Source organism: Protopterus annectens, chromosome 5.part0 (assembly GCF_019279795.1).
Source record: "Protopterus annectens isolate FY-2018-M chromosome 5.part0, PAN1.0, whole genome shotgun sequence".
Lineage (NCBI taxonomy): Eukaryota > Metazoa > Chordata > Ceratodontiformes > Protopteridae > Protopterus > Protopterus annectens.
The window spans coordinates 368666932-368811110 of record NC_056735.1 but is presented as its reverse complement, the minus strand read 5'-3'; the positions used below and the strand labels follow the sequence as shown (position 1 = coordinate 368811110).

The 144179-nt window shown below is 37.8% G+C and overlaps 1 protein-coding gene across 1 annotated transcript; it reads right to left on the bottom strand.

Moving 5' to 3' along the window:
* Positions 1-78225: 78225 nt before the first annotated feature.
* Positions 78226-141560, bottom strand: NYX (nyctalopin). Its single transcript, XM_044071836.1, has 3 exons — positions 141521-141560; positions 121983-123274; positions 78226-78327 (listed from the first exon to the last, which is right to left on the bottom strand). Exons 1-3 carry the CDS (start codon positions 141558-141560, stop codon positions 78226-78228), a joined length of 1434 nt encoding a protein of 477 aa, XP_043927771.1.
* Between the last annotated feature and the right edge of the window lie 2619 nt (positions 141561-144179).

Sequence of the window (144179 nt, the reverse complement as noted above, 5' to 3'; positions counted from 1 at the left end):
GATGTCAGAACCATGACCTTAAGTTCAGTGCCAAAAAATGTGTCTTCATCCCCCTTGGGAAAAACCCATTTCCGTTAAATTACCACATCGATGGTATTCCACTGAACACAGAAGGCATTATAAGAGATCTAGGAACACAGGTTGACAGCAACCTCTTTTGACCATTGCCACTGTGGTAGGAAAGTCCTTCTGTGTGGTACATCTCATTACTAAGGGTTTTTGCGTCCATGAAGAAAGAGGTTATTGTCTACTCTTCCCTCATTAGGCCAGTCATCGAGTACAATGCCCTATTTGGCATGTACCCCACTAGACACCTGCAACAACTGGAGAGGCTGCAAAATTACCTCACAAAGAGGATCCTAGGCCTTAAACACTTGTCCTATATGGACAGACTCAAAAAACTCCAACTATTCTCTGTCTCATATCGCATACTTAGAAGTGATCTCTGCTTGACTTACAAAGCCATGTCTCACCCAGCTATATTAGAAATGCTACATTTAAAGAAATCCCTATCCCTCCACACCACATGCTCCAGAGACCTCAACCTCATTACCACAATCAACAGAACATGCTGGAGGGACAGGTTCATAACCCAGAGACTGCCCATGTTATGGAATAGACTTCCCATACATGTCAAGCAGAGCACCTCACTGACCCTCTTCAAGAGAAATCTTGATGAGTGGATGGGAAATACAAAATTCACCCCAGGGATCATTCCAGTTGCTCTACTCGACAGAGGCACTAGGAACTAAGGTCGGGTGGCATGATGCCAGGGTAATCCTATGGGCTAGGCTTGTAAAGGCTGCAGGGCCATTAGCCTAGTACTCACCTATGAACCTAAGACACAGACCTTTAGTTTTTGCTTGTACTTTGGAGAAATTGATTCCAAACAGTAGAAGTCCCAAGAATGATCCCTGTGGAACACCACTGGTTACAGTTCTGCTGTTGGAGGTGGATTCCCATATTTTGACTATATGTGTTCTACAAGTGAGCTAGTTAGCAACCCATCTAACGATAAAAGGGTTGATACCTAGCTGGGTGTGTTTGTCAATGATGCATGAATGGGCGATGGTGTCAAAAGCCTTGGCTAAGTGTAGATAGGCTGTATGCACAGATTTCACCTCGTCCTGGGCCTTGGTGACTGTCTTGAAGAAGTTTACCAGGGATGATTTCCCTTTGACAAATCCAAACTAAGTAGAGTTAAGTGTTTGGAGATTACCTATATCTTTTCAGATAAGGCTAGTCAGGCTAATAGGTCTATAGTTCTCAGGGCAGGGGAAACACCGCCTTTGTGTAAGGGAATAATGGTGGCCATTTTCCGTTCAGCTGGGATGAAGCCTGTGCTTAGACTGTGATTGAAAAGAGTCCCCAATGGTGTTGCTAATTCTTGTTGGAGCCCATGTAGGACACAGCCTAGGATGTTATCAGGTCCCATAGATGCTGTGTTTTTGGTCTTGGAGAGGACATTTACGACCTGCTCTTTAGAGATGCAAGGTAGGGGACAGGTGGTAGGGATGTCATGGGGTACATGTGGCAGAGACAAGGGAGTGAAGTTTTCACAGAACCTGTTGGCCAACAGTATATGTAATATGAAGGAGTTAAGACTAAAATATTTCTCACAAGAGGATGTATATAAAAAAAAATTGCTGTTAAAAATATTATGGCATATTTCTTTTGTGTCCCCAAAATACACAAAAGTTTAATGGATCCACCAGGATGTCCCATGGTCTCTGCATGCAGTTATTTTTTACATAACTTAGCTCTCTTTCTACATTCTTACTTAAAAGAAGAAGCAGAGAAGTTAAGGTCATATATCAAAGATTCTTTTGATTTCTTAAGTAAAATCAGAAATGTTAAGTGGAAGAAGGACATGTTTTTCATTGTTATGGATGTTACTAGTTTGTATACAAATATTGAACATGTACATTGTTTAGAAGCAATATTATTTTTTTATAAGGACTTACCTAAAACACACTTTATTATTGAACTAATACATTTTTGTTTAAACAATAACATCTTTGAGTTCAATAGGGAACTTTATAGGCAGCTTCGTGGGCAGGTTTTGCTCCCATGTATGCATATCTTTTCATGGGCATGTTTGAAAACAAATATGTATATAGTAATGAATTTTTTAGGAAATATGTCATAAGTTATTATTGATTTATAGATGATTTAATATTCATTTGTAAAGGGGGGTGGGAAGAAGTGAACACATTTGTGCAAAAGATTCAGAAAAAACCCTATAATATTAAGTTTGATGAAATACAGACAGGTGTTAAAAGTAAACTTCCTTGATATAACTTTGCAAGGTATTAATGATGGTGGAATACAAACAAGTTTACATAGAAAGTTTGAAGGGAGTGGTCATATACTGCATGGGGAAAGCTGTCACCCCCCCCCCCACACACACACACACACACACTATTAAATCTATCTCCTATGGGGAATTTCTTGGAATAAAAAGAATATGTAGTGATAAAACAGAGTAGTGATAAAACAGAGTGTGATAAGGAAATAGAAAAAACAGCACATATGTTTGTAACTAGAGGTCATAAGGAAACAGTGTTGGAAGAAAATAAAGAGAGGGTAGTACAACAAAATAATACTAGAAGCATGTATAGCATGCAAGACAGGGTGTATCAACAGGATAAATAAAAATTATGCTATGTAACTAAATATACAGTGTTTACAGAAGTTTTAGTAAATCTGGTAAAATATTGGGGTATTTTAGAAAAAAAATAATTTCTTAATATAAAAGCAAATGAGTATCCCATGTTTTCTTATTCGAAAGGTAGAAGTATCAGAGATTTTTTGGTGCACGGCAAATTTCAGCTGTGCCTATAAGTTATAGGAGTTTGGGGGTAGAGGCAACAGGCACTTTCCCGTGTGGAAAGTGTAGGTTTTGCCAGTATGTTGTAAAAAGTTTGGATAAAATTAATGAAAAGAATTTTACATGCAAAGGGAGATTTTCCTGTGACAGCACTGGAATAGTTTATGGTTTGACATGTCCCTGTGGTAAGGTATACATAGGGGAAAGTAAAAGAAGTTTCAAACAAAGGTTGAAGGAACATGTTAGGGATGTTAAAAAGGGCAAAGAAGAAAGTCCTGTTGCACTACATTTTAAAGAATGTCACAGTGGAAATATACAAGGCTTACAAGCTACAATTTTGGGGCAAGTACAACAAATGTATGATTTTGACAATAAAAGACAACTTTGAAAGTTAGAATCTATTTTAATTCTGAAATCTAATATTTTAATTCTGTATGGAATGAATCAAGAATGTCATTGGAAATGTTTCCTTTAATTAATTTAAGTCTGTGATTGGTTAATTGTAATTATACTATTTAAAGATGGGATTATGCCTCTCCTATCTTCACCAACCTCAAGAAAGCTAACCTAAACAAACTAGCAACTTGCTATAATAACATTGCCCGCTTTGTCACTGGTAACCCTTTCAGAACCCATCACTGCATAAATTTGAAACTTTTAGGCTGGCTAGAACTACAAAACTATCTTATAACCTCACAATTTACTATTGCCCGCAAAATACTGTACCAACCTGATAACACCCCTATACTTTCTCAACTTTTACTCCCTTATAACAATCTTACCTCCCTTCGATCCTCTTGTAAACTCATGACCAAATCCATAAAGGCCCACAACTTAGCTGGCGACTCTTTATTCACTAATACTGTAGGTAGAGTATGGAATTTGCTACCTAGGGATGTAACTCTGATTACATCCTTTCCTCTCTTCAAACAAAAAATCAAACTGTACTTCCAAAATCACTGGCTTTGTTCATGTAGTACACCAGACTAACTTCCTCACTACCCTTCTCCCTACCTTTAACCCTACTCTGTGCTTAATAGTTAGCAAATACATTGTTTTTTCTTTTCCCCTTTTCTGTCCTTCTATGCTCTGACCTACTTCTCATCTCTCCCATCTCCTCTCTTTTGTCTTCTTTTCTTTTCTCACTTCTTGACTACTGTCTCTCCCTCTTTTCTTTCTTGTATTACTCCTTCTACTTCTCTAGTCTCTTGTACTCTAACTTTTTTGCTATATTGTAAATACTTTTGGGCATAGCCTTTATCCATTAATTAAGATGCTTTGAAACTGACCTAGTACTATTCATGACTACTGTAGTTTGTGTGCATTAACTTTTGTTGATTTTATTACTAATTTTATATTTTTATTTTTATTTCTTCATTATTAACATGTCTCATTGTTATGTTTTGTGTGGAGCTTTTCTCCCCGGGCCTCTACTGAAAATGGAAATATATCCAGCTAGACTAGCCCGGTCAACAAATGTAAAATAAATAAATAAAAAAATGAGAAGTAGGGCTATACTCTGTAAAGGCTGAAGAGCTGAGGCACTAGAGGAGTCTGCATTTTATGCTTTGTGTTTTCTGCTAACCATATTTTATTGGATCCAGTGTGTGCTTACTTTACCTGTATTGTGGGACTACATTATGGATCAACTACTGGACTGGACTACAATTTTAATAAAATATAAAGGTAATCACTGGCTTCTTTCCTTGTGTGGTAGTGAGCTGTTTTGTTTCCAGTTCGTGGTGAAGTGGGTTAGCTATGTCCACAGGCTCAGTATATGTGGTATCGTTAACTACCAGTTCGGCAAAAATCTGGGCCTTTCCTTTTAGGTTACGGATCTAACTAAAGAATGCTTTATGGTTGTCCTTAGTTGAGGAAGCTAATTTGGATTTGTAGTTTGCTTTGAAGGACTTTACAATAAATGTTATTTGCTTGTTTAAGCTGAGGAGGGAGTGTTTCTGGTTTAGGGCTCGCTCCCTCTTACTCTTAGACAGCAATTTCTTCCTCTTGTAAAGCCTGTTAATGGCAGATGTTCACCAGGCAGGTTTGCCCTTAATTGAGGAGCTTGTTTTGGTCCTATCAGGTACTGCTGAGTCAATGCAATTATACAGGTGTTTGTGTATTGGTGTAGGACTCTGCATAGTTGCCAGTTCCATCTGAGGGGGGGAGGTGCAGTCAAGCTCTTTCTACCATCCTGTAAGAGGTTATCATTTGCTTTGGAGAAGTTTTATTTAGTTTAGTTGCTGCTTGGGGGCTGGTCAGGTATGATAGTCACTTTGATTAAGATTGATTTGTGGTCAGACCTCACAGTGAGGGTGCTATTATCCTCCAATAGGGTGGCAGAGTGTGGAGTCTCCTGGTACCCCCTGACCCCTCCTTTACAATATTCAGTCTTTGTTCATTTCATGGTATATAATAATACATAACACTAATTTTTGTTCTTTATGTATAGTTTCAAAGTAGCCTAACCAAAATTAAAAAAAAAAAACAATGTAAAAGAAATAAAATTCATAACATTTGTAAAAGATTTGCTTCAAATGTTTCCCCTGATCCATCTAGTAATCAGAGAACTGTAAAGTCTTAATTTCTTGCGTTTATCATTTAGATATAGGGGGTACAATGCCCTCCTTTCAAGGGCTCAAGTTTCGATAACAGTGCCTACTTTTAGGTGATTTCCTTAAACACAGACTTTGCAGTCTTCATTTTATTTTGTTGTTCCATATGATCCAGCCTTTACAGTTAAATTACTACTGGCTTCTTTTACAGGGCTTATTGGTGAGAAGTATCTCGGATATTTTTGTTTCACCCATTAACCTCTTGAAAGTACATAGATTGTTTCATAGTTTATCAGCTATGTTCAAAATTGAGTGTGACAGTGAAAATGTGAATGATTAATCCTTAAAATTTCACCGCTTCCTGAGGGTTTCTAAGCCAGGAAACCAATTGCTTCCTGAAAGTTTTTCTCCAAAATCCTCTCCTCAAAGCAGACTTCATAAGATTTGGAATAGCTAATAAATGATACGAGTTACAAAAGATGTGAACTTTGAAAGCTCTTCAGTAGACAATGGATTGTACGATGCTGTTAGCATCAAAGGTCTGTCTGCAGATGTTGATTTTATACAGAAGATTTAAGAAAGAGAAATTATATTTTATGCCAACAATTATTTGTGTTATAGTCAATGTAATCTGTTAGTAAGGTAGATCCAGTAAGTCAGTGAGGGAATTCTTCCTCTGTTTGAGAACATTCCAAATATATATGATAAGCAGGGGTAGCATATTGTTGATGTTCTTCATCTCACATTGCTGCAGTCCTAACACTTGGGTAGTCCGCTGTCCACGGTCGGCCCGAATATCAAAGTATATTTAACTGACGCCAGGACGTTAGGGTACAAATGCGCATGACCGCGCCATATCCTCAGTCTTTTACGCATGGTCCGATGCAGAAGCAGCATTGTTGGCGTTCTGAGATTTTTCTATTTAGAAGTTTCAGACCGAGTTCAAAGTTGGCTGGGAATATTTTGTTTTTCTTGCCTCAGTCATTTACCGGATGTCAGAAAGTTAATAATTTGTGGGAAACAGATACCGCATAGAGATTATCATACTTTGTGTATTCCTTGCTTAGGGCCTGAGCACGACGTTGTTGGCTGTCGCTCTTGTGCTAGATTTAATAAACGCACTATAAAGAGAAGGTTGGATTGTGCAAGGTTAGTCTTTGGGAAGCGGTGCAATTATAAAATGCCGCCGGATGCTCCGAGAAGCGCAAGGACAAGACAGTTAAGCCTAGGCTAGAAGAACCGCCTGTGCCAGGCACGCCGTTCTGGCTCCACCGAGATTTCTTTGTGTTCACAGAGTGAGACTTTATTATTGCAAGATGTGGCCTCTCAGGAGGCAAGTCAGGCTGAGGGGGCTTCTCAGGTTACTATACTCCCTCCCTTCCTAAGGTGGTTAGGCCCTCTCCTTCTGTTACTAAGGCTTCTCCCAGGGGCAGGCCAGGTTTAGCTTCTGTTGGTGTTACCCCTAGCTCTTCAGGTACTATGCCCAAGAAGCATATGCTTAAAATGGCAGAAGATTTGATTACTTTGATTAGGGTTCTATGCCCCTCCTGCTAAGAGACCTAGGGTGGAGCCTGAGCTGGGGTTTGAGCAAGCTTCAGATGTTTCAGAGTCTGAAGACTTGCAGGAGTACTCTCCTTATTCTGATTCTGATGTGGATGATTCTACTCCTTCTGCTACTCCTCCTGAGGATTTTTCTTTTTCTGAAACTCTTCATTCCATGAGGGAGCATTTTAAGTGGGAAGGTCAGGACTTCTCTGATTCCAGGAAAAGGCTTAGGGAATTTCTGTTTTACCCAGCATAGGCCTTTGGCTATACCTCCTGTTTTGGACGGAAGATGTTTTTACAGAGGCTTCTCTTAATCCTGATTCTTTACCTCCTGCTCCTGTTAAGCCGGATAGGTATTACAGGGTGCCTGATGTTCACAAGTATCTGTTTAAAGGTCCTAGGGCAGACCCAGAAACTGTTAGCCAGGGGCCTAAGGGTGTTAAGGCTTCTGTTGTTAAGAATCCGGTTCCTACAGATAAGGAGGCTAGGGCCTTGGATAGATGGGAAAAATGAAAGTTTATACTTCTTCCACTCTTGCTATAAGGGCTCTGAATTGCCAGTTTCACATGTTGAAATACCAAAACTATCTCCTTTCACAATTGAAGTCTAAGGTTGATGCTCTGGCAGTTGGTATTGATTGTAAAGAGTTGCAAGATTTAGTCCATGTTTCTGAACAGGTGGGTAAGCATTCTTTGCAATGTGGTTTTGATGCTGTACAGGCCTCTGCTAGGGTGTCTGCCACTGGGACTGTTATTCGCAGGCACGCCTGGCTGAGGGATCAGAATTTGTCTGAACATGTTAAAACAAGGATTTTAGATGCTCCTTTACAATCTGACGTGTTTGGGCCTCCTGTTGAGACAGCCTTAAAGAAAATGGAAGACAAGGCTAAGTCTATGCAGACTGTTAAAGATTTTTGCAAGTCCAGCCTCCAAAGTTTAGTAGAAATCTTATGATTCCCAGTCTAGGGGTTAAACAGACCCAATGACCTACCTTTTCAGCTGCCAGAGCCTGCCTGCCTGGCAGCACCTTTGGGAGGAAGGTTGGCACTCTTCAAAGAAAATTGGAGTTTACTTACCCAGGACAGATGGGTATTGGATGTCATACACCACGGCTACAGGTTTTATTTCCATACCTTGCCTCCTTTCAAAGGCATGCCAGACGTTCCTCCTCAACAAAGAATAGAGGCTCACAGACAGGTTTCTCTGTTGCTCCAACTATTCCTAGTACCAAAGAAGGGGAACACGTGAGACCAATTTTGGATTTATCTATCCTCAACACTTATCTGGACATTCCCAAGTTCAAAATGTTGACGTTGCAGCAGCTTTTACCTCTGCTGGGCAAAGATCATTGGATGGTAACTTTGGATCTCAAGGAGGCTTACCTTCATGTTCCTATCAGACTCAGTTGCAGAAAGTATCTGCGCTGAGAGCTGGACTTCTCACTATCAGTTCTCTGCATTGCCCTTTGGCTTATCTATCATGCCAGAGTATTCACGAAAGTTCTGGCTCCAGTCATAGCTTTCTTCAGACTAAAAGGAATACAGATCTACCCTTATTTGGACGACTGCCTGATTCTGGCTCGCAGTGCTAAGATGCCTAGGTATTCTGTGAACGAAATAAAGTCCAGTCTAGTACCCTCTCAAGACATGTGCTTTCTGGGTGTGAGACTGAATACAGCAGCCCAGATGGCCTTTTTAACCCCGGACAAACAAAAGAGTCTATCCCTTTACTTCCATCAACTATCTCATCAGTCTGGGCTGACTGCAAGGACAGTCCTTCAAGCCTTAGGGTTCATGGCATCTTGTATTCTGGTGCTTCCCAATGCCAAACTGCATATGAGGAAGCTACAATGGTATCTCAAAACTGTATGGACACAGCACTGCCAGGATCTGGACACTGTCATTCCAATAATACCTTGCATTCAGAAGGAATTTTGTGGTGGGGCAGAGGAATGTCCTAAACAAGGGACTCTCTGTGACCCGCCAGAGGCAAGTCAGATTTTAACGACAGATGCCTCAGACAAAGCTTGGGGAGCTCATCTGAATGGAAAATGGATACAAAACAAGTGGCCTGTCAGACTACAACATCTACATATCAACATGAAGGAGATGTTAGCAGTCCAGTTTGCATTAATAGCTCAGAACGATTCTTATCCTCTATGCAGGCAAACAATGATTTTGTGGGAGACTGCTCTCAGTTTACAGCTCAATCTTCAGGCAAGGTTTCTGCCAGGAGCACAGAACTCCTTAGCAGATGTGTTGATCCCCACAGAGTGGATTGGATGGATCCAATTTTGACGTGTCATGGGGAACTCCAGACATAGATCTGTTCGCTTCTCCACTAAACCATCAGCTGCCAAAGTTTTGCACAAAAGGTTTCATCCCACAGCTTGGAAAGTGGATGCTCTTTCTTTCAATTGGAGCAATCTTCATGTGTATGCCTTTCCACCTCTGCCTCTCCTCCCAAAGGTACTTCTGAAGGCCAGACAGGACAAGCCAAGGATGATTTTAATAGCTCCAGATTGGCCTCAACAGCACTGGTACCCATTACTGAGAAGTCTAGTACGGAAGCCTCCATGGCCTTTGCCTTGATTCCACACCTGTTGTCACAGGAAGACAGCCATTTGCTCAATGTCAAACTTCACTCTCTTCACCTCACAGCCTGGCATATTCTGTTTTGAACCATAAAGGTCTCAACTTCCACAACAAGTTTTGAATTTTATTTTGGAGTGCAGCAAAGGATTTTGATGTTTCTGAGCCTAATTTAAGTGTGGCTCTTCAATATCTTACTGAGTTACTGGACAAAGGTTTGTCCTTCTCTTCTATTAAAGTTCATGCTGCAGCAATTTCAGCTCACTATGATTGCGACCCGCCATTGTTTTCTCATCCTTTGTTCAGGCAATTTCTCAGAGGGGCAAAGAATATCAGACCCCCACGAAGAGCTCCTACTCCTGCTTGGGATCTCAATTTTGTGTTGGAGAAACTTACTCTACAACCTTTTGAGCCTGCAGCTACTGCTGAGTTGAAATATTTATCATGGAAGACTGCTTTTTTATTGGCCATTACCTCTGCAAGAAGGGTTTCTGAATTGCAGGCCCTTATGGCAGTTGAGCCTTCTTGATTTTCCATAAGGATAGGTATCATTAACGCACTCCCTTCCTTTATGCCTAAGGTAGTTTCTAGTGTGGCTTTAAACCAGACTATTCATTTGCCTACTTTTATGCAAATCCCCAGAATAAAGGGGAAAAGATTTTGCACACTTTGGATGTACACAGGCAGTTTATTTGGACAGAACTAAAGGGTTCAGGCAGTCTCAGCAGTTGTTTGTTTCTTTTGCTTTGAGTTCTCAGGGCAAGCCTGTGTCAAAACAAACTATTTCTAAGTGGATTGGGTTTTGCATTGCTTTCTGTTATTCCCATCATGGCAAGGAGGTTCCAGCTGGGATTAGGCCTCATTCCACTAGGGCTACTGCCACTTCCACAGCAGGATATTTTAGAGGCAGCTACTTGGAGTTCTGTGCATACCTTCTCTAGGCATTATCACCTGCCACTTTACTCTAAGTCCAGGGCTGGTTTTGCCACTGCGGTTTTGCAGGGCATTTTGGCAGCTCCTGCTTCCTTATAGTTAGCCATCCTCCCTTATCTCTGCTTTGGGATTCTACCCAAGTGTTAGGACTGCAGCAATGTGAGATGAAGAACATAGTACAGTTTTGTACCTACCATAAATGTAGATGTTCAAGATCCACATTGCTGCAGTCCAATTTGCCCTCCTTCCCTCTGTACTTGTTGTACATATTGTGTGTATTATCTATCTATTGTATATAGTTTTTGTGGGTGGTTGGTTATTTGTTTGTTGTCTTTTGGTTTTGACCTTTCTTTTTAAGGTCTTCTGACATCTGGGGCAAGAAAAGACTGAGGATATGATGCCGGTCATGCGCATTTGTACCCTAACGTCCTGACGTCAGTTAAATGCGCCATGACCGACGTCAGCCTTATACTTTGATATTCGGGCCGACCATGGACAGCGGACTACCCAAGTGTTAGGACTGTAGCAATGTGGATCTTCGAACATCTACATTTATGGTAGGTACAAAACTGTACTTTTTCTAACACTGAAGAATGTATGCAATTTATGCATATAATTGATCGACAATATTCAAAAACATTATATATACACATATATATATATATTAGCCTGCAAAATCATGTGTTATATGTCAAGTATCAGTACCAGTATTGTGTACTTTAATGTTTTTAATATGATGGCGCCATGTGTTCATCTGTAGGTCATATGTCTTTTATGAAATTGATGCAGTTATACAAAATATAGCTAATAGGCATAACTTTTTTTATATCTCAAAATGTCTTCACCTAACCCACCATGTTTTAATGCTATTTTTTTACTAACATTTTGTGCTTGCATACATCCCCCCACCAACAACAACATCTTGGCAGTATCACAGTTCTTTTTTTCATTATTAATGTAAACATGGAAAATATCTCACATTGCTTGCAACTATTGGCAAACATTCCTTAATAACTCCAGTTCTGTACATCACATGCTATTTCACTATTGACAAGTGGCAAAACATTTCAGTTGTAGACACCACCTTGCTGTATTAGTTTTAAGTATTGTGAAAACTGGCAAGTAAACCTGTTTCAGGAGTACAGGGAAGTCACCTGTAAAGATTAATATACTCTTGTAGGGTACACAAGAACTCTATTTTTATGACAAGTACATTTTTGCAGGAATCAAAGATTTTTTAATATCCTCCATCTGCTGAAGTTAAAGGCACCATTTATTTTCACAGCCTGAAATGCATTTCTTTATATAAAGAACTCTACATTGCCATTGACTGCCAAGTTATTAAAACCCATTTAATCTGTGGTGTCAGACTGCTGCTTCCAGTCTGAATTGACCATGTCATCTAAGCTTGGGCTTCCTTCAGTAAAATGCAGACTAGATTCAGACTAATGACACTTAATTGGTGGTTTAAGTAGCTTTCGTCATGGAATTCACAACCTAAATTTATTTTTTTTTAGATTTTTTGCATGGGTCTTTACATCAGCTTTCTGGAGTTGATGTGTATTATAAAACAGAAGTCTGTCTTCACTAATAACCACTTCTTGTCTGATTAGTATTATTGTGTACCTGAAGAAACAGTAAAGGCTCAGCTCTATGTCTTATGCAGGGAGATACTTATGGTCTGGAAATATTTGTTGGCCTGTAAAATGCCCATCGTCATCAATAGTATTTAATGGAAATAAGTCTGCCTTTATGACAGTCTGCGTCAACTTTCTTATCTCATTTTGGACATCCAAACTTATTCAAGTGATGAGAAGGTACCCTTCAGTCACTGGGATCACCCAGAAATATATTTTTTCCGCATAGGCAAAACACAGTCCTTTCTATGTTCTGCAGCCCTTTACAGAATTTCAGGAAGTTAGATTTCAGAAGTGGGTGGTAGATGTCTTGTTTGTGCTGAGAGATCTTGCTCACATATACATGTCCCTCTTTCCACTGCTTCATTGTTTTTAGTGAAGTCTTATTTGGAGGTCCTTAGACTTATTCCAGATGTACAATAGTGGCCCAGAGTGATTTGTTTCACAGTCGCTTTGCTTCTGATTCTGAGGTTTCCATTCAAAGTTTACTCATTTTCTTCTTTTTGAAAATTCACTGTTTTCTTCAGGCTTGTGCCATTGAATAGGCCTAGTTTTCCATTTCAAATCTTAAATCTGAAATAAATTTTTGAGATCTTGATCATGACTTAAAAGCATTTTTCGTATATTATGTGCAATGCTAACTGGATGTTGCTTCTGTTTGGGTTTACAGCATGGTCCAGATACTCTCTCTGTTAGTTTCTAGGGTTGACCTATATTGTGCAACTTCTACAATATGGGACTAGATATCTATTGTTGAGGTCCATGCTTCATCCTTATCTGGCTTTCTTTGGCCCACCACTGACCATCCTCAAATCTTAGGAGTCTCTTAATTGCCTTTCATTTTTTTTTCTTTCACTGAAAGGGTTGAAAGCTAGGGAGAAAATCATGGTGCTCCCATACTTTTAGTTTGGACTTTTGGTGCCCCTCCTGCTGTTCCCCTTTCCTTCTTCCTGTCATGTAGTGATAGGGTTAGAAGTACAAGTGTACCCACTGCAAATCTCTTTATGCATAACCTGATTTTGTTCACTGCCTGCAATAAGCTCAAACCTCCAGTAGAGGCTTCCAGTTTGTGCCAAAACATTGTGTCATTATTGACAGAAGATGGGACTAACCCTCAGCATTTTAAATTCTTCTGGGTAACATTCTGTCACTAAATCACTAATTAAACCTGAGTCAGGCATTGTAGATAGAAGCTGTCATTGTACACCATCAAGCTGCCTTCCAGATGTACCTTTTATGATCCTTTGGTTGGTCAAATTGTAGCTCAGTATATTAGTGAAGAAGCTTCTAAGCGGGTTCTAAACTTCAGCATTCCCACTCTATCCAGTCCTACTCTTTTAGATCATTTACTTCATGACTTACAATTTTGGGGCTGCTATCTGTGTGGCCATTAGAAGTTTGCCTTCTAAAACACATTCTGTTTAGCCATCATTTTTTTGGAATTAACAAAAGGCAGGTGCTGCTCAGCAAGGGACTTGCAACAAACTAAAGTTGATTATTACTTTGTGTGGTAGATACTGTTAAATAAAACAAATTAAGTTGAAATTTACATTTTGACCTGAGGTAATCTTCGGAAGGAACCTGAAAGATAAAAATATGTTTTTATCTCTCAGGTTCTTTATGAAGGAGACTTCATGTTGTAACATCAATTTTGATATGTATTTTGTGTTTGAATTTACATTTATGAACCAGTTTTTTTCCCAAATGGAGTTTGGAACTCCATGTTTTTATGTTATTCAGACTTTCTCAGGGTTCTAGTCTTCCTAAGGGCTTCATTTGATGTTTTTTTTTTTAAGATTTTCTTAAACTTGTCATGCTATCTTTCAATATTTTTTCTGAAGGTTTAGATTACGATCACTATTCCGTACTCTGGATGCACACTTACTGCATAGTTTTACATATTGCTTTATTTTAGAATAAACACACTGACAGTACTTTCTCCTTTATCAGGAGGCATCCTGGCTTCAACATTTTTTATACTAGCCAAGTTGCCATTTTTTTATAATCTTAATGAAATAAAGATGAGATATTGATGCTTTTCCCACCTGCTTGTTGAAAAGAGAGGAATTTAAGGAATGGGTAGTGGAGATTACTGAGGAGCTGTTAGACAAGACAGAAATTTCTTCTGAAAATATAGCTAGGGAGTGGGATATAATTAAAGTGGTTACTTTTTAATTCTACCTTAATTTTATCCCACTAACAAAAATTTGAGGGATTGACAAATGTTAAAGTATTGCTGAATAGCTGGGGAATCTCACAGAACAAGAGGAGGATCAACTGCAGAATACTAGGCAGAAAATGAGAATTACCTCGATAATATGCATGAGTTTAGAAAGGTTGCTGTTAAGCAACTGTTTTTGATAACACTACAGCACAAAAACTTTTAGCACAACGACTCAGTCAACAGAAAGTAGAAGGGGTTGTCACCAAACTTAGGTAGCCTAAAACAAGGAAGGGTAACAAGTGATCCTGTAGAGGTATTAGAAATATTTTAGAATAAACACGAAAGTCTCTATAAAGAAGAGAAATATGAAAAATCAAGAAAAGATACAAATGGAAATGTTTATGGAAGAATTAAATATGCCAAAGTTAGAGGTAGATGAGGCTCATTTACTAACGGTTAGGATAGGAGGAGATGAGATAAAAATTTTGATGCATAACCAATCTACAGGAAAGTCCCCTGGAATATGTGGTATTCATGTGGAAGTTTGGAAGCTCTGAGGAAAAAAATGATAAAGATCTGGAAGGTTTTGTTTAACAGTATTTTAAGAGGAGTAGAAGTACCAGCATCCTGGGAAAAGACGGTGGTAATGGTAATACCTAGAGAAGGTAAAGATCCATTGGATCCAGCTTCATACAGGCCCATTTCAATACTAAACCATAATTATAAAGTGTTTATGTCTATAATGGCTAAAAGAATGACAAAAGTAATGCTAAAACTGGTAGATATGGATCAATGTGGTTTTGTGGAGGGGAGGCACACATTTGACAATATTAACAGAACATTGATCCAGAGGGAAGCAAAATGTAAGAAAATACCATTGTCGTTGGTGCGTCTTGATCCAGAGAAAGTATTTGACAGAGTAAGCTGGGACTTTATGAGCAAGGCAATGGAAGCAATTGCATATCCTGAAAAAATTATAAGGTTGATTAGGTGGATATATGAGGGATCAGAGTCGAAAATTAAAGTGGGTGGGGTCCTATTTGATAATTTCTGTTTGAGTAGAGGAATCAGGCAGGGGTGTCCTCTTTCTCCTTTATTATTTGCATTATATTTAGAAAGACTGACAAAAAATAAGGGACTCAGAAATTCAAGGATATAATTTGTATGGTAGTCAAGAAAAGCTGGCTTTGTTTGCAGATGATGTTATTCTATACATGACAAAACCAGAAAGAGACATTACTATGTTCTGGAACATTTTGAGACAGTTTCAGATCTTTTTAGGATACAAAATTAATGAAGCTAAAACAAAGGCAATAGCAGTAAATTGTGTACCCACACATGAATTGGTTCAGGATTAACCATATTTATGGGGACATGATAAAATAAAGTATTTAGAAGTATGCATTAAAAATTATTCTAGTGTGGCAGCTAAGGATATGTGGGAAGAGACTAAACATACGATAATACAAAAACTAAGAAAGTGTAAGCTTTGTTATATGGACATGGATAATAAGATACAAGCATTTAAAATGTTTTAGTCCCTTTAGTCTTGTACACAGGTCAGGCATATTTTTATCAACCAGACGAGAAGTTGTGGATAGCAATTAATAAAGAGCTGAAGGACTTTATCTAGGAGTGAAAGATGGCAAGAGTCTAGTGGGCTAAGCTGATTCTTCCAGTAAGAACAGGGCGTTTTGGGTTTACCCAATTTGAAGGGGTATTTCAGAGCTACACAGTTAACACTCCTATGCATAGCACAAGCAGAAAACTATGTTTCAAAGTAGAAAGGGATGATAATGAAACTGGGGGGGAAGCTCAAGAAACAAGGAGAGACTTGGATTTTCAATGCAGGCCTTTAAGAAGAATAACAGTAATCATACAGAATATTATATCCATAAAGTAGCAGAAGGTATTCTAAGAACTAAGCCAACATAGGATTGGAGAAAGGAGATTCGGCCAATAGGGATGACTGCAATTAGGGATACAGACAATAGGCAAGAGGGGGATGGAATATATTGGAGAAAACTGGCAAAGGAACCAAAGCATTGGGAGCAAATAACTAGAGAGGGAAAGAAAGAAGAATGGGAAGATGCCAAGTATTTATCTGGACTGCAGGTTAAAGATTGCCTTCCCTATCAGGGGATTGCTATCAGAGTATAGGTGAAGAGAAAGAAATCAGAGGAGGTTAGAAAGGATTGGGAAGAGAAAGTGGATAAGCAATTCACAAAGAAACAATGGGAGGATATATATATATATATATATATATATATATATATATATGTCTCACAAATATGCAACAAAATCTAGAAGATTTAGGATTTTTGCCTGGAAGCGGTTGCATAGATATTTCTATACCCCAAGTAGACTCCAGAGAATTTTTCCTCAGGCAGACAGCAAATGTTGGAGGTGTGATGGGGAAGAAAGAGGTAATTGGGAGCATATTTTCTGAGAGTGCAGTGAATTGGTGAACTTTAAGGAATCCCAGCGGAATGTACTGTCAGAGATGTGGGGTGAGCTGATGATTTTTCTGAGCTATAATACAGAATCAGAATTGCCTAGGCATGGTAAGGCTTTGCTGTGTCTAATAAAAGTGGCTGCCAAAAAGCAATTACTAAAAAATGGAAATCAAAATCTAAACCAACTATACTAGAAGTAGTGAATATAGCAACAGAGATAAAACAACTGGAACTGAGATCTTTAGATAAGGGTAGGAGTAAACTGCATAGGAAAATGGAAATTGTGAGAACAATACATACAAGGGAGGAATGAGGCTTAAAGGGCAGCAGAACTTAAATGAGCTATGTAGTCTTTGAAAAGATTTGGTAGATTATAAGTGATGTATAATGTTTGCAACTGGGAGTAGGTCAGTATGGTTTGTGATGTAAAATGCTTGCAACTAGGATTGTCTATGTGGTTTGTTTTCATTTATATAAATGTATAATTGCCTGGGCAGTAAGTGATGGTTTAATAAAGATGTTTCTTGTTTAAAAAAGGCAAGTATTGACTAGTTTGTGCAATGTTCCTTAGTTTATATGATATATAGTAATATATGTGAAGTATGATGATTGTTATGTTAACTATAATATGATTACTTTTATATGAATGTAAATCTGCCCATGTCACAAGTGATAATCCAATAAAGGGGTTTGAGAAAAAAGAAATGATGGCTGAGCTGGGGGGCAGGCTGGTTGAAGGGGTTTCAGTGAGAAGCTTAGCTGTATGCATTGTGACTGGTGAAGATGAGATCACATTTTCAGATCTTGTTTACTGAGCTCCTATTAAAAGTGTAGGGATGTGATGAGTACTCTCATGTTTGTACAATTTATGGACAGTAACTTAATTTACTGGAGCCTATGCAATGTGGTTAAATAAATGTTTGTCAAAAGTGAGCTGGGATGGGAAATTGGGCAGTTGTATGCAATGTAGAATGTAGTGTTTTTTCATGGTTTACTATCGGATTTACAAAAATAAACATGGGACTGTAACAGAGGAACACATAAAGACAAGAATGGCAAAACCCACAATATCAACTCCTGGACTTGACCCCCCCCCCCCCCCCGTTCTCCCACAGAAGTCATGTTAAAGCTTGTTTCTGTGTCTGCACAGGTAGGAAATTTTGTGATTCAGTGTTGTTCTTAATCAGTGTTTTGGTTTTCAGTGCTCATTTGTTGAGATCCATGTTTCAACAGAGCATCATCTACGGTTCCCTATCAGAAGCCTGAAACACTATAAGCTTGAAAATCAAAATCCTGAAACCAAAAGCCTGAAAATTCAAAATCCCGAAACCCCAAAATCCTGAAAACACAAATAATGCTAATATGTCACTATAAAGACACTAATATCTACCAAGTGACCCTGACCCTAACCCTAACCCTAAGGTCCGTCACTATCGCACACTCACCTGACCCGCGCCCTAACCTTAACTCACTTAAACCGCCCCTAACCCCAATATTTGTCACTATTGCATACATGCCTAACCTGCGCCCTAACCCTAACTCACTTAAACCTCCCCTAACCCTAACATAAAACCAACCGCACACTTACCTGAACCCAACGCATGACCTAACACCACAGGGCTAACAATAGCAAAGCCACAATCACGTCAGTATGTCCATTTTGTGTTTTCAGGATTTTGAGTTTCGGGATTTTGGGTTTTCGGGATTTTGAATTTTCAGGCTTTTGGTTTCAGGATTTTGATTTTCAGGCTTATAGTGTTTCAGGCTTTTGATAGGGAACCTCATTTGCATATCTGATAGCAAACCATTTTTCAATGTGTGGCTGTGCTGAATGGTTGTGGATAGTGTATGTAGGTAAGCAAGCAAGTTCTTTTTAACACTGAAATTGTTGTATTTACTAAAAATGTGGCATTAAGAATTAAGCGTCTGTGCACAGTCCTATATGGGTTAGGATAAAGGTAATGATTAGGACACATAATTGGTGGTGTGGCTGTGTATGGGTGCATGCCTGAGCCTGTCTTGTGTAATGATAATGTTACAGAAATGTTTTTTTCTAAGGTACATTGCAGTTTTAGGGTTAGGGTTAGCATGTGTTAGTAAGGTGGTGCAGGTTGATGAAGCTTCTTTGACTGATTCTTATTGTTGCAAAATCTTATATGCCCTGAATATTATTCTTTTTTGATAGCATCTTTTCTGGGCTCCAATAGAAATGTCATCAGGACTGGTCTCTCACTTATTATTCCTCATTTTGCTGTCTTTGTTTATACTCTGCTATCAGCGCTTGATATGGAAGACCATCCCTATCTTGTAAGGCTTCCTCCCACTCTCTTAATTTTCCCTGCTGATGTATCTATTTCTAGTATCATAGTAGAATATTAGGTATTGACTGAAGGGGTCATTTTATGCCTAGCCATGCTTCGCAGTAGAATTTGATATGTATTGGTTACCAAGGGTTTTGTGGGGTTAAATATAGTTGGACATGGGTGGCCAAGCATTTACACTAACAGAGACATAGGTGCCATTCCAGGGATATATTTATCATTTCCCATCCACTGATCTAAGTTTCACTTGAATAAGTGCAGGGATGAACTTTGCTTCATATACATGGGAAGCCTATTCCAGAGAAGGGTAGCCTCTAAGACACATACCTGTTCCTCCAGCATGTCCTGTTTATGTTGCAGGTAAGGTTTAGTACCCTGGATCAGGTGTTCCATATGCTATTTGTTGTTTTACAGATGTACAACAGGTCCATTAGGGCCAGCCCTAGGAATGCTTTGTAAACCATGCATAGGCAGCCTGTATGAGACTGAATACAAGGACAAGGCTTTGAAGTGGTTTGCAGAGAGCTCGTTTCCCCCCCCATGTATTTTTGCAAGGCATCTCTGAGGATGCTCTAGTTGTTGCAGTGCTTGGCCAGATACATATTGAAGGGAACATTGTACTCATGTATTGGTCTTATCAAAGCAGAGTGCAATGGAACAATGATATATTTGGATCTAGATGCCATACCCCGGCTTATAATTGTGCAACACACAATGATTTCCTCACTACAGTAGACACATGATGATCAAATGACAAATCACTGTCTACATGCATTCCCAAACTCCTGACTACAGTGTCTGTTCTTAGGGATGTAATGTCAGTGCAATAGTTGGCTGGGGTTGGCATCCTTCCGAAAGTTATTATGATGCAATGTTTGGTATTGAGTTTTAGACTATGACTCTGGTACCAGTCATTAGTCTGTATCAGGCCTTCTTGGAGGATATTTGTGTCTTGAGGGGATTCAATAAATGCACTCAATTTGCAGTTATCTGCAAACTTTTTTTTTCTCAAAAAAATTTTTATTAATTATATGAATAGCAAGACAATTAAAAGATTATACATAACAAGAAGGAATAAATGAACATATAACAATTCATCTAGTGATAACAACCTTCATGAGATTTTGATAAGTTATTTAGAAATAAAACATACACCATATGTACACTATATACAAGTTAGGCAACCTGAGAGAAAAAAAAAAATATTTAACATTAACTATTTAATATGTTTAGAACCTTTTCTAACACAACCTTTCTAATAGCTTTTTTTTTGGACTTCCACCTAAGTATCTTTGAGCATCAATAAATTTAAAAGCCATTTTCTGGAAAGTAACCCATTTTAATTTAGAACGATCAATCCAATTTTGTATTATATAAAGTTTTAGTAATGAGCAAATAAAAATGATAACATGAATATCAACTTTTGAAAGATGAATCAATGGAATATGTAGAATAGCAAATTCCCACGTCAGCGTGGATTTTGATATCCCATTTTCTGCAGTCTGACTTTCAAAGATGTCCACAATCTGTGAGAAAAATGACAATACCATAGAATATGAAGGAGGTCTGCTTGGGGATGAGAACAGCATGAACACGAAGGGGACTTATTTGGGTTAAATTTGTTTAATTTGATTGGGGTAAAGTAGGCATCATTATTAATCATTAATTGTGTGTATGCTAATTTTTAAAAGGGATAAATTCCTTAGTGTGTCTAATAGCCAGGACTTTCTGAGATTCTGACAATTGGGAATTATAATTCAACCAAACATTAGATAAAAGACAGTTGTGGTCCATCATTAAAGAATTAATTAATTTATATGAGTTTGAGAGCATTTTATCAGATGATGAAAGTATTTTGATAATCGTGTTAAGGTTTTTCAATTGTGAGTCTATGGGGACCAGAGATACAAATTTGTTTTAATTATTGCTCTTAGTTGTGTAAGAATTGGTGAGTAATTCCAGTTTACTTTCAATAACTTACGCCAGTCAGATAAAGGCAAGTCAAGATATTTCAAAACATCTCCTACTTTTAGATTTTTAATTAAAGGATAGTTTGTTAAGTTCAAAAGTTTATTGTCCAATAATATATTTGGGTTTAGATGAATTGGCTGAACATGGTGCGAGATCTCTTCTAGTTTACACATTTTGAGTAAGGTTTGGAAATCTCTAATCTTTTGTTTAAATACTGTAGATATATTTTTAATAAATAAACTATCCAGAGAGATAAAGGGAATAGCTTCAGGATTTAAATTATTAGAAATGACATAATTATACCATAATTTTATCCATAAAGAGTGATTTGGATAAGAAGTGTTATTGAATTTAGAGATAGTAAGAAGTTTATTGGATGAGACAATCAAATAATAGAGATAAAGATTAGGTAAACCCAAACCTCCCTTGTCCTTCGAAAATGCCAATCTAGAATAGGAAATTCTAACAGATTTAGGGAACCATATGAATTTTGCCAAAGCTTTATTTACAGACTCAAAAAAATTTTTTGAAATGATCTGATCAGATGATGAGAATTGGTAAAGAAATTTAGGCAGAATATTCATTTTAATAATGGCCACCCTTGAAAGAAATGAAAGGTTTAGATGCTTCCATCTGTCCATATCAGACAATATAGAGTTCCATAATTTATTAATATTATTTTGAAAGGAAGATTTATTATTGTGTTCTAAATTGATTCCTAAATATTTTATATTATAAGTAAACTGAAAATGATCGTCTGGAAACAAAAAAGATTTGTGTGCTAAATGATTTAAGGGAAAAATATGAGTTTTGTAGAATTTAAAAGATAGTTGGAAACCAAAGAAATATAATCAATATAATTCATTATTTTCTGTAATCAGATAATGGAGTTTGAAAGTAGATTACTAAATCATCCAAAAGCAGAGAAATGAATATTAGTATTAAGAATTCTAGGGATGTTATGAAAGTATTTTGAGTAATAAACAATAGCAAAGGTTCTAAGTAAATGTTGAAAAGAAAAGGGGACAATGGACAACCCTGTCTTGTTCCTTTAGTGATCTTTATCGAGCAGAAAATTGACCATTAATGTATAGTCTAGTAAACATATTCTTGTATAAAACTTTTAAAAATTTATAAAGAATAAGGGAATATTAAAACATAACATAGTTTGAAATAGAAAGTTCCAACATACTCTGTCAAAGGCATTTGATGCATCTATAATCAAAGCATATATAGGGTTTGGATTTTTCTTAATGAGATGAAGTATAGTCTCTAAAGATAGAGTATTATCCCAAGCATGTCTCTGAGACATAAAACCTGATTGATCTGATGAGATAATTGAGGGTAAAATCCGTTTCAATCTGTTAGCCAGAATAGATGACAGAATCTTAATATCCACGTTAATTAAAGAAATGGGTCTATAATTTACTGGGTCAGATTTATCTTTATTATTTTTAGAATTAGAATGGTTTTGGATGTGTTCCAATGAATACCTGAGATATCATTAACTCTTATATGATTGTAAACTTTAAATAGAAAGGGAAGAACTACCAATTTGAAAGTTTTGAAAAATTCTGGAGTAAAACCATCAGGTCCTGGAGATTTACCCAATTTAAGATTATCTATTGAATCCGAGATTTCTTGAACCGATATAGGGGTAGAAAGTAGTTTTTGCTGATTATCATTAAGTTTAGGGAACTGCAAAGAGTCTAAAAAGAGTTTTGAGTGATTATCTTTAACAGAATTAGAAGAACCTGAATATAACTCAGTGTAAAGAGAGGTGAAAAGTTGAATAATCTCTTCATCAGTATTATATAATCTGTTATTATAAGATAAAGATGTAATATTTGGATTTCTGAAGTTAACTTTAATAATTCTCGCTAACAATTTAGATGGAACCTGGGCCCACTCTGAATATGAAGCAAATAGCTTTTGTTCAGCTAAGGAGAGGTTATTTTGGTGAAGCAGAATTAAATCTTTCTGACAATCAAAAATTTGTTTTTCTAAAGTAGCATCATAGTTCAGACTAAGATGATTTTCCAACGAAGAAATTCTTGATTTTAAGAATTCCTCTTTAGAGTATTGTTTTTTGAAAAAAGCAGCTTTACTAATAAATAAACCTCTTAATCTTGCTTTACATGCAGCCCATTGTATGTCATAAGGAATGTCTGATGATTCAAGACTATTCACCACTTCATTTAGGATTTCTGAAGCTTGTTTGCAAATATCTTCATTTGACAATAAGTTATTATTTAAGGTCCACTTATTAAACATAGTTTTATTTTTGATATTGGGTTTTATGTTCAATTTTAGTGAAATTCTTGAGTGATCCGAAAAGAATCTGGGTTCTGTAGTAAAGTCCACAATATATTTTGAAATATAATCTGAAATAAGAAAGAAGTCTAATCTGGACCACGAATGATAGCACTTAGAATAATAAGTATATATATCATTCTTGTTTATATTTTTAACAGTGCGGAGGGGATCTATTAAATTATATTCTGTCATCAAATCATTTATAGCCAGAGTAGATTGAAGATTATAGGTGACAGTGGAGCGGGAACGATCAATTACAGGGTTTATAACTGCATTCCAGTCACCACCCACTATAATATGATGATCCTTATAGGATGCAAGAATATTGTAAATTTTAAAATGAACAAATGTTGTGAATTACATGGGCCATATAGATTTAAAATTAATAAGGGTTTGTCCAAACCAGCAATAGAAGCGGTAAATAAGCACCACCTCCCCATATCATCAAATTTCTCATCAATAATATTCCCAATGAATTTTTGTTTAATGATTATAGCTACACCTCTGGAGTTAGATGAGTCACCTGAGGCTATAATCTTATTGATCCATTTTTTAACTCTTTATTCCAATCAATACGTGAAATATGGGTCTCTTGAATAAAACAAATGTTAGCCTGTGATTTAAAGATCATATGAAATAATAGTGACTTTTTCGCTTTATCTTGAATGCCTCTAACATTCCAAGAATCTAAAATTATGTCAACAAGCATATTCTACAAGTATAATCATTATTGATGCTATAAAAGTGAACTCAAGGTGCAAATCCAACACAACATTAAAAAGAAGAAGAAAAAAAATAAAAGAAAAACAGTCTTTAAGTATTCAAGCAAGTCATCAAATAACATTTGTTGAAAAAAAGAAAAAAGTTTTTTTAAGAACCATGAAATGTATAATAATAACCTTTATCCTAAGCCTAGTGCCTACCCACCAATCCCCCTGTGATAAAGGAAGAGCAGAAGAACATGAAAAAAACATTGTAATTATAGATAATAATAACCTCAAGTTAGAATACAAATTACTCAAAGGAAGCCTAACATAACATAAAGTCCGAGTAATACTACTAAAAATATATACAAAATTAACTAATTTCAAGACGTCCAACATGCTTAATCCCTACTTTTAATACTAATCTAAAGCTCCTATCCTTAAATTGAAATTTATAGTGATTAAATGTATTTCCTCAATTATTTCAAGAGAAAGAGAAACAAGTAAATAATAAATAAATCACACTCTGCTTAACTAGAACACTCTATCATAAGAAGTAATACAATTAAAACTGAAAGATATGTAAGATAACATATATAAGTATAACAAAACCAACTGGTAACATTATAATATAAGTAAATAAGCATAGCATTACTGAACTAAAGATAATAGTCATGAACTATCTACTGAACCTTCTTTAGTACTTTAGTGATAATTTCATTAATCAACATGACCATTAGTATGATAAAAGCACTAATACCTGTAGAATGAGTATTTAGTTATAGTTCAAATAAAGCAAAAACAACTACCAAGCAACCATATCTCAAAAGGAAAACAATTCAGTCTGGAGATGCATCTATTAACTAGATAATAATAGTACAGGAACTATTCAAAATGAAATATTATAAGCTGTAAGGTTTTAACACTAGTTAATATACATGAATAAAGTATAATTATATTATTAAATAGTAACTTAAACAGCATCATATATATTGGACTGAATGTACAACAATGTGCATACATATAATTTTAAATCTACTTTTTGAATATTTTACTAATGACTCTGTTAGGTTATGTAGCCATACTATTCTTCTAAGCTATAGATGTAACATAGCAAAACAGCATGAAAAGACAAGACTTTTAAAGTAAACATTTTGAACATCTAATTAAAACAGAAACAAGCAAGCTAAATGCAGTAAATCTAAGGGCTTAAATATATACATGTAGATTCAGCTAATCATATTAAAGATAGTTATTTCAAACCTTTCAAATAAGTAAAGGCTTTCTTAAACATAAACTACTAATCATAAATATCACATCCAGCCTCTGAGAAGAGAGAGAGCAGAGAATAGAAAGAACATGAAACTTTCATATGAACAGGTATACTTTGTAACATTTGTCAAATTAAACACTTCAGTATAATATAAAATATTGTATGAAAAAATATTCTGAATAGGAAAATATGTTCATTTCTTTACACATCCTTTAGAATTTTAATATATAAAACTAACCTGTTCATTTGTTTCCAGAAACATTTTCACTCTGCTTTATGAAAGTAGCAGCTTGCTTTGAAGTCATGCAGACACACTAAAAGTCACTGAATATATTATGTGACATGAATCTGTTTAAATTTAAAAAGCAACCTTCATTTATGAAGAGAAAACACTTTAAATAATAGCCAGATCTATAAAAAGTTAGTGCTATTGAATACTTGTTGAAAACAAGCAGACTTGTGTATTTGAAACTGTCCTTCTTTCCTCACAAATGATGACATCACCATCCATCTCAGAGAGACTGTAGTGTGCATGTTCATGCAGAGCATCAGCTGGAACTCTGAGGGGAAGATTTTCTTGCTAGAATGTTGAGATGGAATGTTTTTCCTCCAAAAATCATTTAGCTTACACAGAAGGCTGTAACTCCAAAGCTTGTAGTAAAATTAACATATTATCTATTTACACAGCAAGCATATGTGAGAGAAAGAGAAAAAAGTAAATACAGGAATTGAAATGCTTCTATTAATCCACACAAATCTAACAAGCATATATCCTGTCACTGCACACTGTCACACCAAATCCATCATGTGTAAATTACATGACAAGTTCTTAAGGTAATATAATTATGTCACACCAGAATTACAAATCATGTAACACAAATACTGTCAGATTAAAGAAAAGATCAAACCTTATTGTAGTTCTTTAACAGTAGAATATTAAGATACAGTGTCAGGAAGCTTTTTAAATGTTTTAAGAAAAATGTCTTTTGCATCTTTAGGATCTGAACATACAAATCTTTTGTCATTAGCTGTGAAAGACAAGGTATTAGGATATGCCATTCGAAATCTAATCCCTCTTTTTATCAAGTCAGCACAATAGGGGGCTAGTTTTTGTCTATTTAATTTGATCTGTGCAGGAAGATCTTGGGAAAATGATAGTTTGTGAGACTTCCATATGAATTGTTTCTTTGTTTTAGCAGTTTCTAGGATCTGGAAAGTGTCTTGAAAGTTTAGTAACAGTATAAATTAACCTTGGTGTGGAAGAATCTTGCTTTGTGCAGTGCTCTGTGTGCTCTCTCTACAATTATAGATTTTGAAGAAGCTTCACAATTTAACAGTGTTTCAAAGATATTTTTAGTCACAGATAACAAGTTTTATTGTCATAAGATTCAGGTAAACCACGAATAATGATGTTATTTCTTCGACTCCTGGCTTCCAGATCCAATATTTTAGCTTGTAAATCTGAAAGTTTTATCTCTAGATTTAAAGTCACTTTCCAATAAGTCTGTTTTAACCTCCAAAGCTAAGATTTTATTTTCAATAGTAACAATACTATCGTTTATTTGCTTTAAAGATTTACTAAAGTCTGCAAACTGTTCTGAAAAGTTTTGTATAGCACTTTGGTTTGGTTTTAATGCTATTTTTAGTTCTTCTAAAAGGAAATTTGAGCCATTTAAATCTTTATTACTTACATTAAAAGTTTCTGTAGGTTGTCTAGATGATTTCAGTCTTTTTGAACCTGAATCTTTTTCAGGAGAGAGCATTGAAGTATATTTGGCCTTTGTAGGCTGAGTCTCCATGGAGTCAGATTTTGTAGCCATGCCCAGAAATGGAATGCAGTTAACAGGATACCAGGAACCAGGAACAGACTGGAGCAGTAGGAGTCCCAGCAGCAGAGAGACCAAGAATGTTCTGAGGTAAAATAAATCCCAGGATAATAATTCCAGAAGAAAAAATAATCCAAATGTGTAGAAAAAGATTTATAAAATCTTTTAGTATAAAAATTTGAGGAAAAAGGTTGATGTAAAGTTGTAAAAAAAACCAAAAGTTAAATAGCTGTGAGGAGCTCAGAGAGTAAGGACTAGACTAGTCGGTGGCCATCTTGGAATCCCAGTTATCTGCAAACTTGGTTAGCCAGAGACCCTTGACATTATCCCTGACTGCAGAGAAGTAGATGCCAAAAATGAGCAGCCCCAGCACTGAGCACAGTGGTGTCCCACTATTAACTAGACTTTTTGTAGAGGAATACTCCCCTATCCTAACTCCTTGAGCCTGTCTGTAAGCTAGCTAACTATTCAGTGGGTGATGTAGGGGGTTATACCTAGTTTAGTGAGTTTTTCTACAATGCTCAACTGAGGTATTGTGTCAAATGCATTGGCCGAATTGTGGTAGGCAGTATGTACTATTTTGTGCGCACTCATTGCTTTGGTGACCTTCTCAACAAAGTCCACCAGGTTGGGTAGGCAAGACCTGCCCTTGACAAACCTGACCTGATTTGAGTCCAGTGTTTGTAGGTTACTTGTGTCATCATTTAACTCAGTGACTCAGAAAATGATCTCATGATGCAGGTGTTCAGACCCCATGGCGCCTTTCTGCTTGAGAGAGAATGTGAGGGATATGGCTACCAGAATGCAGATTTGGAACCAGTTACTGAACGACGTTGGTACAATAGGGGGGTCACATCAGCACTTATGATCAGATGCATCATAGGCTCAGTGATATGATTTCACAAGCCCAGAGGAGAGTAGCTGCAGTTGCCCATGAACAGCTGGCTATGAGGAGGGGTGCTATCATGCCCCCATTGACACCAAATGAAAAGTACCTGTCCACTGTTAGAGATCCAGAGAGATCAGTGGAAACTGCACACCAACATGTGATTGATGTCGGTGCTGATATGTTTGGAAGGACAACTATGTCCCAGGAGAAGCATCCAAGTAAGCTTACATATGGCAAGTGTTAGATTTGCTGGTATAGTAAAATATATAAACATTTAAGTAATACTTTCTGGAGAATTTTTTATTTTATCTTTTTTTATGACCATATTGATAAATTAATAGACTTATATGACACACTTGTTCATTACACATGAATGTGAGTGGACATGGCAGCCAAGTTTCAGTTAAAAGTATTCTTAATGGACATATAAGCAATTGTGTATTCACTGTGCCCCTGTGTTATTCCCATTGTGATGTTTAATTTGTATCTTTCCTTTCCTTTCCTTCATTTCTTCCAGGACCATCCTCCCAACCAAGTGTGAAGTTATCTGCACATGACAAGAAAAAATGTTTTTATTGGTGATCATTTGTCAGATATATGAATTTATCTGTATGTGTGAGGTGGATGTAATGAGTGTTTGGATTGCTGTACCATCTGTGATAGTGGTGCCAGTGTTAATTTGTTATTGTATAAATTGTTTTAAATATTTAATGTACTATTAATTTAGCTACTGGGTTTGTTGCTTATTATCACAGGTGATCCTGACAGTGGAAGTGCAGGACTCTTACCTCCTGATGTCAGAGTATCGGTAGACTCTGATGATGATGGCCAAACAGAAGCACAGTCAAAGGTGCTTAGGTTAACCCTGACACTGAGGTTGACATTCAGCCATCCCCTGTATTTCCCTTAGACACAGTCAGTAGGCCTACGCATACCTATTCCACTGAGCCATTAGATATTGGATAGTTGGAGGGTGAGACACTTGATCAAGGTTGTGTGGTTATTGCAACTTCAGTGCCAGTTGACTCTGGCCGTAACCCAAGTGTAAGTGAGGTACAACATAGGAGGGTTGCTAGGGGTGCTTGGAGGAGGAGGACTGCTGTCCACTCTCCACCTTATCCTGGTGTGTCATTACATGCCACTCAGCATATGCTTAGGGCTGTAATGAAGGTGCAGGCATGTTTCACTATGGCCTCTGAGGACATGCTTAAGACTGTAGATGTGACATAGGCTGATGTGCATGACTGCCTCCACCATGTGGCTGATTTAGTGAATCAGGTGAATGACATTATGGAACAGGCAATGTTTGTGGTGTAACATCTTCTGGAAGGGGGACAGCATCCACGTTGATGTAGGTCAACAACATCATCTACTGTTAGCCAGTGTGGCTGTGTCTGATCACGATTTCATAGTGGCACTACTTCCATTGCTCCATTAGTGGTTGAAATGTCCACACCCAGACATGGTTGGCCAAATGGTTTTATTCCTGGGTGTATTTGTCAGGAGAGCTCATCCAGCAGGCATGAGTCACCTTCAAGTAGCAGCAGCACATCTGACCATGGGAATGGACATGACATGACCGTACAACTCCTGGCAGAGCCAGTTCTTGGGGTCAGGGGCAACGATGATGAACTGTTAACTCTACCATGCATGGCTCATACCTGTCCAACATGCCAGGATGTAGAGCTAGCACAGAGCTTGGCTGTGTGCTTGCAGACGCACACACACACACACACACACACACACACACACACACACACACACACACACACACACACACACTTTACTTTGAATGTCCATGCAGACATACAAACATAACAGGAACATGGGTCATTCGTGAGGCTTGCAGATCATTCTGTCTCATTGTCCATTTGATTATTTATCTAAATTTCTGCCTGCCTGTCTTTCTTACTCACATGCACTCACTACCTTTTGTGTCAGCTGTGACCCTCCCGCCCAAAACAACACCCTAGCAAATGATGATAACTGTGCCATCTCCCCATTTCTATCTTTTAGATTCAGGGAAACTTAAGTCTTTTGTCTGATGCACAGGGTGCATAGCTGACTGAGTACTTGTTTGTGATGCTCTTTTGAAAATTGTGCTGCTTTCTTACAGTTTTTGTATTGTGTGCATCTTTTTTTTTTCCAAGCACCTTTATTGAATTATCACTTGTGACATAGACAAATTTGCATTCATATAAAAATAATCAAACTATATTAACATAACAAACATTATACTTCACATATATTGCTATATATCATATAACCTAAGCAATATTACATAAATTATTATTCACTTCTTGCTTTTTGTTTAAACAAGAAACATCTTCATTAAATCATCACTTACTACACAGGCAATCATACATTTATGTAAATGAAAACAAACCACACTGACGCAATGCTAGTCACAAGCATTTTACATCACAAACCATACTGCCATACTGACACACTCCCAGTAGCAAGCATTATACATCACTTATAAACAATGAAAAATCACTGGATACCACGTCTCCACCAAATGTCATACGGTTTAATGACCATCATACAAAGAAAGCATAAAGTCAGCGCAAACAAAAAACATTAGTGCTCCTGTGATATCCACACGTTTTCATCCAAAAACGTTGTCCAATAAGGTGAACATAGGCAATGAATAAATTAATAGATTCAAAACAAGCTAAAAAATGTTAACCATCTAGGCACTAAAATGCTTATATTACTAAATAAAATATGTATTCAAAATATTTATTAAAAGTTGCTTTTGTATGTATAATCCCTTAAGTCTGGGACTGTTTTCTGTTAAAAAAAACAATGTAGTGAATAAATATGTAAAAAAAATGTGAAAATGTATAAATATAATAAATATACTTGATATTAAAATAGTGATTCTACCTTAAGTATAATAAATAAATAATATATATGTACTGGAATACTTGAATATAAGAACAAAAACAATAATGATGTTAAAATGTGTAACTAGTACTCGTAATTTGGCTGCTCTAAGCTTGAGTACAGGTTTCAATGACACCAGGTCATTTAAACCAGGGCTCTTAGTGGCTTCTAAAATTAACTGCCAATATAACTCCCTGTACTCAAGCCTAGTTTCCCAAAGACCATTCCTCGGGTCAATATTGACTACCTCTATTACAAAAAATCTAAAGTTAGCTTTTGTGCAATTCTGAGAGTGATTAAACAAGGCACTAATCTCATTGTTTTTTCTAATGTTATAATCATGTTCGTAAATCCTTTGTTTGAGCTTTCTCTCAGTCTTGCCAACATAGAACGAACTACATTGTCCACATGTTGCCAAATAAACCAAACCACTTGTTTCACAATTGGCATACCCTCTAGTTTTGATATGTATTTCCCTACTTGTCAAATAAAATTCCTCCTCAGTATAGACAAACCTACACTGACTACATCTTCCACATTTAAATGTGCCTCTTTTATTGTTGGAATAAGCATCCTTAAAATTTTGTTCGGGTGCTCCTTCAAAAATATTTTTTAAATTTCTTCCCTTTTTGTATATATCTCAAGGGTTGTTTAAAAAGGATGTCCAAATCTGACAGTCTAGCAAATTTGTTCCATTCTTGATCTATGATGCTTCTAACTAAACCACTCTCTCTATCATAAGTTAAAATCAAAGCAGAGCCAAAACCAGGATCGTCTTTAGTACTAACAGTGGTCAGTAGACCAAGTGTTTCATCAGACCCTAATATTGGTACAAAACGTATACCTCAACCCTCATTGACTTCCCTGTACATATCCAAAAGTAAATTATCTAGGTAGCCTCTTACTCTAAACATATCCATGATATGTGTACATTCATTGTGGAAATCAATGTCACATGAGGTCATCCTGCTTGCTCTGACCAATTGCCCTTTTACCACTCCTCTTTTCTGATGGGGTGGATGGGCACTAGAATAGTGTAGATAGGAATTTGAAAAGGTTGCCTTTCTGTGAATTTTTGATTTAAACTTGTGGTCTGACCTTTGCAGGCACACATCCAGGTAGTTCATCTCGTTAATACTAGTCTGATGAGTAAATTTCAAAAAATTAGTTGTCCCGGATACGTATTCTAAAAAATCATGGAACTTTTCCACTGAACTATTCCAAAAGATGACAATGTCATCCAAAAAATGTCCATAGAAGTTCCAACATGAGTTGTAAAGTGAAAAGGAGACAATTTGTTTTTCCCACTGCAGAAGAAGAATGTTGGCATATGTGGGTGTACAATGTGCACCTATTGCCACTCTTTCAATTGCTTAAAATACTCTCCATGAAAAAATAGGAAGTTACTCTGTAATACAAGTTCCATTAAAACCAGACAAGTATGGAACACCTTAAAAGAAATGTCCTTACAGCCCACCAAAAATTCTTCAAACCAATTCAAACCTGTATCATAGGGAATACATGTAAATAAATCTACCATGTCCAGAGTGCAAAACATGGTGGTGTCTGCAACATTAACCCTATTGATAAGTTTCAAAAATTCCCATGAATCTCTTAAAAGATGCATGCTAGCCATTACTAACTTCTTTAGTGTGTTATCAATAAATTTTGCTAAAGGGGTGGTCACAGAACATTCTACTGAGAGAATGGGTCTCAAAGGTGGGTCAGTGGAATTTTTGTGTGTCTTAGGTATACCAAAGAAACTTGGTACCCGAGGTTTCTCCACATACAAAAAATTATATAGTTCCAAATCAATGAGCCCTTCCAGTAGCAATTCATTTAAACAAATGTAAATCTTTCTGTATGCAATATGTACTTCATTTAAAGAGACTCTTTCATAAGTTGTCTCATCATTTAATAAATCCAAAATCTTTGCCTCATATAAAATGTGATCCATGAGGACTACCTCTCCCCCCTTGTCCGATTTCATGATTCTGACATTTCTATTATTTCTTAAATCAGTGAGAACCATATGTTCCTGCTTAGTGAGGTTGGAGGGTACCTTAATCCCTTGTAGATGCTTCCTTATTTCACTCTCCACCACCATTTCAAAATGTCTTAATTGTGGGTGTAATGGTGGGCTGAAAAGGGATTCCTTAATCAATTCTGAATTGTTTCTTTTAGCATTGCTGTCACAAGTGTGAAAAAATACTTGTAAGTTCTGTCTACAACGAAGGTAAAGGCGAGGAGATTGGAGAGCTTCGCAAGCTCATTGGCCAGTTAACAGAACTGGTTGGTTTGTAAGCACCACTCAGTCAAACTCTATCTACTACACTGACTGTTAGTGCTTTGCCTGGAAACTAGGAAGTCTTGTTTTGTTCAGCTTTGAAGGAAAGAACGACAACTGTAAATGGATCCAACAGTCAGTTTGCTTAATTTCCTTTACCACAACGAGAACGACGGGGTACCAAGGGATTACCTAGCATCTTTTTTGCCAACAGAGGCAAGAATGTTGTAATGTCTACGTCGTCATATTCGGAAGAGACCCACATTGTCAGTGGGCATCTGACAGGTAATAGAAAACAATTTACTGATATTCAAGACTTTAAATTTGATTTTAAAGATTCCAGGGACAGTAACAATGGTAACGACAGTTACAAGACTTTACTTGAAAAGTTGGATTTATTACTTTACAAATACAAGATGTTGGAGATGGATAATGACTATTTAAAGTATTGTTTACAATCCAAAATTGTACCAAAGGGCTTAAGGGTATGTAAATACCCAAACAATGTGGTTGAAGGCTCTCAATTTCACAAGGACTTGGTGGTAGCATTTGATAAATGTGGCATGGACATTATGAGGGCAATTATCAACAACAACAAAAGGTTGATGGAAAATATGTATTTAGAAACTGACAAAGTGAATAATTGTATCATTAGCTATTTATTATTTCAGGTGGAAAATGAAAACAAAAAATATTTTGATGTTTTAGATAATATATCTGACAAAGTAAGAAAGTACAAGAGAGAAAGCGATCTAAAATAGAAAGAGACAAATATGAATATAGTCAAAACATACAGTATCCTAAACCCCAAAATGGGAAGTTTAATGGGAGGGGGGAGGTTGATGGTAAAGAGTGGGTACAGAATAAAAATGGAGATATGGTGGAAGAACTTCATTTGGAAGACCCTTTAGAGTATCCCCAGCCAAGGAAATCAGTAAGATTAAAGTACAAAGACCCGGTAAATTATTGGCAGGGGAACCAATCATACAGGGGTCAGTTCAGTCCAAACAGAGGGCGGTGGACACAGAAACGATGGACTTAATTACACAAAGTGGTTGCATTTTGTCATGTAAAGGTTTTAACATATTTAATTACTCTAATATTGATATTACACTGGATTATTTTGATCTGTTCATCAACAGGTTTACTTTTATTCCAAGGACTAAAGCCAATGTAGTTAATTTATTGATAGATTTTAAAATGTTTATTAGGCAGAATAACTTACAAGTATTTTTTCACAATTGTGACAGCAATGCTAAGAGAAACAATTCAGAATTGATTAAAAAATCCCTTTTCAACCCACCATTATACCCACAATTAAGAAATTTTGAAATGGTGGTGGAGAGTGAAATAAGGAAACATCTACAAGAGAATAAGGTACCCTCCAACCTTACTAAGCAGGAACATATGGTTCTCACTGATTTAAGAAATAATAGAAATGTCAGAATCATGAAACCAGACAAGGGGGGAGGGGTAGTCCTCATGGATCACATTTTATATGAGGCAAAGATTTTGGATTTATTAAACGATGAGAAAACTTATGAAAGAGTCTCTTTAGATGAAGTACATATTGCATACAGAAAGATTTACATTTGTTTAAATGAATTGCTACTGGAAGGGCTCATTGATTTGGAACTATATAATTTTTTGTATGTGGAGAAACCTTTGGTATCTAGTTTCTTTGGTATATCTAAGACACATAAAAATTCCACTGACCCACCTTTGAGACCCATTCTCTCGGTAGAAGGTTTTGTAACCGCCCCTTTAGCAAAATTTATTGATAACACACTAAAGAAGTTAGTAATGGCTAGCACGCATCTTTTAAGAGATTCATGGGAATTTTTGAAACTTATCAATAGGGTTAATGTTGCAGACACCACCATGTTTTGCACCCTGGACATGGTAGATTTATTTACATGTATTCCCCATGATACAGGTTTGAATTGGTTTGAAGAATTTTTGGTGGGCTGTAAGGACATTTCTTTTAAGGGGTTCCATACTTGTCTGGTTTTAATGGAACTTGTATTACAGAGTAATTTCCTATTTTTTCATGGAGAGTATTTTAAGCAATTGAAAGAGTGGCAATGGGTGCACATTGTGCACCCACATATGCCAACATTATTCTTCTGCAGTGGGAAAAACAATTTGTCTCCTTTTCACTTTACAACTCATGCTGGAACTTCTACTGACGTTTTTTGGATGACATTGTCATCTTTTGGAATAGTTGTGTGGAAAAGTTCCATGATTTTTTTAGAATACGTATGCGGGACAACTAATTTTTTGAAATTTACTCACCAGACTAGTATTAACGAGATGAACTATCTGGATGCGTGCCTGCAAAGGTCAGACCACAAGCTTAAATCAAAAATTCACAGAAAGGCAACCTTTTCAAATTCCTGTCTACACTATTCTAGTGCCCATCCACCCCATCAGAAAAGAGGGGTGGTAAAAGGGCAATTGGTCAGAGCAAGCAGGATGACCTCATGTGACTCTGATTTCCACAATGAATGTACACATATCATGGATATATTTAGGGTAAGAGGCTACCCAGATAAATTACTTTTGGATATGTACAGGGAAGTCAATGAGGGTAGAGGTACACGTTTTGCACCAATATTAGGGTCTGATGAAACACTTGGTCTATTGACCACTGTTAGTGCTAAAGACGATCCTGGTTTTGGCTCTGCTTCGATTTTAACTTATGATGGAGAGAGTGGTTTAGTTAGAAACATCATAGATCAAGAATGGAACAAATTTGCTAGACTGTCAGATTTGGACATCATTTTTAAACGACCCTTGAGATATATATACAAAAAGGGAAGAAATATAAAAAAATATTTTGAAGGAGCATCCAAACAAAATTTTAAGGATGCTTATTCCAACAATAAAAGAGGCATATTTAAATGTGGAAGATGTAGTCAGTGTAGGTTTGTCTACACTGGGGAGGAATTTAATTTGACAAGTAGGGAAATACATATCAAAACTAGAGGGTATGCCAATTGTGAAACAAGTGGTTGGGTTTATTTGGCAACATGTGGACAATGTAGTTCAATCTATGTTGGCAAAACTGAGAGAAAGCTCAAACAAAGGATTTACAAACATGATTATAACATTAGAAAAAACAATGAGACTAGTGCCTTGTTTAAGCACTCTCAGAATTGCACAAAAGCTAACTTTAGATTTTTTTTTACTAGAGGTAGTTAATATTGACCCGAGTGGTCTTTGGGAAACTAGGCTTGAGTACAGGGAGTTATATTGGCAGTTAATTTTAGAAGCCACTAAGAGCCCTGGTTTAAATGACATGGTGTCATTGAAACCTGTACTCAAGCTTAGAGCAGCCAAATTACGAGTACTAGTTACACATTTTAACATCATTATTGTTTTTGTACTTATATTCAAGTATTCCAGTACATATATATTATTTATTTATTATACTTAAGGTAGAATCACTATTTTAATATCAAGTATATTTATTATATTTATACATTTTCACATTTTTTTTACATATTTATTCACTACATTGTTTTTTTAACAGAAAACAGTCCCAGACTTAAAGGGGTTATACAGTCAAAAACAACTTTTAATAAATATTTTGAATACATATTTTATTTAGTAATATAAGCATTTTAGTGCCTAGATGGTTAACATTTTTAGCTTGTTTTGAATCTATTAATCTATTAATTTATTCATTTATTCATTGCCTATGTTCACCTTATTGGTTGTTAGAGAATTTAAATCAACTTTGTCTGTTCCAGCTTTTACATCTGATGAAGTTTTTGGAAGAAAACGTGTGGATATCACAGGAGCATTGTTTTTTGTTTGTGCTGACTTTGTGCTTTCTTTGTATGGTGCTCATTAAACTGTGTGACATTTTGTTGAGACATGGTATCCAGTGCTTTTTCATTGTTTATTAATTATACATCACTTATAATCTGCCCTAGAGGTGAGTAATTAATTTTCCCAAGGGGCCACATGAGAAACTGGGACTTTTTGTGGAGGGCTGAACTCAGAAAACAAGTGCTATTCTAATCAGCCAGAACTGAAGTACAATAAAACTGTATTCACAGGAAACATCATAACAGCAAAGTTAGTGTAAATGCACAAGTAAATACATATGGCAGATGTACTATGAACAGTAACAGACATTTTATATTGTAAATTAAAACGTACATTAATGGCTACATGCTGCTACTTAAGCATCTGGGAAGTTAAGACTGCAGTCCAAAAATATTAATACCCCCTTGAAACACATTTGTCCTTGTCACTCATAAATGTTTTTTGGGCAGACTGAAATTTTGAAGAGAAGGTAGAGACCTAACACTGTTTAGGATAGAATTCTACAGAGCAGGATCAGGAACTGAGAAGATTTTGCTGCAATTGTGAAAAAAGTGAAACACAAGCCTAAAGGTAGTTAGCAGAAAAAGAGTACAGAGATATATTAGGAGATGTGAAGGAAACATGAGTGAGAGAAATAGAACAAACAAGTAAAGGTTAGTAACCAAAGAAAAAAAGCTTACGCTAGACAGCTGAGTCAGAAGAGTAAGATTAGGTGAGTGTGTATATTAACTCCATTGCCCTCATTATTGCCAGGTGCACTGCAAACAGTCCAGTGCAGGTGCAGACACCTGCAGAACCGCTAAGCTTGACTAGGGTAAGAAGCAACCCTTCTTTGGGCTTATGCCCCAGAGTCCTGCCCTCAAGCAAAAAGTGTAAATTTCTAGCCTTATGCCCAGTTGGATCTTTGGAGCTTCTGCTGGAAGACCTGTACTAATTACTCCTCCAGGGATGGCATAATCCCGCCCATTTATCCCCCTCTCCTGCCTTCGTTTTCCATTCCTGATATCTTCATTCTGCCAATTTACTATGCTTTTATGTAAAAAAAAAAAAAAAATAGTAAATCAATCCGCAGACATATACTCCAATAGTCTGTTTTTTTTTTTTAAATAGAATACCGGAGTTTACAGTGTTTTCCGGACTACCAGAGAATTGGTTTGATTTTTGGATAGTCTGAATAAAAAAAAGTAGTGTAAGTTCTTGCAGTTAGCAAGTGTTTCATCTGATGTCTCACTGGCTGGTCAGGAACAGCCAAAGGGCCAGATGTGGCCTGGGGGCCACACAATGCCCAGGTCTGATCAACCCAATCTTTCTCACTCAAACATTACATAGCTCATTTATGTCCTGCCTTCTAGACCTCATTTCTCCCTTGAATGTATTGTTCCCACAATTCCCATGTTTTTCCTATGTAGGTTGCTCCTACCCTTTTCTAAAGATCTCAGTTCCAGTTGTTTTATCTCTGTTGCTATATTCACTACTTCTAGTATACTTGGTTTAGATTATGATTTCCATTTTCTAGTAATTGCTTTTTTGGCAGCCATCATTATTAGACACAAGGCCTTACCATGTCTAGGCAATTCCAATTCTGTATCATAGCTCAGAATAATCATCTCCCTCGTCATACCAATCTGGTCATCCAGCATCTCCAACAGTGCATCCTACAGAGAATCCTTAAAGTCCGCCAACTCATTGCACTCCCAGAAAATATGTTACCAATTACCTCTTTCTTCCCTTTCATACCTCTAGCATTTACCGTCTACCTGAGAAAAAATTCTGTTTGGGGTATTAAAATATCTGTGTAAACATTTCCAGGCAAAAATCCTAAATATTCTAGATTTTGTTGCATATTTGGGAGACGTACATATATCCTCCCATTGTTTCTTTCTGAATTGCTTATCCAGTCTCTCTTCCCAGTCCTTTCTAACCTCCTCTGATTGATTATTATTGTGAAATATTTTATATGCTCTGCTAATTATTCCTTTGTTAATGGCAGCTTTGTTCTAGATTCTATTAAACACTCTGCCAGTGTTGTTCTTTCATTTAGGACCCCCCTATTTCTTTGCCTATACTCTGATATCAGTCCCTGATACAGAAGGCAATCTCTAACCTGCAGTCCAAATAAATTCTTGGCAACTTCCTATTCTATCATCTTTCCCTTTCTAGTTATTTGTTCCTAAAACCTTGGTTCCTTTGTCAGTTTTCTCCAATAAATTCTGGCCCCCTCTTGCCTATTGTCTGTATCCCTATTTGCAGTCATCCTTAATGGCAGAATCACCTTTCTCTATTCCCGTGTTGGTTTAGTTCTTAGAATACTTTCTACTACCTTATGAATATAATATTTTGTATGATTATTGTTATTCTCCTTAACGGTCTGCATACAAAATCCCAGTCTCCTTTCTTGAGCCCCTCCTTTCATCATCATCACTTTCCATTTTGAATTATCGGTTTCTGCTTCTGCTATTTATAGAAGCCTTAACTGAGTTGCTCTGAAGTAACCCTTCATATCAGGTAATCCCAAGTTGCCTTGTTCTATTGTAAGAATCAACTTATCCCACTTGATTCCTGCGGTCTTCCCTCCCAGATAAAATCCTGCAGCTCTTTATTAATTGCTATCCACAAATTCACAACTTCTCATCTGGTTGGTAAAAACATGCTTGACCTGTGTATAAGATTAAAGGGACTAAAAACATTTTAACTGATTGTAGCTTACTATCCATATCCATATAATAGAGCTTCCAATTTCTCAATTTTTTATTGTCTTTTGTTTAGTCTCTTCCCACATATCCTTAGCTGCCACACTGGAATCATTTTAATCAATACTCCTAAATACTTCTGTGACAACCCACCACTGGACCAGTAATCAAGAAGCCTCAATCCTCACCACTGGCACCAGTGGGAGACATACACTGAGATGATATCAGGTACACACACAGTATTTCCAGATGCAGCTCTCTGCATCAAGTGCAAGTTCCCTTAAAAGCCCACAAAGACCACAGTCAGTCTGGGGCTGGTTTCTCCCTATTTCTCCAGATCCCTAATAAGACTCACCACAGCTATAGAGTTGAGATCTCAGTTGAGTGGCCAAACCAAGACCTCCAGCACCCTCTCTGTCCAACCAGTGTTTCGTGTCCCTGCCCAGGTAGCTGACACATACATATATACTTTGAGGTTTGATTTACACACACACACACACACACACCACACACATATACACATATATCTGGGAAAGGCTGGCACAGGTTTATTAGCTATGCCCCTTTTGCCCAGACTATAAGGTAGTTATCAATGCCACCTGCCAACTCCTTATCAGCTACTTTAAGGCTTTTAACAAAGGGCATCCAATCTTACTGTGTAATATTAATATTAATATTAATGCAAATGGTAGTTTGACCAAGAGCAAGGCTATTAGGAGTGGCCCACACAGTGTCACCAAATAAATATGCAAGTACTCTCAAAACTTAAATATCTCTAGACAGATCAGCCACAATGATAGGTTTAACTATATGTAAAAATAAATAATAAAAGAACAAGAAAATACTCAGTGTATAATCACAGTGTCATCAGAATTCAAAATCACAGGAAATATTTAAAACAACATTACAGGACAGTCTCAAGTAAATAAAGAAAAATATCTAAACTAAGCTTCACTTTATTCCTTACTATATCTAAGAGAATTATACTGTTCCCTAGAAACTTACTTCATCAGATCAAGGCAGATGTTGTGGTGAATTTTTTTTGTTAAGTCCAAGACAGAATACAGAATGCTCTGTCTCACTAAGAGACTCCTCAAATTAATATCTCAAATATTACTGCTGGGATAGCTTGCAGAATGACATCATTTCTTGTCATCTAACTCTATCCCAGGTGAAACCCCCACTGCTGGAAGCTTGGCAGGATTTAGCATCTACCTGTGAAAATACATAGATTTCAGATCTTTGGCAGATGGAAGCCATAAAACAATTGCATTCCTTCATACTTTTAGAGGCAGTAATTAGTTCACTCCAAAGAAAATACAGAAAGCACAGACTCTGTGTCTCTTGTTGCATTGAAAACTGAAAGATACCATCTTTTATTGCATAGCCATAAAGTAATTTTATTTCAACTAATTTTATGAAGTTAACCTCCTGTATCCCAGTTTCCACTGTTAAAATATATACATCTCAACAGTTACAATAGTGCATGTACATTTCTGTTCTTTTCCAGTAGGGTACACTGTGGTTACATTTTAAGCATAAGCACTTTATAACATACCTTTTTAACATACATTTCTGTACAAACCAGTTTGATATACACAAGAAATACAGTTCTAATACAGTTGTAGCACAAGCATCTTATATAAATCATGTTGATATTCACAAATGACATATAGCTATTTACAAAATTCCAGCTAGCTGTGCTGGCAGTATTTCCCCTTCATCACAACTTCATTTTATCATGTCCCCATAAATATGGATATTGCTGAACCAGTTCATGTATGGATATATAATTTACTGCTATTGCCTTTGTTTCAGCTTAATTAATTTTGTATCCCAAAAAGATTTGAAACTGTCTCAAAATATTCCACAACAGATTTCGTTATCAGTTAAAAATTTCATGCAGCAAAGTGCACAGGTTATAGGTGAAATAACCAAAAGCTGAAACAATAGGCCGACCAGGTGGTCGGTCTAAGTTTTTATGAATCTTCGGTAGGCAGAAAAACTTGGCTACTTTATTGTTCTTAATGATTATTTTTCGGTCTACATCCGTTTGTGTTAAATAATGTAGCCTAATACCTTTTTGTAATAGTGTATTAAGTTCTGTTTCTGCCCTTTTCAAAAAAGTTATATTAGTTTCACAATACACAGTTTTGTTGTCAAGGTGTTGCATGCACATACTATAGTAATCACATGAGTTTAATATAACCAACTTTCCCCCTTTGTCCGAGGGTTTGAAAATTATATTATTATTCTTACTTAATAACTGTAACTTCTCCCATTCTTTTTTTGTCAAATTGTACAGATGCTTTTTACTCATAAATCCCTCTAGTTCTTTATCCAATAATGTATATAACATCGATTCAAACTTCAATATGTTAGTATTTTTGCGTGGTGGAAGAAAACAGCTAGTACTTTTCAGCATATGAGTATCTAATAAATCATATGCATTGTTATTACCTTCTTCCTCTGATAAGCATGAGTAAAAGCTATCATTGCTCTCTAAATCACTATCAGATATTAAGGTTTTCTCATAGTTAACATTGCTGACAGAAGTATTACCCACATTGAAAAAATATTCCCTTAAGTACATTTTGCGACATAATTGGAACAGTTCAATTTTAAGCTCATATTTCTTAGGTACACAGGTAGGTACAAACTTGAGACCCCTTTCCAAAATAGCTATCTCTATGTCATCAAGTTTGTAATTTGATAAATTAACTATATAATTACTGTGTACATTATGACCATCTACCTATCTATATTAAAATATCTGTGTAAACATTTCCAGGCAAAAATCCTAAATATTGTAGATTTTGTTGCATATTTGGGAGACGTACATATATCCTCCCATTGTTTCTTTCTGAATTGCTTATCCAGTCTCTCTTCCCAGTCCTTTCTAACCTCCTCTGATTGATTCTTACAGTTATTGTGAAATATTTTATATGCTCTGCTAATTATTCCTTTTTTAATGTCAGCTTTGTTCTAGATTCTATTAAACACTCTGCCAGTGCTGTTCTTTCATTTAGGACCCCCCTATTTCTTTGCCTATACTCTGATATCAGTCCCTGATACAGAAGGCAATCTCTAACCTGCAGTCCAAATAAATTCTTGGCAACTTCCTATTCTATCATCTTTCCCTTTCTAGTTATTTGTTCCTAAAACCTTGGTTCCTTTGTCAGTTTTCTCCAATAAATTCTGGCCCCCTCTTGCCTATTGTCTGTATCCCTATTTGCAGTCATCCTTAATGGCAGAATCACCTTTCTCTATTCCCGTGTTGGTTTAGTTCTTAGAATACTTTCTACTACCTTATGAATATAGTATTTTGTATGATTGTTTTTCTCCTTAACGGTCTGCATACAAAATCCCAGTCTCCTTTCTTGAGCCCCTCCTTTCATCATCATCACTTTCCATTTTGAATTATCGGTTTCTGCTTCTGCTATTTATAGGAGCCTTAACTGAGTTGCTCTGAAGTAACCCTTCATATCAGGTAATCCCATGTTGCCTTGTTCTATTGTAAGAATCAACTTATCCCACTTGATTCCTGCGGTCTTCCCTCCCAGATAAAATCCTGCAGCTCTTTATTAATTGCTATCCACAAATTCACAACTTCTCATCTGGTTGGTAAAAACATGCTTGACCTGTGTATAAGATTAAAGGGACTAAAAACATTTTAACTGATTGTAGCTTACTATCCATATCCATATAATAGAGCTTCCAATTTCTCAGTTTTTTATTGTCTTTTGTTTAGTCTCTTCCCACATATCCTTAGCTGCCACACCGGAATCATTTTTAATCAATACTCCTAAATACTTCTGTGACAACCCACCACTGGACCAGTAATCAAGAAGCCTCAATCCTCACCACTGGCACCAGTGGGAGACATACACTGAGATGATATCAGGTACACACACAGTATTTCCAGATGCAGCTCTCTGCATCAAGTGCAAGTTCCCTTAAAAGCCCACAAAGACCACAGTCAGTCTGGGGCTGGTTTCTCCCTATTTCTCCAGATCCCTAATAAGACTCACCACAGCTATAGAGTTGAGATCTCAGTTGAGTGGCCAAACCAAGACCTCCAGCACCCTCGCTGTCCAACCAGTGCTTCGTGTCCCTGCCCAAGTAGCTGACACATACATATATACTTTGAGGTTTGATTTACACACACACACACACACACACACACCACACACATATACACATATATCTGGGAAAGGCTGGCACAGGTTTACTAGCTATGCCCCTTTTGCCCAGACTATAAGGTAGTTATCAATGCCACCTGCCAACTCCTTATCAGCTACGTTAAGGCTTTTAACAAAGGGTGTCCAATCTTACTGTGTAATATTAATATTAATGCAAATGGTAGTTTGACCAAGAGCAAGGCTATTAGGAGTGGCCCACACAGTGTCACCAAATAAATATGCAAGTACTCTCAAAACTTAAATATCTCTAGACAGATCAGCCACAATGATAGGTTTAACTATATGTAATAATAAATAATAAAAGAACAAGAAAATACTCAGTGTATAATCACAGTGACATCAGAATTCAAAATCACAGGAAATATTTAAAACAACATTACAGGACAGTCTCAAGTAAATAAAGAAAAATATCTAAACTAAGCTTCACTATATTCCTTACTATATCTAAGAGAATTATACTGTTCCCTAGAAACTTACTTCATCAGATCAAGGCAGATGTTGTGGTGAATTTTTTTTGTTAAGTCCAAGACAGAATACAGAATGCTCTGTCTCACTAAGAGACTCCTCAAATTAATATCTCAAATATTACTGTTGGGATAGCTTGCAGAATGACATCATTTCTTGTCATCTGACTCTATCCCAGGTGAAACACCCACTGCTAGAAGCTTGGCAGGATTTAGCATCTACCTGTGAAAATATATAGATTTCAGATCTTTGGCAGATGGTGGAAGCCATAAAACAATTGCATTCCTTCATACTTTTAGAGGCAGTAATTAGTTCACTCCAAAGAAAATACAGAAAGCACAGACTCTGTGTCTCTTGTTGCATTGAAAACTGAAAGATACCATCTTTTATTGCATAAAGTAATTTTATTTCAACTAATTTTATGAAGTTAACCTCCTGTATCCCAGTTTCCACTGTTAAAATATATACATCTAAACAGTTACAATAGTGCATGTACATTTCTGTTCTTTTCCAGTAGGGCACACTGTGGTTACATTTTAAGCATAAGCACTTTATAACATACCTTTTTAACATACATTTCTGTACAAACCAGTTTGATATACACAAGACATACAGTTCTAATACAGTTGTAGCACAAGCATCTTATATAAATCATGTTGATATTCACAAATAACATATAACTATTTACAAAATTCCAGCTAGCTGTGCTGGCAGTATTTCCCCTTCATCACAACTTCATTTTATCATGTCCCCATAAATATGGATATTGCTGAACCAGTTCATGTATGGATATATAATTTACTGCTATTGCCTTTGTTTCAGCTTAATTAATTTTGTATCCCAAAAAGATTTGAAACTGTCTCAAAATATTCCACAACACTGTAATGCCCTTTTCTGGTTTTATCAGTTATAAAGCATTATTACCTGCAAACAGAGACAGCTTCTCTTGACTACCATACCAAATACATCTTTCAATTTCTGAGTTGCTTATTTTCTTTGCCAATGGTTTTCAATGTAATGCAAATCACAAAGAAGAAAGAGAGCATTCCTGCCTTATTCCTCTGCTAAAGCAGAAATTATCAGAGAGGAACCCACCCACTTTAATTTTCAACTCCATTCCCTCATATATCCTCCTAACCAAGCGTATAATTTTATCAGGGAATGCAAATACTTCCATTGCCCTGCTCATGAAGTTCCAGCTTACTGTGTCAAATGCTTTCTCTGCATCAAGACCCACCAACAACAGCGATATTTTCTTAAATTCTGCCTCCCTTTGGATCATTAGAGTTCTGTTAATGTTGTTGAATATTTGCATCCTCTACACAAAACCACATTGATCCATGTCTATCAAGTGTTGGCATCATTTTTGCCATTCTTTTAGCCATTATAGACATATATACTTTATAATCATGGTTTAGTATTGAAATTGGCCTGCATGAAGCTGAATCTGATTGATCTTTTCCCTCTTTAGGTATTACAGCTACCACTGCTTTCTTCCAGGATGTTGGTACTTTTCCTCCCCATAAAATGCTGTTAAACAAAACCTTCCAGATTTTAATCACTTTTTTTCCCTCCTAGCTTCCAAACTTCTGCAGGAATACCATCTGTTTCTGGAGACTTTCCTGTAGATTGGTTAGACATCACCATTTGTATCCATTTCCTCCTAGCCTAACCATTAGTAATTGAGTCTCGTCTACCTCTAATCTTGGCATATTTAATTCTTCCATAAACATTTCCATTGGTACATTTTCTTGATTTCCATAATTCTCTGCTTTATACAGACTTTCATAGAATTTCCAAAATGTTCTAATACTTCTACAGGATCTTTTGTTATCTTCCTTGTTGTAGGCTCCCTAAGCTTGGCAACAGCCCTTTCTATTTTCTGTTGCTTGAGTCATTCTGCTAAAAGATTTTGCACTCTAGAGTTTTTATTAAAAAAAAAAAAAAAAAAAAACAGTTGCTTAACAGCAATCTTTCTGTACTCGTGCATATTATCGAGGTAATCCCTTATTTTCTGTTTAGCATTCTGCAATTGCTCCTCTTCTTTTTCTGTGATATTTCCTCTATTTTGCAGTATGTTAATAATTGTTGGTCCCTGTAATAATTCTTGTTGCTCCTTAATCATATATCCCTTTCTTTTATTTCTACCCTATTTCTAAACCCCACTTTAATTTTATCCCATTCCCTAGCTATATTTTTAGACAAAAATTCTATCTTCTCTAATAGTTTCTGAATAATTTCCACTACCCATTCCTTAAAGTCCTCTCTTTTCAACAGATAGGTGGGAAGCGCCAGTGTCTCATTTTTATTTCATTACCCTGTGTTTCTATTTTAGTTATTATTGGTGCAAGATCTGAAATAGTTATTGGGTGTGTATCAAGACCTTTGATTAAATGCACATGTTCCTGTGAAATCTAAACTCTGTCTAGCCTAGCCCAGTTTTTCTATCTTGGGGAATAATATGTAAATTCACTCCAAACTCCTAATACTGAATTCACATTTTCCATGCCAAATATTTTCATAAATTTCTTCCAAAATCTACTGTTCTCTGTTATATTTTCTCTTCTGGGTCCCCAGACACATCTTCACTGTTGCAAATCAAATTTCAGTCCCCATCTATAAGTCATATTCCTTGCTGAAAGCCAATTATTTTCCCAGAATTATCTTAAGCTCCATTATAGCAGTTTTAGGTGTAATATAAATACACGCCTGTGAAATCCTCCTCATTTGCCAGTAACCCCTTAGCATTACAAATCTACCATTATTATATATTTTTTTTCTTCTGCAACTATTGGACCTCTTCTTGCAATTAATATAAGTACTCCTCTTTTCCTTTGTCCCAGGAATTCCATTGAATAACCATCCTAAAAACCTTTCTTTATCAAATTCACATGATCAGTTTTTTCCTAGTGTCTCCGCTGTAGCATAACACCGTACATTTTTTAATATACTTCACAACTCTTTCTTTTTTGTATTTATCTGAGAGACCATTGACATTTAAAGACATTAATGAAAGCATCATTGTATTAAAAAGTTATTATTCCTGACTTTTATGTATAACAACTTTTTTTGTAAAATTACTAGTTCCAGCTTGTGTGTTACATGCATACAGTATTTGGCAACTTGATCTTTTATCCAATTGTTTCTTGTCATATCCATTTGAGCCAATGCCACATCTTACAAAACTTTTTTGTTTTATTGAAAGCCCTCAAAAGAAAAAAAAAACAAACACACTCCAATACCCCTTAAAACCTATTAACTTAATAGCACACAAAACTATGTACATATCCAAATATTGAAGTTTTACCCTCCTAATAGGAAGAAATGCTCCAAACTGATGGCCACACTCATAGACTTGAGTTAAGCTAAAAGAAAGGTTATCCATGTTAACACACATGGTGCAGCCTGTGCTTTAACTAAGTGCTGTCTGGTTTTGTCTAATCTTTATAGATCTCCCAGCTGAGTAAACACTTGATTGCTTTCAGAGAACATTACATCCTAGCCATTTCTCTTCATCAGATTGTCTCCTGGAGACATGAGGACCACATACAAAATTGCTACTAGGCGTGCATTTATTTGCTAGAAAAAAGCCTTATAATAATTAATATTTTTTTTCATTTACTTGCTTTCTCTTAAAACCTGTTACTAGATCAAGCTAAGGGTCTTAATCCACACTATTTTTTTCTTTTGTCATGCTTTTAACCAGAATTTTGTTCTTTTTTTAATTGCAGTGCCTGCATTTCTTAAAACTAAACAAGGAGAAAGAAAAAAAAACAGGACACCTGTTTGCATTAGTATCTCTATTACACTTAAAAATAACTGAGAAAACTTTACTTTATGGCATCGAAAGAAGTTCATACACTATAAAAATCATACCATTAAGAAAATAATTTTGTTTTACTTACAGTTTACTTTTACTTTCTCCCCCCTAAGTATTTTCCTAACATTAATGACATGAAGTAGGGCATATGCTTCAGAGTCTGCTATAGGTTTAAGGTTTAACAAAGTCCAAAAAAGTCCAATATTTTCAGATTTTCGTGCTCTCTCTCATGTTTTACAAATATAATTATTGGTTTATAATCCCACATTTGTCAATTTCCAAGTTACTGGTTTTATCCTGTTCATCTACACCTCCCAAATCCTTTCTCTACTTCATTTCCAACGTACTCTCTATTCTTCTAGTCATCTCTTGTTGTCACCTCACAGCAAGAGGTTCACTGGTTCAATCCTCAGCTGGGGTGCCTTCTGTGTGCAGTCTGCATGTCCTCCCTGTGGTCGCGTGGGTTTCCTCCGGGTGCTCTGGCTTCCTCCCACATCCCAAAAGACATGCTGTAGGTGGATTGGACACTCTAAATTGGCCCTAGGTGTGAATGTGTGCATGTGTGTGCCTTTTGTACAAGGTTGGGTGCCGGGCTATTAACTCAGCACCATAAAACTCCACTGCCAATCATGAATGGATAGGTGATCCACTATGGCGACCCCTAACAGGGAAAAAGCCGAAAGAAGAAGAAGTAGTCTCTCTCTGTGGTCTTTATTATCAGAAGAACAAGAAGGAGAATCTCCTTCTGTTTTACAGTTCATTTTTTGTTCAACAAATGTTTGTATTTCCTCCTTAGCATGTACTTCATCAAAAAATTATTTTGTCTCTCTAGGAAAGAATATTTTGAAGTTAGCTGGGTGCATCAGTTTGAATCTCATGTCTGCTTATCGACATTCCTTAAATAGTGGAATACATTTGCTCCTCTTCTGCCTGGTGTACAATGAATAATCTTTGTCCACATCCACTGTTCTGTCTCCCACTTTTAGTTCTTTATCTTTCTGCCCCGGTTTTGTCAGAATCAACTCTTTCTGCTGGCAGGATTGCATCTTTACAATTAAAGGTCTAGGTTGCTTTCTCGTAGCCAGGTTTGGAGTGTACACATGATGTGCTCTTTCAGTTAACAACTCCTGCTATGGAATACCAATCCAGTTGTTTATTTGTGCTTTCATAAAACTAATAAGTCTGTTCCATCTAGGTTCTCTGGTACAGCAGAAAATCTCAGGTTTTCCCTACTTGCTATGTCCTCTAATTCTGTTATTTTTGAAACATCTCTTCTTGAACAGTTTCATATTCAGCCAGCCTTTTATTCTTTTTGACCTCTGATTTTTACAGTTTTATGACCTTCTGAATATCTGTTTAAAGTTTCTTCCATTTTTCTACCATAGTTTGAGCTGATGTTTATTTTAATCAGGTCTGTGTGCAGTTGTCTTATACTTTCGTCTAGGTTACTGGAAGTCATGTCTGGAGCTTGCATTGCTTTTTGATGAACAACTGCAGTCCTTTTCCCAATCAGTGTTTTTCCTCACCTTTTGTAGTTGGTTTTCCTTCAGGTCCTATGTATTCTTTTCTGGCATCCAGGCAGTACACTTACTACCCAGTTACTGAAATTTACCACTGGATTTCTCTGCTGAGTTTCTATTTTCACACTGGGAGAGCTAGAATTAAGTTGGTACTCAATGTGCAGCCATCTTGAAAGTCCAATGGTTTCATCTGTTTTGTTTAATTCATCCTTTTCTTTTGAAAAACAGGAAATCTATCTCCCTTGAAGGATCCATGGTTTACTTTTCTTTACCTATTGACTGGTTGCTTGTTCCCTTGCCATCTTCTGCTGCTCCCACATTTTTTTGTCATGTGATCTTGTGCCTGTTGAAGGTCTGTCTATGTTTTAATCCAAGTGGATAGAAGACTTGAAGTAATACATGATTCAATAAGTTGAAAGAAAGTTTCATTTCCCTGGAGAGTCTTATGGAAGGGAGAAAAGCATTTCTCTTCATGTTATTATAAATGAAAAGACATTATCCACATAAATCTTAGTGTCTTCAACCAATACTTTTCTCCTTTATGAGATATGTCTGCAGTTTAATTAATATAGGTGTTAGCTACTTTCTGAGTCTTAGATTAGTGTGTTCTCTGTGCTCCTTATATTTTAATATCGGCAATAAGATGTCCAATCTATGTGGTGAGACATTTCCTCATAACATAGGTTCATAGGTTCATAGGTTCATATTTTGAGGTGAAGCATATTCATCAAATCAGGGTTTGACATGGCCCTGATGACTTCTTCTGTGCTCAGTGGATTGCCACCTATATGGTCCTTCCCTTTAACTTGTTCTGGTACTGATGGAAACCTCAAGATGTCTCCATAAGATCTGTCATTAAGTTTAGCCAGTTTCTGTGCCATTTTTTTAATGTTGCTCTGTCATTTTCTTTACAGCATTTTGCATGCTAGTTCTTTCCATTGAGTACCCATTTAAAGCAACTTTTATACCCTGCAGCCTTCTGCTATTTGTCTCTCTGTATTCCAACAGGGAACCACTTATGTTGAAAATCTCAGAGGAATTTGGTCAAAAATGTTTCTGTTCCACCAGACTGCTTTCAGTCTCCTTGTGAGTTTTCACAGATGTTCTCCATATGCCACTTTTCTCTTTTCAATTGAACTTCTGTACATGGTAGGCACTTCATCTACCTATTTCTGCTAATGAATTACAGTAGTTTGTAGGCTTTTCCGGTTTTCAGTTATTTGCCCGGAGCTCTGTTTTTAGCTGTTTATGCTGCTGTCTCCATATTGAAATCTCCCTATCCCTCTGTGTTGAGAGGTATCAAATGGGCTGGTTTAAGCACCTTGTGAGAATACCCAAGGACACTCCAATGGGAGACGTGCCAAACACTGAGCACTGTGAAGAGGCCCTGAGACAACCCCACCCCCAATGGTGGAGGGATGATATCTCTCTGCATACATGGGAACACCTGAGGATCTCACAGGATGAACTATTGCTGGAGAATAGAGATGTCTAGCCAAGCTTGAGTGGCTTGTTTCCATTGTAGCCTCATAAGATCAACTGGGTTAGAAATTAGGTGCATGGATAGATATGTTTAGAAGGATGTGGGTTGGAAAAAGTAGGGACAGCAGGTAAAAGTAGTGGCTTATGGGGGGCAGGTGCTAGTTGTATTAGCCAGGCATACTTGATTTGATGGGCAGTGTTGTCATTTTCTGTCAGCTGTTTGCATATATGTACAGGCTTTCTCCAGGATACCAAAGGAGAACTGATTTTTTTTCCTTAGTGGCTAAATTGACATGATTATACCTGATGTCATAAATTCTTATATTCTTGTTTTGCCATCCTAAAGTACATTTGAGGGGAATGTTAGTATTTAGGACCTTAAGATAATGTTTTTCTTTCCTGTTTTGGCATCACAGTGGAACTCTCCGAAGATAACCAATAACTGGATAGGGAGAATAATTACTCAGCAGTGACACAGCATGCATTTCATATGAGAGTAGAATATTCCATCCAATATATTATGAGAACAAGAGAACCAGTGGACAGTAGGACATATGATGTGTGATGGAATGGCATGCATCTCACACATGCCATGTATGTACGATTCTGTTCTCCACCTCTATTTTCATGTGCAACAACCATTCATGGAGCACTTGGCTTACTGCCATAAAATAGACTGGCAATCAAGAAAGATTAGTCTGGCTTATTGCCCAGGATCATGACTGAAGGAACTGCAGTATAATCTCATCTTCACAGAATACATACAAGAATAAGTACAATATTAACATTAATGGTCTCTACAGGCAATGAAGGAATTCCAGTCTCTTGGAAAGACCACCATACTGTAACAAAATTTAATTCTAGCCTTATTTTTTGGCAATATAGCAATTTGTTTGAACTTTATCATTCAAGGTGGAATTTTCTAGATTAAGAGATTAAGCATTATCAATGTAAGTTGTAGCACATCCCTTTGTATTTAGTGCTGTTGTATGTCTGTAAAAGCAAGAATCTGCAAATAAAAAATGACCTCAACATCCTTCCTTCCCTCACTTCTATTTTCCTTGTTCTTCATGAACGTCACTCGCAGATTAAACTTTGGAGTGTTGTGGTGTCAGCACATTTTTGGAACAATTTTAAGCAACTTGTAGAAAAAAAACAGAAATATGGTTGCATGTAGTTTTTTGCATCAGAACACATATTAATGCTAACTTTTGCCCAAAGGTGCAGAGAGCAAATGAAGTTATCACCGCTAATAAGTATGCAGACCTGGTACTGCTTATTTGTCATTTAAGATGTTAGCATCAAAGAATGCCTCCCTGCATCACAGACCAATTAATATAAACAGCTCAAGAATGAGCACACCTAAGATGTCAGTACAGTACTTGGGTAGTAAGGTGAATTCTTGTGCTGCAGGGTTTGGGACTAGGATAGCATACCAGGCTTCTGCCGATAGACAAATGTCTGCTTTTTCATGCGTTAGATTCTGCGTGACAAAACCATATATAATATAAACCAACTCTGAGTGCACCACCCTTTCACATGTATACATACATATACACACACAAATATTTCAGGCATGAACAATGATGCCATTATAGCCTGCTAATAAACCAGAACAGTTATTTCCATAATAAGTGACCAGGTTGTTCTTAAAAATATGTAAACTAGTGCTTGCTTTAAGGCAATTTGGTAGTCTATTCCATGAGTCAGCTTCTCTCGCTGAGAACCAATTATTACACTTCTCATTCCTATAGAATCTTTTTTTTAATTTCTCCAAATCTTTTTGGTTTCTAATGCCATGATGGGAATGGACCCCATTTCTAAATCAAAGTATGATTAAAGTTCATGAAATTAGTATTGTTTCAATCTTTGATGTCAGCCAGAAGTGCTCTTTGCAGCACCCGCAATGTGCCCAGTACTCCTTCTGCAATTTGTATGGAGTTACATTATCGATAACATATCTAAATATGATTGCAGATTCTTTTTATAAGACCAGTTGGCCCAACTACTATTGGAAATGTTTGAGTATCTTTTGTCCAAATTGCTTTCATTTCTGCCTGCAAATCCTGATATTTTATGACTTTGTGTCTCTCTCTACACAAAACCACCTCTCTTAATGCAAATAAATCAAAGATTCTACTATTCCCTCCCATAAAGACCCTCTCCTATGATAAAAACAACTTCAAAGTCTATAGTCAAACCAACTCACCTATAGAAGTAGTCCCTTCTGCCAAACTACTTGGCATTACTGTAGATGAACACCTCAAGTTTGATATTCATATTCAACAAAATATTAAGAAAACCCACCAAAAGCTAGGTATGCTGTACAGGAATAATCGCTTTCTCTCCAATGCTACCAGGCAAACTCTGGCCTCGACTTATCTTCTTCCTTCCTTATTATATGGAGCCCCTCTCCTAACCAACCTGTCCTCCTCTATCACTTCTAAACTAGAAAACTGCTACAACAAAATCTCTAAATTTGCCTCTAAATCTAAAAATACCACCCATCACTGCCTAATCCTACAATCCCTGAATTGGCTTGAACTCCCAAACTACTTAGACTATCTTCAACTCACTACTGCACATAGACTCATATTTCACCCAACAAAATGTCTCGCTCTAACATCCTTCCCCATTATACACCCAACAGAGCTCTCAGATCTGAAAATCAGAACTTAATTACTATCCATAAACCTAAATGTCCTGCTGGCCAGGTTCTCCTATCTTTTTCACTAGGCAAAAAAATGGAATTCCCTTCCCTCCACACTAAGAACCATACCAAACTCAGAAAACTTCAAAACCCAACTATGCAAACACCTGTCCACTAAATGGAAATGTACCTGCCTTCACCCAACCTAATCCAAGGGGGTTCTCGCTCTGTTCCCAAACTCTACAACTCCCATAGTTATCTTCCTATGAGCCTGTCTAAGGTCTCAACAATTTCTATAGCTTCTCTCTAAGCTCTCACCTCCTACAGCTACCATCACACAGCCCAACCTTGTAAATATTGTAAATAGCATTCTACTGTTGATGTGTGTATGTAAAGTGTATTTACATTTTCTTAAAAGGTTTGTATGTAAACTGTTTCCACACCTAACCCATATCTGTTTCCCTCAAATGAAACTGTGTGATCCCTACCTTCAAGCTTAATGAATTTGTTAACTATGCATGATATTGAATGCATTTATGAGTAACTATTCTACATAAGATCTTTAATATTAACTATCATTTGTATCTAAATTGTATAATGCAGCTTGGAGCTTTTCTCCCCGGGCCTTCACTGAAAATGGGTCAATTCGTCCCAGTGGACTTCCCCGGTAATCAAATTGCAACTAAATAAATAAATAAATAAGGCACTGTAGTCACTGGGTGTAGCAATTTCAATGATCAATGCTACTTTTGTCTTCTTTTCATAGACCACTATATCTGGTTGTCTAGCATCTGTCTTTTGAACTGTTGGCAATGGTTGATCCATGTGATGTAGACTTCATCATTTTCTATGATGCTTTGTGGATCATGTTTCCAGTGTTTTTCAGCTACTTCAATATTATAATGTATGCACAATCCTCAGTGCAACAGTCTTGCCTCATTATTATGCCTTTCAGTTTACAGTTCTTTCATTAGTATGTCACAACCAGCAAAATGGTGTGCAACTGCTTCCAATTCTGTTTTACAAACCTACATTTGTCTGTTTCACTCACATGTTCAATGGACTTTGTAAACTAGTGTGTACGTAGTCCACTATGTTGGGCCACCAATATTAACCTTTCATCTTTTGGTTTGAATTTGTGTCTCTTTAACCATTCCTGCGTTTGATCCTGATCAACATGAGGTGGTTCCAGGAGTTTTCTATACTTGCAACTTTATTTATGCATTTTCCACATTCCTTGCCTTCTCATCTGATCCTTCACCTTACATTCTTTCTTTTGTTTTTTTGGCACATTCAGTTGCTGCCTGATTCTTATCTACTTCTGGTTTGATTTCCATTCCCACTTGATGCTGATATGCTTCTGCTAGCCTAATAAGGGAAGTCAACTTAGATTTATTCTCCTCATGTTTCAAAACTTTCACTATGTTTGGGTCTTGAGATCAGCAGACATATGTATGCAGTTCCATAATTGCAGGTCTATACATGTAATCAGTTTCAAGGAGGCCCATACATCCTTCAGAATGGAGAATATATAATCTTGGTATGCACGGTTTTTATAAATCATTTGGAGAGCATGAAGCATCCTTGTTTTACTGTCTAGTCTATCCAACACGTTTTGGGGCCAGTCAGTCACTCCAAAACTATGAGTTAGGACAGGAAGAGCAAATTGGTTCATAGCTTGAACTTTGTTCCTAGATGTCGACTCTGTTTTCAGGATTAATTTAAGTCTTCTAAAATATTCATTACTGAGTTTTATTCGCATTTGTTCATGAATCTTCTGCATAGGTTGTCTGATGATTCTTTACTACTTTTTGATAACCCCAAACATTCCCAGAGGTAGTTGTCTCTAACTGAACTATATACCTGAATAAGGTCTTTTCTTAAATATCTGTATGAAACACTGTACAAGTTCAGATAATTTAATCTTTCAAAATCATTCATGGATGCCCTTGATATAGTTCTGCTGTACTCTTCTAATTCACTCATGCTTGTTTTCTTATAAGGTTTCCATATTGTTATTCTGTACTCATGGTAGGTTCTAATTTACCTAACGAACAGTGACTTCATCATTTCTGATTTCCTAGACTTTATAAATATTTTATACACTCTACAGTTCTGTGACTTTCATTAACCAATTGGTTGATATTTTTAGAAAAACTCAAAGCTGGATTTGCCTATATACACAGGTCCTTAAATGAAGCTACAGTGTCAATCACTGTGTGATGCAGCAAATATTTCCCTTTCACTCTGTGTCTTCCATGTATTGTATGCTTAGGTGTTGATGTATTTATTAATCAGCATATTATCCTCCTGTGCCCAAATGGTCAAGTTAGTTAAGTTATTTTTGCAAACATGCCCTATCTGTAACGCATGTAATCTACTTACCCATTTTCAAGTCATTGGCATACAGACTGTAGAACACCTCAGATGAAAAGATAGATCTGAAAGATACAACCTAAACAAAAATGGGCCTAGGACAGAACTCTGTGGGACACCTTGACTGTAACCCAGAATTTCACCTGTCCAATTGCTGTATGCTACTTGCCATGTCCTAACTGTAAGCCATGCAGCTATCCGTTTATCAAGAGTACATTAATACCTAGTTGTTTTAATTTATTGATCAGTGTTTTGTGTAAGATACTGGAAAAAGCTGAAGTTAAGTCTATCTAAATTACATCACAGCACAATTTTTCATTTATAGCTGTTATTATATTGCTGTAAAACATAATTTCACAGATGGTTATAGGTCTGTTTTCAACACATGCATGCTTCTATATGGTTTCAAGTCCCACCCTTTCCAATTTTGACACTAATTTATCTAAAATAACCTTCCCAGTTGCTTTTCCACAACATGAAAGTAAACTTATGGGTCTGTATGACTATGGGTTTGTCCTACTTCCCTTTCCCTTAAAGATACAGTGTATAAAGTATAAGTCCAGTTAAAATCACTTTAGCTAACAGATCTAAGAAACTCTTTGATACCCTCCCTGTGGGAGGAATAAGAACACTTTGTTAAAGTTTCCAGTAGTTTATTCAGTTAAGTAGGTAGATGAATGAGTGTCTTGTTCTAATGTTTAAACAACAAAATATAAATCAAAGTAAATCTTCCTGACTACAAGCTATCCCTTCATCTTACAAACAGTTAAAAACAGGATAAAAATAAACTATAAATCAAAAAAAAAAACTTCTCTTGCCAGGCAATTGCACATTCAGTCACAAACCAACAAAGGATCATTTCAGGTATGCCACCTGCCCAGTGAATAAAATATATTATCTTTTATCAGAAAGGCATAGCAATGTTTGAATAATCCAGTAGTAACAAGTGACTGGAAAGAAGTGGAGAATGTCAATGAAAGTCACCCTAGTGAAGTAAGCATACCATTTCACGTCAAGATATTACTGCACTGTGCCTATATAACTGGAACACATTATGTTAAGAAGTGCCCAACAGTATAGATGCCAATAGAATATCAGCTTAGGACATCAAGCAGTGACCTCTGTTTTAGCAGCAGCACATGGACTGATTGTACTAGATGGGTGCCCCCTCCCTTTTTCCTCATGAATGGTGGCCCCCATGTTAAAAGGGAATTTCATCTAAGAGAGAGAGAGAAAGAGGGAGAGCAAGAAGGCTGGGTGAGAGCGTCTTGCAAGATGTACATTTTTCACTTTGCCATGTCTCTTAGTAAGTCATATTTGCGTAAGCAGGAACATTTTTCTGCTGTGCACAGTTTTACATTTCATGCAGACTGTTTTGAATAATAGATATTTCACTCACCATTTCCTTGAGAGAATGTTTGCTCCTGGAAAGGAAATGTTTACATTCAAGCCTGTACTAGTGGAGTAGAGGAATAAAGCCCTTACTACACCACAGGCAACCCAATGAGCTGAGAAAGTGAGATTGTGTGCAATTCTTGAACATTGAAATACAAAGTTACTCTGGACAATCTGTCTGACCACTGCTACACTTTTTCCATTTGGCTCAGTGACTTTCAGGCTTGCTTTCATTCAATGTGGAGATTATTTCATGTTTGCAAAACCTATGGATTTTTACTCTCTTTTTTCACACCCAGAATTTCATGCCACCCAAATTGTAAGGGATTATTCATCATTGGTTCTTTATCAGTCAGGTTATAAAGTTAGACTAAGGCAGCTTTCTAAAAAGAAAAAGCTAATTTAATTGCATATTGTCTGGCAGTTGATACAGAGGTTTAAGGATGAGAGCCGTGGTACAGGGTTTGATTCTCTCAACTACTGGTTGCCAACTGTGAGCAAGTCACTTAACCACACAGTGCTTGGGAGCAACTCAGAATTGGCTAGGCTCCTCAATGGCCCCTGGACTGTAAGACTAGTAACTACCTATGAGTCAGGCCCCAGTGGTCTAATAAATAAGACATTGGTCTCTTAAACCAAGGATTGTGGATACAAGTCGATACTGTGGTGATATAATCTAGACTCTCACCTCCTAGACACAAGGTACAGGGTTTGATTCTGACCTTAGGTTATCGGCTAGGCTTAAAGTGGCCCTTCAGGGCAGTTAGCCTAGTATTTGCCTATAAACCTATCATATATTGCAGGGCACCTTCACTGAAATCAGGAGGTACATCACTTTAAGCATTCTAAGGTAATCCAATATTTGTCAGCATGGGAGAACATGGTGAACAGACCACGTTGCTTTGCCAGGGATGGTCTGCACCAGTCCCCTCTAGGCTTTCAAAAGCTGGCTAAAACATTATCCACTTCCATACTACCTTTTTTTAGGCATGCCAGGAATCTCAAGGTGTTACTGCTAAATTCCAGGAGCCTAGACAAAAAACTACACTCCCTTCGAGCCCTCCTCAGCCTTGAGAATATAGACATCTGTGCAGTTACCAAGTCATCATTTAAAGTTGCACACAGTACCTTACCAATGCAAGATTGCAGTGCCTTTCACACTTTTAGATCAGAGCTGCCCAGATGGGGGCTGAAGGTTGAGGTGTCTTGTTATACATCTGTAACAAACTCACCTCTAGGCTCATTCAACAGGTTAATACACTGGAGTTTCTCCTTGTGCAGATCATCATTGATAAAATACTGTACCATATCCTAACTAGTTATAGATCACTCTCCATGTCCTAATAATCTAAGAGCACATACTTGGACCTACTGGAGACACCATCCAACAAAACACATTACTCATGGGGGGGACTTCAATTAACCTTCTGTAGATTGGAAATCTTACGCAGACTCAAATTTCCAGGTACAGAGATTTATGTACTTTGTAAATACAAACACCCTTGACCAATTAATTATTTTACCCACTGGAGGTTCCAGCGTACTGGGCCTCATGGTCACAAATATGGGAAAATGCTGCACCTACCTCCAATGTCACATCCTTCCTGGAAGGACTGACCATAAATCTGTCTCCTTAGAAAATCAAATTCAGTTTGGTCAACCCAGTAACAGTCAGGAACTATTCCAAGACAAACTAGCTTTTACTAACTTAGAATTTGTCAAAATTCAAGGCTCCTCTGAACCCCAAGAACACAGTAGTCTATGCAGGATTGTTCACAGAAACTATACAGCCATATCAGTGACTGCAGAGAGGCTGCTGTACCTGCATGAAGTAAGTCCAAAACTAACTCCAAAAACAAACTATCCTGTTGGCATCCCATATTCAACAGGATATACAACAAAAGGAAAAAAGTTATGGCAAAAATCAGGAAGTGCAACCAATGTAAAGATAAGAACAGTATCATCAAACCAAACAGGCAACTTAGGCCTAAACAGGCTAATTAGGTCATGTAGAGCCAGCTCTGAGGTTAAGAAAGACAACAATAAGGCCTTCTTCAGCTATGTCTGAAACCTCAAGAGTAGCACACAGAAGTGTGCTGAACTGATGGATAATGGTACCACATTCACATATAGCGAACCTGTTGGCTGAAAAATTCATTTCTAACTTTACCTCCTACTCACCCCCAGGCACCCCCCAAAAAAATAGCCACAAAATGAATCCCTCCAACTATAACTAGAGAGCATGTCCTGTCTGCACACACTAACGCCAAGAATACAACTTCAGTGGGCCCCAATAACATCCCAGGACACCTCCTGAGTAGTCTAAAATATGACTTATCAGGGCCACTTGAGTCAGTATTTAACTATAGTCTCAAATCAGGCTTTGTGCCACAAGACTGGAGGACTACAATGGTCACCCCCTTCATAAGGAAGAACCATCAGCAGATCGAGGAAACTACAGACCCATTATTCTGACTAGTCTTATTTGAAAAGTCATGGAAAGAATTGTCATGGAAATGATCAACAAAGGCATAAAACATCTCGAAGCACTTGATTTATCACAGTTTTGCTTTGTCAGAGGAGGGTCATGCCTATTGATCCTGGTGAACTTCTTTGAAAAAGTCACCATGGCAGTGGATCAGGGTAAAGCAGTGCATACTGCCTATCTTGACCTGGCTAAGGCATATGATACAATACCGCACTCAGGCATTTTTAGAAAATTTACAGAGCCAGGCATAAACCCCTTTGTAATACACTTGATAGCCAACCGGCTCATGAATAGGACCCAGGAGGTTAGGACCTCTGAGGCCACCTCCACAAAGAGGCTGGACACCAGTGGAGTTCTTCAGGGCTCCATGCAGGGCCACCCATCTTTGGCATCTACTTCTCAGAAGTTAAAGCCAATGTCAAAGACCTCTGTCTCACCAAGTTCACATATGACTTGCAAGCTGGGAGCAGTCATAGAATCCTCTCCAAGATGAAAATACCCTAAAAGGTCTAACACAGACAAATGACTAGTGCCTGATTCACAGCTTAAAACTTAATGCCAAGAAATGCATTATAATACCTTTTGAGAAGTCACAAAAATAAACCAGACAGAATCACCATGGCTTAAAAGCAAAAACAACTTTAATATAAAAAATGAGTAAGCGCTTTCAAGACCTAACTGTCGCTTTGTTTTTAACATTAACTGTTATTTACACTGTTGACATTTCCATTTGCAAACTGTGTAATCCTCAGACATTGCACACATTGCATTTTATTCACCAGTGACTTGTCTGTAACTCCTCACTTTACCATTATTAACATACATACAAAGACAATCAGACTCCAAACTAGTGATTACATTTTGAATATCTTTACCTGTAGTTCTATTCTCAGTGTTACATGCATCATTAATAGGGGTCTATATCAGCATTTTGAAAATGTAATAGGTCGAATCACTAAATGTCGAACTGAAATGATCGACCTATTACATTTTCAAATGCCGATAAAAAAATAACCCCCCCAAAAAAACTCAAGGGTGTAGGCAGGGAGGAAAGCCCCCCTGCACCCCCACAACACCCGCTACTTAAATATACCAACTCAGAGACCGCACTACATTGAGGTAAATGGAAATCTCCCCTTACGGAGATTTCCGTTTACCCGTTTGATGTTCTGCCCTTTTGGCATTCTCGATGTGACAATATCAAATTCGATATTGTCAGCATTCAAGATGCTGATAGGGACTCCATTAATAGACCTTGTGGCTTATCTGATAATCACACTTTCAATTGCTTCTTTCTTTTTTAAATAGTGAGCCCAAATTAGAAAAAAAAGAAACTAATACAATATTACTTGGCATATTGTTGTACAATTCTTATTCATCACAGCAGATTCACTCATCTTTTGTCCTTCCCTATTTAGACTGCTGCATCATGTTTACCATTTATCAGCTGATCCCATATTAACCATATGTTACAATTTATTTTCCCTACTTTCTCTTGTAATAAATTCCATACTTTATATGTCAGACATTGTTTCTGTAATCTATGAGATCAGGGGCTTATCCTGTTTCTTTCACTTTTGAGTGATAGCTTTTTTTGCCTTTGTCACTATTAGTATTATAAGCAATTGTTTGTACTTTTTTTTTTTAATTCTGGCTGCTTAATATTATTTTTTTTATTTAATACTAAACTACTACTTATTAATGTTCTTAGTAGCCAATGAAAATCACTTTTTACAGTTTTAAAGCTTGGGAACACCCCAAAAGATGTGTTCACTTGCCCCCTCTCTCTGCTGTATTACATATCCAGCATCTGTCTGATATGTGCATAAATATCTTTTGTAATTTGCTTGGTATTTAAAAATACCTGTGTAGGCACCTAACTCCATGCAAAAATCCCTGAATTTTCTAGATTTGCTGCATATTTTGTGGCCAAGAATACATCTGTCCATTGTTTTGCTGTGATCTCCCTTTGTAGCCTCTCATTCCAACTTCTCTTTAACTTTTCTGTCTGTCATTTGTGATTGTTGATCAGCTGTTTGTGTGTCCTAGATAATAATGTAGTTGTTGGTACTATATACAACCTATCTTCTACTAGTAATTTCACTAGCTCAGGCTTCCCACCTCTTTCACCTGACTTTCTCTAACTTTGTTTAACTCCACTTTCATCTCCACATATGCCAGTTGTACATTGTCAGCTCAAATTCTATGTTTGCATCTTTGTTACTTGTTCCTAATATTTAGGTCCTACCCCAGTGCTCTACATCTGGTGGCCCCTCTTCCCACTTATCTTCTTTCCTTTCTGTTGTACCTGTTGGCATATCTCTATTAAGGAGTGTGATCCTATACCAGCTTGTGTGAGGGAGTGTAATTTAATACTATTGCCTTTGTGTTGCTTTCATTTATTTTATATCCCACTATAGTATAGTACATTCATAACAGTACAGATACTTAGGCATATTTTGTTCCAGACTTGCTATGTATAGAATAATATTGTCTGCAAACAGTGCTACGTTTTTTCTTGCCTACCATACCAATTATATCCTTGTATTATGGAGTCTCTTATTCTGTTACTAATAGTTCTAGCTGTAAAGCAAAGAAGAGTAGAGCTAATGGAAAGCCTTGTCTAGTACCTCTTGATAGCTGCAAATTTTCCTACCAAAAGTTTATTACCTTAGATATGCTTTTCTGGGTGGCAATTATATCTGCAAAAAGAATGTCTAGGCTTAAGCTATTATTGTAAGGAACCATATTTGGCATTTTACAAGGATCTGGTGACACCACTTTGGATTAACCACAATCTAACATTGAGGGCCCCATAGTTCTTTAGTTATGCTCATCTTCTTCATCAACCAAAGAAGCCCAATCTGTACATAACTTTGGTCATAAAGGCCCAACTAATACCATTACAAGCATTTCCAGCATCTAGTATTAGTATTATCAATCAGCCTTTTCTCCCCTTTCAGCTTGTTGTTGTCCCATAAAGTTTTATTTATGTGATCAAGCATTTGTCTTCACTCTATGAATGCATATTGATCCAGATTAATAATCCTGAGCAACATTTGGGCTAGTCATTTTGCTAATATTGTCATAACAATTTTGTATTCATGGTTTAGTAACTGACATTGGTCTGTATGATCCTGTATCAACTGGGTCATTGCTCTCTTTTGGGATCACAGCTAATAAAGGTGTTTTCCAAGATCTCGGGGTCTTTTCTTCCTCTAACATTCTATTGAACACTGCAGTTCAAATTTCTATATTTTCTTTCCATTTTCTGAATTTCCAATGGAATTCTGTTGATGCCTAGTGTTTTGTCTGTAGTCTGGTGCTTCATTGTTATTTCAGTTTCCTCCTAAGTTATTTCCCTCTTCAATCCCTTAACCTCTTCTTCAGCTAAATGAGTTAAATTTGCATCTGCCAGGAACTTATCCGCTGCTAACTTGATTTCATTTCCATGTCTGTACAGCTGACTGTAATACTCCCTTAGTATTTTTTTTCAAATATGAATTTTTATTATTTTTACAAGTTGTAATAGTTACATAGGTCATCTAGGCATAATGCAATACAAGTAACATTGAGTAACACAATATCCTTTGCACTTATATGAGCAATTTGCCTTATGTTATACAAGCTGATAAAGTCATACAAATACACCATTTAAAACAATATTAATTGGAAAAAGATCTAATAACAAGAAAGCTACAATCATGCTAAATGTCCTATCAGACTTACATAATAGCATTAACTTCCTTTATGAGCACAAACTTCAAACCTAACTATATACACCATATACACTCTGGTGTCACCTAGGTTTGTATTTCAAGTCTCCACTTAAGGAATCAATATTGAATGAATCTTTCTATAATGATTTCATTTGATTTAATAGATTTTGTTCCAAGATGTTTATGACTTGATCACCTCTGTTGTATTAAATGTTTGTGTTTTGTTATGATATTATATCCAGTAGTGTTTTCCAGTAAATCTGGTAGTACATTAGTTTCTTATGACTTCTTGTAATGAGTTTATTTTCTAGAATGTATTTTGTGGTTATACTTTTGTATTCTTCCCAAGACATCTTTGACCTGTCTAACCAGTTTTTTGCTATATTTTATATCATAAGTGCACATAGTGTTATTATGATATGCTTGTACTCCCTTAGTATTTCTAAGATTCTCTCAGGTCCAGTTTCCTTTCTACCTGGGTTAGTATTTCTTAGTTTGATGATATTTATCTGAACTTTTTGTTTTCCAAGGCTTTAGGCTAGTAAACTAATTTGCATGTTGAGTCTTTAAGCTGAACACTTAATGTTTTTTGGGGTTAATATCAAAGCAGTTTTGTCTCTCTGCTATTTTCCTATACTCATTCACATTTGCTAGATATTCTTCTTGCACTTTAGCCCTTCTTAGATGTTCTTGTTCTCACATTTGTCCTAATTTCTCCTGAATTTTTTATATTATTTTAATAATCCTAAATAGCCTCTATTGCTTCTTTCCCATTCTTCCCCATCATTTGCCTTCAACAAATATCTGAAGTTACTTTTCATCTCTTCCCATCTGTCTACAGTCTCTCTCCTTCTTTCACTTCAAGTTGTGTTCATATGAAGTTTAGTATTTCCTGAACTTTTTTTTTGGAAATATTGCTTCTTCACTGAACCAGTGGGGAAGCATCAATATCTTAACTTAGATTGCTGAGTAACTCATTTTAACTTTAAAATAATAGGAGAGTGGTATGTATCTTGTCTTAATATTAAATGTGCATGTTCAACAGATATAGAAACTCTATCTAGTTTCCCCAAATGCTGAATCTCCAAGTAAAGTGTGTGAATTCCCTCTGCACTGGGAAGGCTTTGATTACATCCAGCAGCCCAACATTCTCAAATACTTCACAAGTTATCCCACTTACTACATTATTCTATATCTATCTTGTAGGGCTGCCAGATACATCATCTTTGTTGAATATCAAATTCCAGTCTACCCCTAAGATTATCCCCTGCAGGAAACTGTAATTATACTAGAAATAGTCGTAGCTTCCTTAATTTAATACTCAGTGGTATATATATATATATATATATATATATATATATATATATATATATATATATATATATATATATATATACACATATTTATATATATATATATATATATATATATATATATATATATATATATATATATATATATACTTACTAGAGTTATTCTTTTTTCCAACCAGTATTGTCTTACTGTGATATGCCTCCCACTTGGGTCACTCTTTCCTCCTCAATCTTTATATATTGACATTTTTTGCAATAAAATTGCAACCCTGATTTTTTTTCTTTCTAGGTGTATTTGCACACTGTATCCTTTCTTTATCAAATTCACATGCTTTTTTCTTTCCAAATGTGAGTCCTGAAACACTGCTATTTGTACTCTGCATTTCTTATTATAATTCAATACTCTTATCTTTGTCTATACCTGTAAGGTCATTCACAACCGAAAATAATATGTATGGATTGTGTAGCCCTTAGGGTGAGTAGTCATTATTCCCACCTATTATACAGGACAATTTTTTTTAAAAGTCGATTTCCAGCTTTTGGGTTGCATGCATCCACTAGTGTTTGGCATGTTGATCCTTTATACAGTTATTTCCTGTCATCTGTATTTGAACCTATATCATAGGTTTTTCTTTTAAAGAAAGCACTCAAAAACACACACCAGAACACCCCCACAACCTGTTAACTTCAAACAAAGAAAAGTATGTACAGCTTCAAATAATTAAGTGTAACCCCCCGATATGAAAAACTGTCCCAAATCAACAGCTGTACCCACAGGGATTACCTAACATAAAATTAAGGTTATCCATGCTAAGGCACATGTTACAGCCTGTGCTCCTACTTATACTAATTGCTGTCTGTTCTTATATTATATTTATTCCCCTCCCCACTGTGAAAACAGCTTATATGCTTTCAGAAAACATGAACTTTTAGCCTTAAGAAAAAGTGCACTGGCTGTCTTTCAAATAAAACTTAATTATACACTGTTGTAGTAAATGCATTGAAGTACTTAGGTCCCAAGGAAGCTGCTATCTCTTATTTGCTTCCAATAATTTCAAACTTCATTTTTTTGCTAGGCTGCTTGCCCTTGTACATTTTAATTTAATGTTTGTTTCAGCAAACAATGCTCAGACCTCTTGTGATTTATTGCCTTCACCTGTAGTCAGTTTGTCTCCATAGAATCGTAAGAACAGAATGTACAGCTGCTGTCAGCTGCAGACCTCTCAACTCACACTGAACAATTATTTGTTAAAGGAAAACTTTTTCATTACATTCACTATGTTCTCTTATTTTTAAAGCCCTCTTGCTTACACAAAAATCTTATTACTAGATTAAGCCAAGGGCATTAATCCAAACATTCACACCTGCAAAAGTAAGAGAAAAAAATCAAACCCCCTACTGTAATGTCTTCCCTGGTAAAGTCAGACCACAACATGGTCTCCTTTGAAGTAAAAATAAAACCTGGACCCCCCCCCCCCAGCTAAACCTGGAATATTCAGGAACTACTTTAAGGCTAACCTCCTGCTATTAACTGATAACCTGTAATAATTTCAAGCTCCTACAAGCCCTGGGAACACTGCTGCCTATGCAGAACTGTTCTGTGAAACCATGTACAAGCATGTTAATAGCTGCATAGAGGCAGCTGTACCCACCAGAAAGAAGTACAGAGCTAACTCAAGAAACAAGCCACCCTTGTGGAATCAAAATCAATAGGTTGCTTAACAGAAGGAAGAAAATCATGGCAAAGATTAGAAGATGCAGCACCCAGCAGGATAAAAACACTCTCATCAAACTAAACAAACAACTCAGAGAACAAATAAAGTCTACCAAAGCCAAATGTGAGGTAAGTTTGGCCTCTCAAGCCAAGGGCAACCACAAAGCATTTTTTAGCTATGTCCACATTCTCAAAGACAATATACATTTGTGTGCAGATGTCATTGTAACCAAGAACCTTGCCTCAAAGACAATATCCCAGGATGCCTTCTAAATAGGATGAAACATGACTTATCTGGACCTCTGAAATTGCTATTTAACTGTAGCCTCCAAACAGAATGGAGAACAGCAACAGACATCCCTTTGCACAAAGGTAGGCCATCTACAGACCCATAAGTCTCACTAGTAGTATATGTAAAGCCATGGAAAGAATTATCATGGAAATGATCAATAGAGATATAGTAAACCTCCAGACACTGGACCCAACCCAGTTTGGTTTCGTTTGTCAAGGGCAGATCATGCCTACTCAACCTGGTGGACTTCTTTGAGAAGGTAAACAAAGCAATGGATGAGGACAAATGGTTCACATCTACCTTGTCCTGGCCAAGGCATTTGACACAATACCCCACTTGGGCATTGTTGACAAACTCAAGAGGTTAGGTATAAACATATATGTCACATGGTGGATAGCCAACTGGCTCACAGACAAGACCAAGGATGTTAGAACTGGGGAGTCCACCTCTACAAAGAGGCCATTTACAAGTGGAGTCCCTCAGGGCTCAGTCCTTGGATCTCTCCTTTTTGGCATCTAATTTTATGAAGTCAAGGCCAATGTCAGTGGTCTCTGACTGACTAAATTTGCAGATGATTGCAAATTAGGAGCTGTCATTGAATTTCAAACTGACACAAAAGTTCTCCAGGAGGGTCTGACACAGACAAACAACTGGTTTCAGATCCATGGACTAAAACTAAATGCCAAGAAATGCATAATAGTATCCTTTAGGATGTTATTCACCACTAGTAACCATGATATTGACAACACACCCCTTAGAGTTCACCCAGTAGTCAGGACTTAGGGACACACATAGATAGTAATCTAGCCTTTAACCATCATGTCCCTAAAGCCCTAGACGAGGGTAAGGTGGTTCACACAACCTATCTAGATCTCGCCAAGGCTTTTGACACCATCCCCCATGCTGGAATTATAGATAAACTCACTAAACTAGGTATAAATCCCTATGTCACAAGATGGGTTGCCAACTGGCTCACTGACAGAACCCACACTGTGAAAGTAGCAGACTCCAAATCCGACTTCAGACCACTGACAAATGGAGTACCACAGGATTCAGTCCTGGGTCCTCTCCTGTTTGTTATCTTCTTTTCTGAAGTACAGGCTAACACAGAAGGTCTTTGGCTAATGAAGTTCGCAGATGACTGCAAACTAGGAGCCATAACTGAAACTTATAATGATGTGGACATCCTTCAAAAAGGCCTCACTGAGATGGATGCCTGGTGTCAAAGCCATGGCCTCAAGCTCAATGTCAAAAAGTGCATTGTCATCCCCTTTGGTAAAAACTCTGTACCCATGAGCTCCCACATAGGTGGTTGTCTACTTAACACCAAAAGTGTGATGAGACCTTGGGACACAGGTGGACAGTAGTCCCTCCTTTGATAATCACATCACCACAGTAGTCACAAAATCCTTCTATGTGGCACACCTCATCACAAAAGGTTTCTCATCCAGGAAAAAAGAGACCATTGTTCCCCTCTACTCGTCACTCATTAGACCCATTATAGAGTACAATGCCTCTATTGGTATGTACCTCACAAGACATCCACAACAACTGGAAAGGCTGCAGAAATACCTCACAAAGAAGATTACAGGCCTCAAACAGATGGCCTATGCAGACTGCCTCAAAAAACTCCAGCTTTACTCTGTCACATATCGCCTACTCAGAGGCGATCTCTGCCTAACATACAAAGTTATGTCAAACCCAGAGCCGCTGGACATGCTCCACTTAAAGAAATCCCAATCCCTCTGAGCTACACACTCTAGGGACCTAAACCTTGTCACCACAATAAAAAGGACATGCTGGAGGGATAGATTCCTGTCCCAGAGACTTCCCATACTCTGGAACAAACTACCTATCTATATCAAACAAATCTCCTCATTAGCACTCTTCAAGAAAAATCTTGATGATTGGATGGGAAATAGCAAATTTACCTGGGGGATCACCTCTATGGCTCTGCTTGACAAGAGGCAAAGGAAAATAATTTTCTTATGTGGTAAAAGCCAGGGTACCTTTTTGGCTAGGCTTGTATAGGCCCTAGGGCCGATAGCCTAGTACCTACCTATGAACCTATGTGTCTACAGTGGTGAGGAAATCATTCTATGTTGCAAAACTTATAAACAAAGGTATAGCATTTAAGTCCAAGGAAGTCATTGTTCCACTTTATTCGCTATTCATCAGACCTATCATCGAGTACAATGCACTCTTTGGTATGTACCTAACCAGGCATATCCAACAAATGGAATGTCCACAGAGGTTTATCACTAAAAGAATACAGGGCATAAGTAAAATATCCTGTGCAGAGCACTTCAAGGCCCTATCCTTGTATTTTGTCTCCTAACAGGCTTTTGAGGGGAGACCTATGCCTGACATACAGGGCATTGTCAAACCCCACTCTGATGGACCTCCTGCATATCCACAAAACAAACAGCACCTGAATTACCCATTCAAAAGAATTAAACCTTGACTTTGATATAAATAAGACCTGCTGGAGAGACAGGTATGTATCCCAGAGACTACCCCATCTATGGAACAGGCTCCCCATCCATGTGAATCAGGGTTCCTCTGTGGCCCAATTCAAGTGGAACTTGGACAATTGGATGGGGAGCAAGAAATTCATCCCTGGTTTGGCATCTATCTCTCTAATGGACACAGGCGACCCAATGGTTCATGTCACAGGCTCCTGCTTGTAAATATTTCATCTCCCAAAACTCCTGCTTACACTATCAAGGGTATCAGAATTTGTCAGAGATTTGGGATGCATGGCTAGGCTTACAAAGGCCCTTGTTGTCTGCCTAGTAAACACCTATGAGCTTCTGAACCTAGCATAATCAGTGCACTTTTACAGCCCACCCAAACAGCCCACAATTACAGAATATTAACTTAAACCTGCTTTTGTTCAGTCTTTATTCAGTTTTTACATTGTAATGCCTACATTTTTCTTAAAACTAAAAAGAAAAAGTACTTCTTTACTTTAGTATCTTTATCACATATAGCAATCACTGAAGATGCTTTATTTATTTTATTATTTATTTTATATTTGTTGACCGGGATTGTCTGATTGGGACAATGCCCTTTTTCAGTGGAAGCCTGGGGAGAAAAGCTCCATAGTACAACTATAAATTATACATACATGTTGCATTAAATGTAAAAATACAGTAAGGTTAGCAGCCTATAACATAATGGTAAAAGAGACAAGAGAGACTAATGTACATTATGAAAAAAAAAACAGAAAAACATAAAAGTGGAACAGACAAAGAATAGTAGATAATGAAATTCAATAAGTTGATCAGTTACTAAATGAAATCAACAGAAATTATAACATTATTGTTAATAGGATGGGATATAATGTAGCAGAAATCAAATGTAAAGAGGAGAAGTAGTAGAAAGAGAGTAAAGTGACTCTTAGGTTGAAGAAGCAGGATAGGTGGAGAAGCATACAAAGCATAGCAAAGAGTAAAGGGAGAAATAGTGGTTAGGAAGGAGAAAAGAAAAGAAGTGAGAGTAAGGACTATCTTCAGGTAGGGTGGTTACAGTGACCTATCCAGTTTTGGTTTAGATATTCTTTAAGAGATCTCTTAAATTTGTGGACTTGAGGTGTGTTTCTGAGGGTCATAGGAGGCATGTTCCATTGAATGGCAGGTAAGTAGTTATATAGGTTCTGTACTATATTACATACAATTTATAGCATTAAATATTTTACACAGATACTATTAAGAAAAAATTATTTTACTAACACTTTCTGTTTTTTTTCCTTTTAGTATTCTTCCAAACATTAATGAAATGAAGTGGGGTGTATGCTTTTCAGTCCCCCCCCCCCAGTAGTTTAACAAAGCCAACAAAAGTCTAGTCTTTCTCAGACACTTGATGCTTTTATATTCTTAATGTATAAATTTAAGAATATAAAAGTCTAGTCTTTCTCAGACACTTGATGCTTTTATATTCTTAAAGTTATACATTAATTGTAGTGTTGCTGGTCTTCTTCCTGCTCATCTCCATCTTCCAGACATGGACTCCAGTACAGGAGTACTCCAGCAAGGACTTCTGATTTTTCTAGTCAACTATTGTGCTTTTTCTGTCTCTCAAACATTTTCCTTTGGAAGATTGGAAAAGGTTTCACTTGCACAGTCTCTCTAAGAGCTTTATTATCAGAAGGATGAGAAGCAGAGACCACTTCTATTTAACATTTTGCTGGACAAACATTTGTATTGCATCCTTAGTCTGTTCTAGATCAAAAAAATTTCTTTGGTTCCCAGAAACAAATAGTTTGAAGACAGCTGGATATATAGCAGCTTGATTCTCACACCTCCCTCTCCACATTCCCTGATTGCTGGGATAAATTTGCTTCTCTTCTGCCTGGTCTACTGAGAATAATAATTTTCAACAAACACTCTGAGGTCCCTAAGTTTTAATACTTTGCCCTTCTGCAACAGTTTTGTTAGGATCAGCTCTTTCTGCTGGAATAATTGCATCTTTACCAGTGCAGGTATTAGCTGAATTCTAATGGCCAGGTATGGAGCATAAACATTATATGCCCTTTCAATTAAGAAATCCTGCTGTGGAATACCAGTCCAGTTGCTTATTTGTGCTTTCATACAATTAATGCAGTCTGTTCCTAAACATTTTCTGGTACACCTGAAAAATCTAAAGTTTCTCTGCATGCCCTGTCCACTAACTCTACCATTAGCAATCTCATACTCAGTCAGCCATTTCTTCATTTGATCTCTGATTTTTTCTGTTTTTTTTTTCAATTCATCCAAATAGCTGTTTAAAGCTCCTTTCATTCTTTTCCACCCTTTTGTTATTTGAGTTGATATATTCTTTCAGTGTTTCTTTTATTTTAATCAGCTATAACCTCATTTGATAATTCTTTCCTCTAAATTACTGAAAGCATCTCTTGCACCAAATCTGGAGCTTGAACTGCTTTTTGCTGAACAACTGCAGGATTCTTCCCAGTCAGTGATTTTCTCTTCTTTCTTTCTTTCAAGTTGTCTAAGTTTCTTCTTTGTTGGCATCCAGGTAGTGTATTTCCTCGCCAGTAACTGAATTTTACTAAAACTGTCAGAATTACTAGCCCTTATATATCTTTTTCTTTTGTCCACATTGGGAGAGCTGAAATTAATCTACTGATCAGTGTGCAGCCAAGTTGGAAGTCGGTCTTCATATTTTCTTGGCTAACAAAGCTGCTACATATACTCTGTGTGCTCTCTCAATGTTCATTTTTGCATGGGCAGCCCTATTAGCTTATGATCCCAGCATAAAGTTTTTAGTTATTTTATGTTTAGAACCACTGGCCAAGAAAATAAGGGACTCAAAAATCCAAGGATATAACTGGTATGGTAATCAAGAAAAGTTGTCTTTATTTGCAGAGAAAAATGTTTTGTACTTGATAAAACCAGAAAGGACATTTCAGTATTTGTGGGACATTCTGAGACTATTTCAAGTCATTTCAGGATACAAAGTTAATGAAGATAAAACAAAAGAAATAACTGAAAACTATGTTCTCACACATGGAGGGAGGTTGGCATAATGGTTAAAGTGTTTACATTACAAACACAAGGTTCAGAGTTTGACTCTCACATGGAGTAATTGGCTAGGCGTAAAATGACCCACAAGGGCAGTTAGCCTAGTACTAATTTATGAACCTATGAACCTATGAATTGGTTCAGCAATAACCATGTTTAGTGGGCTGTGATAAAATGAAGTACTTAGGAGTGTGGGTTAAAAAGAATTCCGTTATAGCAGTTAATGATATGTGAGAACAGACTAAATAAAAGATAATACAAAATCGAGAAACTGGAAGCTCTGTTTTATGGATATGGTTAGCAAGATACAAGCAGTGAAAATGTTTTTAGCCCCTTTCGTTTTACACACAAGTTAGGCATATTTTTATCAATCAGAAAAGTTGTGGATAGCAATTACTAAAGAGCTGAAGGATTTTATCTGGGAGGGGAAGAGTACAATGGTCAAGTGGGATAAGGTGATCCTTCCAATAGAACAAGGTGATTTGGGATTATCTGATTTGAAGGGATATTTCAGAGCTACACAGCTAAGGCTCCTATATATACATCGCACAAGCAGAAAGCTATAATTCAAAGTGGAAAAAGATGATGATGAAATGAGGGAGAAGCTCAAGAAATGAGGAGAGATTTTTGGAGGGATTTTGGATACAAGTCCTTAAGCAGAATGATAATAGCCATACAGAATATTATATTCATAAAGTAGCAAAACATATTCTAAAAACTAAGACAACATGGGAATGGAGAATGATTCTGCTAATAAGGATGACTACAAGTAGAGGTACAGAGAATAGGGAAGACAAGACTGGAATTTGTTGGAGAAAACTGGCAATGGAACCAAAGTATTGTGAGAAAATAATTAGAGAGGGAAAGGTAATAGAATGGGAAGAGGCCAAGAATACATTTGGACTGCTGTCTAGAGACTGCCTTCCCCTATCAAGGATTGATAGAGTATACGCAAAGAGAAAGGAATAGGGGGATCCTAACTGAAAAACCTGTACTGTAGAGTTTTTTTAGTAGAGTCTAGAACATATGCTGCTGTTAAAAAGGAATACTTTGAAGGGCATATAAAATATTGAAAAATAACTATAGGAATCAATCAGAGAAGGTTAGAAAGGATTGGGAAAAGAAAGACTGAATATGCATTTCATAAAAAACAATGGGAAGATACATGTATGGCTCCCAAATATACAACAAAGTCTAGAAGATTTAGGATTTTTGCTTGGAAGTGTTTGTATTTTATACCCCAAGCAGACTCCATAGAATTTTTCATCTGGTAGATTAGAAATGCTGGAGGTGTGTTTTGGGTAGAAACAGGTAATTTGGAACTTATTGTTTGGGAGTGTAATGAGTTGGCAGACTTTAAAAATTCCCTGCAGACTACTTTGTCAGAAATACTGGGAGAGCAATTTGATGCAACTACGGAAATTATTTTTTGATTTGTGACATCAAATCTGAATTGCCTAGACTTAATAAGATCTTGCAGAGCTTAATTCTGTTGGTTGCCAAAAAAAGCAATTACTAGAAAATGGAAATCAAAGTATAAAACAACCGTAATAGAAATAATGGATATAGTAACACAGATAAAAGATTTGGAAGTGGGATCTTTAGAAAAGGGTAGGAACAAATTACACAGAAAAAAATGGGAATTGTGGGAACAATACATGCAGAATGCTACTTTGGATGAGGAATGAGCTTTAAAGGATGGCAGGAATTGAATGAGCTATGTAATGTTTTTGACAATGACTGTATAGAAGATTATAGGTGATATATAATGTTTGCAACTGAAACTATGTCAATATGATTGTTTTAATTTATATAAATGTATGATTGCCTATGTCATAAGTGATAAATCAGTAAAGATTTTTTTGTTAAAAAAAACATATAATTCAGGTATTGAGCTCCTCGATAGCCGAGAGGCCCTGAGCTTATAAACCAAGCCTGTGAACCTAAAATGTGTATCAGTTGTGTATAGCAAAAAACACATCTTATCTCTTGTACTTGAAACAACAAGAAATATTTTATTTTACAGGAACAATATAGACTAGTTGGTCTAAAATAAGAGGATATGCATTTTCTGAAGAATAAGAAGTCTGTAACTGCATTGTTTGGTATTATTTAATGGCCTTAATTTTGACTATGTTGGGAACATAAATTTTAAAAGTAAGAGCCCATTTTCATAGTGCAAAAGAATGGATGTCTGGCTGTGACCCAGATGATCTGAGTTCAAGTTAGCATTTGGGTACTGGAGAACCAGGCAGGAGGATGTAGATGAGTGGCCTGCATCATCTCTCCATCTTGAAGGGAAGGGAGTGAGAATCTACATTGAAGGGCATACCTTGGTGGAGATTGTGGCATGTCCCCTTCGTTACAGTCAAGCTACAGTGGGAGGCATGAGTAAACTTACTGTGTAGGGAGTAATGCCTACAGTGTCACTTTGGCATTGCCCAGCTAAAAATTGCCTTGCTCATATCCTAAATCCTTGCTCCTAGATATGTATGCCTGCTCACCCCAGTTTCTGCCTCTCTCATGGGGGAGAAGGAGAGATTCTGCCAAGAACCCCTGTCCACCACCTGGATAGGGAGGTACTGGGGGGAGAGAAGTGTGATGAGCTAACTAGAGCATAGAAGATCAGCAATAGGATGGAAGGGGGTCAAAAATAGAAACAAGAAAATAATTTACAAGCGATAGAAAAACTTTTAGCTGTGTGAGGTACAAGCAGAAGCAGGCCAATGTTATGATAAAAATGATTTGCAAATTCCATCAATCACATTGAACTCACATTGAATGGAAGCACCAAGTATAATTTAAAAGCACATTGTAGTCACAATGAAATCACAAAAATGACACTGCTATTGCTGGCTGCAGTTTCAAGCAGTATTGGAAGCATAATCCAGAAAGAAAGTACTGTTCATGCTAGGTGCAATAGTTTGTTAAACGGCAGGTGTTCAGAACATATTGGCTACCACTCTACCCTCTGCAATAAATAGGCATGCTGCCTGGCCTGTTTTTAGTGCTCCCAAGATTTCCAAACATAGATGATTGCCTTAGCTACCTCTGTACTATGCTAGTATGTCCTTTCTTTTTAACCCTTCAAACATAATAAAAAGTTAACTGAGGGCTTTTTGAAAACATTAAGCATGTCACTGGGTTCTAAATTTGTGTTTAATGGAGGTTTTCAGATGACATATTTAAAATGCATCTAAAATCTTCACACAGAAAAATATCATGCTTGCAGAATTTGCTTGTAGAGCAGCATACAATCACATTACATGATATCCAAGTTTCATGTAAAGGTGGGCCTTTTTTAAATAATGATGTAATGTGAAAGGAATAGCTTGTCTTCGTCTTGGGCTTGAACTTGAGACCTCTGCATTTCATAATGATGTTTCAAATCACTAATTCATCAAAGGCATGGAACTAAAAAGATATTTAGCAGTGGATATATCTGGACTGCTTACACCTGTTAGAGAATCTTGTTTAATTGACATACTACTGTGTTTTAACACAACAGATGATGAGTCACTGTTGGACCAAAGAACTTTCAAGTCACAACAGTTTGTTTATTCCTAACTAGACACCAGTGTGCCTAACCTGAGAACTTAATCCCATGAAGTGAGAAGGTGTCTTGCACAAGTTAACTTCTCTGGTTACATGCAGCAGGTCTACTGGCATACAAATGCATGGATGCCTGGAATTGCCCACTGTATCTGTGGTATTTGTCCTTTTTACATTTAAATTCTAAAGAATCAGAACTGTAAACCATGGCAGTTATGAAATAGCTTTCAGAAACGTGTTTCATACAGTGATGGACCTTTTATGTAAGGAGATTAAAGTAATCTTAAATGATTTATAAATCATAAGGAACTGAATTCAGTGTATTAAACAGCTCAAATGAGCAGTTAATCAGCATCTGCCTCTCGTTGTGCCCAAGGAAAGAAAATTCAAGATTAAAATGCAATAAATAAAATGTTTTTTTTTTTTCATTTGAAAAACTAGATTTCTATCAAGTATCTTACTAGACTGCTAGCAGGGTACTGCTTTGCTGACAGAACACTGTTCTTCAAATAAGAAACTGATCAGAAATATATTTATCATGTGCTTGTGAAGGTTAAAAGAAAATAAAATCCCATTTTATTTTTTACAGCAAAGGATTATGCTGCTCTTTTGCCTGACATACATTTACTTAGTGAAATATGACCTGTTCTAATTCTCTTTAGTTACATAGCTTGTCTGTATGCCAGTACACTGATGAGCATTTAATCCTTAGCTACTGTTCCAGGCTTTAAGAGACTTAGTATATACAATGCATACTAGAAAACGTAACCCATATTCCATTATACTGGTAGCTTATTAAACTGAAAATCTATTTTCACAGGATGATTTTCTGTTGTGAGGATTTTTATATTTCTTTCAGAAAAAATAATGTTATACTGTGATCTAGCACCTTATACTAACAAGATCCATATATATTAAACAAAAGTGGTTTTATGACTTGAAGAAGTATGGACTGGATAGTTGGTAGTGATCAAAACACCTGATAACACTTGCCTTTGAATTTTTGCCATCACACTCCTGTTAAAGGCACTGCCAGCTGCATTCTCTAATGCACAATCAACATAGCAGCCATTAGATACATGAGTGAGAGCACAATGTGGGAAGGTGTACTTAATGTGCTATGGATTGTATAATTTATGAAACACTGGAGCAACAACATTAATTACTTAGTGTAGTTGTTGCTTTTGTTGTACAGCTACATTGCCCTTACAAGATACGAGGCCCTTTATGTGACATTATGTTACACTTTGATGGCAACAAGTAGACGATAACCTTATCTACTCTGCTGTTTACATACACTTAAACATCTACCTCCCCCATCCCAACATTCCCTTCACTCTTTCTCCACCTGTCTCATGCTCTTTGAATGTCATGACAGAGCATTTCACCACTGTCCATATTAAATAATCAGTTCATTGGGTTCACAGCAAACTATGTGAAGAGTTGTTTCTGGACAACCAAAGAATAGTTAATCCTGAAATTCTGTTGTGTGTGTGCACCTCCCCCCTCTCTAAGCATTCTGATCAGGATGATCTCTTTCATCTCTCTGACATAATCTGGTGGACCTATGTCATGCCCCCCTTCTGGTATCTATTGAGAAGAGCTCTTCTAGGCTCTGATCATAGCCTTTCCCCTCCATCTCCCTTCTTCCAACATCCTGATGTCCTTTTCTGTGTATTGCCTTCAGAGCTGCACACAATAAGCAGTGTGTGACCTTCTGGGACCTGGTAGACTAGAAATGTTACCTCTTTGCTTCTGGAGTCTAGCCTTCTAAAGGTACATCCTAACATTATCTTTGCTGCTGCCACAGCTCTTTCATACTGCTGTTAATGGTTTGTTCCAAGTATGATCAATACCCCTGATTCATTTTTTCCAGCTTTCTTGACAATTGTTCCACTCCCATTAATAGATTTCATCTCACGGCTGTTGTGATTTAAGTACCTCAGATTTGTCTGGACTGAACCTCCCTCAACTGCCACGTTGCTAGCAACTTAGCCAATCTTTACAAATCCTTTTGTAGACTTTTCCTTCCATCCTCAACTTCTCCACCATTCTTTGTGTCATCAGTGAAAAGGCTGATAGTGTTGTGTTCCCTCAGATCTGTCTGAAACAAACACAATGAAGAGTACTGGACCAAAGATGGCTGGTCATCTTTTTTTCATTCCTGACATTGCCACTCTCATCCCACCCTCTGTCTCCTACCTTTCAACCATGAATCAGTTAATTTCTTCAGTCCTGGTTCTATCTCCAGACCCCCCCCCCCTCACCAGTCTTGCTATCACCATCCTGTGTGAGGCATTACCAAACTCTCAGTAAATGATATCTACTATTACTTCTCTCTCAAGATCACCTGTAACCCAGGCATGAAAATGGATCAGGTATGACTACTGATAGCTCCCAGTGGCTATAAACTCTTGTTGATTAACATCCTGGATATTGTTGGCCTTCAAGATAGCAAACTCTCATCAGGAATCTCTACATGACTACCTCTGCCAGTGTTGTTAAGCTAATAGGCCTGTAGTTCCCATATTTTCCTTTTTTCTATCCATTGTGCAAGGTACCACAATTGCTGCAAGCCAGTCCTCTGGCACTTCTACACTTCTCAATGATCTGTAGAAGATCTCTATCACTTGATCTGTCAGCCCACTCTCTAGATTCTTGAGAACTCTGGGAGGCAGGCCATCAGGCCTTTGCATTTAATGCTGCCTAAGGGCAGACATTTTCTTCTCAACCTCATCTCTCTAAATTGGTGCCTGTCTACTACTCTCACCTCTCTACCCTCTTCATTCCAAGAATGGCACCCTCTTCTTGCTTTCTTTTATGAAGTCTGAAGCAAAGTATTTTTTCTGTCATCTTACTCTCATTTTGCTTAGTCTAGCTAGATCTGCCACTCTCATCCTCTTTTAGGCTGCATGCTTAAAAAAAACTTGCCCCTCTGCTACTTTTTTGTTTTTACTGTGTTTCACCCACCTCTCACCTGCTCTTTTCTGCCTCTTTATGTACTGTCTTTTGCTTTAATTGTTAAAGTAACATTCTTATGTAACCACTTTAACCATTTCCTCTTTGTTGCCTCTTTCACAAACCTTTAAATATCACCCTTAGTACCCCATACCCAACCAATTCCCTCACTTTGCTTCCATTTTTTTAACTAAACCTTAACATTCTCTGCATAATCTGCCTTCTTAAAATTCTACACCATTATCTTTTTATTTGTGTTCTTACCTTCCCCATTCACTCTAAACCATGTAGTGGCATTATTTCTGTTAGCTAATGGTGTCTTCACCTATACAGTGTGACCCTCTCTGCCTTCATTAAGACAACATCCAAAATACTATCTTTTTTGGTATGGTCTTGCACCTGTAGGCTGAATGCCTCATATTCCAAGATTTCAGTCACCTGCTAGAACTTCTCTACCCTGGAACTAGGAATATCACAGCCTACTCCTGGTTGATTTAATTCCTCCAGGACTATTAGCCTCCTCTTCCTATACTCACTCCATCAGTCTTTTGCTCCTTCCTTGATATGTCTGGGAATAATGCACTATACAGATTCACTGGTTCACCCACTTCATCCACTTTAACTGCCATGGCACTTAACCTAGGTTCTGAACCTGTCTGCTTCACCACCCCTTCATGAAGTGATGTTCCTCCTCCTCCTCTCCAATGTCACATTTGATGCTCTCTTTTATGTAGATTGCTAATCCACCTCAAACTGTCCTTTTTCTGTCACTGTTAAGCAACCTAACAGACAATTCCATGATCCACACCCTCTTGTGGCCATGTTTCTGTAATGCCACAATGCCCTCCCTTCCTGCATTACACATTGCAGCTCCCGACCTTTCTATTCAGACATCTTTCTTTGCAAAGTAACATTACTATGTTCCTCTACCAAGTCCTGTATCTGGTTTTAACTTCTTCCATACCTTTCAAGATTTTCACAGAATGTCCAGATTTTTGCCTCATATTTTTGGTCTGGTCCTCATAACATTTGTGGCTTTCTGGAAAATCACTAAAGACTGATGTCATAAATAATAACATACATTTGAGGTTCAGACTTTATATCCTTCATGAAATGCATGCTAACATTAATCCTGTTATTCTATGAACTTTCTAAATTTATAAAAGCAGTGTTTAAAATCTGTCCCTATTTCTGGGTCTTTGTCCTCACGCAATTATTTTAAGATTTGTCCACATTTCTTTTTTAAACAAGAAATATCTTTATTGAATTACCACAAAGGGAATCCTACACTTATATAAATGAAAATAAACCATACTGACATAATCTCAGTTGCAAACCTTATACATTACAAACCATGCTGATACAACTATAGCTGCAAACATTATAGATCACTTATAATATATCCAGTCATTGTCAGTCAAACATTACATAGCTTATTCAAATCCTGCCTTCTTTTAAACTTTGTTCCTCCTCTGCATGTGTTGATCCCACAATTCTCATTTCTTCCTATGTAATTTTTTCCTACCCTTTTCTAAAGATCCCAATTCCAGTTGTTTGATCTCTATTATTATCTTTGCTACTTCTAGTAAAGTTGGTTTACACTTTGATTTCCATTTGCTAGTAACTGCTTTTTTGGCAGCCATCATAATTAGAATCAGCAAGTCCTTACTATGTTTAGGCAATTCTGATTCTATGTCATAGCTCAAAAAATAATTTCCTTAGTTACACCAATTTGCTCACCCAGTATCTTTGACAAAGCAGTCTGCAGAGAACCTTTAAAGTCTGCCAACTCATTACACTGCAAGAAAATATGTTCCCAGTTACCTCTTTCTTCCCCATCACACCTCCAACATTTCCTGGCTACCTGTGGAACAGTTCTTTGGAGTCTGCTTGGGGTATAAAAATATCTATGTAAACATTTCTAAGCAAAGATCCTAAATCTTCTAGACTTTGTTGCATATTTGGGAGATATAAAATTGGCACTTAAAACTAGGAAGTTATGTCATTGATTTTAAATTAGGACTCCATGGCTACTTGTCTTGTGTCTTTTGGCTTTTCCCGGTTAGGGGTCGCCACAGTGGAACTCCGGTCCGCTAATGATTGGTAGTGGATTTTTACGTACCGGGTTACCAGCCCTGACGCACAACCTTCAACGAAGACACGCCCATTCATGCATGCCTCCACACAGAAGACGCTTTAGCTGAGAATTGAATGGGACAATGTCTTGCTATGAGGCGACAACGCTACCGCAGCACCACCACCGCAGTTAGGACTCCCATTTTACTAATTGTGTGTGATTGCCATTCTTATTTAAACTGTGCATTTGTAGGTTTTTGTATAGTCTGATGAAGTGCAATAGCACAAAAGTGCTTATCTGAAGAAATAAAATAAATGACTTCAGCAGAGCTTGTTAATTTTTTGTTGTTTTTGGAATTTAGTATTTATTAACCAATCTTTAATCATGGTGTTTGTTTTGATTCTTATAGTTATCATGCAGTATTTTATATCCTTTACTAATTATTCATTTCTTAATAGCAACTACTTTTCTAGATTTTACTAAAAACTCTACCAGTGCTGGTCTTTCATTTAGGATTCCCCTATTTCTTTCTCTTTGTGTATACTCTGATATCAATCCTTGATTGGGAAGGCAATCTCTAACTTGCATTCCAAATAAGTTATTGGTGTCTTCCCCTTCTATTACCTTTCCCTTTCTAGTTATTTGCTCCCAATACCTTGGTTCCTTTGCCAATTTTCTTCAATAAGTTCCACCCCCGCTTGTCTATTGTCTGTAATCCTAATTGCAGTCTTATCTATTGGCAGAATCTCCTTTCTCCATTCCATGTTGGCTTAGTTCTTAGAAAACTTTCTGCTACTTTATGAATATAATACTCTGTATGATTGTTTTTATGGTCTTAGTGCCTAGATACATCAGGGGATGCTCTGCAGTATGATCCCAGTATTTGTGCTGAAATTATCATGGTCTGTGTTATCCTACACAATATCATTCTGTGAAAACAACTGCAAAAGGAACACCAAGGGTTAGGAGCAAACATTTCATCACCACTGGCAAGGTCACCACAGTCTCGTTCAGGTGAGGAGTCTGAGGGGGAGCCACCAAATGCTGTGGCTGTAGGTAGAAGTAGGCATGCACAATATGCCCTGACCAAGAGGCAATGGATAGCACATGCTGACCACCAAGGGGTACAAATTTCATCCTATACTCACATGCAGTAAAATTGATGCCAGGCAGTGCTTACAGCCTTTCCTTACCTGTGTAATGGCTGCATACTGCTAGCACTAGGCATACTCAACCCTGAATGACATTTGTAATTGCAAGACTATCAAGGTAATTGTTGAACCTTTAAAAGAAAAAAAAGCTTTGTCAGCCACAGACTTTAGTTTTTGCATGTACTTTAGAGAAATGGATTCCAAACAGTAGAGGTCACACAGGTCTGCTGTTGGAGGTGGATTCCCCTATTTTTACTATATGGGTTCTATCAGTAAGCCAGTTAGCACCCATCAAATGATATAAGGATTGATACCTAGTTTTTTTTTGCTAATTTTTCCAAATCTTTTGGGTTTCTAACACCATGACAGAAATGGACCCCGTTCCTAAGTCAAAGTACAATTAAAGTTCATGAAATTAGTATTATTTCAATCTTTGACATCAGCCAGAAGTGCTCTTCGCAGCACCCACAATGTGCCCAGTAATTACTCCTTCCGCAATTCATATGGAGTTACATGTATTGGTAACATATCTAAATAAGAGTGTAGACCTATTGCTCCTACTACTATTGGAACTATCTGGCTATCTTTCTTCTACACTACTCTTGTTTCTGCCTGCAAATCCTGATATTTTATGACTTTGTGTCTCTCTGTAAGCAAGACACTGTGGTCACTAGATGTAGCAATTTCAGCGATCAGTGCTGCTTTTTTCTTCTTTTCATGGACCACTATATCTGGTTTTCTCATCATCTATCTTTTGAACTGTTGATAATGGGTGATCCCATGTGATGTAGACTTTATCATTTTATATGATGCTTTGTGGCTCATGGTTCCAGTGTTTTTCAGCTACTTCAGTATTATAATGTTTGCACAATCCCCAGTGCAACAGTTTTGTGACATATTATATCTTTCACTATACAGTCCTTCTCCCATTAGTATGTTATAACCAGCAGCAAGGTGTGCAAACTGTTTCCAGTTCTGTTTTACAAAACCTACATTTGTCTGTTTCTACCACATGTTCAATGGACTTTGTAAACCAATGTGTATGTAGTCCACTATCTTGGGCTGCTAATATTAACCTTCCATCCTTTGGTTTGAATTTGCTCTCCTTAACCATTCCTGCATTCGATCCCAATCAACATGAGGTTGTTCCAGGAGTTTTCTATATTTGCAACTATATTTATGCATTTTCCACATTTCTTGCCTTCTCATCTGATCCTTCACCTTATATGCTTTCTTTTGTTTTTTGGCACATTCAGTTGCTCTCTGATTTTATCTACTTTTGGTTTGATTTCCATTCCTGCTTGACATCAATATGTGTCTGCTAGACTAAGAAGGGAAGTCATCTTAGATTTATTCTCCTCATGTTTCAAAACTCATTATGTTTGGGTCTTATGAGGTCAGCAGATAAGTATGCAGTCCCACAATTGCAGATCTATAGATGTAATCAATTTCAAGGAGGCCCATACCTCCTTTGGAATGGGGAATATATAATCTTGGTATGCACTGATTTTTATAAATCATTTGATGAGCATGAAGCATCCTTCTTGTTTTCCCTGGCTAATCTGTACAACACCTTTTGGGGTCAGTCAATCACTCTAAAACTGTAAGTTAGGACAGGAAAAGCAAGCTGGTTTATAGCTTGAACTTTGTTCCTAGATGTCAAAATTGTTTTCAGCATTAATTTGTCTTCTAAAATATTCCTTACTGAGTTTTATTCGCATTTGTTCATGTTTTATTGTTGTTCTTTAATCAGTTCCCAAATATTTATACACTCCCTCTTGCTCAAGTTCTTTTATATCACATTCTTGTCCCAAACTGATGTTTTCTTGGGTCTATATTAGAACATCGAAGTTTCAAAACTTTGAATGTTCTAATATAGACCCCTATTCAGAGAAAGCTGAAAATATCGAAGCTACAGAAAACCAAATTTTTTCCTAGGGAAAGAATTCGATTGTATGTTTCTATTGCTTCGGTATTTTCAGCACTGTGTTGGAAAGTTACGGTTCAGGTAAGTGTGCGATTGAGCATGGGTTAGGTTAGTTAGGGTGCGGGTTAGGTATGTGTGTGATTGTGTGGACGTGAGGGTTAAGGCGGGTTAGGTGAGTTAGGGTTAGGGCATGGGTTAGGTATGTGTGCGATTGTGTGGACGTGAGGATTAGGGTGGGTTAGGTGAGTTAGGGTTAGGGCGTGGGTCAGCTAAGTGTGCGATTGTGTGGACGTAAGGGTTAGGGCGTGGGTGAGGTGAGTGTGTGATAGTGACGGACCTTAGGGTTAGGGTTTGGTTAAGGTAAGTAGATAGTTAGTGGTGTATGTATAGTTTAGTGTAGGGTTAGGTGTAAGAGTTTAGGTGTATGTGTGTGGATTGCTGTCTGTTTGGTGTGCTTGTGTTGTGTATATGTGTTTTGGAACAGCAAATTTCTTCCCTAGGAAAAAATTTGCTGTACTGTATGCTCGATGTTTTCAGCTGTCGCTGAACAGGGGTCAATATTAGAACATTCAAAGTTAGAAACTTTGATGTTCTAATATAGAACCGTTTTCTTGGTGCTGCAGCTTTCCTGCTTTAAAGGTTGCTTTTGCACATTTATCAAGACCGAATTACATTCTTATATCATCTGAAAAAGTTTTGATCACTTGCAGTTGTGTTTTCAGTTCCTCATCTCATCAGCTATACAGTTTTAAATCATCAACAATGAGAAGATGAGAAGTCTTTACATGTTTTTAGCCAAATTACAGCCATGACCTAATCTGTTAAGCAGACAGCTTAATGGGTTAAGGGGCAAGGTAAAATAGCATCAGTGACAGAGAGTCGCCCTTTAATATCCCTCTTTTGATTTTTATCCCTGGAATAATAATTTGCCCTTTATCATGGCTTAACTGCAAAGTGGTTTGTCACTGTGTCATGGTCGCTGTGATGTAGTTTATCAGTGTATAGTGTATCTTATATATTTTTAAGCACACTTTTATCCATGAATGTGGGATACTGTCAAATGCTTTTTTGTAGTCTATCCGTGCCATAATTAGATTCTTCCCCTTTTTACACTTCTCCACTATCACTTTATTTATTAACAAATGATCCTTTGTTCCATATGGCTTTCTTTTATTACCCTTTTGTTCTATTGCCATAATTGAGTGTTCCTTTGAACGACTATAAACTCTGTCAGCATCAATTACAGTGTATAGTTTATATGTCATCAGAAGGCAAATTATTGGTCTATAGTTTTTAGGGTAGCTTGCAGGTGCGCTCTTAACCAGGAGCATTGTTTTTCCTGTTATTAGCCATGCTAGTGTCTGTTTGTGGTGCGCATATAAATAGTTCTTACTCATGGCTACATTTTTGCATCTAGGCCTGGGCTTTTCCAGTTAGAGGCTTTTCTTAACTTTGTTTCAATCTCTCTGGCTGTTACTTCATCCCATTTCATATCCTGTACATTTGAACTTCTTATTCTTTCTTTTACTTCTATCCATTTAGCATCTTTGTTATGTTTCATAGGATCTTCATAAATATTTCTCCAAAATGTATTTATGTATTCTTTTTTGGTGGTCTTTCAATTCCTTTTATCTTGTTTCCAAGTTCTCTATTAAACTTTTTTGGGTCATCAATAAATTGCTTATTTGTACGTTTCCTTTATATTTATCTGTGTATCTTCTAAGTTTTTCTTCTTGTGCTGACATTTTTATTTATTATTTGTGATAGTGCATGATAAATCATGATCCATTATAATACAAAGCATTGCTTTTATCATGTCTTTCTGAGTATTTTTGTTGATCTTTTCCCTCTTCTAACAATAACACTTATTGTCTTAATTGCTTTATAGTTTTCTCTATTTGATACTTCCATGATGGTGCTCAGTTTCTCCCTGTCATTTCCCTTGCAACCCTGTGTTCTTGTGGTAGGACTTTATCTATTATTAATTTGGCTGCACAGTAATGTATCTTACTTACTTCTGTTATATCACATGAATTTCTATGAACAGTCCTAATTACTGTGTTCATTTGTTTTATCAGACTTCTAACTTTTTTGGTTTTATTGTCCTTCTGCAGTCTATTTCTTTCATTGATCTTAATATGTTTATTAAATCCAACAACTCTTCTCTTAGATCCTTTTCTTCTAAACTGAAGCCACATTCTTTGTTTGCCATTTCCTGTAGGCATTCTATAGAAAGTTCCAGAGCAGCTTCCTGTGCCACATTCTCTTCAGTTTCACCCTGTGTCATCCATTGCTCTTTCATATGGGAACTCACTGGCATATTGCTCCACAATATTGACTGTGTCAGAGTTGCTAAATTTTCCTGTTCTTTCCCTTGCTGTATAGATCCAACTGAACCTTTGTACTGGTTTCCTATTGGAGGATCCAAAGTATGTTCATATGTCAACTGATTAGATGCTTCCTGCTTCACTGGTTTCTCCTTAATTTGTGTGTCCATTCCTCTATCCTGTTGTGTTGTTATCTGAGTTAAACGATATTTACTAAATCCTTCACACTGCAGGTGTTCCATAACCTCTATTTCTTTAACTTCTCCATTACTAATCCCCTTTTCTACTTTTCCTCTTTGTTTTTCTTATTTTTTTGTATTGTAAAATGTTCTATAACTGGATGTCTTTGACTGTATTTCTCTTCAAATATCTATGGTGCTGCTCTTTTTGCATTGTTTAGTTTTGCTTTCTCCTATGCATAATTATCGCACCATATTAAATCTCTTTTTTTTTCCATGTCCATATTTCTTCTTCAGATGTCTCTTGCTCCTCTTGTTTCTCCTTACTTTGGGGACTAGTTGTTCCATCATGTTGTGATATGACACATGTTAGACCTTCTACACTGAATCCTTCACTTTGCAAATATTCCATAACTTCAGCTTCTACTTGACTAATCTTTTGTTTTACAGTCCCTCTTTGTGATCTTATATTTTATTGCGAAATTTTCCAGATCTGGATGCCTTTGTTGATATTTCTCTTCAAATATCTTTGGGAATGTCTTTTTTGTTTTGATTAATTTGGCTTTCTCCTTTGCATAAATATTGTACCATATCAGATCTCTTTTTCTTTCCCATGTCCATCTTTCTTTTTTATACCCAAATTTCTCTAGATTTTGTTCTTTAAATTTTCACACTTCCTCAGTCATTTCCTTTTCCAAATGGCACAAGGTTTCTTGGTCTATATAGTGCTTTTTATGGATCTGTTGTATTAATGAACACAAAATTTTATTTGAAGCTTCTCAGAGGTTTTCTTATGGAAGTATTTTTCTTTCCTCTAATTTCTCTCTTAATCTTTTCATATATCTTTCATCTGGAAATTCTGGGCTTTTTGGATAATAGTAACAATGCATAATTTCTTTCTTATCCTCAATAGTCCACTCTATCTATCTGTATGGCTCTTTTTTGGCCTATCAGTTTTTGTGATTTTTGTGTACTGCTCCTTCTACAACAGGGGGGCCATCTTCCCCCTGGGCCTGGCCCAGCCCTAATGTAGGTATATTTTCATGTCTTGATGCTTCTACACTGTCATTTTTCCAGTCCTCATACCAGTGCGCCTACCAGCATTGGGTGCTTTTTTATTCTGGGACGTGTGCACCCAGCTATCTTCTTTATTTTTTAACCTCCTTCTGTCCATGATCCATGATATATAAAATACAGTCTATATATCAGTGAAGTCTTGATGAGATTTTGTGAAAAACAGGGTCCACCTCATGAAGATACTCACCAAAACTTGAGGATTAATTCAATTCCAGCAATACTTCTCTTGGTTTGATGATTTTATCATCTCTCCATTTGGACCTTGAATACCTAGCTGGGTGAGTTTGTCAATGATGCATGAGTGGGTAATAGTGTCAAATGCCTTAGCTAAGTGAAGGTAGGCTGTATGCACAGATTTCCCCTTATCCAGGGCCTTGGAGACTGTCTCAAAGAAATCCACCAGGTTTAACAGGCATGATCTCCCTTTGACAAATCCAAACTGAGTAGGGTCAAGTGACTGGAGATTACTTGTGTCTTTGTTGATACACTCCATGGTCTTGCAGATAAGGCTAGTCAGGATAATAGATCTATAGTTCCTGAGGTCAGTGGAAGCACCACCTTTGTGCAAGGGAATAATGGTGGCCATTTTACATTCAGCTGGGATGAAGCCAGTGCTTAGACTATGATTGAGAAGAGTACCCAATGGTGTTGCTAATTCTTGTTGAAGCCCATGTAGGATGCAGCCTGGGATGTTATTAGGTCACATAGATGCTGTGTTTCTGGCCTTAGAGAGGGCATTTATGACCTGCTCTTTAGAGTTACAAGGTAGTGGACAGGTGGTAGGGATATCATGGGGTACCTGTGGTGGGGATAGGGGAGTGAAGTTTTCACAGAACCTGTCAGCCAACAGGTTAGCTATGCCCATAGGTTCAGTATATGTGGTATCATTAACTACCAATTCGGCAAAAATCTGGGCCTTTTCGTTTAGGTTACGGATGCAACTGAAGAATGCGTTATGGTTGTCTTTGGTTGAGGAAACTAATTTGGATTCATAGCTTGCTTTGCAGGACTTCCCAAGAAGTCTTATTTACTTCTTTAAGCTGAGGAAGGAGTGTTTCCAGTTTAGGGCTTGCTCCCTCTTACTCTTAGATAACAATTTCTTCCTCTTATTGTAAAGCCTTTTAATGGCAGTTGTCCACCAGGCAGGTTTGCTCTTCCTTGAGGAGCTTGTTTTGGTCCTATAAGGTACGTCTGAGTCAATGCAGTTATACAGGTGTTTGTATAAAGCATTGGTGTAGAACTCAACATAGTTGCCAGTTCCATATGAGGTGGGGGTGCAGTGAAGCAATTTATATCATCCCATAAGAGGTCATAATCTACTTTGGAGACTTTTTTCAGTTTAGTTGCTGCTAGGATGGGGTCAGGTTTGATAGTTACGTCAAATGAGACTGATTTGTGGTCAGATCTCACCAGGGAAGACCTCACAGTGGGGGTGCTACAGTAGTGGGGGTCTGTATAATTTTGTTGAATGGCTATTCAGCTAAAAGACATTCGTCAAACACCTATTTAGTGAAGTCACTGTTCATCAAATGGCAAATTTTAACTAGGGCAAACCAGTGGTTGACCAACTGAGTGACTGCAAAAAAACAAAAATAAAATTTAAAACTTGCAAAGGTGAAGGGGGGCTATGCCACCCACACCCTCATGTTGTTGGGACTGTGCCCCCACACCCCCCTAACTAAATATACCAACTCCAAGATTGCACTACAGTGGGGAAAAGGGAAAATTCCAGACGGTGGCCAACCGCTGGTTTCAACAAAATAATACAGACCCGCTACAGTGGTCTTCCATATTGGTAAGCACTAGATCCAGGATGGTGGCACCTCTTGTGTGGATTTCAACCAGCTGGTCCAGGGCATTGGAACTGATGAAGTTGAGGAACCTTTGAGCAAGTGAGTTTGAGCATGAGTAATTTACTTAGTCAGTGGATGGGTAGTTAAAGTCACCCAAAACCATGGTGTTCAGATGTATCTTAATAGACTTGAGTTGCTCCAAATAGGCAGTGGGTGTCCTGATTCATGGAGACATGGATGGATGACCAGGATTGAAATTACTACTAGAATAAATATTAACCCAAAATATTTGAACAAAAAGTAACCCTGTTTGCACAATTGCAAATGCTACAGCAATACAGACACTCAATACACACTTAAAGAAACAAATAATATATATCTAAAGAATGCTTAGTAAGAACAAAAACAAAAAAAATGCTTACCATGTGTGGATGTCTCAACACTTTGTAGGGAGGATAGGCCTGGAAGAAATGAAGCAAGGAAAGGACAGCCATTAATCACCACAATGGGATTAGCACAAAGACAGTGAATACACAATTTGCCTGTATGCCCTGTAAGAAATAGTTCTAACTGAAACTTGTCTGAGCCATCCACCCGCACCCATGTCTACTTAGCAACTCTCTTGTACAACTGAATGACTTATCAATAGGTACAGATAGAGAAAACATGTCTCACAAGTAACAGCCAAATTATATTTTAGTTTACAAGCCAATATAATGTTACCATATGTTAGCTTACCTACCGGAATTTGCTCCTGGGACACACACGTCCTCCCAGCCACATCACTACTGACATAAAGCACACAATGTGCAGGCTCCTTTGAGCTGTTGGAATCTCTAACAGTAGACAGGAACTCCTCATTTGCTGTCAGTGATGTAGCAGGACAAAGGCCCACCCCCCATACCCACCTGCTCTTGGGCAACTGCAACTGCCCTTTTGATGCCACAGATGATCATAACTGTGGCCTCAATCACCAACTGCGTTCACATCGGCAACTAACCAGTTCCAAATCTCCTTTTAGGCAGCCATATCCCCCTGGCATCTCTCAAGCAGAAGGCTCCATGCTGTCTTAAAGCCTGAATGATGACCTCATTCTCAGTGTCGCTGAAAGGGAGGTTTCATGAATTTGTAGGCTTGGGTGCCATAATCCTATGTGACATAAGACAGAGAAGGATAAAAGACATTAATATGACATAAGTAATTTATTTCTTCGCAAAAATAATCAGTTTGTGTACCCTTTGTCAACATAAAGCACTTGAAACACACCTCATTAGTACGCAAAATGTTAGGTGGTTCCCCCCTCCCCCTCCCACACAAATGAAGGTTTGTACAAACCAAGGAATATCACATAAGTAATGTATATGTTTTCAATAAAGTTATCAGGCTTTCAACGCATTTTCAACAGAAACCACTTGAAACACATTTCTCATTTTGTTAAACAGAGTGGTAGGTGCCCCCCCCCCCCGCATACAAATGAATGTTTGTAAAAAACAAAGAATACCATTTAAGTAATGTATTTATGTTTCCACAAAATTATCAGGCTCTCTACACATTTTCAACATAAAAACACTTGAAACACACTTCTCATTTAGAGCAACAGAATGGTAGGGTGCACCCCACAGACCAACAAAAATGTAAAGATCTAAAGATCTGTAGAAGCACCCATACTGTCAACATTCATATAATGAAGACTGAAAAGTTATGTAATTAATTACTGGATGAAAATGATCATTGCTAAATAGTAAAGAAGTCAATTTACAAATGCCAGTCAATTTTCACTGTGTCCACCACTCCTGTGGAGGTTGCCCTGGGCCATCTGAGAAGTGTAACACCAGTGTCAGCGACATTTATATTATATTTCTGTCCAATACCAACAGACATTACAAAAGCAAATGTTAAAAACATAGCTGTGCTGAAAGTATAACCTGTCTATCTCACAAATGTAAATACCTGCAAAAATTGCCTATGCCAACAGTGAAGTATAAGAAGTGCATTTTTCTCATGCCTACATAAATACATTTCTAACAGTTCACAAAATCTAAATTGTACCTGAATAATAGAAGCATACCTTAGCAGAAACAAACAGCTTCTCTGCAGAGAAATCACCTTCGAAGAAATGCCAATCTTCTGTTTTGTCCGAATACACAAGTCTCCTCACCTTTAGGTTCCCTAGCTACATAGTTACCTTTTTATAGTATAGATTTAGCCCTCTGAGCACTGTGAAGATGCAAGTGAGGTGTGAACTCATTAGAACTGCTGAATACCAAACTTCTGACTTCGTGCATCAGATGTTAACATGCAGTGCAGGCTCTGTGCAACTGTGAATGATTAGTGTGAGTGAATGGAAGCACAACAGCAATTCAGACACACTTCCCTGCAATGCGCGTGTCAGTGAGGATACACTTAAAGTGTGTAACTAACTTCAGTGAGCTTTTAAATAAAGCAAACCACAAGCGTATAATTTTTTGCCCGCAATAGCACACATATCCTTCTTTTGATGAAAACTGTTGTTCACTGCTATGTATTGTTGTCACACCATGAAAGCTAAATGATAGAACACGCATTATATACTGTATGTATGATATTAAAGCAGAGAGAAGGGAAGAAGGACCAGAATACAAAGAGAAGGCAGAGCTGCATTTCAGCAAACATTTTCATAAATGCTTGCTTGATCACTCATTGTACTAAATATGTTAGTCAGACATGTACAGCCAACTGACAATGTCCAAGTGTATGAAATGTTAATTCTGGATATGAAATGTGAATTGCTTGTATGTACATGATTTTTTTTTTGCTGTAAAGCTGTGTCTGTGGCAAAGAACGATAACCCACTATAGCTGTGTTTTGTAAGTGCAATAGTGTGAAATCCAGAGCTAATTGCTTAACCTTTGTTTCACTTTTTGTAATCTTTTTTTTTTTTTTTGGCTTTACCATTTGTATAGCACGTGGCTTAGCACAAACACTGTTAACTGCCTAAAAATTGAAAATTTAATGTCAAGTGCCTTATGAAGCACAAACATGCTCAGAGGCATTGTGCAGCGGTCAGCAATATGGATGGTAATGACTGCAGAGATTCTACCTGTTATAGGACTGTCTGTGCAGCACAAGGTGTGTGTAAATACATTGAGCTAAACAAGACAGAAGATAAGTAAAGCTGGGTTGGAGTCCCACAGTAGTTATGTTTTACTGTGGTATGGTCATAATTATTTACACAAATAATATATGTTCACTATTATCTTTTACATTTGCACATTGCCTATCTTTGCTAAAACAGGGTTCACTACTTAAGGAAACAAAAAGTGTAAGATTTGATTTGCTTTGCCTTCCTTCATGCAAACAGGCTCAGTGGTGAGGCAGTACTGAGTAAGGAAAAATACATCTGACACCTAATTTTTTTCTGTGGCACCAGGTGTAAGTACAATGACTTCATGGTTAGAACACAGGTAAACCAGAGTTCTAATCCAGCACAATCCACTTTTTATTTAGGGTGTCCCATTGTAATTTTTTAAAACAGCTGTGATTATAAAGGTAATACTACATACCAATAGCTATGTATAGAAAGTTGATTGAACATAGACAGACTTTTGTAGATATCATATGTATTATGTGGGTAACTGGTTTATCATGGCAATGATGATTATGTAAAAAATGCATTTGCACATATGTGATGGACATAGTAGTTTACTGACAAACATCTAAAACTCTCCCACAACACAGGCATAACTGTGGAACAGAATGTCATGTACCACAAATCTCAAATCTATTACGAAAGTAATGAAATTCTAGTTGTAGTATATTGTCAGACATTAGTCCTGCATCACAGTTGAAAATGTTATGTCAGGACTTTGTAATGTCACACACATACAGTCTTAATGGAGTTGGTCTTTAAACTGCATATCTGTAATGACCACAATTAACAAACACTTCTGTTGTGGCAATGAGGAAAAATCACCTCTGCGGAAATGTATGCTTTCTCTTTCTTTTTTACATAGGTTTGAATCCCATATTGTACAAATTAATTTTAGCAGTGTGCTAAGTTCCCACAAAATGTGTCATGTCATCCCATTGATCCCTCCAAAATCTTGGCTTAAATGACAAGTCATTTAGCATTTCAGTGGTAAACACTGAAAAAACTGTGACCAAGTATAGCAACATACATACCATAAATCAATGCCAAGTCCCAGATTAACATTGTATGATATGAATGTGATACGAAAGGTATATCTTCAGTGTAAGCGAATTGACTGCTGACTTGGTATGGTAAAACTAATACAGTAAAGGGTTAATATTCTTTATGCTGTATTTTCCTCTATTTTTTATATACCTATGGGAATGAGGCTACTTTATGACTTGTTTTTCACATTCCTTCTTGTTTCTGAGTCTACTTTATGACTTGTTTTTCACATTCCTTCTTGTTTCTGAGTCTACTTTATGACTTGTTTTTCACATTCCTTCTTGTTTATACACAAGCTTCGTGACCCTGAAACCTGGCAGATAACTTGTTTTGCACATTCCTTGATGTTTTCAGGTAACCACAGGAACTAGCAGGCTTACTTGGAGCATTCCAGGGGATCCAGCCATTGCCTGTGTTTTGTTTCAACATAATCTTTTCTAATCCTGTGCGTGTCAACACACATATCCTTTAAAAAATTAACTTTCTGCTCAGACAGAAGCCTTACCTGTTGAGTGGATACACTGTCCAGGGACTTTCCCGATAGAGACTCCTGCCCTGGCTAAAATGAAGTGTTGACACGATGCAGCTTTTAACTTTATTGGTGATATATTAATTCTGTTATTTCTTGATATTCTACAAAGAATTGCTTTATTTAAGTTATACCATGTTGTTTTATATGTATTGTCTAATTTTACTGTAATAAAGTGACTATTGCCTGATTTATTTGTCTTGATCATTTCTGATCCTGTTAAAATTAAACTCATTAGGCAATATTTTATAAACTCCTTTTCTCTTTGTTTAGCAATGTTTCTCTTCACTTACCATCTTGCAAATGTGGTTGGCATGGTTGCACAGGTTTGCACACTGGTCTTAAAATGTGATATCACGAATTGCCAGAAAAACACTTGTACTTTTGTGAAGGACCTTTGTGGACATGGCAGGTGGTGGGAAGGATGGTGCCAAATTCAGGGCACAAATGTGGGGTGTGGACGAGTCAAAAATATTTGTTGTACTCCTTGTCTGGCACTATATAGGCTGCTGCAGGGGAACTATACCATGTCTCAGTATAAGTCTAAGGTTACAAATAGCCTAGATAAGGCTGTCTCCAGTGCAACTGGCATACTACACACTGGAGAGCAGTGCAGGCACCATTACAGTGACCTGAAATGGTGCAAACAGGCACAACTTGACCAGTGGCTGGATGAGTCTAGACCTAATGACCTCCTGCAGTTGTGTAATTATGCAGATAAAATAAAAATGTCATAAAACTTTGGCCACGACATTTCAAATATAGACTACAACATGAATATCACAGTATCTGTCAGCAATTTCTCCCATGCCATATCTTGCAAACTACTTCACAAGTTCAAGTTTAATTCATGAAATGCAAATCACACATGTGCTAATACTTTGCCATCATCCATGCAAATCAGGTTATTGGTGATACGCTATGTAAAACAATGTTTACCATGCCTTATTCTGGTTCCTGGGCTATTTTACATTACGTGGAAAGGCATTTATAAACACAAAAGAAAGACAGGGATGTGTTTGACTGAACACATACTTTATGAGGTTCATGTGTGCCCTGCAGCAATGCACTTGCAACTGATATAGCAGTACTTGGGTCATTATCAAGCAAACTACAGAAATACAGAGCATAATTGCATTGTTACATTTGATATCGGTTTATACTGACACTGGGCATTGGTCATCCATGATCATATCACATTGGTACTGTCAGTAAATTCTACTAATGTGGACATCACTTCATCTGATAAGGAAGATGCATACCTCCACCCTTGCAGTACTGATGTTTTAAAAGTGTGTGTGTGTGTGTGTGTGTGTGTGTGTGTGTGTGTGCCTCTGTCTGTGAATGTGTTATCTAAACAACATCCTGAGAAACAGGTATATGTATGGCTCAGTTCTGCAAGATGCATTCATGACAACTTTTTTCAAATAGGTTGCCACGATGAATTATGTATTTTTGCAAATTGCAATCACACATTCATATCCCAAGTTCTGACTTTGTACACGTCTTATAACAGTATATGTTACCTGCAACAAAATGATTATGTCATCCTCTATAAAGAGCACTGTGACAATGATAAAATCAGACGTCTGCAATGGTGTGAGTGTTAAGTACAGTGCTGTCCAGCTTGTGTAACTAGTTAGGTAGGGGATCGCATCATGCAGCAGTCAATATGTGTGTGTGTGTGTGTGTGTGTGTGTGTGTGTGTGTGTGTGTGTGTGTGTGTGTGTGTGTCCTGCTGCCCTCTCTCAAGTATTATTCAGAAAATACTTTCACACTGGTACATGACTCCATACCAATTTCTTACGGCCCTCACACCATCTTCTTCTTACCGTACACTGATGATGTCATCCACTATAAAGTGCACTCTGAGACTGTTAAAGTCAGACATCTGTAGTGGTGCTAGACTTACATTACATGGAATCCAGATGGTATACTTACACAGGTGTTGTGTTTGAATCTGACCTCAATCAACTTGCATGTGGTCATTGATATATTACAGACATTGTATGATGTTTTCATTCGATTCCCACTCAGGAGAACATTTTACATAGCCCCATGAATCCAATGCCCCCATTCCCCCTGTCCAAGTAACATCCTTTATATGGGACACTGAGGATGTCATTATCTCAAAGATGCATACACATATTGTGAAGCAGAGCCCCCACATTACCCAGTGCAAGGCATCTTTAGAGCACTGGATGTGTGATTGCTAATTCTGCCATCGGTTGGTGCACATGTTACATATGGACAGAGGCAGTCTGTAATAAAATCAAACACATACACACAAACAACTTCTATCTTCCTTCACATAGATGTAGCGATTTTGATTTAAATGTATAATAATGGCTAGAACTTTATGCACTCTTGACCATTAGTCTAATAATGCCTTATGACACTCTGAAGATTGCACATATCAATGTTGTTGTCATCTACGTGTACTATGTTGATGTGCAGATGTACTGTAGCTCTACACCAGTGTATTCCAATATGGGTTTTGAGCTACTGTATTGATGCCTGCTGCTGTCATTTGGTACATGTTCCTTCCATAACAGCTGTAGTAATATGCCTCCTGAGGACTGTTGATATGGGATGATGCTGTGTATATTATTGTCTTACTAAGGCATGTGTTCTTGCAGCGGAGTATATCAACAGTCTACACAGTTTTCTCATTCAGCCATCACAGTGACAGCTGCAATATGGCACAGGTGTGCATGTGTACACCTAACATCTGGAAATATTATCTGACATACAGCAATATTATGCCATAGTGATTACATGGCACATACACCTGGGTTTATCCACACTTTGTAATGTTATATACAGTAACATATAACATGTTCAGATTCACTTGCAACCTTAATTAATTAATTGTACGCACAGTTGTGTTGCTATTCACAAGGATTATTCAGGTGTTCCATAGAAACATTTTGGGACTGTCAGCATTTATGTTTTTTTTTATATGGTGTCAGGGTCATCCCCTACAGATTTCCACTGATAATCGTATAGGCATATGATGTACAAATGATGTAATGACATGAAATTGGTTGAGTTGTACAACTGTGTTAACTGTGTTCCATGTAATTCCTACACAGTGTTGTATTTGGCGGTGATGTCACAAAGGATTTTGTAACTATGTCTGAAATCTTAAGGGGAATACCCAGCTATGTGCAAAGCTGGTTGTGGATAGCAATACCCATACTCAACTACAGGAAATAGACAACCTGCTAGCTGACAGATTTGGATAAAACTTTAACCGCCTGTCTCCACTAGCAGTTGCTCAGTGTATAACTGCCACCATTCTTCAGCCTATTATCTCAAGACAGCAGATTATCTCTGACATCTGTAAGGGTAAAACATGGCATCAATGGGCCTTGAGAACATCCCAAGTTGCCTTATAAATAACTTCAAGCATGACCTAGTAGACCCACTTGAATCCTTATTTACCAAAAGGCTCCAGACATGCTATGTTCCGGCAGAATGGTGGACAGCAACAGTCATCCCTCTGCACAAGGGGGACCATCAGCATAACTGGGAATTATAGACACACAAGCCTGAATAGCCTCATCAGTAAAGTCATGGAAATAATCATCATGGACCTTATCAACAAGGACACAGGTGATCTCACAATTCTGGAACCAAACCTTTTTAGATTTGTTAAGGGTAGATCATATCTGTTAAATCTGGTTGATTTCTTTGAGAAGGTCACCAAGGCCATGGATGAGGAAAAGTCTGTGCATCTTGTCTAACATGACCTGGCCAATGCATTTAACACAATTCCCCACTCAGATATTATAGAGAAACTCCCTCAAATGGACATAAGCTCCTACATCACCAGGTGGATAACCAAATGGATCATTGACAGGACACATACTGCCAAAGTGGATGAATTCATCTCTAGCAAGAGGCCAGTCACCAGGAGTGTACCACAGGTTTCTGTACTAGGACCTTTCCTGTTCAGTATTTATTTCATGGAAGTCAATGCAAACATTGACAGTCTGACCAAATTTGTGGCTGACTGCAAATTGGAATCAATCATGGAATCCTTGAACAATACTGATATAAAAGATTAACAAACACAAATGATTTTTGCCAAAGTCATGAAGAGAAAATAAATGAAAACAAAAAAATATAATTACTCCCTTTTGTAAAGCAAATACCCCACCTAATTACAATATAGATAGCACCCCCTAAGAGTAGACCCAGTGGTATGTGATATGGTTACTCATGTTGAGACTAATCTGAACTTCAACCACTCTGTGTCCATGGTGGTGAGAAATTCCTTCTATGTGGCACAACTCATAAGTAAGGGCATGGCATCCAGATCAAAGGACATTATAATTCCATTGTACTTGCCCTCATCACACTAATAATTGAGTACAGTGCACCCTTTTGCATGTACATCACCGGATTCACTTTACATGCTCGAATTTCTGAAATATCGAATTTCAGAATCTCGAGCCCATAAAGTGGAAATCCTACAAGATTTAAAACCCAGAAGCGCGAAATTCAAAAGCATGACTTCTATACTACACACACACCACACACATACACATACACACATCTTCCTCCCCACACACAAACACACAACCCTATCCTGCACCCCCAACCCCCTACTTAAATATACTAACTCCAAGGTCACACTACATACACAAACACATGAAACACCACCACACAAGCAACATTCCCCTCGCACACACACATCACAGTAACAAAACACACTAACACACACTACAGCCCCTACCCAAAACCCTTAAAACATAAACACTTACCTGAATCCTTAAACACAGTGCAACACTGGAACTGCTAATTCAACATCTCTGAAATGCGAGATTTTGAATTTCGCGATTTTGGGTTTTCGATCTTGTAGGAGTTCCACTTTATGGGCTCGAGATTCTGAAATTCAATATTTCAGAATTTCAAGTATGTAAAGTGAATCCACATCACCAGAAATCTGCAACAGCTGGAACAAACCCAGACTTTTCTCACCAGGATGATACAGGTTATAAAAACAAGTCCTAAGCAGAAATACTGAAAGCCCTATCACTGTATTCTGTCTCCTATAGAGTACTAAGAGGTGCTTTGTGTCTGGCTTACAGGACAGTGTCTGAACAGGCCCTGCTGGAAATGTTATACATTTGTAAAACCAACAACATGAGGGTCACTCATTCCAAGGATCTTAACCTAGCCTCTGACATAAATAAATCATGTTGGAGAGATAGATATGTCTCTCAGAGACTGCTTCTTCTCTGGAACAAGCTTCCCATTCAAGTAAAGCAAAGCCCTTCCCTGACCCACCTAGATCAATGGATGTGTAATCATAAATTTATTCCTGGGGTGGTGCCCATGTCCCTCATGGATAGAGGTAGTCGGTATTACATACCATAGCATAGGCTCATAACTCTGTGAACTTATTGACTTATGGAGTCTTGGGCCTTTAGGCTACTACTCTCCTATTCTCCTATAAACCTATGAAGTGCAGTTGTAGCCTAGGTAATGGTACAGCTATAATGTGACTGTACTGCGTCATGGATGTACAAGTACATCACATCGATGTTATTGCTTGATAGTTTGGAAGAACACATATGGATGTATGCCAGGATTGCATGGCAGTATAACATTTTAACTGGCAATGTCAGGGGGATAGTGGTAGTGTGGTATGTGTCTTGAGATCCGACGTGTTTATAGAGGGTGCTCCATTTATTGCTTGGTATATCTACAATATTACAGTGGCAGCTTCCTTGATCACTGGCATGCCTTTGTACTACTGTACTTTCTGTGCACATGGACATAGTTGATGCATTGGCATCATTCTCACATAATGCTGTACCATTCATTATAATGGATCACTTTGTAATTAACACATCAATTGCTGATGCGTTAGACAATATTCATTGGTATTACGTGTCACATGCATGCGATACACAGCTGTGTATAGGGAATCCACTCATAATAGTGTGGTGTTTTTACTGTATGTGTTGCTATCCATATGGCTGATACTTATGTCAGCCAGGGATGCTTAGTCAAGTGTATCACATTTGGCACAGTGAGCTGTCATACATCTGGAAGGTCATATGGAACTATTGTTTGGGATGTGCATCCAGTATGGATTTAACAATGCAGACTTCCCTTCAAGTTGTTCTACTAAATCAAAAACAACAAAATAAAGTAAGTCAAACACAGCAAAAAGATTTCTTTTAAAAGGTAAGCACTTTCACACCAGCTAAATGGCGCTTCTTCAGACCATTAAAACACAAAAATATCAATCTGCATTACATTTTTAAATACTATCAAAAACAGTTGAAACTATTTTAAAAAATCACCAGATTCATCAGCATCCTGTTTAGTACATAATAGATACAAAGTAGCAATAGAGGACATGATATAATCTGATTTATCATTCATCTAAACAGATCATGTGATACTAGGAATGATCTTAAAGAGACATTAGCATTCAAGCCGCAACCTTTATAGGCTTGAAACTTAATAATCCATTTGAGTTCCCTTTGTTCAAACCCTATTGTTTATGTCTCCCAACCCCACTATGACCCATTGTGTCAGGCAGTAAATGGTCTACTGAGAATATTTCCATCTATCTAGAAGATACACTAAGGCCAATAATATCAGAAATCCCAAGTATTCTAAAGGATACTTATGAACTCATAGAATTTATAGAATGTATGGACACTGAGTTAGTAAAAGACCAGCATTTGTTAATCACTATGGATGTTCAGAGTCTTTTTACCTGTATACCTAATGAAGAAGGGATACAATCAGTAAGGGAACTACTGCAGATATTTCCATCTTTTGATAGAGATAAGGAAATACTCACATGCCAACTGTTAGAATTGGTGCTATACAACAATGTATTTAGCTTCAGAGGATGCCTATTCCTACAAGAGTCAGGAGTGGCTATGGGCACCCCCTGTGCTAATACATATGCCAATTTGGTTATGTACCAGTGGGAGAGACAATTTGTATTTAATCACCAGTGGTTTGGTAGAGTCCTACTAAACAGGCATTTTGTGGACGATATTTTAATAGTTTGGGATGGCACCTTGGAAGAATTTAATTCATTTAAGGAATACCTTGAGTCAACGACAGATTTTTTTAAGATTTACTGTTGAAGCATCCTATGATTCGGTGGGCTTTCTAGATGTTACTTTGGACATTAGAGGGGGTAGATTGATACCCAAACTCCATAGAAAGGCATGCTGGAAAAACACTATATTGCGGTTTGACAGCATGCACCCACGTCACACTTTTAGTGGCATAGTTAAAAGCCAGTTTCATAGAATTTTAAGATTATGTAAAGATAAAACTGACAACTCTAGAAGCTGATAGACTGGAAAAGATTTTCACTGACAGGGGCTATAATAAGGATCTTATCCAACATACTAGAGAGCAAATTTTGGGAGATGCTTCAATACAAGGTAGAGAGATTAAAACTGGAGTTTATGCAGGTACCTGCATCAAGAAGTATCCTAAGGAAACAACTGAAAGGTTGCATTTTTTAACTACTTATACCAATGACTTTCTCTACATAAGAGATATTATTTCAAATAATTGGAAAATTTTGACCATAGATCCACCAACCTTAAAACTTGTAGGTAAAAGGCCACTGTTTACATACAGAAACAACAGAAGTCTAAAAAGACTTCTGTGTGATAGACTACCTACTGAATTGTTAGTAAGCCAAATACAGCACATTAGGTATGGCACCTACCCATGCAATCACTGTAACTACTGCAAATATATCTCTAGGGAACAGTTGTTTATACATCCTATTATTAATTTTTCTTTTGCCCCCAGGTTTGAGGCCACCTGTGAGACAATAGGTTTAATATATTTAGCAACATGTGAATCCTGCTCTGCTTTCTACGTTGGTCTCACCAAGAGAAAATTAAAAAACAGGATCTACAACCACCAATATGATATTAAAAATAAGAATGAACTAAATGCATTGGCTAGACATGTCTTGTCATATCCTAATCATTCTTTTGTTTTTAGGGTGCTACAAGTTGTAGAACAGAGTAGAAGAGGCGGAGATTATATGAGCCTCTTAGAAACAAAAGAATTGTATTGGATTTTTAAGCTGAGGGGGCATCATCCCCCAGGTCTAAATACATACGTCTCCCTGAGGTCACATCTTGCTTCACGTAGATAATATTTGTCATAGCCCAAGATCAAGTTTTAGGTTGAATTTAGATTTTTACTGACCATACAGTTTTATGTAGATACATATATATATTTTTATGCATAGATATTTAGCGTACATAACTGTATATGCACATTTATATATATATTTTGTACATATGTATATATTTTAAATACATATATGTATATATTTATTATAGTTTCATATATTCTTGATAAGCAAAGTCCATACTGATTTTAATAATGTTATTCATATGCATTAATTATTTAAGTGTGTTTAATATATTTAACTAGATAGCAGAGTATATATATTTCTGCATATTCTGTGAATGTAATAGATATGTATTTATCTATTTATTGACTTTATTAGTTTATTTGAATGAGCACATATTTCCCACATTTATAGCAGTAGATAGGTACTATGTTTTATATAATATTTATATTAATAGTTTTTATTTGTATATAAATTCATATATAGGCTGTATACATGATTGCCTACATGTTAGATAGTTTTAAACTATATATAAATGTACTTTTAGGTTTGTAAGCAGTTAACAAGATCGCATTTATTTCCTACTGCATTTTATATTAGGAATCATGTATTTTATAAGCTGTTTCTTTAAAAGATCTGTTTTTTGATTGCCTAATTACCTAATTAATTATTTGATTGGGTTTAATTAAGTGGTTATTCAACTATATAAGCTTGCAGTATTTGATTTGATGTTATGGTCTGAGGAAGCGTATCTCTGAATACGCGAAAGCGCTTACCGTTTGTCTAATAAAATATACTGTATTTATTTATTTCGTGGTGAGTCCGAAGTTTTCTGTTACTATAATCTGATTTATCATTCATCTAAACAGATCATGTGATACTAGGAATGATCTTAAAGGGACATTAGCATTCAAGCCGCAACCTTTATAGACTTGAAACTTAATAATCCATTTGAGTTCCCTTTGTTCAACCCTATTGTTTATGTCTCCCAACCTCAGATAATCTGTGAGTAAATCAGTCACCATAAAGGTGAATCTATGCGCATCACCCATCTCTTCTACATGTTTCTCAAGTGCATTCTTCTCGTCTCACTTCTGGATATCATTAATATGCTCTTGCATGTGTTCTTTCAAAGATCGACTAATCTTTCCAACATAGAAGGAGCTGCATGCTAAGCAATGCACAAGATAAGCCAAATTTCTGGTGGAACAGTCAGCCTCAAGATCAAGCCTATACTCAAGATGTGTGTTAGGATACTTAAATAACACATCACTCTTTATATATTTACAAAAATTACATCACCACACGGAAAGGTGCATGGTCGATCTCTTTCATCTTTTCTGATTCGTATTATAACACAACATCCTTTTGAGAGACTTTTTGTTTTCAAAATGAAACCTTGGTTTATTTCATACTATATGACTAATCTTGTCATCAGATTTCAGTATAACCCAATTCCTTCTAATAATGTCACAAATTCTATCAGTATCACTCGTATAAAACATTGGAACTGAAACCTCTCACATCTCAGCTTTTCTACTATTGGTCTCCTCACCATTCTGTGCTGAAAAATAATGTCTTGCTCGATCATGTCTAAGGAATTTTTCCCCCTTCTCAGACAGTCCACTTCTCTAATATTATAACCTATGTCTACAAAATCACATGTTAAAGCATCCAAATCACATTCAAGGAAAGATGTCTTGCTCAATTCTGGCCTGGGTCCATGTAACATCTACTGTGGCAGTAACAAGCTGTTATTTCACTATTAAAATTAAGAGTGGACCATCCAGTCATACCAGGGCAAGGTGACTTTCTGGTCTGCCATTAACTTTGGTGCAATTAATGCATGGCTACCAGAGGTCCAGTGTGCTGGTCTAAGATTAAGCAGTAAATTGACTAAGTGCCAGGTGTACTTCCTCAGTGAGACGGTATCTGTGTTCCTGGTGCAGAACAGTCCTGCAGAGAAAGCCAGAGGCTAAAATCAGGGCAGAAAGCTCATTGCCTGATCATCTGAAGGGGTAGCATGTTTTACAGTGTCCAAAGCATGCATGCAGGGTGGAACACATTACAACATAGTCCTGGTTAGGCATATTGTTTGCCAAAGTACCTGGTTGCCTGCTCCAACAAACGTTAGGGGAGGAGGAAAAGGTAAAAAATTCCCTCCTCATCTCTGTCATAAAGACCCCCTGAGCTGCTGTCACTGCTTTTACTTTTGCCCTCTAATTCAGGGGGAATGAAAAGGAATTAGTAAGTAGAATGTGTAGGAATACTGAGAGATGCCATGGGGAAATATAAAATGGTAAGAAAGAGAGATGCTAATTTACAACTGGGTACTCTGATTGCTTATTTAATCTGTATATTTACACAGAAAGATGAACATTTTGTATGAAACAAAAAAAGCTTGAACCATCCTAAAAAGACTGAAGGATTTTTATTCTTATTTATACAATTTTTTTAACCGTGATAGAGCACTGAATACACGTGACCAATTTCAGTCTCAGCCTTTGATTAATATAGATAAGACTGGCAAATATTTAGGTGCAATACTAAAGCAGGGCAAATCAAAAAGATTTTTCAGCTTGAGAGAAGCCCTATATGTCTGGTGTTAGATGTTGTTCAAACAGCTCAATCATAAACCCAACATATTAGTCATAGGAGACTCAGTTGTGAGACTTAGAGATGTGCCTCTCACCAGGCTGGATAAGGAGAAAGTCACGGTTAGTTGTTTGTCAGATACCAGAATCCACCATATCACACATGCACTCAAGTCTCTTCACAACAGGTACTGTTATGACTCTGTCATAATCCATGTTGGTGTGAACAACTTGAGGCAAACTTCCCTGGACTGTATGAAGAGAGACATGATTGAGCTTGCTCAATATGTGTCCCAGGCAGGTATGTCCCTAGCCTTAAGCAGCATTCTACTGTCATGCAGAATGATGCCGCAATGCAAACAGAAATTATTGACTTTAACAATTGGCTTAGTTTCTGGCGTCATTCCAGTGGGATCCAGTGCCTGACAGCCTGGGAAGATATGATCAACAGACTACAAAGCTTTGCCAGAAATGGCCTGCATCTGTCTCACCTGGGCTTCAGGATGCTGGCAAAGGCCCTTGCCTCACCCATAATGCCTTTTTTAGGAAAAGTCATGAAGTCAATACTACCAACATAAAAATCTCAACAAAATGCAAATTAAAGGTCATGCTGCTAAACGTTAGGAGTCTAAACATGAAACTGCACTCATTGCAAGCATTCTTAACCCTGGAAGATGCTGACATTTGTGCAGTCACAGAAACCTGATTCAAAGCTGCAGAGAGCATCACAGCCTTACCTGGTTACTCTTCATATCATACATTCAGACCCCAAAATGTGGGCAGCAAAGCCAAAGGAGGTGGAGTTTTAATATATATTGCAGACAGACATGCTGGCCAAACAGTATGAAGCACAGAAGACACTCCACGTGCAGCTAACCATTGGCAAGACCCCTATTCAAATTATAGCTAGCTACAGGCCTCCAAATTTGACTCAAGATGCCCACTCCACCTATCTGGACCTCTTCAAATCTAACCAGATTCAACCCTTTACCCTGATCCTGGGTGACTTTAATTACCCAACCATAGACTGGAAAAACTACTCATGCCAGAACACAAATGCCCAGAGATTCCTCAATGTTATCAATGCAAATGCCTTGGAACAGCTAGTTGATACCCCCAGAAGAGGTTATAATATCTTGGACTTGGTATTAACCAACATGAGTAACCACTGCAGCATCCCTATGGTATCATCCTCTTTGGTAAGATCTGACCATAAAGCAGTCAATTTTGAAGTCACTATCTCCCCTGACCCCCCTCGAGCTAGGGACAAACAAATAAACTTCTCCAAAGCTGATTACAACCTCCTGAGGAATGATATAAACAGCTTCACAGTCCCCTCCCCCACTGTAGGAACTGGCACCAATGTCCAAATCTACACCAAAGTACTATGCGAGTATTTATATAGATGCATGGAATCAGGAATACCTGACAGGGCAAAATCATCCACCGGAAGGAAGAGTAAGCCTGTCTGGTGGACATTTGTAATAAATAAACTATATAACAAAAGGAAAAAATTGCTGTCCAGGACCAAGAAGGAGCAGGTACCCAATTGGAAGCAACCTCTCCTTAGCCTGAACAAGCAAATAAGAGCACTAGTGAAATCCTCTAAAGCCAACTTCAAGTCCAAATTGGCCACATCTACTAGAGACAATCATAAGGCCTTCTTCACATATGTCCGCAATCTCAAAGGAAGCACCCAGATCTGTTCAAAACTGGTGGTCAAGGACACCACATACACAAATGCTGTAGATATAGCTAATCTACTGGCTGACAGATTCAGTGAAAACTTTTCCCCTCTGTCCCCCATCAGTAAATCAGGACAACCCCAGTACCTGCCCCCCACCCCTTATCTCTAGGGAACAGGTCATCCCTTCCATCTCAAAGGCAAGAAATACAGCCTCCATGGGACCCAATAACATCCCAGGCTGCATCCTACATAAACTTGCAGCACCATTAGGCACCCTATTCAACCAAAGCCTGAGTACCGGCTTTGCCCCAGCCGAGTGGAAGACAGCCACTGTCATACACAAAGGAGATGGAGTTTTAATATATATTGCAGACAGACATGCTGGTCAAACAGTATGATGCACAGGAGACACTCCACGTGCAGCTAACCATTGACAAGACACCTATTCCAAATGCCCACTCCACCTATCTGGACCTCTTCAAATCTATCCAGATTCAACCCTTTACCCTGATCCTGGGTGACTTTAATTACCAAACCATAGACTGGAAAAACTACTCATGCCAGAACACAAATGCCTAGAGATTCCTCAATGTTATCAATGCACATCACCTGCCTTGACCTGGCCAAAGCCTTCAGCACTATTCTCCCCTCTGTACCCCCATCAGTAAATCAGGACAACCCCAGTACCTGCCCCCCACCCCTTATCTCTAGGGAACAGGTCATCACTTCCCTCTGAAAGGCAAAAAATACAGCCTCCATGGGACCCGATAACAATCTTCATTTGAAGAAGGCCTTATGATTGTCTCTAGTAGGTGTGGCCAATTTGGACTCGAAGTTGGCTTTAGAGGATTTGCTGTATTTTTTGCCTTTGAGAGGGAAGTGATGACCTGTTCCCTAGATATAAGGGGTGGGGAGCAGGTACTGGGGTTGTCCTGATTTACTGATGGGGGGACAGAGGGGAGACGTTTTCACTGAATCTGTCAGCCAGTAGAGTGTCTGTATCTACAGCATTTGTGTATGTGGTGTCCTTGACCACCAATCCAGGAAATTATAGACCCATTAGCCTATCTAGCCTGATCTGCAAGGCCATGGAATGTTATTATCATGGACCTCATTAACAGGGACATTGGTAACCTCCAAACACTCAACGCCACACAGTTTGGCTTTGTCAAGGGGAGGTCATGTCTGTTAAATCTGGTCGACTTCTTTGAGACAGTCACCAAAGCTATGGATGAGGGGAAGACGGTGCACATCACTTACCTTGACCTGGCCAAAGCCTTCGACACTATTCCCCACTCGGGCATAGTAGATAAACTCTCTCAACTAGGCATCAATTCATATGTAACCAGATGGGTATAAAACTGGCTCACTGATAGAACCCACCTAATCAAAATAGGAGAAGTAACCTCAAGTAGTAGGCCCGTAACAAGTGGCATACCTCAGGGATCAGTTTTGGGGTCTCTGTTATTCAGGATAGGTTCATAGGCAGGTACTAGGTTATCTGCCTGAAGGCATTTATAAGCCTAGCCAGAATGTGTTGGCTTTTGCCACCCCCTTAGATTAGTTCCCTGTGCCTCTGTTCAGCAGAGCCACTGAAGTGATCCCCGGGGTAAACTTTCTGTTTCCCATCCATTTGTCAAGGGTTCTTCTGAAGAGTGTTAGCGAGGAGCTCTGCCTAATGTAGATTGGAATCTTGTTCCAAAGCATGGGAAGTCTCTGGGATAGGAATCTATCCCTCCAGCATGCCTTATTTATTGTTGTGGTGAGGTTTAGATCCCAGGAGCATGTGGCTCGAGGGGATAAGGTTTTCTTTAGGTGAAGCATGTCTATCAATTCTGGGTTAGCCATGGCCTTGAATGTCAGGCAGAGATAATCTCTGAGTAGGTGGTATGCAACTGAGTACAGCTGGAGTTTCTTCATCCTTGATGAATATGGATACGCCCTCGCCTTTTGTATTTTGGTTTGGGTTCTGTGGCCAAACTGTATGGTATGAGTTGTAGCCTGGTAGTGCTGGGGTGCTCTCTGGAGCCTTAAACCAGGTTTCTGTTACTGCACATATATCGATTTTCTCCATACTGAGGAGTGCCTCGAGTGCATGCATTTTGAGGTTTACACTTCTTGCATTGAGTAGCATTTCCCTCAGTTTTTGGTTACTTGTGCTATTTACGTTGGTGGGTTTGTCTTTTGAGCCTTGCCTAAAAAAGGCACTATGGGGGTGGCAAGAGCCTTGGCCAGTATTCAAAAGCCTAAGCGTGACAGGTGCAAGCCATCTCTAGCAAAGCAGCGTGGCTTGTCGAGCATGTCATCCCAGGTGGACACTGGATCCCCTTTGAATGACACCAGAAACTTAGCCAATTGTTGAAATCGAGAATTTTTTTTTATATCGTGGTATCATTCTTGGTGAGGGCAGGATGCTACTCAGGGTCAGGGTCATGCTGGCCTGGGCTATGTTATCAGAGAACTCTTCCATGTCTCTTTTCATGTAGTCCAGGGATGTATGGCTCAGGTCATTCACACCAACATGGACAATGACAGAGTCATATTTGTACTTGTTCTGGAGTGATCTGAGTGCTTGTATTATGTGGCAGATCCTGGCAACCGACAGGCAGCTAACAGTAACCTTCTCCTTATTCAGCCTAGTGAGTGGGACATCAGTGTACCTGACTATAGTCACCTATTACTAGTATGTTGAGTATGTTATTTTGCCTTAAGGGCTGTGATTGCATGGCACACTGGTTTTGTGAAGTATGTGTTTCATGGTTTGTGTTGGGGGGTGGTGGTTGCTTGGATGTTTGCTTTGGAGGTCTCTGTTGCTTTTGCAAATTTTTATTTAGAGCCTCAGAGTATGTTTTCATGTAATTATGTGTGTTTTTTTGCCAATGCTGTTTTAATGGGTCTATGTGAGACTGGTGGTGTGATGCAAGTATTTCCCTTCTCCTCTTGACTGATCCAGTCTTGGGTTGAGAGAGCTTAGCCTCCATTTTGGCTGTGTAATTGCATCTCTCGCTTGTATTACTGTTTGGTGGTAAGAGGAGAGGGTTGTCTGTGTACATGAGGAAGTTGTAACATTGCCTCAAAATGCCCAGATTCACCAGTTGGACTGGAGAGTACACCTGAAACTGCCCTTTGGACATGCCTGGATAGGGATAGTGAACTGTTTTACTGGATGGCTGGTAAGGTTGAATAGAGAACCTTGTCCTTCTGTAAAGTACAGGAGGGTCTAGTGCTAGGGTTTATAAGTGCTTGCTATGAGTTTTGAGTAAATGCCAGGCTGAGAAATTAATAGCTTGAGTGCTTAAGTTAAAAGTTTGTCTAGTTCCAAGGGAAAAATTGAAGAGGAGACTTTGTGGAGCCGGGAATAGTTTTACTCTAGCTAACCGGCGCTGTCCGGCACGCAAAACTGGGCAAATGCGGTATTTATAGCAGGGAAAAGAAAGAGCTAGAAATTAGTCCAAAATGGCCAATAAATTGCTAATTTCTGGGCTGAAACCACTCCTCCAGGGACACATAGGCTGCTCAATGCTCCCCTCTCTCACAGGTGAACAGAGAAACTTCCTTCTATCCAAGTAAGGTATGGGCAAACAGAGATTTGTAACACAGCCCTGAATTCAGCACTAACCTGAAAACTGGACTATACTAGCTTAGAAAGGCGGGAAACATATATATATATATATATATATATATATATATATATATATATATATTTTTTTTTTTTTGTTGTTGTTTTTCAGAAAATAAAGCAGATACAATCAAAAAAATACTTTAAATGCACAGAAAAGGATACTTATTGTTATATATCACAGATCAGAGTTGTAGTCAACGCCCCTATTAAAGTGCAATTTTTTTTTATATATATAAAACAATAGAAAACAAACAAACTGATTTAAACAAGCTACGCAATTAACCAGAAAAAAAAAGCTGAAAACTGAGCCCTGTTCCAGCAGTCTTCAGTCAGACAAGTTCTAACTGAACACTCCTGCTACTAGGTTACAGGGGAACCTTCTTCAAAAAAGATGGCCTGGATCAGTTCTCAGGTTATACAAACAAAGCTAGATTCAGCAGGCCTAAATCTGGTCTATGCTACAGCAACAAGGCGCACCAATTTCAGAAAGAAACAGTTCAAATAAGCAGGCACAATAAGCCTGTGACCAGAAATTTCCAGCTCAGAAGGGCAGAATCCAGCCTCTCCTCCCACAAGAGTGCAGACCACAAACCTTCTTAATGTAGAATAACTGGCCTGAAGCCCAAGAGCTTAAGCCAGAACTAATACACTTTTAGAATGGCAAACAACGGGCCTTCAGTCAGCAATTCCCAGCTTAGAAGGATGTAAGCTACCTGTCCTGCCGCAACAGTGCAGACCACAAACCTTCTCAGTGTAAAACAACCTGTATGAAGCCCAAGTGCTTAAACAAAAAGACTTATAATAACAGTTACAATTTAATCAGGCTACTACCAAGCAGTAATATTGCAGCAGAATAAATAAAACTGAGTACTTTTAAGAAAAGCAAAATAAAGTAGGAGGAAACACAAATACAATAAAAGCAGATGAATAAAGTGCACATTTTTTTTAAGTGCAAGGAGAGAGGAAGGAAGAACCTAAGTGGATTGGCCTTCTCAAATCTTCTCTCTGTATTAAGAAGAGTGAACACTAGACTCAGAATGTGATCTCACTGTACTCGGTTAAGTGAGCAAATGAGATGGACCCAGGTGGGGCGGGCAGTTCCAGAGCCACCAATACTAATACCAACACAAGAACAAGGAGAGTGGGTGGGGAACTAACTGCAGAGAGACACACAGCACACTGTTCAATGAACATAAGGTGCAGGCCAAAACCAGTGGGCTATGGCTGACCAAGTTTACAGATGGCTGCAAGATGGGTGCAGTCATCAATTCCCCAAGTGATGAGGATGTCCTCCAAGAGGGTCTCACCCAGACAAATGACTGGTGTCAAAAACATGGCCTCAAGCTGAATGCCAAAAAATACATCATCATCTCCTTTGGAGAGAGTGATGTCCCCACATATTATCACATTAATAACAACGTCCTAAGTACACAATCAGTAGTGAGGGATTGGGGCAACCAGGTTAATAGCAACCTGACTTTTGACCACCTTGTTGCTTCCATTGTATGGAAAGCTTTCTACATGGCCCACCTTATAAGTAAGGGTATCTCATCCAGGGACAAAGAGGTCATGAAATCCCTGTATTCTTCCCTTATAAGGCCAATTATTGAGTACAACACCCCCTTTGGCATGTACCTCACAAAGCACATGCAGCGGATGGAGAGAACACAGAGGTTCCTCACCAGAAGAATCCAGGTCCTCAAACACCTACCCTACACTTATAGGTTAAAAGCACTGTCCCTCTACTCAGTTTCATACAGATTTCTCAGAGGTGACCTCTGTCTGGCATACAAAGCAATCTCAGACCCCGCCATGATGGGACTGCTGCATATCTGCAAGTCAAGCTCCACTTGAGCAACTTGTATGCACAACCTCAACCTGGTCGGTGATATCAATAGGACTTGTTGGCATGACAGATTTGTGTCCCATAGACTCACCCATCTGTGGAATAGACTCCCTCTCCACGTCAAGCAGAGTACCTCATTATCCCTTTTTAAGCGCAACCTGGATAATTGGATGGGAAACAGAAAATACACTCCTGAGATTCCATGTGTGTCCTTGCTGGACAGAGGCTCTGGGTGCTGATTTGTCTAAACATGGGCTAAACTCTTGGCTAGCCTGATAAGGGCCTCATGGCCAATAGCCTAGTAACCTCCTATGATCCTATGATCCTATGATGATGAGTTTCTCTGAAGTAGTATAGCAGAAACATTTTTTTTAAAAGAAGTGAATGTCAGATATGTTTTTTTTACCTAAAACCTGTCAGTGTGAACATTGGCTGTAGATGATTGTTACTAATGAAGTGACACCGTGATCCCATGTGCAAAAATGGGATACAGGGGTTTTGGATGTATGAATGGATAGATAGGTTCCTAGGTGGGTACTAGGCTATCTGCCCGAAGGCATTTATAAGCCTAGCCAGAATGTGTTGGCTTTCGCCGCCCCCTTAGATTAGTTCCCTGTGCCTCTGTCCAGCAGAGCCACTGAAGTGATCCCCAAGGTAAACTTTCTGTTTCCCATACACTCGGCAAGGTTTCTTTTAAAGAGTGTTAGTGAGGAGCTCTGCCTAATGTAGACTGGGATCTTGTTCCAAAGCATGGGAAGTCTCTGGGACAGGAATCTATCCCTCCAGGATGTCCTATTTATTGTTGTGGTGAGGTTTAGATCCCTAGCGCATGTGGCTTGAGGGGATAAGGTTTTCTTTAGGTGGAGCATGTCCATCAATTCTGGGTCGGACATGGCCTTGTATGTCAGGCAGAGATCACCTCTGAGTAGGCGGTATGCAACCGAGTACAACTGGAGTTTCTTCAGCCGAGCTGCATAGGGCATCTGTTTGAGGCATATGATCCTCTTGGTGAGGTACTCCTGTGGTCTTTCCAGCTGTTGCAGGTGTCTTGTAAGGTAAATCCCCAATGGGGCGTTGTACTCTAAGATGGGTCTGATGAGTGATGATTAGAGGAGCACAATGACCTCTTTTGATCTGGATGCGAACCCTTTTGTGATTAGGTGGGCCATGTAGAAGGATCTTCTAACCACTCTGGCAATGTGATTATCAAAGATGAGATTACTATCTACTTGGGTCCCCAGATCCCTTATTATGTCTTCCATATTTAGGGGACTACCACCTATGTGGTAGTTTGTGGGTACTTTATTTCTTCCAAAGGGGATGACTATGCACTTTTTGGCATTTAGTTTGATACCATGATTTTGACACCAGGTATCCATCTCAGTGAGACCCTTTTGGAGGATGTCTGTGTCAGCCAGAGAGTCAGTTATAGCCCCTAGTTTGCAGTCATCTGCGAACTTGGTCAGCCAAAGTCCTCCTGTGCTTGCCTGCACCTTTGAGAAGTATATGCCAAACAGGAGGGGTCCTAGGACTGAGCCCTGGGGAACGCCACTTGTAACTGGTTTAGAGTTAGACCTAGCTCCTGCAACTCTCACCATGTGGGTTCTGTCCATGAGCCAGTTGACAACCCATTTTGTGATGTAGGGGTTTATGTTCAGGCTGGTGAGCTTGTCTATAATACCAGAATGGGGAATGGTGTTGAAGGCCTTAGCAAGGTCTAGGTAGGCTGTGTGTACCACCTTTCCCTCATCTATAGCCTTGGTAACTGTCACAAGGAATTCCACCAGGTTTAGGAGGCATGATCTGCCCTTAACAAAGCCAGACTGGGTAGGGTCCAGTGTTTGGAGGTTCCCGATGTCTCTGTTAATGAGTTCCATGATGATGCACTCCATAGCCTTGCAGACCAAGCTAGTCAGGCTTATAGGGTGATAGTTCCTGGGGTCTATTGTGGCTCCACATTTGTGGAGTGGAATAACCACTGCTGTGTGCCAGTCTATGGGTATGTAGCCTGTGGAGAGGCTGAGTTTGGACAGTGTGTTTAGGTGAGGGGTTAGTTCATCTTTGAGCTCATGTAGGACGCAGCCTGGGACACCATCCAGTCCCACTGATGCTGTGTTTTTGGCTTTGGAGAGGGCTGTTTTAACCTGAGTGTCTGTGATTTCAGAGACTCTACATTCTTCTGGTATGGTTATGGGCCCTTTTGGGGGTGAAGTTTGCTCTGAACCTGTCTGCCAGGATGTTGGCGATATTGGTTGGTTCAGTGTATTTTGTGCCACTCTGCACTAACTCTGAGCAGATCTGAGCATTGCCACTTAGATTCTTGACATAGCTAAAGAATCCCTTGTGGTTATCTCTGGAGTCCTTGGCAATTTTTCTTTCAAAGCTCACCTTGGATGATTTTATGAGGGATCGTAGTTTCTTGCTGATACTGATCAGGGATGACTTCCCTTCTTGGGATTTTACTCTTTTCTGTACTATTATCCTCCTTCTATTGTATAGCTTGTTTATGGCAGGAGTCCACCAGACTGGTTTCCTTTTCTTGGAGGAGTGAGTCTTGGTTTTGCTTGGGATGGTATGATCCATGCATTCTTGTAGCTGCCCATAGAATGCATTAGTAAAGGATTTTGCAGCTTGGACAGTGTTATCCTTCAGCATGGGGGCTTTGAAACTTTCCACCTCAGTCTTAAGTAATGTGAAGTTTGCTTTTGAAAAGTTTTTCACGGTGGCTTTCTTGTCCAGGGTGGGGGCGGAATATGGATATCCAGAGTGATTTGTTTATGGTCAGATCTAACCAGTGAGGGAGTGACCTCTGGTGTGGAACACCGGTTGCCCGTGTTGGTGATGACCAGGTCAAATATAGATTTCTATCTTTATAAAAGGTATAAATACCAATCAGATTTCCTTCCAAGGGAAGTTTCAGGATTAGACAGCCTTCTTTATACAATATTTAAATTATTTGCTGTTGTCTTAGCTCCCCTAACCTCTTGCTACATCTGCTCACAGTTTTAAATGTGTCACTTCCCTTCCTTGTTTCATGCACTACCCTGATTACCAAATGAAAAATTACTGCTAAAGGACAAAATAATAATAATGATAATAATATACTAGGGCCATAAAATAAGTTAAAAATTTAAGTCCAACATGGCTTTCTTCTGCTAAAGTTTGTGGTATACTGCAGGCAATAGAAATAATGTCCTGATTTGTCAGGTTTAAACTAAAATACAAACAGGTTGTATTACTTTGTATTACAGTATTTGATATAATAAATAGGAGTTTTGTAATGCCAGTTTAAGGTCTTTTGGCTGGGCTGCCTGCTTTCTCAGAAGAGCTTGCAGGAGATGACAGATGCATACTGTGGTACCCCAGGGGTGTGTGCAGCAGTGGAACTGGAATTTCAGAAGGACAAACACTTATGTTGTGTTAGTGGTCTGTGCATGAGCAGTGATATAGTGCTGTTAAACTTTACTTTGTGGGATCCTTGTGGGTATTATCCACTAGGGCTCAGCAGTTATCCTGCTACACTGCAGGGACAGTGAGAAAGAGTGAGATGTGTAGATACTGTCTGTGGCTGTAGATACATGGGTGTTCCTGCACTTACCTACCAAGTGTCCCTATGAAATATCCCTGTGTAGGAAAAGGCAATATAGATTACTTCTATGCCACATGTGGATCTTGTGAGCACTGCTAGAGTGGTATGCAGAATCATTGTTTATCAGCCCTTGTATATTGCACAGTACCAGACAATTAATGGAATGTTAGCTCTTCTTGTTGATGTACCACTGTCTGTGAACACAAGGTAGGGTTTTATTGCCAGCTCCAGACAAGTGACAAGTGGAGTACCTCAGGGTTCAGTCTTGGGACCGCTCTTGTTTGGCATCTACTTCTCTGAAGTATAGGCCAGCACTAAGGGACTCTGGCTAACAAAGTTCACAGATGACTGCAAACTGGTCCCCAAATGATGTGGATATTCTACAAAAGGGCCTTACAGAAACAGATGTTTGGTGCCAGAGCCATGGGCTCAAGCTCAATGCCAAGAAATGTATAGTTATCCCCTTTGGGGAAAAACATGTACCTAATACACTAAACACCAAAAGTGTGATAAGAGACTTAGGGACACAGGTGGACAGTGGTCTTACCTTTGATAACCACATCGTCACAACAGTCAGAAAAGCCTTCTATGTGGCACACCTCATCACTAAGGGCTTTTCATCCAGAAAAAAGGAGGTCATTGTCCCACTGTACTCATCCCTCATTAGGCCCATTATAGAATACAACACCCCATTTGGTATGTACCTCTCAAGACATCTGCAACAACTAGAAAGGCCGCAGAAATACCTCACTAAAAGAATCACAGGCCTAAAGCAGATGCCCTATGCTGACCATCTAAAAAAACTCCATCTATACTCTGTCGCATATCATCTACTCAGAGGCAATCTCTGCTTAACATACAAGGCCATGTTAAACCCAGAGCTGTTGGACATGGTAGACTTAAAGAAATCCCAATCCCTCAGAGACACATGCTCCAGGGATCTAAACCTTGTCATCACAATGAACAAAACATGTTGAAGGGATAGGTTCTTGACCCAGAGACTCCCCAGACTCTGGAATAGACTTCCCATTCATGTCAAGCAGAGGGCCTCTTTGGCCTTCTTTAAAAGGAACTTTGATGATTGGATGGGAGATAGGAAATTCACCCTGGGGATCACGTCAGTTGCCCTGCTAGACAGGGGACCAGGAAAGTAAATACTGTGGGAAGAAATAGCCAGGGAATTGTTATGGCTAGAGTTGTATAGGCCCTAGGGCCGATAGCCTAGTACCAACCTATGAACCTATGTGTGTGCAAGGTATGGCTCTCAGCACTTTGTGGAGGTGGACAATATCACAAAAAGGAACATATGGTGGTGGCTGTCTCCCCTGCTGTGTTAGGCAAACAGATTTCTTATCTACATGTGGCAGTAATTTATCAAGGAACCTGCCAGTGTCAAGTGTCTGTTTCTGAAAGCTCCTTGTAGCTGGAATAGTAAATGCTGAAGATACCTTTGTGTCCACAGGTATGGGAAGCCCACATATTCCTCCAGATCTGTTTTGTAGACCATACAGATCTGCCAATGCCTGTATATTATCTCAGGCAATGCAAAAATGGTCATGGAGTTACTGGCCCATCAGCTATTGTGATGTTATCCTATGTTGGCACTGTTTTTGCTTGCACTGCCTGGCACCACATTGTGTTTCAGGTGCCTGTTAATGGCATTTATATTAATTGGATGCTGCTGCCACTGATGATAAAGCATTTTCAACAGCTGCATCTTTTTGAAATTTTTGACCTGCTTTTTCCCTTTATACTCAAGTGCAACTACATGCATGCCTTTGTGCCTGATGACTATGAGTTTGGACCTGCTGTCACTGATCGCCAGTTCCATCATTACTTGCTCATTAGTCTGCAGTTCCTCATTTACATGTCATTACATGCTGTTTTACATACATCTCTTTCTATGCCATTTTCCTCACTGTCCTACAGGGCAAACTGATTATATGAATTGCTACCTAGTTGGACATTCTTGCCTTCAATGCAATCCCACACCATGTACTATGAAACCGGCGTATGAATACTGGCCATTGTTGACATATCAAGACCTTTACCATTATTATTCAGAATATTTACTGAAATTCATGTGTCATATTTCACATCAATGCATCTTTTCCAAATTAATTTGGTCAAGGATGGTTGTTTCTTAACTCCTCCTATATACTGAGGGCAAGATTTATAATCACACTACTTACTGCAAAAAGGCACGTTAACAGTTTCCTCTAGCCAACCACAATTTCAATTGCTACACAAATACTTCTTAGCAGATGATATATTTATTTATGGAAATTATTAATTGAAACGAAATAAATCGTTTTACAAAAGTCCACACATATTATTGTATACAATGGTTTATATGCTAAAATGTCAGGGCCTTTGAGGTAGGTCAAATAAAGAAATAATTTACCCTTCTTTCCTCTGGCTCTACAACACACTGTCAGACTTTAGTGGTGGTCCTCCTATTTTAGGTATGGTTCTTACAAATGCTAGATTTTTGTCTTGGGTATTCTCGTGAGGAAAAATTATTGTTGGTCACTATGGTGATTAAATACATATAAAAACAGCGAACTCTGACGTGTGTAAATTGTATTATGCTTAGTATCTTATGAATTAGTATCAGTCTCAAAGTACAGTATATTTCAGAGAGGCTATTAAAAAAATCATATAATATTTCAAAATCCAGTCACGGGGGGGGCATCAGTAGACAGAAATGGCTGTTTGACATGGGAGTATTAAGTTTTACTTTAAACTGGTTTAACATTAGGAATAATTAAAAAATACCATAATTCAATTGAATATAGAAAAATCTAATTAAAACTGTACATAAATCTACAACAACTGCACTAACTCTTCATTTTCTTTGACTGGTACTGTAAAGTGAAACTGCATTGGTAATACATTTCCAACGGGAGAGTCGCAAAATGAATGAATGCTGGATATAGAAACAAAATGAATTAGTAGTGAGTCAAAGTGAATAGTTCTACTTTGTTAATTCTGGGAAATAAACTACAGAAAAATTATAACTGCAGATGAAGTTGATAGTGATATTCACCTCAGCACTAAAAGTGAACTTCTACCAGTTGAAAAACTGGGAATATGGCAGAAATAAAATGACTAAAATGTTGGCATGATTTTCCAGATTTTATACAGAATAAACATAATGATGCTATGGGAGAAAATATTATTCAGTATCTGCTATAACCAGCTAACTTTGGATAGGATGAAAATGTATGTCCTTGGCAAGAAAAAAAAAGAATGACATTATTCCAGCACAATTTTCTATCAAATGAGACAGAAGCTCTAAAGAGTTGTCACATGGGGATCCACCCACAAATATTTTCCATCTAAATCTTGAGGTTATTACCACTCAGGGTAACTAACATAGGACTTTTGTCACTTTCAGCAGAATCGAAGACTTTAATTTTGTTCTTTACTCTAAAATATCTTGAAATGGTGAGCAAAGTTTCGGGTGTTATTAGCTCGACAAATAGCACACTTGCATTTGGTAATAGAATTTCAGAAGGCTGTGGGCTCTATTCCCACTCCAGGTGACTAAATTCATTTTCCATTAATAACACTTCATTGCAGCATGGGGGGGGGGGTGCTGCACTCCTGAGCATGCCATCGTTATAATGAGATGTGCGGATGTGAAAAATACTATTGTAACTTATCTAAAGGAGTAGGGGAAGTTCCCTGGTGTCCTGTCCAGATTTCCCCTAGTCAGTATGAATAACACTTTGTGCCTCCCCTGAAAAGGATTCACTGGCCTAGTGGGACTAATCTGTTCAACAAACTGATAAAAATAATTAAATTAATCAGAAGGAGTGTTTACCATCAAATGTGAGTTTAACTTGTATTCCTAAAGGGATTATATTAAAGTAGTTGATATTTTTTTTCTTCTAATAATTTTATAATACAAATTGATACAAACATTATTATCTTATAAGTACATTTAAATAGTTGCCCTCCTAGGGTTAGCAAGCAGCATTGGTTAGGTAATAGTAAATACTGGTGTTGCAAAATTTTGAAGGAAAACAGATCCCCACTGAATACTAGGATATGAATTGACAAGCATGATTTGTGAGGTCAGGGAGAACTGAGCAACTTGGCTTTGTACCCCACAAAGTTTAGTGAGAGGTTCAGTTACTTACCTTGTTACTTAGATGTTTTCAGCCTTTAGCAGGAAACAGCAGCTGTACCAGCTGTTTAACTGTGCATATGAATGGTGATCATGTGAGATCCATTCAAGATTTGCTTTGAACAAAGAAAGGCTGATTGTGTCATTGTTGACAGACTCACATTCTCTGTTGCTGAGACTTCACCAAACTGCTTTCCCTCTTTTCTCTGAATGAAAACTTGGTTCAGTACTTCTAGGTGATTAGGCAGTGCATTCACAGACAGTGTTGGAGGATACTATTAAGTAAAACAGCCACATGGTGCGGCAGCCACAGGGAAATATAAAGTTGGCTAACAACAGATTCACCTCATTGTAAGAACCAAGGCATACAAAGATCCCGTAACTGTGAAATAAATCAGGCCACTATAAATGACACAATATTTTGATTTTCTAGCTTTCATAATCAGGCAAATGAAAACATTTTAGGTATGGTTATAGCACCGGGTTTATTATCTATGCGTTGACAAGTAAACTCTGCAACCACTTTGAAAGGCTGGCATGACCACACTGACAAATCGTTGTCTCTGTTGTTATGGCAACCATAAAAAATGAACATAGTAACTAATTGCTAGCCATATGAAGCCTGCATCTTTACATTTGTTTTCGTCAATTAATAAATAATAACAAAAATAAATAAATCATTCTTTAAACATAGTAAGGCATTGGTGAATCTAATTATGGTGGCTGCCAAAAAAGCAATTAGTAGAAAATGGAAATCAAAGTCGAAACCAACTTTTCTAGAAGTAGTGAAGATAGTAACAGAGTTAAAACAAATGGAACTGGGATATTTAGAAAAGGGTAGGAACAAATTACACAGGAAAAAATGGGAATTGTGGGATCAATACATGCAGAGAAGGAACAAGGTTTAAAAGAAGTCAGGATTTGAATGAGCTATGTAATGTTTGACTAAGAATGACTGGATATGTTAAAAGTGATGTGTAATGTTTGCAGCTACAGTTGTGTTGGCACAGTTTGGAATGTATAATGTTTGCAACTGAGATTGTGTCACTATTGTTTATTGTCATTTATATAAATGTAACATGGCCTATGTCATACATGATAATGGTTTATTTATATAAATGTAACATGGCCTATGTCATACATGATAATGGTTTATTTATATAAATGTAACATGGCCTATGTCATACATGATAATGATTTATTTATATAAATGTAACATGGCCTATGTCATACATGATCATTTAATAAAGATGTTTCTTGATTAAAAAAAGAAAGAAAGAAATAATGCTTTAACCTAAAATTATCAGCCCCATCAAATGTGGGTTCAGCAGCAACCACCTGGAAGTGTTTGATATGCTTATTGTTGGTGAAATGCCCATCTGGTTTGAGATAACACGCCCTTTTATATTATACCTTACACATAATGTGCTCATGATAGGATTACTTCATATTAATAACACATCACAGGCAAAAAATGTTGCATATAACCAGATTTGTATGATGAAATACTTTTATACATTGACGGTAGTTCTGCCTTCATTCTCTCTTCTTAGAAACTGTCTGTAGCATAATATGCTTTAGATTACATTTGCAGATAAATATGCTAAAATGAAACTGCAGACTTTAATCAGATTTTTTAAAGGAAAACTTTAACATTCACAACTTGTTCAAAAGTGTTACATCTCCTTTTCTGACACAGTTATTTACTTTAATAAAGAGTTTAGAGTTAATGTCATTCATGTCTTGATGGTAAATACTTAGAAACTTTATTTATATTCCTGGATAAGCATGCAGAATAAAACAATGTATCATGAAAACACAAATTATCTCAGCATTACGCTGTCATAATAAACACTGAAATCAACCCCTGCAGTGACACAGACAGAAAGAAAAAATTGCATAAGATACAGTATGTGTTAGTATCTGAACATGCATTGACACTTACTCCATGTACTTCACTCATATTTTTAAAAAGCTTTGTGGAGTTTTCCTCATTCTCATTGTTTTTTCGCTGAAGCATTTCAGAAATCAGACTGCTTAATCTACTCTTCGCAGTGGAATGGGGTTCTTCTGGAAGAGTCACGGCAAATGATGTCATATTCTGCTCTACTGGGTCTAAGCAGATGCCTTCTGGTGACCTATTAAATACTACTTTGCTGAGATCTAAGCCTGCTACCGAAGTTGGGTAGGTGCATGGAATATCCCTAACCAGTTTGTAATTCTCCATCCACTGTTTGAGCCATTCTATCTTGCAATCACACTCCCAGGGGTTTTTGAAGAGGTACAGCCTTCCAAGAAAGAAGACAGGCTTGAAAACACTGATGAAAAGGGTGGTCAGGTTGTTGCTGTTTAAATGTAACGAAATCAGACTTGTTAAGTTTGCAAAAGCTTCTTCCTCTACATAAGTAATCACATTTCTGTCCAAATACAAAACTTCAAGTTCAAATAGATCTGTAAACCAGGTGCTAGATACATTCTTTAACATGTTACCACCAAGATTTAACATCTTCAGATGTTTCAGTCCTTCAAAGCAATACTCAGGTAAAGTTCCTAACAAGTTGTCATTCAGATATAGATATTCCAATTTCTGGCAGTCCTGAAAAGCTTTGTCATGAATTACATTTATTTTATTTTCTTGCAGATTCAGGTATTTCAGTTTGTCCAATCCCTGCAGTGAGTTATAAGCTACTGCTTCAATTTTGTTCCTCTCAAGGTATATGTGGGTTAAGTTTCCCATTCCTCTAATCGCCCCTGGAATCCGTCTGAAATTGTTTTGAAAACAGATGAACTCATGTAGAGATGGGAGATCAATGAAAATTCTGTCTGGAATATTGAAAAGATTACAGTCTGATAAATCCAGTTTTGCAAGCTTCCGAAGTGTTGTGAATGTCCTAGTATGCAGATATCTGATATACTCATTGTGAGCCATTCTGAGTTCAATCAGGTTGGGAAGGCCCTTGAAAGCCCCTGGTGTAATGAAGGAGATGTTGTTGTGGTTAAGAGAGAGAGCTCTGAGTGATGGTAGTGTTCCAAATGCCTTCTCTGACAGGAACTTAATGCTGTTTTTGTCCAGGTTGATAAAAGATGCTTCACAGGGGAATTCACTAGGCACATGAAGAAGTCCAGCACGGTCACAGAGAACTGAGCAGCTTCTTTCCTGGGTGCATATGCAGAGGGGAGGACAGGACCGGGCACAGGACCACACAGAATGTACAGGATGGACAAGGAACAGACAAACTGATGGGAAAGCATAATTAGGAAAGTGGTGACAAACACAGTTGGATAAACAAAGAAGTCATAAGTTTCTGAATATAAACAAAGCAAATAGAGAAAAATGTACTATTATGCATCCCTCAATGTCCTCTGTGGCAATATCAGCTCACCCATGATGAGACAGCACCTCACCTTTTATATTCAATTGAACTGCACACACACACACACACACACACACACACACACACACACACACACACACACACACACACACACACACACACACACACACACACACACACACAGAGACGCATGCACTCCCAAACATACACCTTCATACTGTAAACACAAACTTCTTATAACTAAATGTCATATTGCTGATTTTGAAGCATAAAAATGTCAAACATTTACTTTTCAAAACATCAGTTTCACTTTTGCTACATTACTTTCTGTTTGTGACAATTATATAGTTGAATTTAAAACCAAAAAATCATGTGTGATTTAAGCACAACAGAGTCACTTGGAAACATAATAAACTTTCATGCCTGCTTGCATATTACTTGATTAGGTCATAGATTTGCAACTTCAGAACATGCTTTTTAAATGTCTCTACCAGAGCTGAAACAGTTTAGCTTATTAAATAAATGAGGCATTGCAGATCATTATTGGTCTGTGATTTCTAGTGCAGTTTACAGTGCGGTGCTTCATAACAGATTATTGTGTCTTGCTGTTAGATTTTTACAACACTCATACCAAAAGTAATTCATTTACTTCTTTTTTGTACAACAGAAAGAGAAATATGTCTAGAAGATATTATTACTGAAAACTCATTTCACTGAATCTCATTTCACTGAACTGAACTTACTATATATGGCACTGTGTAGAGTACTGTAAGGCAAGTAAAAGGTATATGCCCTTTTCTCCACTGTAGTGCAATCCTGGAGTTAGTATATATAGTTTGGGGGGAGTAGGGGGCACAGCCCCCCACATTGGGGGATATGGGGGGGGCGTAGCCCCATACCTTGTTTGTTTTATATTGTATTTTACCAAAAACTTCAAAACAATACATTTTAAACAATAGACATGCATAGTTCCAACACCAATGACTAACTCTCTCCAGAAGAAAATATGTACTCAAACTAACTGGGGGGGGGGCTACAATATAAAACAAACAAGGTGAGGGGGCTATGCCTCCCAAACCCCCAGTGCAGGGGGCTGTGCCCCCCCCCAAGCTATATATATTAACTCCAGGATTGTACTAAAGTGGGGAAAAGGGCATATACCTTTAACTTGCCTTACAGTACTCTACACAGTGCCATATATACTAACTGCAGTTTAGTGAAATAAGATTCAGTGAAATGAGTTTTCAGTAATTTGAGTTTTCAGCGAAGTGGTCGGGGTGAATGAAATTCAGTGAAATGAGATTCAATGAAACAAAGCAGACCCATATATATATATATATATATATATATATATCTATATATCTATATATATATATACACACACACACACACACACACACACACACACACACACACACACCTATTTTTACAAAACATAGTGCCTAGGCATTGTATGTAAAGTACAGAGGGGATGTAATTGCTGTATTCATAAAAAGCTGTTCATGCCAGTACTTTGCTTTAGTTTTAAATAGTTTCATTTGCATTTTTCCTCTCCATGTCTAGTGACAATTAACCCCCTCCTCTCAGACTGTTACCCAGTCATCCTGCCAATGCAAGTCAGTTGCACCCCATATCACCCTGTCGGATGATCATTATCAGTCTCCACTGAGGATTTGCCTAGTGGCACCTCATTCCTTAATTCATCCAGTTGCAGTGGTAACAGCCATCTGGAGGTTTTGCTGTCAACTGTGGGTGGGTGATTTTCATACCCCTCAACTGTACAGATTTTTGCCTTATATTTTTTTGGTATGTTTATCATAACATTTGTTGTTTTCTGGCAAATCTCTGAAGATTCACGCCTCTAAATAATGACAGAGATTTGAGTTTCAGACTTCATGTCCTACAGAAAATGCAGGTTAACACAAAATCTGTTATTATAGGTGCTTTCAATGTTTATAAGAGCCATAATTGAAATCTACCTCTATTTTTGGGCCCTTGTCCTCCCCATTATTTTAGGCTTTGTTCAGGTTTCTTGCATAAAGAGGCTGAGATGTATGATGATTTTCTCCCCTGGGCTCTGTGCTAATCTTTCCAGCATCCTGATGTCTAAATATGCCCACAACACCTTGAAGCATATGTCATTTCCACAGCACTTAGTAATGTAGCTACTACGTGAAGCACAGCTTGGTAGAAAAAGGACAAAAAGGAGATAGCATTATTACTATAATCAATAAAATCAGCAATCCTCTCTGTCTCCCTTCCATAAAATCAACATGTGATCCAAAAATTAAAATATTTATAGATTCATAATATTTAGAAGTAAAAATACATTTGTCTAGTTACATTATAATATTGCCTCCTTTTGTCCTTTACTTACAATGTGAATATCAATAGTGATAACTACTTAGATGTCACTATATTTATAACAGCATTAACTGAAATAGATTTGAATCTAAGATTTTTAAGAAAACAGCACATTCTAATAGTTATCTTTACTATATGAGCCAACGCCCACATTGGTAAAAAAAGAATTTTTTGAAATGGCAGATGGTAAGGTTGTCCCATTTAATAACAGATGATGATGTTTTGGAGAAAAAAATTAGACTTTTATAAAAAGTTTGTTTTTGGATAGAAAATATCCTGGCACCATGATTAATACTTCGGCTGAGTATATTTTGTGTAATAGATATAAGCTGTATCAACCCATTTTGTGATTTCTAATACCATTAGTTGTAATAACAGTATTGATAATAACAGGAGTATGGCTATAGTATTATTGTATGATAATGGCAGTGTTTGTGTGAGGAACACCCTTGAAAATATTGGTAGATTATTTTTCAGACTTAACATCAAAGTTAGGGACTACTCCTAGTATAGTGTATAAGACAAAGGCAAGAATTTAAAATCTTATTTTGAAAGTAATAACAGGGGTATATCATGGAAAAATGTGTATTAGCTCTACTTTTTAAGCAAGACGCCAACATATGTATATCATGGTTAGCACCTACGAAACTGTAATCAGGAAAAGGGATTGAAGAAATATGGGACATGCACCCAGTGTAGGTACATTAATGACGGTATCAATATAACAATAGGAAATTACGTCAGGGTAATACGTGCCAACAGCAGGTATGATTATAACACTATAAGGGTGATTTATGTAGCTAATTGTGTATTTATGTAGGCTAAACTGAGCATCAACTTAGGAGTAGGATTTATCGGCACTTACATGCTATTAGGAAACGAGAGTCTAAAAATGCATGCATCGGTGTGTAACAATTATAAAAAAATTGTATTTTACGTATTGGAGAGGGTTGCACCTAATGACGAGAGGGATTAGTCTTCTTACCTGGAATCTAGGGAATTATATTGGCAAATTTTACTTAATGCAGCTCAATTGCCAGACATTAACGATGCAGTGTCTATTAGCAGTATTTTAGCAATAAAGGTTAATAAGTTATAAATTATTTTAAGAAAAGCCTTACAAATGGGTTTTATTATGTATGATTTTGGTAGGAGTTTTTTAATGAGAATTTTTTAAATATGATTTTATAGGACTTGTTTATTTATTCACTCATATATATTCTTATTTTTTAGAAAAAATAAAGTGTTGTTTCATAGTTCTTAATTTGTTTCACACAACAGGGGTGGTGCTTTACAATTAATTGCTTTTTTGGTTAATGTGACTGGATTACCACATGTATATAATTAGTGTGTGAAATGTGTTTAGGTATCTGAAGAAGTTCCATTGTAATAGGGAAGAAAAGCTCTTATCTGTTTTATTAAACAGTTGGAATCCTGCTTGGGTTCCCATTTGTTTGGGTTCGCTGTCTATTTTGTGATGTGGAGTATTCGTGGTCTTGATTTCATATCACACAACTTGAGAGACCTCAGAAATTCATAACTAAAAAGATCGGTAGCCTCAAAAATCTTGGTTATCAGGAGAGACTGGCAGCCCTTTGTGTGTATTCAGTCTCTTCCAGACTCCTCCATGTAGATCTGTGTCTAGCCTTTCAACCATTTCCTTCGCAGAAATAATGGTACCTCAAATACTCAGTTAAAGGAATTAAACTTTCATGAGCAGATAAATAAGACACATTGGAGTGATAGATTCATATTCCAACATATACCTCACCACTGGAACAAATTTCCATTAAATATCAAGCAGAGTAGCACCCTTGCCATCTTCAAGGTAATGAAACAACAAAAGAAATCCACCAAAAGCACGATTTATTAAAACTCTGACGTCTCGGCCACAGCCTTCAAGGAGTACAAATCATATACAACCCCATACATATTTATACTAAAACGAGGCATCAGTTAAACAATTATATAATTAAAAATAATTAAACAAGTACAATCAATTAAGCAACATTCTCCAATTAAATTCCTCATTTAAACCAAGTGGATGTAAAGTTTTAAATTTCAAAATGTATATAGCTTCTTTATGTAACAACAATTGTTTAACATTAACATTTCTACATTTATAATCATGTATTTGCTCTAATATCTATCTATGTTCCTTAAATAGTGTGAAAACTTGGCTGAATGTGGAATTAAAATTTTCCTACCGTAGGGGCAGAAGTATAAAAGATATTTTAGTGAAAAGTAGATTTAGTTTTTCATTAGATACTATTAGATATAAGGTGCCAAAGGTGGGAACTTACCAATGTGGTAAATGTAAAGCATGTAATTTTGTTACTTCTTGCTTTGAATGTATTAATAATATCCCTTTTAATACTAACAACATGTTTAATTGCAATTCTGAGAAAGTTATCTATGCACTTCGGTGCCCTTGTAATAAATTCTATATAGGGGAAACCAAAAGAGCTTTTAAAATAAGGCTTATGGAACATATTAGGGATATTTGTAATAAAAAAGAAGAATGCCCTATAGCCATGCATTTTTTAAATTTCCATAACAGCAATAGCAAGGGGCTACAAGGGACTATTTTAGAGTAAATACATGATTATAAATGTAGAAATGTTAATGTTAAACAATTGTTGTTACATAAAGAAGCTATATACATTTTGAAATTTAAAACTTTACATCCACTTGGTTTAAATGAGGAATTTAATTGGAGAATGTTGCTTAATTGATTGTACTTGTTTAATTATTTTTAATTATATAATTGTTTAATTGATGCCTCATTTTAGTATAAATATGTATGGGGTTGTATATGATTTGTACTCCTTGAAGGCAGTGGCCGAAATGTCAGAGTTTTAATAAATCGTGCTTTTGGTGGATTTCTTTTGTTGTTTCATCAGTTTTAGCTTTGGTGGTTGTCTTATCCATCTTCAAGGTAAACCTGGATAATTGGATGGGCAGCCTCAAATTCTCCCCTGGTCTATTTTGTCTTGCCCTCCTTGAGGCTGGAGGGACCTCTGTATTAGCTAGGTGCTGATCACGTGCTAACTGATCACTACTGCTGTAAAGAAGAGGGTTGCCTGCTACAGCAAAATCGCAACATTGGCATCTCAACTGGAGATTCAGAGTAGGTGAGCTGGAGCTTGCTTGGAAAACTCAAGAAGTGTGCACTGTGAGACTCCATTCAGGGCTAACTTGTGGATTATATTTAGGCAAATTACATGGACTTTGACCTGTGACTGGGACTTAATTGAGCCCATAGTCTTTAAAGGCAACTTGTTCTTGGAAGGGTTGTGAGAGACAATGTGCTATCATTGGTAGATGAAACTACAGCTATATTATGTTTTGTTTCAAGCCAAGTAGGCTGTTATTTTGGTTTCCCTGGTATTCTGCAAAAAATAAACCTGTTTTTATGGAAACCATGCCTCCTGTGTCTCCTTGGATCTTACACTTGTGGCGTAGACACAGAGAGTTGGCTAGATCTTACACTTGTGGAGTATACACAGGGAGTTGGCTGGATCTTACACTTGTGGTGTATACACAGGGAGTTGGCTGGATCTTACACTTGTGGTGTATACACAGAGAGTTGGCTGGATCTTACACTTGTGGTGTATACACAGAGAGTTGGCTGGCTCTTACACTTGTGGTGTATACACAGAGAGTTGGCTGTATCTTACACTTGTGGTGTATACACAGGGAGTTGGCCGGATCTTACACTTGTGGTGTATACACAGGGAGCTGGCTGGATCTTACACTTGTGATGTATACACAGGGTGTTGGCTGGATCTTACACTTGTGATGTATACACTGGGAGTTATCTGGATCTTACACTTGTGATGTATACACAGATAGTTGGCTGGATCTTAGACTTGTGATATATACACAGGGAGTTGGCTGGATCTTACACTTATGATGTATACACAGGGAATTTTCTGGATCTTACACTTGTGGCATAGACACAGAGAGTTGGCTGGATCGTACACTTGTGATGTACACACAGGGAGTTGGCTGGATCTTACACTTGTGATGTATACACAGGGAGTTATCTGGATCTTACTCTTGTGTATACACAGGGAGTTGGCTGGATCTTACACTTGTGATGTATACACAGGGAGTTATCTGGATCTTACACTTGTGGCGTAGACACAGAAAGTTGGCTGGATCTTACACTTGTGATGTATACACAGGGAGTTGGCTGGATCTTACACTTGTGGTGTATACACAGAGAGTTGGCTGGATCTTACACTTGTGTATACACAGGGAGTTATCTGGATCTTACACTTGTGGTGTATACACAGAGAGTTGGCTGGATCTTACACTTGTGATGTATACACTGGGAGTTATCTGGATCTTACACTTGTGATGTATACACAGAGAGATGGCTGAATCTTACACTTGTGTATACACAGGGAGTTGGCTGGATCTTACACTTGTGATGTATACACAGGGAGTTGGCTGGATCTTACACTTATGATGTATACACAGAGAGTTATCTGGATCTTACACTTGTGGTGTATACACAGAGAGTTGGCTGGATCTTACACTTGTGATGTATACACAGGGAGTTGGCTGGATCTTACACTTGTGATGTATACACAGGGAGTTGGCTGGATCTTACACTTGTGATGTATACACAGGGTGTTGGCTGGATCTTACACTTGTGATGTATACACTGGGAGTTATCTGGATCTTACACTTGTGATGTATACACAGGGAGTTGGCTGGATCTTACACTTGTGGTGTATACACAGAGAGTTGGCTGGATCTTACACTTGGGATGTATACAGAGGGAGTTGGCAGGATCTTACACTTGTGGTGTATACACAGAGAGTTGGCTGGATCTTACACTTGTGTATACACAGGGAGTTATCTGGATCTTACACTTGTGGTGTATACTCAGAGAGTTGGCTGGATCTTACACTTGTGGTGTTTACACAGGGAGTTGGCTGGATCTTACACTTGTGGTGTATACACAGGGAGTTGGCTGGATCTTACACTTGTGGTGTGTACACAGGGTGTTATCTGGATCTTACACTTGTGATGTATACACAGGGAGTTGGCTGGATCTTACACTTGTGATGTATAAGCAGGGAGTTGGCTGGATCTTACACCTGTGGTGTATACACAAGGAGTTATCTGGATCTTACACTTGTGATGCATACACCAAGAGTTGGCTGGATCTTACACTTGTGTTTACACAGGGAGTTGGCTGGATCTTACACTTATGATGTATACACAGGGAGTTATCTGGATCTTACACTTGTGATGTATACACAGAGAGTTGGCTGGATCTTACACTTGTGATATATACACAGGGAGTTGGCTGGATCTTACACTTGTGATGTATACACAGTGAGTTGGCTTGATCTTACACTTGTGATATATACACAGAGAGTTGGCTGGATCTTACACTTGTGGTGTATACACAGAGAGTTGGCTGGATCTTACACTTATGATGTATACACAGGGAGTTATCTGGATCTTACACTTGTGGCATAGACACAGAGAGTTGGCTGTATCTTACACTTGTGATGTATACACAGAGAGTTGGCTGGATCTTACACTTTTGCTGTATACACAGGGAGTTATCTGGATCTTGCACTTGTGTAGACACAGGGAGTTGGCTGGATCTTACACTTGTGATATATACACAGAGAGTTGGCTGGATCTTACACTTGTGATATATACACAGAGAGTTGGCTGGATCTTACACTTGTGGTGTATACACAGAGAGTTGGCTGGATCTTACACTTTTGGTGTATACACAGGGAGTTGGCTGGATCTTACACTTGTGTATACACAGGGAGTTGGCTGGATCTTACACTTATGATGTATACACAGGGAGTTATCTGGATCTTACACTTGTGGCGTAGACACAGAGAGTTGGCTGGATCTTACACTTGTGATATATACACAGGGAGTTGGCTGGATCTTACACTTGTGATGTATACACAGGGTGTTGGCTGGATCTTACACTTGTGATATATACACAGAGAGTTGGCTGGATCTTACACTTGTGGTGTGTACACAGATAGTTGGCTGGATCTTAGACTTGTGGTGTATACACAGGGAGTTGGCTGGATCTTACACTTATGATGTATACACAGGGAATTTTCTGGATCTTACACTTGTGGCATAGACACAGAGAGTTGGCTGGATCATACACTTGTGATGTACACACAGGGAGTTGGCTGGATCTTATACTTGTGATGTATACACAGGGAGTTATCTGGATCTTACACTTGTGGGTTAGATACAGAAAGTTGGCTGGATCTTACACTTGTGATGTATACACAGGGATTTGGCTGGATCTTACACTCGTGTATACACAGGGAGTTATCTGGGTCTTACACTTGTGGTGTATACACAGAGAGTTGGCTGGATCTTACACTTGTGATGTATACACGGGGAGTTATCTGGATCTTACTCTTGTGTATACACAGGGAGTTGGCTGGATCTTACACTTGTGTATACACAGGGAGTTGGCTGGATCTTACACTTATGATGTATACACAGGGAGTTATCTGGATCTTACAGCTGTGATGTGTACACAGAGAGTTGGCTGGATCTTACACTTGTGATGTATACACAGGGAGTTGGCTGGATCTTACACTTGTGGTGTATACACAGGGAGTTGGCTGGATCTTACACTTATGATGTATACACAGGGAGTTATCTGGATCTTACAGCTGTGATGTGTACACAGAGAGTTGGCTGGATCTTACACTTGTGATGTATACACAGGGAGTTGGCTGGATCTTACACTTGTGGTGTATACACAGGGAGTTGGCTGGATCTTACACTTGTGGTGTATACACAGAGAGTTGGCTGGATCTTACACTTGTGTATACACAGGGAGTTATCTGGATCTTACACTTGTGGTGTATACACAGAGAGTTGGCTGGATCTTACACTTGTGATGTATACACAGGGAGTTGGCTGGATCTTACACTTGTGATGTATACACTGGGAGTTATCTGGATCTTACACTTGTGATGTATACACAGGGAGTTGGCTGGATCTTACACTTGTGGTGTATACACAGGGAGTTGGCTGGATCTTACACTTGTGCTGTATACACAGGGAGTTATCTGGATCTTACACTTGTGGTGTAGACACAGAGAGTTGGCTGGATCTTACACTTGTGATGTATACACAGGGAGTTGGCAGGATCTTACACTTGTGGTGTATACACAGAGAGTTGGCTGGATCTTACACTTGTGATGTATACACAGGGAGTTGGCTGGATCTTACACTTGTGGTGTATACACAGGGAGTTGGCTGGATGTTACACTTGTGGTGTATACACAGGGAGTTGGCTGGATCTTACACTTGTGGTGTGTACACAGGGTGTTATCTGGATCTTACACTTGTGATATATACACAGGAAGTTGGCTGGATCTTACACTTGTGATGTATAAGCAGGGAGTTGGCTGGATCTTACACCTGTGCTGTATAAACAGGGAGTTATCTGGATCTTACACTTGTGATGCATACACTGAGAGTTGGCTGGATCTTACACTTGTGATGTATACACAGGGAGCTGGCTGTATCTTACACTTGTAATGTATACACAGGGAGTTGGCTGGATCTTACACTTGTGGTGTATACACAGGGAGTTGGCTGGATCTTACACTTGTGGTGTATACACAGGGAGTTGGCTGGATCTTACACTAGTGGTGTATACACAGAGCTGGCTGGATCTTACACTATTGATGTATTCACAGCGTGTTGGCTGGATCTTAGACTTGTGATGTATACACAGGGAGTTGGCTGGATCTTTCACTTGTGATGTATACACAGGGATTTGGCTGGATCTTTCACTTGTGATGTATACACAGGGAGTTGGCTGGATCTTTCACTTGTGATGTATACACAGGGAGTTGGCTGGATCTTACACTTGTGATGTATACACAGGGAGTTGGCTGGATCTTTCACTTGTGATGTATACACAGGGAGTTGGCTGGATCTTACACTTGTGATGTATACACAGGGAGTTGGCTGGATCTTACGTGTGGCATATATACAGGGAGTTGACTAGAGAGTTGCCATTTTCACATCCTTACAGTATCTCTGAAAAGCATACTTGTGTTACTGTTGCTGTAGAGTTCTTGGCATGGTTCCTGATGACCCCAATCATGTAGGAATCACCACAAGTCTTGTGTATTCACAAGGGGGATTGGCCAAAAGCGGGTCTGACTATAGCAACTGTTGTCTTGCTGGCTAAAAGTGCTGACAACCCCAAGACTCTGATTACTATGAAGAAACTAACCAGGGAGAGTGACCTAGAGTCCTACTCAGTTGCTTTGAGTGCTACACCACCACATAGAGCTGCGACCAGGTAGACTGGGCAAAACTCCTATCATCCCAAATGACAGGAGAGGAACTGAAAATGTATATGGATATGGAAGGGCCTAATTACATGAACTATGTCAAACTTAAGAAATACTTTTTTTAAACACTTCTTGTGCTAATAACAGTATAAACAAAGTATACATACTGTGCAATTCTCATACATGTTGCACTTTTGTTTTGCGTTCTAGAGGCCAACCGTTAAATAAAATGGAAATATATGTATATGCATGCCACTAGTACATTTGGTCTAGTCCAGGTCTGTGAGTAACATGATGAAGATATTAAATTTTGGTTGGTTCTGTTAAAATTGTTTTACTTTTAAATACACATTCAGTCAGTATATCTTTACTGATTACAAATCAATTTTGATATATTTACTTTTCCTGACAACTGCAGTGTAAGATTCTTCCCTACTTGACCCACATATATCTTTAGTTCTGCAATCACTGAAGGTACTGATCCCTTATTTGCCATTTGTGTTTAAGTTCTATGTATTTGAATATGTTTGATTAATTTATTTTTCTTGTAATTCCTGTTAATATCATCACATCCTTGCCATTAGGCTTCTTATTAATTTTTCATTATCTTGCTTTTTTTGGCACTAACAAAATCAATGTTGCCAATTTCTAACAATATTTCACCTTCTGAGGACTAAAAATCCAACTAAAGAGCATAGTTTCTCCTGCAGCTGCCCCTTTTGCCCAAGATACTCCTTGGGGTTTGTTGTAGGCCTTGCTTAAATTATTCAGTTCCTCATATCCCCAAAATATATTCACAACTAACATGTTGTCCAGAGGTACATCTCCAACATCCCTCTGACATCTGTGGGAACATTTTATTGGCTTTACTAAAGGTATAAAAATATCTATAGTGACATTTCTAAGTAAATATTCTTAATTTCCTTGATTTGTTTGAATACCTTGGGGCTAAACATATTTCCAACCATAGTTACACTGATACATTCGGTCTCATGATGGAGTCTTTCCTTAATACATCCTTTTAATGCTTTACCTTCTAGAAAAGGATATATGCCATGCCTAATCTTCTTTGTGGCCCTGTCTGTTCTAGCCTGAATTAATAAGTCTGCTGATACAGGACATTCCTTCCCATGTTTTCATCTATCTTCATTGTATTTTCTAAATTCTACCATTAATCTCATATATTTTAGACTTGACTGTTCTTCCAGATCACTGTTTCTTTCAGTTTCTTCCCACATCAACCCTTGCCCAGCCTGTAATCTGCTCCCTAAACTTTGGTTCTGTGTCCAGTAGCTGCTAAGTCTTTTGTCTTGTTTTTTTTTCTAGTGATCTTCCATTCCCAATGGCATTATGTCTTCTGACCACTCTTTAACATGTTCAAGTCTTAATAATTTTTTATGTTTAAAAAATATGTGTGTGGAGTGTGTGTCTATGTGTGTGTGTGTGTGTGTGTGTGTGTGTGTGTGTGTGTGTGTGTGTACACATGCAGTTGTGTGTATAGATAGATACATAGTGTTCAAAATATTTCTCTTTTTCTTCATCCTTTATTTGTAGTCAAAAGCCCAGTCCCTCTCCTTTTCTACCATGCCCACCTTGTACTACCATCAGTTATTTCCATTTAGGGGAGTACTGGGTATGTTGTGCAAGATATACATATGCAAATATTTATATTTATTTACTGGAGTAGTGCACTGATCAATAGTGACCAATTTCAGGCTCACCTGAGTAGCTGCATATTACAATTTTATGTCTGGAAGTCCTTGTAACGACTGGGGAGAGATGGGCGAAGGCTGCCAGCCTAGTCAAATAGAATTTGATACATAATTCAAGTCAACTGTATAAATAAATGTAAAATACAGGCTTGTGTTTTTAAATGAAAAAAAAACACTGTAAAATGTGAATTTCAAGATTGTTGCAACATTGCCATCTGCTGTATGGAAAACCAAGCCAAGCATTTCAAATGTGTCTTTTGAAATTGAAAAGATCTTATGAATCTCTTTAATGTTTTACAAGTCGGTCCCAGGGAGGCTGGGTGAAGGTTTCATGCCCATTGTTTTAAGGCTAAAGTTTATGATCAGAATTTACATCTGGAAGGTGCTTTATTGCTCTGGTTTCTGCTAGCATGTATATGTGAAATGTCTACTATTTTTGTAAAGTTTCTGTGCAGGTGTTAGATTGCTAAATAATGCAGTTTGTGGCCTGAAAACTTAGACCAGGTGTTTAAGATGATGCAATATGAATATTGGGAAAACCTAAGTGTCAAAAATGATGTAATTTTGGGAGGGCCTTAGAGACATGTTTGTTAGTAATGTTTAAATACTATTTCTCACAAGAGACCAAAGAGCATTTTGATCTGGGATCCAACTTATCAGCACTCTGCCTTGTGCTCACATGTAAGTTTCTAGCACTGTGATTTCTTGTAGGAATAGTTAAAGCTAGTAAAGATTAATTAGGTGTTTTTCTTTGAAATCAGACCTGTCCTACTGTATTATTTTAAGTTTCTGTGTGATCTGTGAACTCTTAGATATCTCTGTGGTGTAGTAGTTTTGTCTTGTGTTTTAATTATTTATTAGTAAATATTTTTAAAACCTTCTACCTGTGGCTGTTTTGTGTAGAGATAAGCTCTAGAATACATTGCATATTTATAGAGGTTATTGTGATAGGCCACTCTAAAGTAAGCCTTGACTGTTAGTCATACTACCATTGGATATTAATATTGCACAGTAATAATTGACACCCTTTTAAGGGCTATTTAGTAGCTGATATTATTAACTGGGTGGTGGCAGTAATTACTACCGTATAGCCTGGGTAAAGGGGCACAGTTGGAGAATCTGTGTCAGCCTTTCTCAGGAGTGTCTGTGAAGTTGTATAAATACTTATCTCAAAGTGTGTGTGTTGTGTCAGCTACTTGGCAGGGACATGAAGCACTGGTTGGACAGAGAGAGTACTGGAGATTTTAGCTTGCCCAGTTAGGCTGGACCCTATAGCTGTGCCAGTGAGGAGTCTTATTGGGGACCTGGTGAGCAAGGGAGCAACCAGCCCCAGACTGACTGTGATCTATGTGTGCACTTAAGGGAAATTGTACTTTACTGTGTGTATTAGTTATCCTTTTCTCTTCTATGAGACAACCTCCCTGGTGTTAGTGGTGAGGATTGAGGCTCCTTGATTGCTGGGCCAGGGCACGGTCATCACAGTCCTAAGCCCCCCCCTGTTCTATTGGTAGTGTCAGCACCTCCAAGTTACCTCGTGATCTCTTGCTTTCCCCTCCAAAAAACTTTTTATTTCCTTGTTAGTCTTTTCCCATATCCGGTCATCAGGTTGAAAAAAAAATATGCCTGACTGATATATAAAATGAAGGGCACCAAAAACATTTTGATAGCTTGTATCTTGCTGTCCTTATCTATCTTAACACCTTCCATTGTTTTACCTTCCATTTCCTCCCACATACCTCTTGCTGCCACATCCACTTCCTTCTTAATTCATATTCCTAGATATCTCATTGTCTCATAGCCCCACAGGAAGAGATAATTCTGTACTAATTTATGGGCTGAATGTAATTTAAGACTATGGTCTTAGTCTTAGTCTCATTAAATTGTATCCAGAAATTTCCTGGTGTTTTGTTAGAAATTCTAGCAGAATAGATATATCTCTTATTGGACTGGTAATATATAATATTATATCACCTGGGAACATAGCTATCTTTTCTTCTCTGTCATACCATTTGTATCCACATCTCTTACTGGGTTGGTGATATACAATATGTTATCATTTGCAAGCACAGCTATTGTTTCTTAACTGGATACAACTGGTATAGTAGATAGCTATGATTTCTGAATTTGACCTGCTAATGGTTCTGAGTACATTGCAAACAGTAAAGGACAAACTGGGCAACCTTGCCTAGTACTTCTTGTTATTGTAAAACACTCTGAGTGTTTGTTTGTGTCTTTCGTCTTTTCCCGGTTAGGGGTCGCCACAGCGGAACTCCGGTCCGCTAATGATTGGCAGTAGAGTCTTACGTGCTGGCTTGCCGGGCTTAACGCACAACCTTCAATGAAGGAACGCCCATTCACGCATGTCGCCACACAGAAGACGCTCTAACTGAGAATCGAATGGGCAGCGTCTAACTGTGAGGCGATAATGCTACCGCAGCACCACAAAGCACTCTGAGTGTATTCTGCTTGAATTCCAGTTTTGGAGACTCAGTGTAAGTTAAATATCAGATCTGTCAGTCTTTTTGTGAATCCATATCTCAGAATACCTTATGCATGAACTCCCAACAAACTTTATCAAAGGCTTTTTCTCCATCTATTCCTACTGTTATTTTTTCCTTCCTGCCTCCTTCTGAATCATCAGCGTCTTGTTGATATTGTCAAAAATGTTCCTGTGCCCAATAAAACCACATTGTCTTGACTAATGATTTGGCTAATATGGACTTAAAAATCTTAAAAGAAAAGGCTAGCGGACTCCTAAAAGAAAGACCTGCTCTGGTAGAGTTTTTAGTTGAATTTATAAGTGAAGCTGCTGTTAAAAAGGGAATAATTAGTAGAGAATATGACATTTTGAACTATAATTATAAGAATCAATCACTGGAAGGTAGAAAAGACTGGAAAGAGAAAATGGAAAAGCAATTTAGAAGGGAACAATGGGATGACATACGTATGGCTCCCACGTGTGCAACAAAGTCCAAAAGGTTTAGGATTTTTGTTTGGAAGTGTTTGCATTGGTATTTGTATACCTCAGGCAGACTTCAAGAAGTTTTCTTCATGTAGATAGCAACTGTGAGATGGGGAAGAAAGAGGTAACTGGGAACATGTTTTGGGGAGTTGGTGGATTTAAAAATAAATTCCTTACAGATACAGAGTACTCTACCAGAAATATTAGAGGTGCAAATGGCTGTAATTAAGAAAATGATTATTTTGAGCTGGGATACAGGACCTAAACTGTCTAGCCATAGTAAGGCCTTACTAGGTTTAATTTTGTTGGCTGCCAAAAAAGTAATAGCTAGAACATGTAAATCAAACTCTAAGTTGACTGTATTTGTAAAAATGAATATTCATAAAAGATAAAAAGAACTGGAAGAGGGATCTTCAGAAACAGGAAGGAGTAAATTACATATATATAAATGAAATTTGTGGGAACAATACATGCAGAATAATGTTCAGGAGGAGGAGTGAGGTTTAAGGGAAGACAGGACTTGAGCAATTCATGTACTGTTGAACTGATGGCAGTCATAAAGAAATAATACATATGTGATGTATAATGTATGCAATTAGAAAATACATTAATATGGTTTGTTTTCTTTTCTATCAGTGTTTGTGTGCCTATGTCTTAAGTGATAATTTAATAAAGGTGTTTACAAATACTCCTGGGGAGGCTACTATCTCTTATTCACTTCCCATGATTTCAGAGTTTACTTTTCACTTAACTGAGTGCCATTATGCATTTAAATCTTGTATCTAGCTTAGCAAAGAATACTCAGAGCTCTCAATATTCATTGCTTGTACCTACAGATAGCTTGTGCCTAAGTAATGCAATCTCCCCTACCAATCTCTTCTAACCTCTTCTGATTATTATAGTTACTGAGCAATATTTTATATGCCCTACTAATTATCCCTTTTTAATAGCAGCTTCTGTTCTAGATTTGATTAAAAACTCTACCAGAGCAGATCTTTCACTAGGATACCCCAATTCCTTCCTTTCTTTCTTTCTTTCTTTCTTTCTTTCTTTCTTTCTTTCTTTCTTTCTGCAACCTCTAAACTCCACTCTAATCAATTTCTTGGCTTACTCCACTGTCACATTCCCTGTCTAGTTATTTTCTCCCAATACCTTTGTTCCTTTGCCAGTTTTCTCCAGTAAATTTCAACCCCCTCTTGCCTATTTTCTATACCCCTACTTGCAGTTATCTCTATTGGCAAAATTCTCCATTCCCATTTTGGCTTAGTTCTTAAAGTGCTTTCTGCAACTTTATGAATATAACATTCTGTATGTTTTGTATTCTTCTTCTTAAGGGTCTGCATCTGAAATCCATCTCTCCTTATTTCTTGAACTTCCCCCTGTTTCATCATTTACCTTAGCAGTTTGAATTATAACCTATTGTTTGTGTCATGTATATGAGTCTAAACTATTTAGCTCTATAATATCAGATAATCCTAAATCATATTGTTCTGTTGGGAGGATCAGCTTGTCCCATTTAACTCTTGCTCTCTTCCCCTCCCAGAAACATTCTTTCAACTCTTCATTAATTGTTGTCCACAACATCTCCTGTGAATAAATATGCCTGACCTGTATATAAAACTAAAGAGACTAAAAACATTTTCATTGCATATATATTACAATCCATATCCATAAAAAAACCTATATTACAATCTATATCCATAAATAAAACCTTCCAGTTTCCATCTTTTGTATTATATTTTGTTTAGTATCTTCAAACATATCTTTAGCTACCATAATAGAAGCCTTTTAATCCATACTCCTAAATATTTCACCCTATAGTGTCAATATAAATGTGAGTACTACTGAACCAATTCATGCATGGGTACAAAATTTATGACTATAACTTTTGTTTTATCTTCATTCATTTTATATTCCAAAAAGAGTAACACATAAAATGTTCAGTGAGATAAATATGCTCTCCTATAATATAAAACCTGCATGAGCTTACATTAACTTAGCACTTTCATCCCAAATACCAGGACTTCATAAAACAATACTACCAATTCGCCAAAATCATTTAAGCCATAATCTGTACCATCCATAATTTATTTAAAAATGGAAGATTCTCATTACCAACACCTGGTTCTACACAAATTCAAAGGCTAAGTGGAACCATTTGCTGCAGTAAAAATCCCTTTAGTATTATCAAGTGCCATATATTTGAACACAGCTTTTTAGAATGCTGAATGAGAATTAGAAATGTGTTTTGGATGGAACTGCCATTTAATCTTTTTCTGGGCTGTTCATTATGTGTACAAGGACCCCATGGCTGGTTTGCAAATGAAGTAAGCCATGGTATATCATTTGTATCCATGGAAAACCCCTCAAATAGGGAAGAAAAGTCTAGGAAAGCCACACAGCCAGTATCAAGTGTCAGTTCACCAGTAAAATAATACCTTTCTTATGTTCACACAGCTCAGCACTAAAAACACAATATAACACCATAGAAAAGGCTGTCAAAATGTTTCTAATGCTATTCTGTGGTCACTGCTGCATATATAACATGAAATCCAATCCTAACAGCTTTGAAAGATGCAGAACAGACTCTGAAGCAAAAAGGTGAATAACAAGCTTATCTTTTTTGCCTGTTTTGGAGAATAGTTGGCATATTCTACTCACTACAATAATGTTGTGAGACAGTTGATATTACTGAGTATTGGCAAGAAAGTAGAATACATGTTAATGACTGTAACATAAGATGGTTGCCATGGGAGGAATTCAGAAAAACTTACTGTGATCTGGAATCCTTATCTTGGAAGGTTGCTGCATCATGGTAAGCCTTTCTGATTCAGAGAATACTCTATTGCTGAAGTTTTCACTGCAAGGGGGCCTTAGCACATTGAACAATCTCCCTTGGGAAGCTGCATGTTAATGTGGCAATCTGGAGGTAGGCCCAATACAACAAAGTGATCTCCTTCAACCAATGTTCTTGGCTCCCCATACTTGTACTCACTCAGCCAAGTAGAATTTTACTCATGGAGGAAAATGTGAGCCCCATCAAAGCATGGCATTCACCCATTCACTAGTGTGTGTGTGTGTGTGTGTGTGTGTGTGTGTGTGTGTGTGTGTGTGTGTGTGTGTGTGTGTGTGTGTGTGTGTGTGTGTGCGCGCGCATGCTTAGGGGGCATCAATAAAGCTGAATGAATATGGGGTTGTGTATGCATATGTGTGTTAGTGCAGATTGTCTAACACACAGGGGGGTTAGGTAAGGGGACAAAGGGTCAGCTAGGTAGGATGTGCAAGTGTGTGGTGGTGTACATGTATGTGTTGTGATGTAGTGATGTGTGTGGTGTGTGTTGATTGTGTGTGAGTGAATGTTGTGTGTGTGTGTGTGTGTGTGTGTGTGTGTGTGTGTGTGTGTGTGTGTATGTGTGTGTGTGTGTGTGTGTGTGTGTGTGTGTGTGTGTGTGTGTGTGTATGTAGAATGTTTCCGCGAGGTATTAAGGGGCTGGATTGTGTGTATATGTGTATGTGGCTGGGGCTGGCTGTGCGTGTGTGTGTATATGTGTAGGCTGGTGCCTTTGCTGACATAATGCATGGACTACTACGGAGAACTGAACAGGTCTGATAGTGCAGTGTTCATTTCAGAGACATAGTAATGAGCCGCTAATCAAGTGTTTCTTAATGTGGGTTTAGTATGTCTCTGACACAGAATTTCTTTCTTTTAAAGTAATTGACCTATCAATTTTGGGCAATTAGCCTGGGCAGAAAGGAGCCCTCAAAATCCTTAGGCTTGTACCTTGAATATTGTCAGATTTGTTGAACAAAACATTAATATAAATGATCAAATATTTTTTAATGCAATGCACAATATGTAAAAGAAGCGTGAATGACTACATAATAATTTATAAGCCAAACTAAAAGTCATTGTGTTCAAATGTTTTTAAATAGTAAGTATGATGTTTAACGTAGCTAATGCCATTGTTTTGTGTAAGGCATTACTAAGACTGCATATAATGCTGCATAAGGCATTACTAAGACTGAATGCGACTAGATAGATGTAAAGACAGGCTGCAAAAGATGTAAAGTTATTAATGCTTTATAAAACATATGTTTATTTAGTAAGTGTGGAATTGCAAGATGTTTGTACAAGTGTGCTTAATGAAGCTAAATTCATAGTAACATGTTGGCATTAAATGCATTTGTCTCGAACGGTTACTATGTACACCTGTTGAATATAATTAACGTGTGATTGTCTTTTAATACAAAAGTGTAGAAACACGTTGACACAGTTTTCTAACATGAATCTACTCTAGGTAATGGCATAGCAGGTGTCTTGCAAATAGGAGCAACGTATTAACATGATTGTCTTGCAGTTATTTGGTTGTATTAACAGGTTTTGTAACACAGTTATGCTAGTCTAGGAAAATTAGTCGATAGTGGATGGATGTTGTTACCCGACTGCACTTAGATAACAGACATTAGATTTCATAAATACAATATTAATGTACACAGTACACTTAAAACCTCACTAATACTATGGAGTTTATGCCTGTTTTAAGAATTACACTGTTGCATTGTATAGCAGGTATAAATCTAGCAGAAGGAAAGAAGGAAAAAATGAAAGCAAAAATTCCTGGAGTAAATGATTAGGGATTACGAAAGAAGGTCTAGTCTAACTTATAAAGAGATGTGGCACAAGAAGGCAGGTGCGCTAATTAAGAAAGTTCAAGAAAGTTGGAAGAAGAATGAGAGAGTCATAATAAGTGAAGAAGAATGGATCAAGTGTGGAAAACTGTGGCCAATGAAGAATATGGAATAGGATTAAAGATCAACAGTTACAAATTATATATAGACAGTAACTAACTCCAGACAAACTATACAGGAGGAAGAAGAATTCATAGCAGTGGCAGTCACGGTAGTGCAGCGGTTAGTGTTGTCACCTCACAGCAACAGCTTCCCGGTTTGATCCTCGGCTGGGGTGCCTTCTGTGCGGAGTCTGCATGTCCTCCCTGTGGTCGTGTGGATTTCCTCCAGGTGCTCCGGTTTCCTCCCACATCCCAAAGACATGCTATAGGTGGATTGGACACTCTAAATTGTCCCTAGGCATGAGTGCATGCATGTGTGTGCCTTCTGTGGAAAGTTGAGCACCAGGCTGGCAACTCAACACCGTAAAACTCTACTGCCAATCGTGAGCAGACAGGTGGTCTGCTGTGGCGACTTCTAACCGGGAAAAGCCAGAAGAAGAAAAAAAGAAGAAGCTGTTAGAGATGTGGTAGGAAGGAAATAGGTGTAGCACACGTTCTGGGAATGTGAGAGAGCTCAGAAATATTGAGAGCAACAATTTCAGCTTTTAAGGAGTCATTGTATAAATAGCACCTAAATGGAGATTAGTGATTAATAGGCATTAATAAAGTCAAGGGGACTCAAAATGATAAATACAGGATGGCT

Bases quoted from the DNA above. Each gene is read 5' to 3' on its own strand.
- NYX (XM_044071836.1), bottom strand. From the start codon at position 141,560: ATGATGCAGCAACCTTCCAAGATAAGGATTCCAGATCACA. The intron at 123,275-141,520 runs GTAAGTTTTTCT...CTTTCCCATCAG, and splicing joins GATAAGGATTCCAGATCACA to TTTGTCTGTTCCTTGTCCAT. The intron at 78,328-121,982 runs GTAAGTGTCAAT...TGTTTGTTTCAG, and splicing joins ATATGAGTGAAGTACATGGA to ACAGATCTGAGGGAACACAA.